This window comes from Desmodus rotundus, unplaced genomic scaffold (genome assembly GCF_022682495.2).
Source record: "Desmodus rotundus isolate HL8 unplaced genomic scaffold, HLdesRot8A.1 manual_scaffold_159, whole genome shotgun sequence".
NCBI lineage: Eukaryota > Metazoa > Chordata > Mammalia > Chiroptera > Phyllostomidae > Desmodus > Desmodus rotundus.
The window spans coordinates 1-144,179 of record NW_026527213.1 but is presented as its reverse complement, the minus strand read 5'-3'; the positions used below and the strand labels follow the sequence as shown (position 1 = coordinate 144,179).

Sequence of the window (144,179 nt, the reverse complement as noted above, 5' to 3'; positions counted from 1 at the left end):
GCTGTGTGTAGTGTGTGCTCCGAGAGGGTTAGGGCACAGGCTTCTAGACAGCCTGGAACCAGTCGTAGGTTCCACCAGTTTCTAGCTGGGAGACTCTGGGCTATTTGAGTCCGTGCTTCGGTTTCCTCGCCTGTTGAATGAGGACCACCAAAACACCTATGTCTTAGGGTTGCTGGGAGGGGTAAATATATGTCATGGCTTTGGAATAGAACCTGGTGTGTCATACGTATCAGCAATCATTGTCATTCCTGTTGAAGAATTAAGTCTGTACAGCTCCACCCTTGGAATGGGATTTTAAAGTAGGAGAGTCAGGGTTATGAGGGAAAAGTGTTTTCTGACGTCGATCCTCGGCTTGGAAAGAGACGCCACTCTCTTACATTGATTAACTGAATAAGCACAGGAGAGAAGAGTCACGACAACAACAATACTGGTTATCAAAACCTGTCTTCTCTCTCTGGGAGGGGCAGTAAGCCGGACCTCCAAAATGGGTGACTGCGATGAGAGAGGACGAGCCGCAGGACCGCAAAATAAAGATTTGGTGTGTTCTCCTGCGAAAAAAGACCAAAGGACTTTTCAGCTATGGCTGCGACTCTGCAGTGACGCGGGGCCAGACTCCAGGTTAGACCCTGGTGTGTAGCCATTACGCCTCTCAGTTTTCAAGTACACCCTCCGATATTTCCTCTAGTGTCTCTAGGAAACCCCTCTAGTTTCCTCCAGTCCTTGACTCCGCCAAAGAAGACCAAGTTGGTCGGTGACCCGGAACCCAGTTATGGCAACACAGGGAACAAGGCTCGGTTTTGCTGTAGACACTAAAAATCGAGTATTATTTTAATCTATCTCACCTGAAATGACAACTTTCATTAAAGAATTGGAAACACTAGCAATAAAACATGCCTGGCCTTTAAAAAAAAATCTTGTTATCACCAGACATAGGTTTTTCCAGTCACTTTCAAGGTGATACTACCATACCAATGTCCTATGAAAGGGGTGTCCATTTCTACCCGTGATTTTGGCTTTCTAACCCCAATAGAAACCAGTCCCTGGATAAACCATAACAATCATAGGTTTTTGAAAAGCATTTCTGGGCTTTTCAAAATGCAAATAAGGACAATCTTCAAATAGTATGAACTCCTCTCCCACAAAGAAGAGAAACTGAGCTCAAAGGGCAGACTGGTCTGGTAAACCGATGACCCTGACGTCCCTGGGTGCAAATGCCAATTACAGCCCTGGAATCAGACTCACACCCCTGCTGCAGGATGGGAAACTGAACCCGAGAATCCTCCGTGAAGCCAGGACCCTTGGAGGGAACTAACGTCCCCAGTCAGTCAGTCCTACGGCTCCCAAGAGGCAGATGCAAATCCTCTGAAGAAAGCAACCCTAACTTGGTCCTCTGGATTTCCACTTCAGAAGATAAGGAAAATGATACATCATGAGTGGGAGCAGAAAAAACATCCAGGTTCCCAAGGTTTTGAGATAATTGAAATGATCAAAAGCACTATAAAATAAATACACATGGTGACTTTGATTTCTGGGAAGATGGAGTGGACATACTCTTCCCTATTCCTTGACTTAGGTGCAACTAAAATCCCCAAACATGTCGTGTAAAACAAACAAGACTGAAAACTGGAGAGAAGGCAGACCCACCAGGGACCTCGGGACCCAACGCGTGGCACGGTACTGCATTCCCTGGGTTTTCTTGGCTTCACACATCTCACTCCGACTTGTAGCTGAAGAAGCCAGCAACCCCAAAGGACTGATGAGCACAGTCCAAAAGTAACAACAATGAGAAAGCCTGCTCTGTCTAGCAAAAGGAGTAGGGAACAGATGATCCACCAAGACAGAAAACTTTTAGGGAATAAGTGCTGTACTCCAGCCAAATGACAGAGAAAAACTGTGGAACCCCTCCCCCTCCTCTAGCCAACAAAGGTCAAGAGGGGATTTAGACTTCAGCCTCACCGGGCTGTCACAGGGTACCCTAATCCAGTCCCCTGCCACCACTAGCAGGGCAGTGTCAGAAAAGCCAGAGTAGGGAGCGACCAGCAGGAACAAGTGTCACCTCCCCTCCTCCCCATAATGACCTCTTCAACAGTGCTGAAAGTTCTGACCAGTGCAATCAGGCAAGAAAAGAAAATGAAAAGCATACAGACAGGGAAGCAAGAAATGAAACAGTCCCTATTTGTAGATAACGTGATGGTCTATGTAGAAAATCCCTAGGAATCTACCAAAAGTGTCCCTTAGAGCCAATAAGTGGCCATCAGCAAGGTCACAGCATACAAGGGAAACATACAGAAATCAGCTGTAGTTCTGCATCCTAGAACACACGGATGTTGGAATTGAAAACAATAGCACTTACGACTGCCTTTTTAAACTAACTTTCTTATTGAGGTGAAATTCACTTACCCTAAAATGAACCATTTTAAACTGAACACTTCAGGGGCATTTAATACATTCACAGTGCTGTGCACCAGCTCTATCTACTTCCAAAATCTGTATCACCCCCACGGAAGCCCAGATCGCTAGGCAGTTACTCTCATTCCTTCCTCCCCCACTCCCTGGCAACCAAAAACATGCTTTCTGTCCCTATGAATTTACTATTCTGGCTGTTTCACATAAGAAGGAATCATACAATATGTGGCCTTTTGTGTCTGGCTTCTTTCACTTAGCATTATGTCCTTGAGGTTCATGTAGCATTGTTTTCGATGGCCGTGCCATGTTCTGTTGTATGAGTACACACACGCTGTGCATCCATCCAGCCACTGATCATGCATGCATTTGCGGCTGGGCATGTCAAATGGCACAGCTACTCTGGAAAACAGCTGGGCTGTTGAAGAAACTAATCATGCAGCTACCTCCACACCTAGGAGTTGCACTCCTGGGCATTTCTCCGAGAGAAATGAAAACTTGTATTCACATGTAAACCTGTACGTGGTTGCCTATAGCAGCTTTATTTATAATGGCCAAAACCTGGGAATAACCCAGATGTCCTTCAACATGGGAATGGTTCAGCACTGTGTGTGGTCATACTGGGAAACTACTTACTCACCACTAAAAGGGAAAGAACTACTTACTGATACATGCAATGGCCTGGATGAATCTCCAGAGAATTGGACAGAGTGAACTCAAAACAATGCTCAAATGTTACGTACTGTATGCTTCCATTTACATAACATTCTTGAAATGACACATTGCAGAAATGGAGAGCAGCTTAGTGGTTGCTGGTGGTTCAGGAGGGGGCGGTGGGGTATGAAAGGGCAGCATGGGGGCTCCCCGTAGTGATGGAAACCCTCTGCATCCAGACTGGATCGACACCGACATCCTGGATGATGTCACATTGCCAGATGTTACCACTGAGAGGAACTGGGTTCAGGGAACATGGCTCTCTCTGCATTACTTCTTAAAGCGGCATGCGAATTTATAATTATCGCAAAATAAAAAGTGAAATGAAAAACAAAAATTAAGTATGCCTTTTTTTAAAAAAAAAAGATGGAATCAGCATAGGAGACTTAAAAAATGACCAAGTGAACTAGAAATAGGACCAAAAGACTCTTAGAAAACCAGTATACTATTGTTGAAATTAAAAACTCACATGGATGGTGTATTGGTTTCCTATTGCTGCTGCAACAAGTCACCACACATCGAGTGACTTAAGACAAAACAAATGTATTATCTTACCGTTCTGGAGGTCCCAAGTCTAAATGGGTCTCACTGGGGCTCACGTCACAGCGTCAGCCGGACGGTACTCCTTCGGGAGCCTCTGCGGGAGAATCTCTTTCCTCTACTTCTCCGGCTTCCAGAAGCCACACACATGCTTTGGCCCATAGCCCCCATTCCTCCATCGTCAAAGCCAGCGATGTCCAGCGAAGTCCTTCTGGGGCCGCCGTCTCTACTTCACCTGTCTCCCTCTTCCTCTTATAAGGACCCTTGTGATTACATTGGGCCCACGTACAATTAATCCACGATCATTGTCCCATCTCAGAGTCAGCTGATTAGCACCCTTCGTCCCACCTGCTACTTTAATTCTCCTCTACCATAGTCACAGGTTCCAGGTATAGGAGGTGGACCTCACAGAGGAGGTGGGGAGACTAGTCTCCCTTTCCAGGCAGGCTCGAATATTTACAAAATAGTAAATGAACAGAAAGGAAAAAATTGAAGGAAGAAGTTACTCAGAATGCATCCAGACAGACAGGATATGGAAAAAATGAAAGAGTTAAAAAGACATGGCGAGTAAACTTCAGAATCCTGGAAGTCCATAGAAGGGTACACGGGAGGACTTATCTTCAGCATCTTCATCTGGGGCTTGGAAGTTTGCACAATGGAGCCCATCAACTTTGCAGTTGCAAAGTTTCACTTTCTAGTTACGAAGATCTGGTCCTCAGAAGGCAGCCTGTGATGGAAATTGCAGTGTTCGTGAGCACATGTGCCTCATGATCGGATGTATTTTAGTGTGAATAACTGACAATTTTGTACAGCATCCCTATGCCTGATGCAGACCTTCCCCGTTTCAAACGTTTAAAGCATATTTTATTGGGGAAATTTATTGATGTTAAAAATCCCTTTACAAGTCGTCACAGCATTATGCACAGAACATAAAACATACAATTGCCAAGAACAGATTTAAGGCCAGGAAGAAAACTTAGATTTTAAAGTGTAACTCGAAATGTATGCTCCGTTGCAAAAAGTTTGATTACTCTGAGCTAGTATTCATCTGAGAGCAGGTGTTGCATTTTAACAAGAGTTTCACTGTCTTGTGTGGGGGAGGGAGGTGGGGAGGGGTGGGGGAGGGGTGGGGAGGGGTGGGGGAGGGGTGGGGAGGGGTGGGGGAGGGGGTCGAAGAGGGCAAAGGGGGATAAATGGCGGAAAGAGACTTGACTTTGGGTGGTGAGCGCAGGATGCGGTATGATGATGTGCTATGCATTTGAAACCTGTATGGTTTTATTAACCAACGTCACCCCAATAAATTCAATTAATAAAAAAAGTTTCACTGTCCTACCCAGGCGTTGCCTCCAGTTGCAGCTGCTGGGTTGGCACTTTTAGGGGGACGGGCCTGGGCTCGCCAGCGGCCGGCCTTGGCCCAGCTGGCACGACAAGTTCCCAAGTGTCACCGCTGGGCGAACTCTCAGGCCTGCCCACTCGCCCCTGCGTGGTGGCTTGACCACCAATGCTGAGCAGGGAACAGCGGAGGCCAACTTCTGCTCTCCGCGCCACCCGCCCTCCCTCACACTGCCACTGCGAGGGGAGTGGCCCCCCACCTCAGCCACCCTGCAGGGCCCGGGCCTCCCCTCGCAGCCAGAGAGAGGGGCGTTGCCGCCACTTCCTGTTCTGGGCGGGCCGGGCTGCTCCGGCCTTGCTCCCCGCTCCGCTGCGGGCTCCGCGGCTCCGGCCTCGGCCTTGGCCTGGGCGTCGCTGCCGGCTCTGCAAACCTGGATGCCAAGTAAGTCCCAGCGCCTGGGGCCACGCTCGCGCAGGCCTGACGTGCCCTGGGCTCCCGACTGCTGGGAGCCCGGCGGCACGGGAGGTGACACCACGTGTGCGTGCGGGCTGCGGGGCGGCTCTGAGTGAACTCCCGGGGCGGGGCAGGTGGCAGAAACCCGCGGGTTTGCGGAGTGCGGCAGAAGTTCAGAGGCAGGAACTTCAGCAACAGCGGAATCGTTGGTTCCTCGGGGGTCTGGCCAGGGCTTCTCAATCCTGCCTGCACCTTCGATTCACCTGGGGTGCTTTTAAAATCCAGATGCCCAGGCCACACCGCAGACCAGTCCTTCAGAGCCTCTGGGGGTGGGACCCAGCCTCTGGGTCGTTGAAATGTCCCGGGTGATGCCAGTGTGCAGCGAGGGCAGCGGACTCCCCCCCCCCCCCCCCCCCCCGCGGCTTCCTGCACGGAAAAGAAGGGGAGACAGTTCCATGGCAGCGGGGACTGAGTGGGGTGTTCAGGAGAGGCTCAGCCATTGGGTCCTTCAGACATTGTGCAAAACAAGGAATGCCCTCTTGGTTCTGCATTCCGGGAAATGCCTCCATTGTTGGCATTTCACATTAAGCTGAGGGCAACCTGTGTACCCGTTGCCTTGACAATTTCTGGGTTTTCTGCCTTAAGGATGAAGCCGGGTGTGCTTGCCACAGGGCTCGTCTGGCTTGTCTCTCCTTCTGAAAGTAAATCTAAGGTTTACCATGAGCAGAGAACCATAACCTCTGCCGTGGGTTTTAGGAGTGCCCAGGGCAGACCCGCCTCACCCCGGGGTCGATGCTGGGGGCAGATAGCTAGAGACAGGCTTCTTCCGTGTGTGCAGGGCAGACAAGAAACGTGGGTTTAAAACTAGCAACATCTGAGAGGTGGGAGAAACCTGGACTTTCAGAGGGTCTGAGAAGTAGTTTTTATTTTTGTGGACCAGAGAGATAAGGTCAAGCTTTGGAGTTCATCAAACTTGGGCCCAGATTCAGATTCCATCACCTGTGACCTGTGACCACGGGCGAGTTGTGTAACGTCTCGGAGCCCGTTTCTCACCCGTGCGATGGGGGTGGACGTTGTAACTGTCCGGGGATCTTACACAGTGAAATGAGGCAATGTGTGTCTGATGCCTGGGTGGGAGGCGCGTGGCAGGTGCTGTCACAGGTAGTTTTCTGGCACAGTAGTGCTGATTTGTATTTGACAATTGTGTTTTAGTACAGCAGCGATGCGGGAAAGTGTTTGTCCGGAAATTGTCCCCCTCACAACAGCACTATTCCCCTGCTCTCCTCCTGCCCTGCTGGCGGGGAGGGATTGTATGGCTCCAGGCTCTGGGTGCTTTGATGTCTGGAATCTCAGGCTACTCCCCACCAAGAGGACTTATTAATGAGTCTGGAATACACTGTTACTCCATGTGATAGGAATACATTTCTTGCTAAATGAAATGGGCCCTTAATCTTGAGACGCCCTCCACCCCATTGGCACATAGGTCAATACAACGGGCTCCCAAGAAAGCGGGGCCGTCTGCAGGGTCTCAGACTGGACACGTGGACACACACGTGACGCCGCTGCCGGCGGCCTCCTTAGGCCACACCCTGGCTGTCGGTGTTTCCCCCTGACTCTGGGCCTAGGGACAATGCATTCTTCTTGGGTGATCTAGGACAGTCAGGAATCTGGAGAGGGAGGGGCAACATCTTACCATTGCCCAGGCCAGTGGAGTATTTCCCCCTGGTGTCTGGTCTGTGTGTCGTTGACGATCAATGGGATAGTAACAGTAGCACTGTTAAGCCATTAGAAATATAAACAGTGACGTAATATAGGCAGAAGGTCAAGTGTTCTCACAGCGTTTGTGCAACTGCTGACATTTAATTAAGAGAATATCAAATTCATGTCTTTTTTTTTTAATCCAAAGAAAAGAGTTCAATATTTCCTCAAAATCCAAGACATAAACTTTTGAGGTTTAAGTTACCAGTTTCTTTATGATTCTCCTTTGGGGGAAGGGGATTTTAGGCAAGATGAAATTAGAAAAGCTAAAATTTTTACCTGTGCTGAATTTTTGTCCAGCAGAAGTGGTAGGTATTTTGCAAGTTTCTGGAAGTCCTGTTTTCTTTGATCTTCCGGACAAAGTCAGTTGCGTCCCACACCAAAAGCCTCCTTTCGTCCACACACACAGTCTGGCCTTGTTTTGAGGAAAACTCTTCTGCACATCAAACGCTCACTGGGGGCGAGTGGTTTCTCCGAGCTTGACTCTTGCACTAAGAAGTGAGTCGTCACTACCATTTCAATTAACTGATGGCTTTTACCCAGAGCTAGGAAGTTTGTCACAGCGAGACTTCCTGGCTTGAGTTCTCCTTCTTGTGTTTTATCCAGGACCTCCACAGACCAAACTGTGGGCAGAGGTTACGCGGAAGAGTCAGCCAAGGCAAACTTGCCGCCTCCCCCTCCCCTTCGCCATCCTGCTGGCCCCTGGAGCCACTGAGCCAGCCGGGCTGGGGACGCTGCTGCCCCTCTGCGTGTTTCTTGGCTCTCTGATGGGGCAGAGCACCCTGACGAGGCCATTTTGTGTTGCACTTCATTAAAATCAATAGGGTACCCCTAGTAAAATGCCAGCTTGGAATTTGTTTTGCTGAATAGTCATGGTCCTGCAAATTATAGAAAACTATAGTTTAAAGAGCAATTAGTAGGTCAACATGAAGGCCCAGGTAATTGCAAAGTGAGCACCAGATTAGCACCAGGTTTGGGTTGGTTAATATTTTAATAAAACACGAAGTCCCCCTGTGATGTCTTGGCTTCACGAAGCTGCGATCCCTTGCCCTTCTGTCTCTTCACCACCCCACAGGTCGGGGTGGAAAAGGAGTCGTGACGGGTAGGTATTTTCAGAGACCCATAGGACTCTGAAAATATCTGGGTAGGACAGTCACATATTGCTATGGAAAAGCCTTCCATGGTAGAAGATCTGTGAGCAGATGCTGATTTTCATGAGAAAATATTTCTATTGTTCTAATTCCCAGAAAAGAAAAGTCTAATGACTAAGAACTTCCTGTGATTTGTTTCAATCCATCTCCCCACTGTTGTCTCTGATCCTCAAACCAAACCTTCTAGAAGGAACTGGATGGAACACTAGGCTTTTATTGGGGGATTTCATAAGTCCTTAAAGTTCAGGACAACGGACGGGTTCCTTCATGAAGAAGGCCATGCCTGGACTCCATTCAACAAGGACACGGTTTTACATTTAATATGAATTCAGGCACATGGATGATTTTGAGTGGAGATAAAAGATCTGTAGCGAGAAGCAGACAGGCAGGCCGTTAATGGGAGAAACAGTGGGTTTTGGTGTCAGAACTGCTTTATTCCTTCACCTACTGTTGGGTCTCAGCCGACATATTTAACCAACCCCTCCTTTGTAAAATAGTTACAATAATTCTTTCCTGAGAGTGGTTTTGAGTATCTGATGAGAGAATGGATGTGAGGCACAGAGCGCACCCCCTGGCTTTCAGTAAATGGGAGTCGTTATGGCAATATTGATTATGATGATTACTTGGGTTCAAGTGCTGGCCTTGCCGTCTCCTGGTTGTGTGGCTTTGAATAAGATACTTAACCCTGATAAGCATCCGGTTTATAACTGCACAATGGGGATAACTCCACCTATCTGGAAGGATGTGTTTGAGGCTATAAATGAAATTAAATGACAATGTGTCTGATCTCGTAGCATCTACCAGACAGGCCCGTAAGCAATAACGGCAAACCCTTACATGACTTACTGTGTGCGACACCGCTTCGAAGGCTCTTACGTTTTGGGCTTTTCTTTCTTTTTTTTTCAGTTCATTTAATCATCCCAACAATCCTATGCAGTAGTTATCATTTCCCCCCATTTCACGGATGAATCAACTGAGGCTCAGGGAGATTAAGTAACTGGCTCCAAGCCAGCAGACAGCAAGCGTTGCCCCCAGGATTTCAAGCAGGGTCCCAGTGGCTAACCACAGCACCCAGCTCAATGAGTGCCCCACCCTCTGTGGTCACCTCCCCCGCCCTCTCGTGCTCCCTTCCTGCCCTTGGCAGGCAGATGTGTTTATAGAGCTGTATTTCTGGACACGGGGCCTCAGCTTCCAAAGCACTTCCTGCTCATGAATCCACCCCAAAGTTGCAACTTTTAACCTCAGCCATTGCTTATGCTGGATAATCTGCTATCCCCTGGGTGGGGTGGGGTAGGGTGGGGGAACCCCGATACTGGTATTGACTAATATTGTTAAAGTGGATTATGATGTTTATTTTGAGATAAATGTCCTCTGAGTGCACTGTTAGCCTGGTGTCAGAAAATATGACAGACAGGTGTGCGGCTGGTATTGGGAAGACAGAAACCAGGCTTGGCGGTTCCCAGGATCGGGCTCAGGCGGACGCTAGAGTGGGCGGACAACATCCCATCAGAAGTGCAGTGGCCTGTTCCACGTACACTCACCCCTTGTAAAAACAGTTCCTTACTCATCACCCCTCTTCATTACACCCCAGTAGCTTTTGCCTCTTCTGGAGCTTTGGTGGTTGTTCAGGAGCCCTGAGCCAGAACTTGGGGTGCAGAAAAGCACGTCCTCCGGTGAGTGGGTTGTGGATGCTTTAGCGTTTCTGACCCTGGCACACAGCAATTGCTTTCCTGGCTTTCCCACGGGTAGGCAGGGCTCTGTCGGCTCCCCAGCCTGGCGTTGAATAAAGGCTGTGAGAAAGTAGCTCCTGGTTCCTCCTGGCTCACTGTGGCTTCAGTTCTCCAGCACGTGGACTCCACAGATATTATCAGGAGATGGTGACGGTACCAGGAGTCCCCTACGTGGTGGGGACCTGGCCCTGGCAAATCGGGGTTTGCAGGCTCTTGGAGGAGGGAGGGGTGGGAAGCACACCAATGACTTGCAAACGTGGGTTAAGTCCTGGCAGTGAAAACAACACCATGGGTGAGACAGATTAGCAGAGTTGTGCTGGGGGCAGGGAAGTCTGGGATGCGCCTCTCTGTGAATGAGCCTTTGTGACTAGTTCTTGGGGATGAAGAGGGGTGGGAGCATGCCAGACCCCAGGAGCAGCATGTCCGAAGGCTCAGGGGTGGGAACAAGGTGGGCGTGCTGAGTAGGGTGCAGAGGTAGCTAAAGAATGAACCAAGCTCAGGGCGTGCAGAGCCTCCTGGGCTGGGCAGGATTTGGAATTTTTCTGTGAAGGGAATGGGAAGCCTTGAGGAGCACAGCGCCCCCTGCCCCAAATGTTCTCTGCATTAGCAACCTACAAGAAAAAGATAATCAATGACCCTTATGCCTAATGTGTAAAGCAATTCTGGAGACAGAAATGACGGTTTTCAGTTTTCACATGAAGGAGCTGAAGCGCAGAACAACGTACAAGGAGGCAGGACTGGCACTGGGAGGCGGTCTCCCTGAGCAAGCACACACTGTGTGGTTTGCTGGGGCAGGTGTGTGTCAGAGTGTGGGGCTCCTGGGTGCCAGCGTCTGTCAACAGGAGCCTGGATGGAGGGATGGATGTGGTGGATCCCTGTCCTCCTTGCTCCTTGGAAACAGGAAGAAAAGGCCCCACAGAGCAGAGGGTGTCAGCGTCCACAGGTACAAAATGCTGTGGACCCTCCAGCCAAGGGAAGGGGTGTCAGTTTTTCATGCTAGTCTGTTTTCCCTCTGGCTTTAGCTCTAAAGCCCCAAGAGAGCTGATTTCCTCACCCTGTTCATTTACTGGGGAATTTGCATACCATTAAAAGGCACAGTTAGGAAAAAAAGATCTTCTTTATCTGCAGTTTTCAGGTCACAGAAAAAGCCTCCAAGCCTTGAGGGACTGAGAATGCACCATGCATACTAGCTGGTTTCAGGGTGTCCACACTACCCGCTTCCTCTTCCCTCATGTGAAGTTAGGAGAGGCCACAGTGGGTCAGGTGCATCTTGGCCAGCTGAGTGGACCTGCTCTTAAGACAGTGCCCCATGGGGTGGCATAGGCCCAGGGTGTGCCACCTCAGGAGGACTTGCATCTTCTTACCCTCTCAGTGCCCCTAGGAGTCACCCTGACACATCCCAGGCATCTTCCGGCCAAGCTCAAGGGTTGACCTGTGTCCCAGACAGTTGCTGACTCTGGACACACGTTCAAGTGGGGTGAATAAAAGTCTCAGGCTAAGTGTTTTGGCCGTCAGTCAGCAGAGTGTTTATTTCCTCCAGGCCAAGTTCAAAGAGAGCCTCCAAGGTAACTAACATGCTTTGTTCTCGGGGAGTGCCTTTCATCTGAGGAACCCCAGACACTTTCTGTGTCGGCCCTGATGCCATCTCCAGATGTCCTCTGGCTTCCCGTCCTGTCCCTGAGTAGCACTTTCTTCCGCACGAGAGCACTTAGTCCCACTTCCAGATCAGGGTTTCTGATTCAAGGCTCTGTTGTCTTTCTTTATCAGGGTGGTTGTATCACTGGCCCCTCAGAGATGACTACCAAGCAGGGTGTTTTAGGAACTTGGATTTTCAAAGCCTGGATAACACCAGGAAAATGACAGTCAGCAAGTATATACAACAAGCCTCTGTGTGGGGACTCTGTCACAAAGCATTAGGTGACTCTGTAGCTAGGAAATGCTCTGGAAATGGAGAGCTGGGTTCTGGTTAAACTTGTTAAGGCAGCAGCTGATAGAATAAATGCCTTAGAGCAGTAAAAAATCCCGGGGCCTGCAGATTGGAATTTACCCACTAGTAAACTCGGCAAGTGACATTCCCTAAGTGACACCGTGAACTCTAGAAATGCACATGTTTGTTCCCCGAGCACAGATGAGGCACCTGCTATGCGCTGTGCCCTGTACCAGCTTCATTCGGTCGACTGTTTTTTTTACCCAGGGTCCTCTTGTGTGCTGGAGACACAGTCACTAACCCGGTGGGCCCCGTCCCTCACAGTCAAATGCTGGGACTCAACGATGAACGGGACAGAAGTCCTGGCTAGACCACCGTCTCCTTGATCATGATAAATGCTTACAAGGTGACCCGTGCTGTTCTAAGTGCCACGTTGTCCTAACTCACGGATCCTCACATCGGTCCCGTGAGGCAGGTGCTATTATTATCTGCCCTGCCAGGCAAGAACACCGAAGAACAGAGGGGTGGTGTTATCTGTCCACATCACGCAGCAAGCAATTAGAACCAGGTTGCCTGGGTATTATAGAGTCTTTGTCCTTCATTGCCCGTCCACCAGTGTGAGGGAGAATTTAGGAAAGAAAGTAGCACATCCTCTGAGAAGGGTGGAGAAAAAGAACCAAGGGAGTTTTAGGTAGGAGAGAGAGGCAAGGGGAGGAACAGGGTGAGGTGGAGTCCCCGCCCTGTCCCCATTCTGACAGGTGTCAGCCCCTGGTGGGGGGGTGATGAGGTGACACCACTCTCGGCTGTTGAGGGAGCTGCTCTAACCATAGGTAAGCAAAGGAAGCACTTGTCTTAGAGCCACGGGACCTGAGTCCTAGTTCTGGTGGATTCTGTCCTTCCCAGGGCCTTGGCTTCCTTGTTCCTAAAACAAGAGCATTGGACAACATTCTGTCCTATTCCAGAAGTCCATGGTTTTAGCGATGAGGGAGGGGCTGGCTCTGCATGCACTCCACAGGGTTTCTCAGCCAGAAGAAATAGGGGCTTGGCTCTAGAGACGAGGGGCTAGATGCATGTGACTTCCCTCCCAGGGGGCCCAGGCAGCTGTGGAAGGATGTCTGCGCTTCATCACCGTCTACCCCCAGTGCGTCCATCAGCTCTCTCTGACTTCCTTTCTTTGTAGTCAGGGTGGCAGTGTCTGTATGGAGTTCAAACTATATGCTACTTTCACAAGAGAGGAAAGGAGATAGAGAGCAGGAGGGAGAGAGCAAAAAAGAGAGGCGATATTGAGAGAAGTGGATGGATTTTTGTATCTGCTTTGTAATTCTGAGAAATTAAGTGCTTTCTGATTAAAGTAAATGAGTGTTAATGGAGCTTAACAGCTCCGAATAACGATTGTAGCCTCCATCCATCTGCTAAATTTTCTCCAGAGGAGGCTATTAGTTATCTGGTATGGCAGAGGCAGACAGGACTAGGCTTGTTTTCCAGGAAAACTATACAAGAAAAAGGAATAGGCCAGGAAAAAAAAACCCCACAAAAGAAAAAAACCAACCATGAGAGACGGGGTTCGCTGCAGACCCAGCGAAGAACGGCGGCAGCACGAGTTGATTTAGTTTCTGAAGGCTGGAAGCGTAATCAAGCTAACGTCGTGATGGCTAATGCAGCTGGGAAGGGAAGACCCACTCTGAGTTGATGTGCTGCGTGTGTTCTCTGCGCAGCTCTGTCCTTCCGGCACACGGATGTGCTTGATGTCAGCTTGCTCTTCGACTGCTGCTGGGCTGTGTAGGCCCATCCACCTTGTCGTTGGGCAGCTTGACAGTGGTGAAGCCGGCTGCTCAGATCATCATTTTGCCCTTGAATTTCTAAGTGGTTCATGTCAACAAACATGGTATAACTCTCTCCTTCATGGGCAAGGTCTGAGGAGGCTGTGGACCTCATTCCCCAAAACGAGTCTTACTCAAGAGAGCAGCAGTTTCCTCGAGGAGAGGTGGATACGACCCTTGACATTCAGGGACATGTGTGTTCACTGTGTGCTGGGCTTTACGATCAGGTTGGCGGAGTCTACTCTCATTGACCTTTAGCCGTCTGGGTTATAGCATCTGGGACCCCGACAAGCCACGTGGCCACCTTAGTACAAAGCAAGAGTGTGTGTGGCTTAATATTTCAGCCTTTTTTTAATGTACATTACTTCTTATGTAGATTTTCTTAAGTAGTGAACTTCTAAGCTTGAGGTAGGCAGGGAATGATGGTTCATGTTAATTTTTAATTCTATAAATAGAGTCAGTTTTATGGTATCTGCAAAAGAATTATAGGGTTCTTTATCACGAGTGGTCCTTTAATGTCGTGGGTCCTGGAGAGGGCTGTGGCAACTATCCCGGGCCACACTCTTCACAGTTCTGTCTCCAACCGGCTGTCGGGAAACTGGGCCTCCATTTGCTACTGTGCTCAATGCTCTTCTTGTGCCAGATTGTGGCATCCGTCAGGCTGGGCTAGGTTGTGCCACAGCGGCAGATGATCCCCAAATCTCAGTAGCTCACAGAGCAGACACATTTCTCGCTCTGTATGTGCACCACAGGTTAGCAGGAGGCTGTCTTCACAGGCATTATTGGCGGGCCCTGGAGGGTGGAGCCGCCACCGCCTCGCTGGAGCTGCACGCCGATAAACTATGCGCTGATGTGGAAAGCCTCCTGCCCAGGGTCACTCATTCCCCTTCTGCTCACACTTTGTGAGTCAAAGCCGGTAACTTCAAGGGGGTAGAGAAAGGTGATCCCACCTGGTGCTTAGGAGGAAAATCCCAACCACCTCATGTGTAGCATCCCTCTCACTGTGATGTTTTTCAAGAAGGGGTAGGAAAGTCCATGGAAACTGTCCTGTGGTCAATGAAGTCACACCCCACAGCCTCCTCCTTTCTACATGTGCGGAACCATTGACCTTTTCCTGTGGCCTCTGAGGTTGCAGAGAGCAGCCGCATGTTGGGGAAATCACATTCTGAGAAATGAACAGGACTCTGGGAAAAGGACTTGGGGACTCAGGATAGGAGCAGAGGCTTCTAGCCCTGGGCCAGATTCCATGGCCCCAGGGCGGGCCTGCAGCAGAGCTGGCAGAGGCTTTGCTTCTGTTTCTGTTTGTTCCAGCTGATAGGCAGAAAGGGTCGGCAGCAGAAATGCTTGTAGAATGGCCCGACTGCATAGAGCCCACTGTTTAAAAAATGCTGGGTTGTGACTCAAAGTCAGCATCTACTGCATCGTTAAAGAATATTTTAAGGAAGAGGACTCATCTGTTAGGAATCTTATCTGCTGGGATTGCAATACCAGTTTGCAGAAAACTGTATCATTTATTGTGAAATATACAAATATATTGTAAAGAGTGAGTGACGATTCCCTACGATTGGGCATCTGAGAAAAGAGTGACTTCGTGAGGCCAGTGTGGGTGACGGGAAATGGTTTTCTTGAGGTCTCCACCCACCTCGCCCCCAACAGCTGGGATAGAGGCCGAACTCCGTCTGCACCTCATGGGAATGGACAGTCACACTGCTGGCAGGGTGACCTCTACACTAGGGCCCTGCTGGGCCGTTTGGCACAGAACGGAGCTGCTGCTGAATGGACGCGTTTGCTAGTATCCTTCAGGGAATGGGGCACACTGCAGTGTCTCTGTCCATGGGGTTCTTATAAGGACACACGGGACGAGGGTTGGCACCCCTGGGTGACCGTGGAGACTCTGTCCCCCTGCAGGAGGCAGCCTTGACGCACCACTCATGTGTTAATGGGTTATGGGGACTCTCTGGTTGTCTCAGATTGAAAGTCCGTCAGAGACAGGGGGCTCTACTTGCTTCCCCCTTTCCCTACAGAGGGCTCCGGGGGGCTTGAGGAAGCCTTTGGGGGATATGGACGCCCCGGCCCTCTCCACTCATTTCTCCTGTCCCGTGCTCACCACACTCTCTACCCTGACTGACTGTAAACCCTCTAAGGGCAGGGAGCTTCTAACCCTCGGTGTGCCTCAGTTTCCTGCTTTGTAAATCCACAGTACCAGTGACCTCTGCCACCTACCATTCAGTCCTGAGGACTCAATGATTGAAGATGAAATGAGGTGATAAGTACCAAGTATTCACTGTGGGCCAGCCCTGGTCTAGGCACTTGGTGAATGTTAACTTAGTCCTTACAGTAACACTGGGGAAACTGAGGCACCGAGAATGGTTACCTTGCTATTGAGCCCAGCTGGACCCGGAGACCACGTCTAACCCTGGGTTACCCTGCCTCTCACAGCGAGGGAACAGATTCGACCCCTGCGGGGCCTCAAGTAAAGCACTTACCCAGCGCTCGCTCTGATCATTCTGTGCCCTGCTGGGGTCCCCAGGTGACATGAGGCTTGATGCTGGGTCACAGGAGAAGGATGCGTGAGACCGTGGCATCTTGGAGTCTTTCCGGCACCCCAGGCCAGGGCCTGGCACGGAAGGTGCTCCCATCTGGTGTCATCTCTGTTCCTCTTTTTGCCACGTGGAATTTCTCAGATTCGGGGCTTTAACAAAGCGAAGAGTGGTGGGTGGGACTTAGTATTTTTATAAAGTAAAAACCAGGTGAGCAAAGCATCCGTCAGAAACCAGCCTATGCAGCTGAAAAGAGAAACACAAAATAATGGTAAAGGTACAGAAGCCCTTGTGCCCTTGACCCCTGAACAACACGGGTCTAACTGCGCCGGGCCACATACATGTGGATTTTTTTCAATAAACACTGGAAACATATTTTCTCTTCCTTATGATTTTCTTTTTTAAAAAAGATTGTATTCGTTAAGTTTTTGAGATTGGGGAAGGGAGGGAGAAAAAGAAGAGAAATACCAGTGTGCGAGAAAAGCGATAATCAGTTGCCTCTCGCACTCCCCCAGGTGGGAAGCTGGCCCACAGCCCAGGCCTGTGCCCTGATCGGGGATCAAACCCGAGACCTTTCAGTCTATCGACGATGCCCAAGCCACTGAGCCACCCCCAGTCAGGGCCTCATGCTTTTCTTTTTTCTAACTTACTTTGTAAGAGTGTAGTATATAATACCTACACGAAAAATGTGTTCATCGACTCTGTTATTGGAAAGGCTCCCAGCCAACAGGAGGCTATTAGTAGTTAAGTTTCGGGGGGATCAACAGTTATACAAGGACTTTTGACTGTATGGGGGGTTCATTCCCCCAACTCCCTGAGTTGCTCAAGGCCAACTATAGTGTGATATTGAACACATGAAAAATCAGCGTGGACACCGCTGCCCATAGGGGAGAGCAGAGAGGGAATACTCCAAAACCTTCACAGTGGGCGATAGGTGACTTTCTTTATCTCTAAACTTTTTATTCATCTCCCAAATTTTCCACAGTGAACAGGTATTGCTTGTACATTTGGGCAAAGTTATTTAAGCACAGAAAGGAATGTCTATGGAGATGTGGACCATCTTTCTAAAAAAAATTTTTATTTTAGGATCTCAGTTACAAAGAACGCACATTTCCTGTCAGGGCCCCCGGGACAGTGGAAGGGGAGGAAAGAAGCAGGCTGGGGTAAAGCCCTCTCTAGACAGTGGGAGGGAGGACGTGTGAGCGTGTGTTCTCTGGGGCAGAAGTGGGGATAGAAGCCAGCCTCTGCCTGTGCATCCTTGTTGCTCTCCTGAGGTGGGACACCCTTATAAGTGAGTCCTTTCTCCCAGGTGTCCTGGTGACCACACTGTGTGCATTCTGACACCAGGTGGGCCACAGTGCCCCTCTAAGCCCCTTACCTGCCTTCCCCAGACTTTCGGCGGACAACGACCTCTCTCCATTCTGGGGTGCCCAGTTCCCCTTATTCAGAAGCCTCCCTTATCATTACCTTCTGCCATTTCGTTTGCTTTGCATTTGGTGGTCTGCTAGGGTTCTGTTGTCACACCGTCTGCCTGTCTGTCTGTAAGCCCCCAGAGGGTTTTATTCACTGTACTTCCTGTAAGCTGCACAACTACGTGGTGACTGAAAAAGAATTACGAATGTCAGCCAGAAGTCCTCCGTTCTCACCTTGGCGGTGCTCGCCCTCAGGGGTTTTACCCAGCCTCGTTGCCCCTCGGGCACTAAGACTTAGCTGTCTCCAGGCAGGTGTAGCTGTCTACTCCTCCAGCCCTACTACCCCTGTCGTTTCTCCCAAGGCCAATTTCATTCACTCGTTCACCATTCATTACAATCTTTTCTTTGATTTTGCAGATGCCACGACGACATTGGACACTGAAGATGGAAGGAGAGAAGGTTGTTTTAAAATATTCTGACTTACTGCAAAGAACAAGGCCAGAAACTTAAAAAGGTGTTGTTAACCAGTAATTTAAATTTTGTATTCTCAACCACTATTCTTTCTAGAAACCAATTTTATAAAGCTATTGATCCTAAAAGGGGTCATAGAATTGACCACAATAGAAAAGGCTGAATTGGGATATAATAGACAAGCACTTTTCTTAGTGGAATAGTAACTAATCAATCATTCCATCCCCCAAAATGTTTTTCTACCTCTGGTCACCAGCCTTAGCAATGGAACCTGCAAGCAGAAGCAATTAAATGAGGATTTTTTTTTTCTTTAACACGTGTCAGATCATGTCTTCAGCATGATTCCCGCTTGCTCTGAAGAGACGTATTCCAGGACCAAAGGGAGCAGGAGGGATCTTTTCCAAGGTCTTTGCTTTCTTACAGGGGCCGCATGGAGAGGTAGGGGCCCCGGGTCCTGATTGTCCTCTGCTGGGAAGACACATGCAGCCAAAGATGAATTTGCGACAAGTAGCCACTTGCTCCTTTAACCATGGAGAAGCAGGGCTACGGTGAGATGGAAATAATCCCCGCAGAGTCTCTTCACTCCTACATTAAGTTGTTGAAAAGCAACCGTGAACTTCTGGTCACTCACATCCGCAACACTCAGTGTCTGCTGGACAACCTGCTGAAGAATGACTACTTCTCCGCCGAAGACGTGGAGATCGTGGGCGCCTGCCCCACGCAGCCCGACAAGGTGCGGTGGGAGGGATTGGCCTGGCAGGAGGCGGGCCCCGGTAGCCAGAGGGGCTTCTCCTGGTGCACCTGAATGAAGAGCTTTGGGAGTGTAGCCCACTGGGCAGAATTTCTCACTGCGGCCATTACTAGGACAGAAAGGCTGGAGTCCTGGGCTTATTGTGCAAAGATGTGTCATACCTCTGTGCTTGTGTGAAGAGCAGATTCATACATCTCTCCTGGCTGTGAACATTGGTTCCCCAGCAGCCTGTTTTTAAAGTCACTTTAGCAGGAGGGAGAAAGAAAACAAGCGTAAAGCACAGGCAGTGACATCCACTTGGGGCCTTGCTCACTGCTGGTAAAACCGGGTGTGGCCCTCTGAAGCCAGGTCCACAATAAAGAATTCTCCCCACTCCTCTTACGCTGTGGGAAGTCCTAGCTGCCCCTAGTGTCGCTCCAGCATTGTGTCATCCTGTGAAAAATAAAATGAGCAAGACCCAATTCCACTTCCTGCTTAGAGCAGCGACAGACCTGCGGGGCTGGGAAGAGACCAGCAGAGTGTCCAGGAAAGCACAGTAGCTCACTCTGGTAATTATTCTCCCCTGCATTTTAAATAATGCAGAAAGCCTTTTTAAAGGCCTACCTTACATGGGAGTCTGTTACCCCCCTGCTGTATGGCCCTGTGCCCACCTCGTTTGCCTCTGGGGTGGCTGTCTCCCCTCAGCTCTCATTCCTGGAGACCGAAAGTGTTCGTTTCAGAGAGAAAAGGAGACACAGAGAAAGTCCCAGAGGTGGCACAGCCTAGTTGTGAGTCTGACCTTACATTCAGGCTCACGGAGGCCTCCTGGTCTCTTAGAGCTGTGTGGCTCCCGCATTTTGCCATGTACGATGCGCAGCCACGGTTTCTGTGTGCATTACACACAGGGCTATTACACCCATTGTGCCCATGGCATGTGATCATCATACCCATGTATAATGCGCATCCTTATTTTTCCCTCAAAAAATTGGGCAAAAAAAAAGTGTGCATTATACATGGCAAAATACAGTATTTCTAGCTAACATTGCCCATTCCACAGATTCTAGGCCTTCAACACAGAGCATCTTGCTTTGGCTGGGGGGCGATCTAGGCCATAGTAAGAGCTCAGGGCCCTGCCATGTGGGCCTTTCCTGGGGGAGGACACCCCGAGCACCAGGCTCATGCCCTCATGCTTGTGCCGCCACCAGGTCCGCAAAATTCTGGACCTGGTACAGAGCAAGGGCGAGGAGGTGTCCGAGTTCCTCCTGCACGTGCTCCAGCAGCTCGCAGACGCTTACGTGGACCTTGGGCCGTGGCTGGCAGAGATCGGCTTCTCCCCTTCCGGGCTCATTCAGAGCAAAACGGTTGTCAACACCGACCCAGGTATGAGTCATCCCAGGGGGAAAGCAGACACCAGGCCGACAAGGCCCTGGGTTTGGAAATGCTATAGTGGGTGGACTCAAGAGGTCATGCAGGCTGGCCCACCACAGGCGTGGGTGCTGGGCTCCTTCTGGAACAGGAGAGCTGGTCCCTGTTGCCCAAGGGTAGCCCAGGGGACTGTCACTGAAGGGACCACATGCAGCTGGTCTGCTTTATGTAGGGGCCCGTGGGAGTGTGGGAACGACCTCTGTTCTGACCTCCTACTTGCTATTCTGACGTGTGTGGACATTCTCATGGTCGCACAAACTCAAGGTTGCATTTTCCCCTTTTAACAATCTTTCTAGATTTGATTCGAGGCAAAGTATTCTTCTGTCACCCTGACCGCCAGTCCTTCTTTTCAAAGCACCATGGCACCCCATTAGTTAACTGAGTAATTCAACAGGTATTAATGGGCCAGGGCACCTTGCTGGATGCCAGGGTCCACTGCACACCCAGATATGGCTCCCACCCTCGGAGAGGTGACAGCAAATCATCATGCAAATGTATCATCTTGTCAGCAGCCCGGGGTGGGGGATCTTCTTCCCGTGCTCGCGCCCTCTCCACGTTGAGACAGTTGCTGGCAACAGACCAGCACCAAAGTCCTACACTCCAGTGTTTAAAGAATCCAGTTTGACCCTGAAAACAAAAACAAAGGACAATGGCCCAGAAAGTGTGTGTTTAGGGGAAACCAGGCCAACTGGCAGGGTCAGGGCCAAGTTCCCCGCCTGCTGCTGCTAGCGCCCCACCCTCACTGCTCGTCCGCCCCCACAGGGGTCCTTCCGCAGGAAGAAGGAAAATATTCCCATGATGAACAGTTCTTTCAAAGGACTCTCCACAGGTTCCGTTAGCCAGCTACTTTGATGACTTTTAAAGTATGATTCACTCTACAAGAAGCCAGATGTGAAAAGCTACATATAATATGATTCCATTTATATGACATGTCCAGAAAAGGTAACTTTCTAGAGGCAGGAAGCAGAGGGGCTTAGTTGCCTCAGACCAGGGGTAGGGACCGACACTGGCTGCCAATGGGCTTCTGCTGGAGATGCTTTAGAACTGGAATGTGGTGATGTTTGCGTGACTTTGTAAAGTTACTAAAACTTGGTGACTGGTACACAAAAGCTATGGTAAAATGGGTGAATTTTATGGTATGTAAATTATGTCTTAGTAAAAACTGTAAAAAATATAATTCACTTCGCAAATTTTACGCCGACAATCCAGTTGGATGTACCAGAAGGCTTATGGATAAACCAGGAAATGTGCATGTATGCCTAAAGTTTGTTAATTAGGTTATAATGAAAGCCCCAAAACCGTTTGAAAGGAATGTATGGAACACCTTTTTGTCTGGGGCAGGACCCCCTTCCTTCTGGTGTGGGCCCCATTCATAGCCCTGGTTTGCTGAGAGGGTGGAGTGGGGACCACGTGAGTGGCCACTGCATCTGCTCCCCTGCAGGCAGGCACAGGGCTCACCCTGGGGCATGTGCTAAGCATCAGTGATGCCCGGCCTCAGCTTGGGAACAGGGCTGGTGTACCCTTTGTAGTCTCAGGAGGCTGGTTTCATCTCAGTTTGCTCACTTGTGGTGATTTAGATGAGGCGCGACTCCTTTGCAATCCAGTTTAACATCCAGTGTTGTATTTTATCACCAAAAATATTGGCATTCGGTTTTGGGAGACTATGAGTTGTTTCCAGAGTGGGGTAATACATTATAGAAAGGTCAGGGCAGTTCGGCCTCAATGACTTTCAGTGAGGACTAGCTCAAGCCAGTTGAACAGGGCCCTGGGGAGGGTGTGGGGCCACAGGGCCATCAGGCCTGGCCTTGGAGTAAGAAAGAGCTTCAGTTTCTAGCTGGAGTTCAATGACAACTTGTGCAGAGCAGGAGGGAGCCTGTCTCAGACACTATCCCAGTTGAAGTCCATCACCCTCTGGCTGGCCAGATCTGAGGCCAGGCAGAGGTGTCAAGGCCCGAGGACCTGCAGATCCTGCAGCTCTGGCTCTTTGAGAGTCCTCAGGGCCTGCCTTGGAGTCATCTTTACCCTTGGCCTCAGGGTCCAGGCTGTGGGTTTGTTTGTGGGCTTATTTCTCCTCCTGAGACTTCCCTGGTTGATGCTCTTCGGTCTCTGCTTCTCTCACTCTCTCTCTCTCTCTCTTTCTCCATCTCTCCCGGGGTCCCTCATCTCCCGGGATGCCTGTGCCCCACCCGCCCCACTCTCCTGCCAGTGAGTAGGTACACCCAGAAGCTGCGACACCAACTGGGCCGCGACTCCAAGTTCATCCTGTGCTACTCACAGAAGGAGGAGGTGCTGCTGGAGGAGACATATACAGACACTATCATGGAGTTCGTCAACTTCAACAATGAGAGCCTGGGCAGCCTGGGCAGCCTGACCTGCCTCCTGGACCACTCCACGGGCATCCTCAACGAGCAGGGGGAGACCATCTTCGTCTTCGGTGATGCTGGCGTGGGCAAGTCCATGCTGCTGCAGCGGCTGCAGAGCCTCTGGGCCACTGGCCAACTAGACATAGGGCTCAAGTTCTTCTTTCACTTCCGCTGCCGCATGTTCAGCTGCTTCAAGGACAGTGACACGCTGAGCCTGCAGGACCTGCTCTTCAAGCATTACTGCTACCCAGAGCAGGACCCTGAGGAGGTGTTCACCTTCCTGCTGCGCTTCCCCCACACTGCCCTCTTCACCTTCGACGGCCTGGACGAGCTCCACTCGGACTTCAACCTGAGCCACGTGCCTGACACCTCATCGCCCTGGGAGCCTGCCCACCCTCTGGTCCTGCTGGCCAACCTGCTCAGCGGGATGCTGCTCAAGGGGGCCATCAAGCTGCTCACGGCCCGCACGGGCATCGAGATCCCACGGCAGCTCCTGCGGAAGAAGGTGCTGCTGCGGGGCTTCTCCCCCAGCCACCTGCGGGCCTATACCAGGAGGATGTTTCCCGATCGAGCCATACAGGACCACCTGCTGGACCAACTGGAGGCCAACCCCAACCTCTGCAGCCTGTGCGCCGTACCCCTCTTCTGCTGGATCATCTTCCGCTGCTTCCAGCATTTTCACAGCACCTTCCACAGCTCCCTGCAATTGCCTGACTGCACTGTGACCCTGACCGATGTCTTCCTGCTGATCACAGAGGTCCACCTGAACAGGATGCAGCCCACTAGCCTGGTGCAGCGGAACACACGCAGCCAGACAGAGACCTTCCGCACCAGCCTGGGTACCCTGCACTCGCTGGGGCAGGTGGCCCACTGGGGCATGGAGAAGAACCTCTTTGTCTTCAGCCAGGAGGAGGTACAGGCCTCCGAGCTGCAGGAGGTTGACCTGCAGCTGGGCTTCTTGCGGGCTATGCCCGAGCTGGGCCTCGGCGGGGACCAGCAGTCCTATGAGTTTTTCCACACCACCCTCCAGGCCTTCTTTACTGCCTTCTTTCTTGTGGTGGACAACAAGGTGGGCACTCGGGAGCTGCTCAGGTTCTTCCAGGAGTGGGCGCCTCCTGGGAAGGCAGCAGCCGTGTCCTGTTCTCCCCTCTTCTTCCCTTTCCAGTGCCTGGGGGACAGTGGCCTGGTAGGGGAAGACCCCTTCCAGAACAAGGATCACTTTCAGTTCACCAACCTCTTCCTGTGCGGGCTGCTGTCCAAAGCCAAAAAGAAACTCCTGCAACACGTGGTGCCGGCCGCAGCCCTTAGGAGAAAGCGCAAGGCCCTGTGGGGACACCTGTTTGCCAGCCTGCGGTCCCACCTGAAGAACCTGCCCCGCGTTCAGTCTGGGGGCTTCAACCAGGTGCAGGCCATGCCCACCTTCATCTGGATGCTGCGCTGCATCTACGAGACGCAGAGCGAGAAGGTGGGGCAGCTGGCGGCCAGGGGCATCTGCGCCAACTACCTCAAGCTGACCTACTGCAACGCCTACTCGGCCGACTGCAGTGCCCTCTCCTTCGTCCTGCACCACTTCCGCAAGCGGCTCGCCCTCGACCTGGACAACAACAATCTCAATGACTACGGCGTGCGGGAACTGCAGCCCTGCTTCAGCTGCCTCACCGTCATCAGGTGAGGCTGCCAGGCCCAGGGAGCACTGGCGGGCCGAGGTGGGCCAGGCTGGGGGACGCCAGGACTAGCATTGTGGAGAGGGATTCCCTGGATTACCCTGGGAATCACAACCACTGGTCTTGGAACATGCGCACTGTCTCTATCTCAGGGGGGACAGGAAGCAAGGAGCAAAGCTTCCAAGTCAGGTGGACCTGCCACAGCCCCAGCTGAGTGTCCTTGAACGAGTACTTCACCTCCTTGAGCCTCAGTGCCCTCATCTGGAAAAAGGAAATGCTCGCATCCTGGCCATTAGGGTGCAGCTGCCCCTTGAACAAGGCAGGGGTTAGGGGTGCTGAACCCTCTGCAGTCAAAAATCCACATAAAACTTTTGACTTTCCAGACACTTAGCTACAAATAGCCTACTATTGCCCGGAAGCCTTACCGAGAACATAAACAGTTGATCAATAACATAAGGTGGGGTAAAAGTAGGTTTACAGCTGTGAGTACGTGAAACAGAGTGTATTATCGTGTCATCATTTGTTAATTATTGTATGATTTTCCATACGAACCACTGCAAATCTACTTCTGCCCACTCCTGTACGTAACATGTATCGTATACTGTATTCTTACAATAAAATAAGCTAGAGAAAAGAAAATGTTATTAAGAAAATCATAAGAAAGAGAAAATACATGTTATTTTATGCGTTCATGATAGCTGACTTTCTGTTAATTTTTTCAATGTTTTTAGGCTATACGGTTTGTCTGTTGTTTCAAATGTTTGCAAATCTCCAAAAAAGTTTTCAATATATTTATTGAAAACATCCACAGATCAGTGGCCTGCACAGCTCAAAGCCGTGTTGTCCAGGGGTCAACAGCAGTGACCATCAGCACTTCCCGAGAAAGGGTGAGGTCGTTCCAAACACTATCTGATTTAATCCTCTTAACACCCCCCCCCAAAACTCAATAAAAGTTAAAAATTAACAAAATAAATACATTTAATTTTTAAAAATTCTGTAAGGTAGATACTGTTACTGTCTTTATTTGGGCAAATGAGGAAACAGAGGAAGAGAGAAGTCGATACATTGCTCAAGGTCACCCAGCTGGGCCACGGTGGAGCCAGAGTCAAAAAGAACCTACCTTTCAGGATGTATGCGAGGCTCAGAGCCCACCCCTGGCTGCAGGAAAAGCAGGCTCCGGGCAAGTTGGCTTCCTGTGATCTACAGCAGCATCCGGGAGCTGCCAGGGATCTCCGTGAAAAATGCTGCCTCTTGATTAGTCTCCTGTTGGTTGCTGTAGAGAAAAGGGAGGCCAGCCTGCTTTCTTCTAGTAGCATTGCCTATATACACCTGTAAATCTCTCCACAGGGTTGAGTTCTCCATTAGTTGGCTCATGCATTTCTAGGGAGCAGAGGGGATTTGGAATCATTTTTGGGTAACTGTTACATCGATGTCAGAGTGTAAATTGTGTGGGGACAGTGGAATATAGGGAGCCCAAGGCTGCCCCGGCCCAGGAATTGAGAGAGGCCTGGAGTCTTTTCTCTGTGCAGCCAGCATCTCCGCGCACAGCCTCAGGCAGCCTGAGACTCAGTGCCTCCCTGTGCTCATCTCAGGGAATCTCCACACCAGTGTGGTGGTTCTGCCCCAGGCAACTGTCCTCAGTTTTTCTCCATACAGGGGAAAGCAAGAGGGAATGGGCTACCCCAAGGAAACATTTTGAGCTCTGTGTAGGTATCCGTTAGGATTAGTTTCAGCTGAGAGAGAAAACTCAAAGTATCGGTGGTTTAGATAATGTACAAGCTTCCTTGTTTCTCAGGCAAAAGTCTAGAGGAGGGCAGTCCTGGGCTGCATGTGCTTCCGTGACCCTCGGGAGCCCAGGCTCTCTTCTGCCTTGCGATCCTGCCACCCTCACTTCCTGACTTCCACCTCTTGGCCCAAGATGGCTGCTCAAGCTCCAGCCGTTCAATCACCATTCTGGCCAACTGGAAGAAGGAAGGGCAAAGAAGGACACATCCCATGGTTTTAAGAAGACTTCTCAGTTATTGCTAATGATTCTTCTGCTTAAATTTCATTGGGCAGAACTTGATCACATATGCCTAGATAAAAAAATGGGGGACTCTGCTTCTAAGAAAGCATAGATATTGGGAGTGACCAGCAGCTTCTGTCATGTTGGGGTAGCAATATCTTGTGCATACACACTGTGCCCAGTGCTAAGGTGGGGACCATTGGGGGCAGGGCCCAGAGTGTCTGACCCTATCATTTGGATGAGGTCTAAAAATCAAGCTTTTACCTGTTCAGCCTTTTACGTAGTAAAAAGGTCAAGCTGTGCATGCAATCTGGCCTGTGGCTTGTGTTTGTAGAGGAAGTTTCACTGGAGCAGTCACACCCATTTGTAAACACCCACTTGTTTACAAATTGGCTTCTTTACACAAAGGAGCAGAGCGGTGTGGAGGCCCACACGTGCAGGCCGCCCTCACGTGTCCCCCACGTGCCCCCACAGTCCTTGTGCGGGGTCAGGGCTGTGCTGCAGGCCACCTGGCTGGTTCTGGGCGGGTGTGTCGGCCCCACGCTGACTCGGCTCTATGTTCGGGGCTGTCTGGCTGGCTGCTGCGGCCATTACCTCAGGTGGCATTGATCGCCGGAAAAGCCCAGAACCTACACAGGCTTCTGGGTCCTCGTGGAATGAATGGGTCCTCGTGGAAATAATGGGACCTCGTGGGTCCTCTCAGTGAGCAGCTGCCGTCCTGTGTAACTTCCTCTGCTGTTTTGTTGCAGACTCAGCGTAAACCAGATCACAGACACTGGGGTCAAGGTGCTGTATGAAGAGCTGACCAAGTACAAAATTCTGACGTTTTTAGGGTAAGTATTTCTCAGGAACACCGGACCAGCTACGTAGTAATAACACAGACCAGCAGGAAACTGCCATTCATGTGAGTAGATGGCTGGGACTGATGGCCAAGGGCGTCAGGAAGTACACTGGACTGGGAGCCAGGAGTCCCGGGCGCTGCTTCCAGTCCAGCCAGCAGCCCATGCTTTGAGCAAGTCAGGAAATCATGCCGGGCCTCCACCTCCTCTCTTGTGTGATTGGGATCCTAATAATATAAACGAGTGACTTTATGAGTGGCGGCTGGGGGGTTCGATGAGAGGCTATCTTGGTATATGTTTTATAAACATTAGAAAAATGTTTAGGTATTAGGCTTCACCGAGACGGATCCATGATCCCTCGGCAGAACCCTTGGGGCTTGACCAGTGGGGCCTGGGGCAATACTCTGTTTTAAATACTTTAATATTTCCACAGCACAGTGTATGAATAGTCAAGCCAGTTGGGATGAAGACCACAGATAGCTCCATATCAGCTGCCACAGTACTTATGAAAAACTTTGGGTTTTGATAGCCTGGGATTTGGGAGTTTGGGATAGCCAGCCCCACGCCACTGTTGACTCCGTAAGTGGGAGCCCATCGGCCAGCATCCTGGGCCTCAGTTCCCTGAGCTGAGGAGTGAGGACAGGGTGCCAGGCTGCCCTTCAGCTCAGGAGTTCTGTGTGAGTGTGGAACCCTGGGGTCTTGTCTAGTCCCACATTCACCTTCTGTGTGCAAGTTGTTGAATTGGCATCAAGTGGTAAAATGACTACGAGGTCGACACTGAAGAGGTCCCAGTACTCAGAAGCTTTCTGCCACCGAGATGCTGGCTGGTATCTTAATCTAAAAATGCCCATCGCCTGCCATTCGTTGGGTGCTTACATGCGGGGGCTTGGAATGATGTCACGTGATCCTCATGACAACCCCGTCAGGGCACTATCGCTCCTACCCCAGTATTACAGATGGAGAAATGGAGGCACAGAGACGTTCAGTAACTTGCCCCAGGTCACAAAGCTGGAAGGTGGCAGAGCGGCTTTGAACTCAGCCTGTGAGACCCCAGGGCCCCAAACTCTGGTCTCTGTGTGCCCTTTCTTTCTTCTTTCAACCCAGACTTTGGAAATCAGAAGCACATACTCAGATTTTTTTTTAAATGGGGTCATTAAGACGACATCGGGAGTCATCAAGTGTTACAACTGTGCTTTCTCTCGAAGCTTGTACAACAACCAGATCACGGACGTGGGAGCCAGATACATCGCCAGAATCCTGGACGAGTGCAAAGGCCTCACACACCTGAAGTAAGTGGGGCGGGCGTGGCGGGCTCGTTAGCAACATCTCTTGGTCACCCTTCTTTATTCACACAAAGAAGAAGTGTCACCATGAAGAGCTCTCACCTAAAGCCTTCTGCGGCATGCCCAGGGGCCTTATTGGTGAAATTAGGAGACCTGTGTGTGAAGGTGAGCTGGCCACCTGCTGGATCTATGACCTGTGGGTGGGGCTCAATTTGGGAGGGACCACTTACCACTGGGGGGAGGGGGGAAGGCTGCAGCTACCACCCTTTTGGAGGTCTTTTTTCCCCCAAGGAAATTCCCCCTTGTCTTAGTCCCTTCAGGCTTCTATAATAAGATACCACAAGCTAGGTGGCTCAGAAACACCAAAAATGTATTTCTTTTGGTTCTGGAGGCTGGGGAATCCAAGATCAAAGCGTTGGCAGATTAGGTGTCTGATGAGGGGCCTTGCCGTGTCCTCACCTGGTGGAAAGGGGACAGGGAGCTCCCCAGGGCCTTTTTATAAGCTGCTAACTGCATACCTGAGGGCCCCGCCCTCATGACCTGGTCACCTCCCCAAGGCCCCGCCTCCAAATCCATCACCCTGGGGGTAAGGGTTTTGGAATGTGGATGTTGGGGAGGACACAAACATTCAGACCATAGCACCCATCTAGTTGCAGGAAGAGCTTACCTTAGAAAGGGTGACAGAGCACCAGGCTTGAAGGAGCCATTCGTTGGGTGCTTACATGAGCGGGTGGGAACACACACCTTGGCCATCTGCAGCAAAGCTGAACCTCCCCGGTCTGCTGATGGGAATGAGTGATGCTCCAGAGGTCATTAAAAGAACCCCTGGGAAAGCTCGGGTTGCTGAGTTTCTGCACATCACCCAGAGTGGGGTCCCGACTGGCTGTCCTCCAGGCCTCGGGTCCTTCCCTGAGGGGGAGCGCAGAGCACCACTGCTGTGGGTCCCAGGAGAAAGGCCACACCTCCCAAGAGGCACCAGAGGGGCCCTGTGCTGGGTTTGAGGGTGGCTGAGTCCCCTCACAGCCAGAGGCTGACATGGGCACAACTCTCTCTGCAGACTGGGGAAAAACAAAATAACGAGCGCGGGAGGAAAGTGTCTCGCCCAGGCTGTGAAGCACAGCAAGTCAATCTTTGAAGTTGGGTGAGTAGAGACAAATGCCGTGTGCGTGCAGAACCCCACTTGTTCTGTGTCTGTGAGCGCCTGCTGGGCTTCTTGTACATAAATACACCAACGGACCCACTGGGAGAGACACAGAGAGCTTTCCTCACAGAGGCCCCAGTGGTCTCTGCACGGGAAACGCTGTGGGGAGGCCCCCAGGTGGACGGCAACGTTCACTGCGTGGACTTTTGTTTGATTCATGCAACAATCAGCATTATCACCCCCAGCAAACGGAGGGAGCTCTTCTCACCCTGAGTGGTGAGTTTCAACAGACAGATGTTCTTCACTTTAAGAATAGTGTATATGCCTTGGAGGGTTTTTTTAGTTTAATTTTTCTGTTGTAGTTTAATACACGCAGCACAGAAGTTACCATCTTAATCGTTCATACGCGTACGGTTCAGGGACATTGAGTACATTCCTGTGGTTGTAGGAATGTAGGATATAGGAACCGTCACGGCGATCCATCGCAGAGCTCTCTTCATCTTGAAAATGAGAAACTCTATACCCATTGAAGAGTAACTTTCCGCCTCCCCTCCCCCAGCCCCTGGCAAGCACCATTCTCCTTTCTGTCCCCGTTTATTTGACTCCTGTTGGTCCCTCAGATAAGTGGAGTCATAGAGGATTTGTCTTTTTGAGACTGGCTGATTTCACTTAGCATGAGGTCCTCAAGATTCATCCATGTTATAGCATGTGTGGCAATGTCCTTCCTTTCTAGGGCTGAGTAATGGTCCACTGCCGGTGTAGAGCACATTTTGTTTACCTGCCCATCTGTTGACGGACACTTGGGTCCATTCCAGCTGTTGTGAGCAGGGCCACTATGAATGTGGTATGCACATATCTCTTGGAGACTCTGCTTTCAATTCTTTTTGTTTGTTTTGTTTTGTTTTTCATTCTTCTGGCTCTATACCCAGAAGTGGAATTGCTGGATCAGATGCTAATTCTATTTTTAATTTTTTTTTTTGACAAAACACTGTATTGTTTTCTGCAGTGGCTGCATCATTTCACATGCCCACCAACAGTGCAAAAGAGTTCCAATTTCTCCTCATCCTCGCCAACACTTGTATTTTCTGTTTTTATTTTTGAATAGCAATCATCCTAATGAATGTGAGATGGTCTCTCACTGTGGTTTTGATTTGGAGGCTTTTAAAAGCCTTTTATATTGTCATAGTGTTTTGTTTGATTATAAAAGAAATACAGATAATCTTATTTATAAACAATGGAAAGTATGAAAAGTATAATAAAAATCAGTTTCTCAGAAATAGTTATGACAAACATTTGAGGTCAGTTAAGCATTCTTGCTCTCTCTATACCATATTTTAAAGATTTTATTTATTTATTTTTAGAGATAAGAGAAGGGAGGGAAAAAGGGCGGGAAACATCGATCACATGCCTCTCACACGCCCCCAGTAGGGGTCCTGGCTTGCAGCCCAGGCATGTGCCCTGACTGGGAATCGAACTGGTGACCTCTCACTTTGTTGCTTTGCAGGAAGACATCCCACCCACTGAGCCACACCAGTCAGGGCACTCTATACTATTTTTGAAAATATAGGTCATTTTTTTCTGTATTTAGAAAAAATATATTTACAGAATTTTATGCTACCATCTTCACTTAATTAAAGATGTGATTCCATTGCATTGGATAGCACACACACTTTTTAAGCAGAACACTGGAAACTCTTAGCCTGGGATTTTAGCCAGCCATCTGGGGAGGGAGGAGCAGGCACCTTGCTGCAGGGGCGCGCTGCGCTGCGGCAGCAGTGGGTCTGCTATGGGGGGGGCCAGGCAGGCAGACCTGCTCTGCTTTACGCAGACTGTGCCCCTCAGCCTGTTGGGAATAACTGACCCTTGTGACAGGCCAGAGGCTGTTCTGAGTGCTTTGCAGGTATCAGCTCAACCCCACAACCACTCTCCGAGGAAATGCTCTTATTATCTCCCTTTTACAGACGAGGGGATTAAGACCTAAGAAATGACGTAAGTCTCCCAAGCATGTGCAAGTAGTAGGTCAGAGGCAGGACGTGAGGTCCTGCTCGGAAGCCCAGCCTCTGACCTCGCAGACCCTGTTCAGGCAGACCCTTGCCTTAGCCAGGTTCTCTCCGGTGACCCGCTCTGGGGGAGAGAGCACAGCTCTGTCACTGCGGCTCCCCACCCACACCACAACAAGCCACACGGCGCGGGGTGGTAATGTCCTCTTACATCAGAGGGTCATTGCTGTGAAGGCTTCTGAACGTGCTTCCCGGGCCTGGCCTCACGGAAGACTGGCTGTGCCTTCACAACGATGTTGGACCCATGCACAGAGTCGAATGGGCGCTGGGAGGCTGTACACTCTGCGGGTGACACTTCTGGGACAGCCTTGGGCTTAGGCTCTCTGACTGACAGCTCTCTGAAAGCTCAGGGGTGAGACCTGGTCTCTAGTTGTGCAACCCGCTGATGGGCTGCTGTTCGCAAGGCTTCTACTGCCCTTTCCCCTGACACTTCCCTCTGAAGTTGAGATCCCCAGAGCAGCTCACTAAGGGGCAGGTGTAGGAATTCGTCCCCAGGCCACAGCTCCCTGGGTGGAGCAGAAACGCAGGCCTGCGGAGTGTACAGCCCAGCCGTGGGCTCCAGCAGGAAATACAGGGTAGCATCACTCACCTTCTCCGTCTTGCCTCTGCCCTCAGGATGTGGGGCAATCAAATCGGTGATGAAGGAGCACAGGCCTTCGCGGAGGCTCTGAGGGACCACCCCAGCTTGACCAACCTGAGGTACCTGCTGCCTTCTGACACCCTCTGTCTCCAGGGCCAGCCTGGTCCCTCCGTGTGCCTCTTGGTGTGCCAGGGGGTGAGGGGAGTTGGGGGAGAAGAGGGTGCTTGGCTTTCCTAGGGAGAGAGGTATATGTGTGTGATTTTTTTCTTTTTAAGATGTCTTTGTTGACATAGAGCAGGCATACAGTAAAGCACATTCCTGGGTGCTCTGCTCAGGGATTTGACACAGACACACACCCGCACACACACCACTCGAGTGAAGACCAAGGACATGGCCGGCCCCTCAGCCATCCCCCCATGCCCTTGGGGGCGAGGGGGAATTCCAAAGTCCAGATAAAACTGAAAGGGACCATGGACGGCAGATTCCCGCCCCCTCCTCATCCTCAGGACCGTGCTGGGACAGAGGGGGCCCTTTGTCTCTATACACAGGCACACTCCTCCTGGCCTTCCTTCGGGTCTCTGGCCAAACCTCAGAGCCTTGGGGTCCCCTGTTGCTCATGTCCTTCCCAACACTGAGAGAGAACCTGAGATGGTGGGGCAACAGCGGAGTTCCTTCCTGATGAGAACAGCAGAAGCCTGCCCAGCTCTCACAGACGGGCACCTTGAGAACGTCAGCCCCCTGAAGCAGAGCTGGCCAGGCCTCATCAGCCCCCAGTCTGCTCCGTGACCAGGTCCCACCCATGTCCAACGGTTCCCCTCTGACCTCACGCTCAGAGCAGGTGCTCTGCAACAACAGAGCCTGGGAGCTGCAGGCGAGGCCGAGAACTTCTGCCTCAGGTCCTCTGGACAGGGCAGCTCCAGCAGGAGCCTCTTGGCTGTTTTGGTTGCTATAGCCAAAGCCTAATATAATAACCCATCCCCGTGTTTTCCATCCTAGTCTGGCATTCAACGGCATTTCTACAGTTGGAGGAAAGAGCCTGGCACAGGCCCTGCAGCAGAATGCATCTCTGAGAATATTCTGGTAATTACCAGAGGCATTTTGAAAGGTTGGGTCTCGGGGTTTATTCCAAAGACTGTGCACACAGCCAAGAATCTTACTGAAAAAGCTGCCTCTCCATTGAAAAGGCTCTAGGCCTTTCTTCAAAGGTAGGCTGATAATCTCCTGCTAGAGAAGAAAATAGCCATTCTCAGAAGCACGGCCAGGCACAGGAGGGGAAGTGGGCTAAGGAGCATGAGTTCGAGGCCTTAGCCTTCTTTGGCAAGCTGGGCCTCAGGAAAACTGCAAGGTTGGCCTCAGCACCTGTCAGGAGCAGCCTCAGAACCCCTAGCTATGCCTCGCAGAGGCCAGCGGCCATGCACTTGGCTCAAAATCCTCTTCCATCTTCCTCTTAAACTGTCTTCCTGCCCCTGTAGCCTCCTCCTTCCTCACATGGCCACGTCGGGGTCTGGCCTTGGTGCTCCAGCTCTCCTGTCACCTGTCACCTGTCACAGGATGCCCACAGTCTCACACCCTCTCTGCACTCCAGGGGCACTAGTGTATGTTGCCTCTGACAGTGTTCTTTTCTTTTTGTTCCTTTTTCCTTTGGTCATTATTATTTCATTTCATTTCATTTATTTATTTATTTACTTGTATGTTACTTACTTGCCTGTGTCATACATGGCTCAGGGGTGAGGAAATTCTGCTACGTGTCTATGTGCCTGCCTCTCGAAGCTCAGGGCTCATGAGATATTGGCTAAGTTAATTCATGAAAACGGCACCATGAGGTGACTGCTGGTATTAGGCCTGCCGGCCAGTAAGTGCAGTTTTCACTCTTTTCCTTTCAAAAAATATGTTAAAAATTTTGGAAAGTAACATGCTTAAAAAAAAATTGTAAGACACTGAAGTCTGAAAAGTAGGAAGTGAAAGTACCTCCTCCCTTGTGGTTTCCAAATACACCATTTCTTCTAGTCTTCGAGCGCATGTTCTAGCCTTCCCAGCATTTGAATGCATGTCTATTCAAATACATACATATATATCTCCACTTTCGTACGGAATAGAATAGCATTTCCCAAGTGGCTTTAAAAAAATCTTAACCATATATCACCCATATTTTACATCTCCCGTTATGTCAGGGTTCCTCAATTTCAACACTGTTGACATTTTGATCAGTTGACATTCTTTGTTGGGAGGGGCTGTCCTGTGGCTTGAGGGGTGCTTAGCAGAACCCCTGGCCTCTACCCATTACAGACCAGTAGTCCCCCCAGTTGTGACAATCAAAAATGTCTCCAGACATTGGCGAATGTCCCCTGGAGATTGAGAACCACTATTTCACAAGGATAGTAATGCCAAACCCAACACTTCCCGGGTACGGACTACACCAGGCGCTACTCTCAGCCTGTGCATGTGTGTGTTAGCTCGCTCTCACTGTCCATATTCGCCAGTGAGAAAACTCAGGCCTAGCGAAGGAAGCCGCCCACCCGAGGTCGCCTTTGCTCGTAGGTGATACACACCTGGCATGTCTGGCTCCAGAGCTCCTTAAACACTGTGCCCTCCGCCTCCATCCCTACACGACCTCATTCTCCAAGGCCAGCGCAACGTTCCATGGAGTGGACATTCGCGATTTATTTTACCAGTTGCCTCTATTGATAGATACTTAAATTTGTTCACATTTACATTATGACCGATAGTACTGCAATCAATACTGCGTGTGGAGATCCTTGTGCACGTCTTTGCACGCTACAATTTCTAGAAGTCTAATTGGCCCCAAGTGTAACACGTTTAAAATTTGGGTAGACACTACCAAATTGGCCTTCAAGGAATGATTTTAATGTTGTTTCTATCCCATCCTTCTTCTTGATTTATTCTTTCATCTGCTGGCACAACAGGGTCCAATCCCATTTATATCCAGGGCTTCTAGCCCTGGGTGCTTTACCCAGAGCACTCCCAGTTTTAGGAACAGTTGGGAGACTTCCTGACCTTTCAGTGTCTGGCATGCGGTCCTTCACAACTGGTCTCAGAGCAGAGCGCTAGGCACATGTTCAAGTGCCGTCGGCAGGCTCTTCTAGGTCTTATCCGGCTGACTTGGGTAACCCACTATCGACGGCGTTCGAGGGATCTAGGGGGCTGGCAGCCACCTGAGAAGCAGGCATCGGCCTCTCATTTTCAGGGTTACCAGTCCCCTCCAAGACCTGAGGGCTCAGCAAGGATGGAGAGGGAGCGTGGGCACCTGTGACGTAAGAGTTTAGGTATAGAATTTGCCCTAGAAGTGAACCACCACTGCTCATCCATGAGGCTCTGAGGCTGGGCTTGGAGCCTGGCGGTTGGCTGGGTTCTCAGCAACTGGCGAGCTGTGTAGCGGGAGGCACCTGGGCTGGGGTCCTGCACCTGTGAACTCATTTTAGACGTGTGCCAGGTAGGGCTCTCTGAGTAACACTTTCTTTCCTTTCTAGGCTCACCAAAAATGAACTTGACGATGAAGTGGCCGAGAGCCTGGCAGAGATGTTGAAAGTCAACCAGACGCTGAAACATTTATGGTAACTCAGAGAACCTTAGAATCTCGGTCTGTGCTGCTTTTAAAAAAATATTGAGTTAAGATGCATATGCCACACAATTCACCCTTTTAAAGTGCACGGTTCAATAGTTTTTAGTATATTCACGAGATTGTGCAAACCATCACTACTCTCTAATTCTAGAACAGTCTTATCTACACACCTCCCCGACCCCCAAAACCTGTGTGCGTTAAACAGTCATTCCCTGTCCTGTTCCTCCCCCAGCCCCAGACACCCGCTAATGTACTTCCAGGGTCTATGGACTTGCCTATTGTGGGCATTTCACAGGCGTGGAATCCAACGATGTGAGACTTTTTGTGTCTGTGCTCCGTCATCAGTATACGTTTTGAAGGTTCACCTCCATTATAACTTGTATCGATGATACCTCACTGCCTTTGGTGGACAGATGATACTCCACTGTGTGGGTTGTCCACATCTCGTGTGTCCATTCACACGTTGGAGGACATTTGCGTGGTTTCTACTTTGGGGCTGTTTATGGACGACGCTGCTGTGAACATTCGTGTACATGCTTGTGTGTGAACAGAGGTTTTCATTTCCTTGTATACGCGTACTTAGGAATAGAGTTGCCGGGTCATGTGATCCCTCTCAGTTAACTTTTGAGGAATTGCCAAACTGTGTCCTGAAGCACTGCTCTACTTGACATTCCCACCGGTAAAGTACGAGGGTTCCCACTTCTCCAAATTCTCTCCATCCCTTGTCATTGCCCATCAGTTTGAATTGTGCTGTCCCGGAGGGTGTGAAGCAGGATCTCACTGTGGTTTTGACTTGCAGCTCCCTGACGGCTAACAGCGTTGGGTGTTTGGGTATCTTCTTTGGAGAAATGTCTCCACATCCTTTGCCCATTTTTAAATTGGGTTATTTGCATTTTTATTGCAGAGTTGGGAGAGTTCTTTATATATTCTGGGTACCAGACATTTGGTAGACATACAATTTGCAAGTATTTTCTCTCCATGGGGTTTTTCACTTTCTTTTTTTTTTCATTTAAACTTATTAATAGAAGTTGTATATAAGGTTACTTTATTCCTGCATATGCTCACATATTTCTTCCTTGTATTTGCCCTTTATCTTTCCTTCTTGGCAAGATTTGGCTTTACGTTCAAGGGTCTTTTTGTGGTCATTGCCCAGCTTTTGCCTGGTGATAACCACCTCGCAGGGGCAAACACCATGTGAGCAGGGGGAGTACCACCAGCTCTCTCCCGCTGCACTCGGTCAGTGTAGACGGCATGTTTCTTCTTAAAAACCTGGACTGCTTTGCCAGCACGCTGCCCTTTGTAACGTCCTTGCACAGCCTGGACTTCATCGTCCTTTCGGACGGACACGGGTCACACACAGCACTTCTGTCTCAGCTCTTTGGAAGGAGAAGGCACAGCACCGTTTACAATTCCTGCTGCGGTCAGAAGTCACAAACGGACTGAACTTCATTTTGACCGCTGGCTCTTCTGCAGTGGCCGCAAAAGTGAAGAGAGACCCACATGCTGCTTCTGGTTTTTCACTTTCTGGATAATGGCCTTTGAAGTACAGAAGTTTTTAATTTTGATGAAGTCCAATTTATCTGTTTTTTCCTTGGCATCTGTGGTTTAGGTGTCCTACTAAGAAATCACTTCTCAAATCCAAGGTCACAAAGACTTACACTGAAGTTTTCCCTGAAGTGTTTTAGTTTTGCTCTTTCATCCGTGTGGAGTTCGTTGCTCTGCAGGTTGTGAGGGTGAGGGTGCAGCTTCCTTCTTTCGCACGTGGATAGCCAGTTGTCGCAGCGCCACTTGTTGCAAAGACCACCTTCCCCTTTTGAATGGCCCTGGCCCTTTTGCCAAAAAATAAATTGACCATCAATGTATGGGTTTATCGGTTTATTTCTGGACTTTCCATTCTAGTCCACTGATTAATACGTTTATCCCCAGCCAGCAACACCCTATCCTGATTATTGTAACTGTGTCGTAGTTTTGAAATCAAGAAGTGTGAGTCTTCCGATTTTGTTCATTCTCGAGATTGTTGTGGCTCTTCTGGGTCCCTTGCATTTCCATGTGAATTTTAGATCACCCTATCAGTTTCTAGGGGAAGAAAAAGCCAGACTGTGCTACTTTTACCTCTGTTTGTTTCATTGTTTCTTTTCCGGCTTATAGACTTTCTTTTATGCCCTTTCTGGGTGCCAGGCCAACCCCTCCAGGGAGATCAGAGCTGGAACAGGACTAGAGAGCAAGTCAGTCTCGGCGGCTTTGTTCCTATACAGCAGCCATATGCGCCTGAGCACTGCCGGGCTGTTCAGCTCTCTGCCTGCCCAGCCTCGCCAGGTCTTGGCTAGAGGTACCTCACCCTGTCCCTGGCAAGGCCAGCAGTGCAGCCATGAAGGAAGTGGCTAGAAAACAGCAGAACTCTGTGCCCACTTCCAGGTTTCTATTTTGCTCCTTTTGCAAAAATGTCAAGTTGCTTACCAGAAGATCAGCACCACTGCCGCTGAGCCCCGGGTCCCCGCCTTTGGGAGGTGTGACTGGGAGCACAGCCACTGTCGTCCTGTTGTGGGGGAAATTATGGCGACGAGAGCTCCCTTCCGCCGGGCACTATGCAGGTTGTGAGAAATGCTTCATGCACATCCTCCCACCGAAACTGCACACACCCAGGGCCGGGAGCTTCTCTTAGACTTATTCCCCTTTTACAGATTGGGCAATGGAGGCACAGGTAGCTGTTGTTTATTTCTTCAAGGATCTGTAGCTAAGAAGTGGGGAATGTTTTTTGTGTGTGTGTGTCTGTGTGTGAGGGAAGCTTTTAACCACTTCCTCTTAAGGGCTTGGCCCCTTCACCCTTAATTTCTATAATTGTATCAGTCGACAGTGTGGGCCCTTATCTTCCTGGCAGGGCTGCCTTTTTGGGTCCTTCAGTGCCCAGGACTTGTAAGGGTCAAGTTCAGTCATAGCCAGGAGTGAGGAATGAGCCTATGATGAAGGGCAGACCCATCACGGCCTCGTGCTGCGTTAATTCCTGGCTACGGCTGGCAGCATAGCAGCCGGGGGCGGGCACTGCAGGGGTGGCCAGGGCTGCCCAGCTATCTCGGAAACCTTTGTTCCACTTGCATGGCTGCCACCCAGCATGATGGGGTTACTTGTATTGGCCCTATTGTCACTGCTTTCCCCCTGGGCCCATGAGCAGCAACAGAATTGTTGCTCCTCTTTGCCGCTCAGATGTTGGGGAGGACACGGTCCCATCTTAGAAGCCTTTGTTTCCCCCAAAGATGAGAATGGCCAGTTGGTAGCTCCTAAACTACTCACCTGGAAGGAGACAGGGCAGCCCATTCCCTGAAGCGTTTCTTAGAATTTGTGTGGTCTGCAAAGGTTTCCGAGCGGGCCCCTCTGCACGCAAGAATATCAAGCGCACGCACACACCAACGTTCACGCACTAAACTATGTCCGTGTGAACACCCAGATACACCCTGCTCACTCTAAAAGATGCGGAAAAGTGAAACATTTTAAAGGCTGACCTTTACTCGGTGGATTGGCTCCAGACACCCTGAGCCAGGTTAAAAGTTGCGTGGGCTCAGTTCTCCCCCGACCCTCTCTGTCTCTTATCCCACCACCCCATTACAGTTACCCCCTAATGAAGGGGGCAGATTCCGTTCAGTACTGTGTGTTTGATACAAAAGATATGTCCGCCTTTCAGGCTCATCCAGAACCAGATCACAGCCCAGGGGCTCGCCCAGCTTGCAGACGCGTTGCAAAATAACACCGGCATCATGGAGATTTGGTAAGATGTATCCCCTGCTAACGATGACAATGAGTGTGTGCTCAGCGCCCTCGGCTGCATGCCCTGTACAGTGGCGGGCGATTCCCATTCATCCCCAGCCACCCTCACACCTGTGATCCCTTCCCTTGCACTATCTCATTTCCTGCTGATTCTACTGTTAGCATGCATACCACTCCATTGTAACAGCTACTATCTAGTGAAGGTGACGCGGTAGAAAAGTCATCCAAGTAATTCTTTAATGACAATACAGATGAGTGCTATCAAAGAGAATGCTGGGAAGGGAACCTAATGCAGGCAAGGTTTCAGGGAAGAGGTCCTTAAGGAAGTGGCATTTAAACTAAGCCACCGAAGATGACTAAGACTTAGTCGGGCGGGAGGGAAAGTGTTCCATGGAGGGGGAATAGCATATACGAAGGTTCTGAGGAAGGAAGGACCATAATGCCAAGCAGCGGATGTGCCCGGGGCTCAGACAGTGTGGAAGAGGGGTCAGCGGAAGACATGGAAAGTCACTGCTGGGTTTGAGGCGAAGAAGGATGTGGTTGGATTTGCACTGTAAAAAGAGCACTCTGGCTCTTCTAGGGACATGGCTTTGGGGGGACCAGAGTGCACGTGAAGGGCCTAGTCAGGAGGGCCTTGAAGTGATGAGGCAGAGGAGACACCGTGGGTGCTTGGACCAGGGTCGTGGTGGTGAAGATACGGAGAGTTCCAGGGAGGCCTTCTAGGGATGTTCAGGGAATGAAACAGAACTGGGTGACAGACCTTGAAGATGAGGAGGAAGGGGCCAAGGCTGACCCCAGCTTCCTGAGTTGCACCACTGGATGAAGAGTGTGATTCACTGAGCTAGGGGTCCCTGTGGAGGGGTGGCCACTTTGAGGTGGCTGGGAGCCCCCCAGTGAAGATGTCAAGGAGGGAAGTGGCCCCACAGTGGAGAGGTCTGGGCTGCGGGTCACTGACATACGGATGAGGCCACCCCTGGGGAAAGGGCCTCACCCCAAGCTGGGAGAAAACCTGTTATTTAGAGATCGCATGGAGGGAGTGGCCAGATATACAAGAAAAACCAGAAGGCATAGTGTCAAGTCAAGGGAAGGTCGTGTTTCCAAGAGGAGGAAGAGAGAAAGCAGGACATCCAAATGCCTGTGAAGGTCCAAAAGGACAAGGTCTGAAAAATGCCATTGAGTTCAAGTTCCTAGAAGCTATTGGTGACCTGAGTGAGACCTAGTTCATAGAGTGATGGGAGCAGAAAAGGATTAATGTTAGTAGGAAATACGCAACTAGAGCATGTTCCTTAACCTCAGGGTGGTGTGAAGCACCGGTCGTGAGGAACACATGGAGTATCCAGCACTCCCTGACATTTTACTTGTTTTCTTTGCTTTTCTCCAACAGCCTGAATGGAAACTTGATAAAGCCCGAGGAGGCCAAAGGCTTTGAAGATGAGAAGCGGCTTGTCTGTTTCTGAGGGGATGCTTTCCTGTCTGTGGGGCTGGGCTCTTGGTGGGTGCTGTAGCAGCCACCACTATGCTGGGCAGTCACGGACTGGTCACCTGGTCTTCTGTGTCTCGGAAGGGCTCTGCTGAGATGGTGAGCTGGGACCGCCGGCCGGGAGCCTCTGCCTTCCTGATGCCAATCCTCCTGCAGACGCTGAGGGGCAGACGCTAAACTCCCCCTATTGCTGTTACGGTTTTTCAGGGAAAGGGTGGGCTTCGTAAGACATTTTGGTTCCTGTGAACATGCTATAAAGAGATGTGAACGCACATCCACGATCACTTTAACCTGAAACTACAGGAATAAGACTTGGAATTCATCCAAACGCCTGCCCTGAGGACCAGGGGAGCAGTGAGCAGGCCACCGCTGTCGTCATGCAACAGTCGAGGACTTGGCGCAGAAGTTGGTGCGAGTTTCTTGGAGGAAAGATGCTCAGCGAATGAGAAGTGTTTGGCCTGATGTATTCTCCTTGCTCAGTCCCTCCCCAACGTGTTGCTATTATTCCCACTTCATGGGGCTGTAGATTCCGAGGTGTGTGCAGGGTGGGGAGGTGGTTGGTGCCAAGGAAAGGACTCGTCCCAGGCTTTAGTTTGAGTCCTGGGGTGTCACTGCCAACAAAGACCCCTGGAGCAGGTCTAAGGGAACGGATGAGGCCTCTGTGATGCCGAGTTTCCACTCGGGGGCTTCCCCTTGGCTCAGCTGACACTCCAGGAGACTTGTACTAGGGGCAAAGCCGCTCTGCCTGGGAAGAAGCACTGCCTGCCCCAAAAGCAGGGAGGCGTGGCGCACCTTCGTGGTCCTGGCACCCACGCAGAAGTGCCTCTCTCTCCTGCCCTTCTGAGGAAGTCTCCTCCTGCCCTGTGAAGTTGGGAGGGCCACTGGGCTGGAGCCAAGACTCGGGGAGCTGCTGAGAACCCGACTGGCAGAGCGCATCAGACCGACCGCCACGGTGGGCACGGGGTGATCCTGGATGGGGGCCAGGGTGGAGACAGGACCTGATAACTTGTTCTCTTACCAATTCATTTGTTAATAAAACAGTGAACACACTCACTCTTTCTAATTGCCTGGGTCTGGGTTTTTTAAAAGGAACTGCATCTGGTAAGCATGCTTTGTTTCCCGGACCCCATGCTAACTCCCTTTAGAGTGCCAGGGTGGGGCCCTGGGGTGAGGCCCTGGGGTGACATGCTGTGGGGACAGCCTGTGAAAGAGGGTCCAAGGCCTCATCATTTTGCTCCTTCATAGGCCTCTCTACCTACCAAGGGGCCAAAAATCAGCCAAGGAAGCAACTGAGGACTCTTCATCTGGCCATCAAATCCAAACAGGTCACTTCTCAGAGGAAGTGACTGGAGGCAGGGGTGGCTGGGGCTACCCTAACCTGGGCCAAATGTCACGGCGCTCCCCACCGTGCCCAACAGGTCCTGGCAGGCCCAGCTCCATGTCCACTACCTTCCTTGGCTATTCTACTGAGTGGAGGAACCAGGTGGGCCAGTCACTCACCATGGCAAGAGCCCCACGCCGCTTGTGGTGGAACGTGAGAGGGGAAGGGGCGAGGAGCCCTCTGATGGTTCCTTTGAATTCTCAGAGGTGCAGCCTGCTTGGTACAGCAGCCCTGTTAGGAAGGACGCAGATCAAGAAGTTACACTGAATGTTCTGGGGAAAATCCTGTGCAGTCACTCAGCCACAGGACGGCCATTCCCATAAGGCACTGCCTTGGTGGTTCCCACCCACTGCTTCTTCCCCCCAGATCTGTGCATTCACCCAACAGTCACCCCCGTGAGGCAGTAACTCCCTCCCTACCAGAGATGCTGGGCAGCCAATATACCCAGAAAGCACAGGGAGGTGTGGGTGCAGAAGGCTCTGGGAGTGGGGCAGACCTTAGACGTACAGAGCACAAGGGCCACACTTCTCGGCTGGCAAATCCCTATTCGATTATACTGCTGACTCTTAACCTTTGGGAGTCTACAGTGTACTCAGAAACTATCAAAGATGGCTGTTTTTAGAGACTATCAACGTTTGCGTGGTGATGCCTTAAACTTTATTTGGAAATATTTTGGTCTTCTAGGTGGTGAATGATAGATTTTTCCATTTCTCTTATGAAAGCGAAATCAGGCCCCTGATTTGCCGGATAGCTTCTCCATTCATTCCTCACAGGTGAGCTTCTAGGCAGAGGCAGGATTACTTTTCCTACAGAAGAAAAAGACAATTGCCCTGGCTGGATAGCTTGGTTGGAGTGTTGTCCCGATATGCCAAGGTTGTAGGTTCAATTCCTGGGCAAGGCACATACAACAATCAACCAATGAATGCATAAGTAAGTAGAGCCGCAAATCATCTCTCAAATCAATAAATTAAAAAAAGAAAAGAAAAACACAACTGAAAATTGAAAAAAAACTCCACAAACTTGTGATATAACTATTTCTTTTCACAGGATGTCTAGGTGGATTTGGGGAAAGAAACCACAGCTCCCATATTTCAGACCTGCATTTCTGGCATGTTCATGCTGACTTTGAACTTATTAAAAAAGCCACGTCAAGTCACTGCGTGGCTTTCAGCCAGGTCCTAAGGCTGTCAGAATCTCAATTTCCTCCTTGAAAAATGGAATCCGAGGGCGCTGACTCACAGCGTGGGTGTGAAAACGAAACGAGCCGATGAAGGCAATTAGCACGGCTCCTGACACAGCGCCGCTGCAGTCTGCACTGGTCATTGTTAAGCCAGTGCTCCCCTTTTCTGCTCCCAGTGGAACCCTGCATCATTCTCATCTCACTCTTAGGCATATGGAACTTCCCAGCAAGGTCAAGTGGGGGACTGGAAGTTCTCAAAGTCAAGTCCAAAGTGATTCAACATCATGCTTCCTGTAACATCCTAGCTTTGTCTGTGAAAAGCATAGGCATTAACTATTATTAGTTTCCCTCATTAGTACCAAAAGTCCTACCATGGAAGTGTCACTCACTGACCCGGGAAGGCGAGTCCACACCTCTGTGGCACAGCAGGGAGCCAGCCCCACCATGCAGAGCCAGGTCCATGTGCCTTTGCCAGGCACCCCTCCAGTTCCTGAGCTGGGAAGGAGCATTGGCCCATTGATATTTTGGTCCACTTCCAGGTGTGGCCTACATCTATTTCCAGTAACTGATTGCTCACTTAAAAAAAACAAACAAACAAACCCAACTTCTAGTCAAGATGCAGGCATAGGTAAACAGGCTTTGCCTCCTTCCACAACTACAGAAAAAAATTACAACTGGACCTCAAAACAACTAACACCAGAACCACCAGAAAACTGAGCTGCATGGAAGTCCGACAACCAAGGATTTAAAGAAACCACATTCATCCAGATGGGTAGGAGAGGCAGAGACACAGGGATGGGCATGGTGGAAAAAGTCAGGAGGGATAACCTTGGGAGCGAGGGATCCCAGTGCCAGGCCAGACTACACAGCCCAGGGTTCCAGTGCCAGGGACATAAGTCCCCATAACTTCTGGCTGTAAAAACAAGTGGGAGTTGGGGCGGCGGAAGAAACTGACAGGTTTTCAGGGGATTCTGCTTAAAGGGCCCACACAAACTTAGAACTTATGCAGACCCACCACTTCTGAGATTCAGCACCAGGGCAGCAGCTGGAAGGGCAGCAGTCCCATACAGGGAGTAAGTGAAGTGACTGGAAACAGGGCAAGTGCTGGGCAGACCCTCAGAACCCAGGCAGCACAACTGTCCCCTCTCTGAGCCCTCCCCCCACACACAGAGCCACAAAGTGATGAAGCAGGTTGCCCTATCCTGGCAATTACCTAAGGCTCTGCCCCACACAATTTACAGGCGCCTTTTCTAAGACAGGGAGTCAAAGCGGCTCTCCCTAATACATAGAAACAAATATGGGGAGGCTTGCCAAATTGAGGAGACAAAGAAATATGCCCCAAATGAAAGAAGAGAACAAAACCCCAGAAAAAGAACTAAACAAAATGGAGAAGCAACCTATCAGATGCGGAGTTTAAAACACTGGTGATCAGGATGCTCAAAGAACTCACTGGGTACAGCAACAGCATAAAAAAGACCCAGGCAGAAATGAAGTTCGCATGGTTACATTAATTGAAATAAAGAGAAATCTACAGGAAACCAACAATGGAGGGGATGAAGCCAAGATTCAAATAAATGATTTGGAACATAAGGAAGAAATAAGCATCCAACCAGAACAGCAAGAAGAAAAAAGAATTTTAAAAAACGAGGATGGTATAAGGAGCCTCTGGGACATCTGCAAATGTGCCAACATCTGAATCACAGGGGTGCCAGAAGGAGAAGAGGAAGAGCAAGAAATTGAAAACTTACTTGCAAAAATAATGAAAGAAAACTTCCCTAATTTGGTTGAGGAAATAGACAAACAAGTCCAGGAACCACAGAGATTCCCAAACAAGTTGGACCAAAAGAGGCCCACACCAAGACACATCATAATTTAAATGCCAAAGGTTAAAGATATAGAGGGAATCTTAAAAGCAGCAGGAGAAAAGGAGACAGTTACCTACAAAGGAGTTCCCATAAGAGTGTCAGCTGATTTCTCAAAAGAAACCTTGCAGGCAAGAAGGGGCTGGAAAGAAGTATTCGAAGTCATGAAAGTCAAGGACCTACATCCAAGATTACTCTATCCAGCAAAGCTATCATTTAGAATGGAAGGGCAGATAAAGTGCTTCCCAGACAAGGTAAAGCTAAAGGAATTCATCATCACCAAGTCATTATTACATGAAATGTTGAAGGGACTTATTTAAGAAAAAGAAGAACAAAACTATGAACATTAAACAGGCAACAAATTCACAACTATCAACAACTGAGTCAAAAAACAAGCTAAGCAAACAGCCAGAACAGGAACAGAGTCATAGATACGGAGATCACATGCAGGGTTATCAGCTGAGAGGGGGAAGGGAGGGAGTGGGGAAAAGGTGCAGGGATTAAGAAAGCATTAACGGTAGGTACAAAATAGACAGGGGGAGGTTAAGAATAGTATAGGAAACAGAGAAGCCAGGGAGCTTATATGCACAACCCAGGGACATAAACTAAGGGGGGGGGGGGAGAATGCCCGAGGGAGGGGTGTGCAGGGTGGAGGCAGGCCAAGGGGGAACATTGAGACAACTCTAATAGCATAAACAATAAAGTATATTTTTAAAACCCCCCAACAACAACAAAACCAACCAACCTTACCTTGGAGCTCAAAGGCAAAACCATGGCCGTTGTCCCAGGTGCAGAGGGAGGAATTTTAGTAAAAGCAGCCGGGACTTGAGCCACCACACAGATGGGCTTGTAGTGGAGCTTGGGGCCCAGGGGCCGCCCCAGCACGGTTCTCTCAGCTGCAGAACTGAATTAGCTGCACCCAAGTCCAGCTTCAAACTTTTAGAGGCACTAAGCATTGGAAAGGTTCTGGGCCCCCGGTGATCTGTAATCCAAAAAAAATTAAAAAAAAAAAAATCAAACAATTGCAAATTATAAAATAAAACAAATGTTGGGATGTTAAACAAATTTCTGGTTTCCCCTGATACACTTGGGTGCTTTTCTGAGCAAATATCAAAATACCTCCATTTTTTAGATTTATGTGTTTCTCTCTCAGTGCTTTATTTTTCTTATAAAAGCAATATCACAACATGGAAAACTTAAAAATAATGTTTATGATAACACACATTCCTAACACAGCTATTTTAATTTTTGCATGTCATCCTCTCACGTTTTGCCTTCTTTGAGACTTTTCCCCCAGTGTTTGAAATTGTGGTCAAATACACAGGACAGAGAACTGACCGCCTTAACCACGTTTCAGTGCGCGGTTCAGCGGTGTTAAGTACACTCACACTGTTGTGCACCGCCACCCCTCTCACCTCCAGAGCTCTTCCTCTTTGTAAAAGTGAAACTCGGCCCCCATGAAGTAACCACCCATTCCCACCGCACTGCCACCCCCCCCCCCGCCGCCCCGAAACTGGCAACAAGTCTTCTACTTTCCCTTTCTATAATTTTGACTAAGTCCTCCATATATGTGGAACTGCGAAGTATTTATCTTTTTGTGTCTGACTTATTTCTTTTCCACCCTGTGTAGCCCGTGCAGCTTAGGGGTGTAGTCAGTGGCGGGAAGCAGGTGGAGTGAGCGAACAGTGTAATGGAAACCAGCAGTGTCTCCTTGGAATAGGAGTAACCGCTGCCCTGGACCCGCACCCTGGGTGGTGTCCCCTGCACAGGTTAGAGCTAAGACTGGCGCTGGTGGTAATGACAGCCAGGCTGCTGGGAAGAATGCATGGCCCACATGTGGGCATCTCTTTGAAAGGGATGCTGTGCCAGGGAACCACTTCGTAGTAAGAATGTGTCTTCAGAACCAGTGCTCCTCGGTTGAAAAGTGTATATAAGTGTGTGTGCCCTGCTTTGTCTAAACAAACCCAGTCTGACTGGACCCATTCGCACTGGGTCGGATGGAAACTTCTTCCTAGCAACCTTGTGAAGTAGGAATGATCTCCTGAATAAGGAAACTGAGAACCAGAGAGTATGGATATGTACCTTGTCGTACAGATATAATCGGGATGTATATAAAAATGGAACAAAAAAAGGGCAAAACCCTTTGGGAAAGGGATCTTGGCAAATGCAGGAAGTTGACAGTAACTAAGATTTTGCACTCTTAGTTCAATTTCCTGATTCTACCAGTAAGGGAACTGGTGTGGCAGAGAAAAAGCATGCCCAAGGTCAAGTGCTTTATTACTGCTGGAGCAAGAACTCGAACATGGGCCTTGTGGTTGGTTTTATTTCCCCTCAGCTCCGGTAGAGTTTGTGGCCTTCAGTTCATTCTGCAACTGACCTTTCTGCCACTTCTGTTACACCTGGTCCCAATCCACTAGGGCAGGTCATACAAAATGACCTCTCTCCCTAAGGACACACCCGGGGTCTCTTTAGTGTCCCTGGGATTCTTTGGGAAGCCTGATCTTTAAGCCTATATCCATGGTGCTAAGTTACAAGGCTCCAGAGTCCTGTTGACAAGCCTCACTGTATGAGACTCCCAAGGAGTCTCAGAACACCTGCAGAACGTCAGGTGATGCAGGAATCTGACTACAGAGCCTGCAGCTTCTTCTCTGACCACACCCCTACCCCGTCCCCCAACCAGGGTACTGACCAAAGCAGGTAGGTGCAAGCTGGAAAGCCAGGGGTCCTGTTTGGATGGTTGTCACCACCAGAGGGCAGCATGTGCCCAGCAATGATCCGTGATGTAAGTGGCCTGAAGGAGTCAGGGGCCCTGGTGAGGGACATATTGTTTTATTTAAATAAGGCTCCATCTAAAAAGTACAAGGAGTTAAAAGCAATTTCATGTTAAGTGCACTCATCCCTGAGTTCAGAGACACTGGCGAGTAGGGAGAGTTGGCCCCAAGGCTCTGTGAACAGCACTATTACAGAAAGTTCTCTGGGTGCTGAGGATCTGGGTTCAAATCCCAGTGCTACCAGTAGCTGTGTGACCTTGGACAAGTGACTCAGCTTTTCTGTGCCCGAGTTTCCCACCCATCGTGATAGAGTGCTCCCCTTGCAGGGTTGTTTGATTATGAGGAATAAATTAATACGGGTGAAGCACTTCAAACTTGACATGGACTCGGGTAGGGTTCCAGTAATAGTAACTCTTGTTTTCTCCCCAGACCTCCCTCCAGCACTGGCTTAATGAGGATCAGGGACAAGGCAAGAGGGGAGAGGGGCCCATCCTGGGCCCCCCTTCCTGTCCTTGAGAGCCCCTCCAAAACAACATCACTACTTTCAAACCGAGAGCAAAGTGTAGACTTTTAAGCAGCCCGGAGACCAGAAGCCGTTTCCAAGGTTGGATACCTGTCGGATAAGAACGAACCAGCCCCTATATTAGCGCTGTCTTCATTTTTGTTCTGTTAAGAAGCTGCATGTCCAGGTCATACCCAGAAGCCAAAAGCCTGTTTGCATTCTGACGCGATGTCGCAGCTGTTCGAGTGCACTATCCCGCTCTCCGCACTAAAACCACGTGGCCGGCAGTCGTTTCTCTCTTTGATGCCAGCGCGTGGTTCCTGGATTCTGGCATTGCTTTTCTTTCACTCACTAACACGGCCACTGCCTGTAGCAGAGGTGAATGAGGCGAGTCCTGAGAGCAAGCTGGAGAGAACAAACGATTAGAAAGGTGGGAGGGGGTGGGTTAACTCCTGGAACCCTGACTTCCACCGCTTTGTCCCTCCCGTCGCCGTGTCCAGGAACTGGCCCGGTGGGTCTGGGGCTGTGAGCAGCACCCTGGGCACCTGAAGTTCAGTGGAGTGGGCAGCTCATCACCCACGGAGCAGCGGGGAGGGGTATCCCACAGCCCGCCGCTGCTTCCAGATTGCCCCTGTGGGGGCTCCCGAGGCAGCGTGTGAGACCTGCTGAGACAAGCTACTTCTTCCCAGTCCATTTTCTCCACCACTTACCGGTGGTCAATACCACCCTTTCATTTGAATGCCCTAGTCCAACATTTCTTAACCTTTAAGGAGACTTTGTAAGACATTGTTTCCTACTCGCCACTCCCACCATGAAATTCTGATACCACAGATACACTATATTTATGTACTTTGTGTACTTTGGACCTTTGGAGGGCCCCACACCATTGAACATCAAGGTCTTTTCTGTCCCCCAAGAACCAATTTCACCGCCTTAGGGGGGTATCATTCCTGTTGAGAGTGCTTGACAATTCCTGTCACCCTTGCCATCTCCGAGAGTCCCTGCCACCCGAAGGGCCGTTTGCCCTCCTACACACTCTTCAGCTTCTGGTCAGTTCATCCTAATAGTTATAAATTCAATACCCTCGTTCCTCCTTTTCACTCTTTGATCTATCCTGAAAACAATTTTAGTCTATGTGCAAAAACTCTGCTTGTGCTAAAAAAAACACACGCTGTCTGTGAAAGGGGAAGTCTGAACTAACCGGGACAGTTGCTGTCTGAAGTGTTCTGGGGCCAGCAGCTTCAGGGAGGAATTTCCATGTCGAGTCCCCAGCTACTGCCACCAGGGCACTGGGCAGAACTTGAGGGTGACTGAGTTTCCCTTTGCTCCTGTCCGACTTCCCTTTCTCACTTCCTGGTTCCCCTACCCTCACACCCCCTCCACGGGACCCAGGAATGTCCCGAATTCCCCTTCTGAAACAGAATCCAGGCTTCCGCCCACCCCCAGGGTGCCAACCTCACCACAAACCACTATGAAACTCTGTGAGATATTAGGACACCGATTCAAGTGACTCGATAAATGCAACTCTCTGCACAGCCTGGCCTGGACAGATGGCTTAAGTGCCAGAGGGGGGTGGCCGATCAGAATATTCTCCGATGAGGCACATGAACCCAGAGAAACTGCAGGTCTCCGCAGTCATCTCCCTCCTAATCCCAGAATAATTCTAGAACACGGTTGGCTCTTCAGAAAGGGTTTGATTCCTGCCATGAGTTAAGCAACCTGCTGAATGGGAGAAGTTGCTTGCAAAGGATATATCCAATAAGGGATTAATATCCAAAATTTGTAAGGAACTCATACAACTCAACATCAAAAAACACAACAATCTGATTTAAAAATGGGCAGAGGACCTGAACAGACTCTTCCCCAAAGAAGACACACAGATGCCCACAGACACATGAAAAGCTGCTCAACGTCACTAATCATCAGAGTTGCAAATTAAAACCACAGGGAGGTATCTCGTCACACCTGTCAGAATGGCCATCCTTAACAAACCAACCAACTACACGTGCTGGAGAGGATGTGGAGAAATGGGGCCCTAGTGCACTGTGGGGGGAATGCAGACTGGTGCAGCCACTGTGGAAAACAGTATGGAGTTTCCTCAAAAAACTAAAAATGCAACTACCATATGATCCAGCAATCCCACTGCTGGGAATTTATCTGAAGAACATAAAAACAGTAATTCACAAAGACAGCCGCTCCCGGTGTTCGTGGCAGCATTATTCACAGTAGCCAAGATCGGGAAGCCGTCCAGGTGTCCGTTGATAGAGGAACGGTAAGTAAGATGTCAAATGTGTGTACACATACGCTCACACACACAATGCAATATAGATACACTGAGCCTTGTTCCTCCTCTGACTGGCTTTGTGACTTTGATTGAGATAGTGAAATATTTTTTTTTTAAATGAAGAAACATTTTTCAGGATTGTTACCTATTTCAACTCTTTGTGTGTTCAAAAAGAAAAGTTAAAGTATTAAGAAAGAAGCATTTGCAATCTTCCCCCAACTCCCTCTCCTCAGGAGGAAGGCCCCAGGGCGCACCCTCATTGCAGGGAAGTCAGGGATGCCAAGAGATTATTCTAATCGTGCGAAAATCCCACAGAAGGCTCCCAATATTCCAGGCCCTCTTCTAATCATTTACACATTCCACGTCCATTGTTTTTCCCTCCTCACACCAACCCTATGGGCCCAGGAAAGTGCGCTGCGGAGTTCAAAGTAAGCGGCCCCGTGGTCATACAAGGAATGGGAGGGCAGACGTTCCCACACCCGAGGTCTGGCTCCAGAATGCCTCGAACCACTTCCATTATAAGGCCACTGTAGATAAGTAATAATAAAGAGAGAGCCCACAGGCGAGGAGAGACAAGCGGCCCACAGATGGGAGAGGTTTGGGAGAGAGTTTGGGGGAAAAGAAATGAAAAGAAAAACAGAAGATGGAGAGAAATGAGGATTTCTGTCCTCCCTGAAATTTTTATTATGAAAAATTTCAAATGCACACAAAACTTAAAATACGATGAACATTCATATCCTACATTCATTAACGAGTATTAACATTTCACCATATTTATCTTTCTCACTATGTTTTTAAGGTATTTTTTTATTGTTGTGGCATTTAAAAGTTACATACATCATGGAACTTTATCTCAGTATTTGAGCATGCATCTCCTAAGAAAATAGGTAATCACCTGCAAAACCTAATTTAAGATGCCTTGGTAAATATCTCATTCATATATATATATGAAATGTAATTAAAGAATAAAATTGTCAACTATACCTCAAAAAACCTGAAATTTTTTAAAAAGGAAGATCAGTATGACTTGCCTTATAAACTGGACTAGCCTCTGAGCTAAGGGCTTTAGATATCTTATCTCATTCAATCCTCACCACCACCCTGAGAAAGTTTGTGGTAATTATCTCCATCCTATAAATGCAGAAACTGAGGTACTGAATAATTGAATCACCCAGGGTCACACACTAATGAGCAGAAGTGACAGTACTTGAACCTGGGCACTCGGGCTCTCGGACACCACAGTACCCCCCCGTGACCCCGGGTCACACAGGTAAGGCGGGGAGAGCACTTTGCCAGCATTCGGCTCTTAGGGGTGACTCAGCGTGACCCGGTACAGGGGCTCAAGGAAAGTGAGGCTGTGCTGAATCTCTAACTTCATCATCCAATTACGTTACTTTAAAGAAGGGTGAATCTGCGTTTAGCCTTTTAAAGACTGCTTTTGTTGAAGTACGGATCTGGTTATAAACCAGCAGCACTTTGAGAAATTGGACCCATTAAACCTCAGGTAAAGAGGGCACCTTGATTTGCACCAGCAACTAAAACATCTACAGGCTACAGTGGTTTGAAGAGATGAGTAAGACCCACTTCTTTCAATGTCGATTCTACTACCCTAAATTGACGATGTATCGGTAAATATTTCATTGTTATATGTAGACCTGAAATATAACTTTAAAGCAAAATCAACATGATTTTTATTACACCCAACACTGGTATTAGAACTTAATTCAGGGGTTAGAAAAACCACCTCCTAGCTGGGCTCGCACCAAATGTGACTAAGTGAATGATTTCCCAACCTGCACACGAGCTCCGCGGAGGTGTGGCAGACGGCTGCAGGAAAGGCTCCCCAGTAAACTGCACGTGCCCCTGCCTGTGCGCCTTGCACTGGGTAATGGCACCCGAGTGCTAGCAGAAGCCTTTGCAATGTGACAGGGCTTGCCCTCTCTTCCTGCTGAGAACCCTGGGCTACCAGGTGACTAATCCCAGGCAAACCTGCTGGAGACAGGAGATCCAGCCGGCAGCCCGCACTTACCTCCAGCCAAGCAAGTGAGGCGAGGCCAGGCCCACTGGCCCCAGTGGACCCACCTGCTGCTTGTAGCTGCACGGACAAGTACAGGCAACAGCCTATGTTTCTGACTCACAGGATTGTGAGTTAATTAATACTGTGGTTTTAAGCCAGTAAATTTTGAGGTGGTTTGTTACCCAGCAAAGGATAACTGCAATGGCACCCCAACATGAAGGAAGGCTAACTGCTGTAATACATGGACTTTTAAATACAAAATGGCTTTAATACAATAGTTTAGCTATTGCTCACACAACCAGTGCAAGGAAGTTTCAGGTTGGTGCCAGGCGGCTCTTTTGCACGCAGTCACTCAGGGACCCAGGCCGTGTTCTTGACACCTTTTACATGGAGTTTCCAAGGTCACCGTAGGCCGTGTGAAGCAGATAGAGGAGGCAGAGAGAGAGCACAGAGAACAGCAAATGGGAAATTCTATTGGGCCTCATCAAAAAATAGGGTGTGTCTTCTAGTCATGTTTCATGGGTAGAACCCAATCACGTGACCCGGCCTAACTGTAACAAAGAGGACGAGGAAGGAGTCTGATGAACAGCTCAGTTGGATGCTGTAGAGTTGTACTGACTTTAGGAAATAATCATGTGACATTCAGCACGGCACAGTGGGGACACAGGATGGGGGTTAGAAAGATCTGGGTCGGATTTCGGTTCCATACATGTCAATGTTGCAACCCAAACAAACGACCTAATCCATGTGTATCTTCACTTCTTCATCTACACGGTAGGGAAACCGCTGTCTTCAGTGGGCTGTGGTGAGGCGTAAATGTGAAGTACTGGGGAACGAGCAGGGCATGTGACAGTCATTTGACAAACGGTAGCTAATAGCAGTGTTATTGTAACTAAATTGAGTGGTGTGAGAAACCAGAGTATGAAGAGAAATAAGAGGCACATCGGGCCACCCAAATAATAGTAGAACTCGTGGCACGCCCAAGTATAAGTCAGAAAAATCTAACTCAAACCAACACCATCACAAGAGGAGGGGCTTTCTTAGGAGAGGAAGACGGGGTAGCTGTCCGCATGAAAGGAAGAGCTGCTGAACTGGGACCTCTCCCAGGACTTGAGGCTCAAATGCTTTCTTTCCCACATCACAGGCTGTTTATAGAACTTTGCTTCCATCTCTCCCATACAGGCACACCTCTGCATGTTTCCGCAGCCTCCAGAATCGCTCATTTTAAATGTGTGATAATGTTACTGTGGTGTGGACAGAAAAGGGGGTTCTAGGGTGATCCAATCATAGTTCCTAACTTGGACAGGTCTTGGAGGCAGTCACTCCCCAGGCACACAACTTCTTCAGTAAAGGGTTTATCTTTGCCTTCCAGCAAGCCCTGTCCATTGTCCTCGAGCATCTAGGTTAACACACCTTTGAGATAAGCATTTCTATCCTCAAGAAAGCACCTAATTTTGTTACCTATCCTATAATCCAAATCCCCACCTTGCCTTCTCCCAACCTCCTGTAATCTTTCTTACTCTGATACAAGTTCTATACAGGCTTGGACATTCTTACATAGACAATGGTTATATTTTTTAAGTCTCTAACTTTTACATATACATATGTAAGTATTTGTGCCATAGTTTTGCTTTAAAACAGTGCCTTTTAAGTAAACTTGAGGAAGGGGGAACAGGGATGACACGCATCGGCCACGAGCTGACAACTGCCACAGCTAGTGGGTCCTGTGTGGGAGTCCACCATGGTGTTGCTTTTGTATCCTTTGGGAAATTCCCACTGAACAGACACACAAACAAGAGCCCGAGACTGATCTCCTCCTGGCTTACAGGTTCAAGACAGATGAGCCTGACTGGCTCACCTTATATGGTCCGGATTGGAAAACTTCCCTAAAAGACTTGACCCAGACCAATAATATGTGAAAAAATTATTAAATCTGCCTCACTTGTGGATTCACCTTAACCCTGTTCCAAACTTTCCTGTTTATTATCCTTCCTCTCCCTCCTGGCCCTTTCATCTTTGAACTAATCCATACTAACTCGAAGTCCCTGAAGAGGCCCCTAACTTCCTAACGTGTCAACTTCTAATCCTGGTTTACATCTGAGGTCTTTGTGCCATTGTTCGGGACTTCTCGAATCCTGTCCTGGACCATGTATCTTCTTGACCTCTATCAAACAGTTCTTCTTGGATGGATCTACTCTAGGAGATGCAAAAACTTGATATTAGCCCTAGCTGGTGTAGCTCAGTGGATTGACAGCTGGCTGTGAACTAAAGGGTCGCCGGTTCGATTCCCAATCAAGGCACATGTCTGGGTGGCAGGCTGGGTCCCCAGTGGGGGCCACATTGAGAGACAACCACACATTGATGTTTCTCTCCCTTCCCCCTTTTCTAAAAATAAACAAAATCTTAAAAAAAAACAAACTTGATATTATATGCCAAAAGGTCACTGGAGAATTGTCTGATTCGAGCCCCAAAGAGAGAGAACTAGAAGCCTCTGAGTGGTTATGAAGGAGATGCACGGGGAAGCTGCAGCATCCAGACTCCAGGGAGTCCCTCAGCCCAGTAAGGTGAGTTCTCTCTGGTGGAAGGACGGGAACAAACCTTTCAAATGGACACAGGTTGTACTAGAAATCCGACCACTGATTCTATCTTTCTAAAGTTGCATTTGTCAGAATTATAAAATTACCAGGTGGTAGTTAAGTACCCCCCCCCCCCCGTCTGATGTGCTTATACCTGGCTCCCTCTCAGTGGGCCCCACCCCACCCCCTTCTCCCTTTCTTTTTGAAAAACATAAGGAATCAATCAAAAAGTATCCTGTTGTTATTCACATACCCATTCAGTCCAGATAAAATTCAAATGATTTTTTTTAAAAAGTCTCAATATGTGTTTTACATATATCGGCTCTTTAAATTTTTCTTGCTAAAATGAATCCAGGAGAAAAAATTAGCTGTTAGTCTGAATAATGGCCTTGTTACTGGGTTAAAACTTACAGCATGATACACATTTTAGATTAATAAATACAGAGGTTCATGGTGTATCAAAGTTAGTTATACTAGAAAACAGTTCACGTAACGTTCCTGATCATATCCCTTTGGGACATTGGAATAATTTAATTTTACTTAAAAACAGCTCTAGGTTTTCTCACTAACTTACCATCATGTAAAAATGTTAGCGCAAAGTGCTCACTTGCACAAGACTGGAATTGACTGTTTTTATGACTTAAACTCCCTAAATTTCTCTCGTTGGTTTTGTGGGTTAAGTTGATTTAGCCATGCATAATTCTGATCATGCTACAAACCATAAGAACTTAATGTGTTACTTAAATTGTACTTTCCAGATTCACAGTTAAGAACTGGGTTAATATTAAGAACTTAGGTTAATAAGAAATTGAGTTAAATTAATAAATAATCTTCAGATACCTGGACAACTTGTAAGAAAAAGATACAAAACCCTGTCATCTACCTTGGTTTTAATTCATCTTTGTCTCTTATTTTTATATATTATAGAAAGACTAAAAAATAATTGCAAATGTCTTTGGACAACATTAATTTATTTTTGCCACCTTAAATCTATAAAAGATACAAAATGTGTAACCGTGAAGGAGCACATTTAAACAGGTTTTGGTTTTATATATTCTAGTTCTGTGTTTGGATGCAATACAATGGGTTATTTTGGCTAAGGTCGTACCTATTAAAATGGCTGAGACTACACTATAGCACAGTTACGAAATAAGACATCTCATACGTGGGATAATGGATACAGTTTATCAATTACGGGACCTGTTAATTTTATTAAGATGGTAAGGTCAATGCAATAGATACGTTGGTTTATTTAATATACTTCATAAAGAAAATTATATCTTAAAGCTAATTAAAAACCTTACTTATATTTATTACGTTTACATATATATATGCCTAAATAAATATTTCAGAAGGCTTTAGAAATGTGCATTAGTAGAGAGTTTCTATTTAAAAATATTGTGAAATCTTTATACTTTTGGCATACTCTTGAACAATTTTAACATAAAATTCCTCCTTTTTGAAAAAAATTAATTTTAATCATTACTGTTTTTACATTATCAACTTCTAAAACTTTCTTGCATTTACATACTTCTTACTTATAATTATATTTTGTCTCCTTAACTCTACTTTGCCTTTCCCGATTTGAAAATAAAGCTGTCAATGTGTCTTTTACAACTAAATGCTCTTTGGCTCTCCTGGAACGAGCACGAGGCAGCCTGTGATTCGCTTTTTCACCTCATAAAAGGAAGAAAAATAGAAATTATTAAATTTGTTTGGCACTTCAAATTTTAACTAACTTAAAACTATTACGAGAGCTCTTTAGTTTCCCAAACATAGGCTAAAAGAAAACTCACAAATCATAATACAAGTTTTAAAAAGTGATTGAAAATCAGAGAAAATAGACCTTGAGTCTTAAAGAAATGCAGCTTCCCAGGTGACCTTCAGCTCTCGGGTGTTACAAATGCCCCGGAGCGGGGGCCCTGCGGGCGGAGACTGCCCACTCAGGAGCCTCGGGTGGAGAAGAGGGTGGCAAACGCAGACAGCTTCTACCCCCCAGAGCAGAACAAGGCTCATTGCTTGATACACCTCAGATTCTCTTCTTTCTGCTTTACTGCCAATCTGACTTCTCATCACTCCTGGGTGCCCCCTCACAGTCACGTGAGGTTTCCCAGGCTGCTTTTCCGTACTCTAGCTGGTGTGTCTCCATTCTCCTGTCCTCTCTGACGTAAGAAAAGGCAGCGCTCTCTTGTGTTGCTCTCAGTCCGCGGCTACTGCTCTAAGTCTATTGACCGACAGATGATTTTCATCCCCGTCTGATCTCATGACAAAAAGTGAACAACTGTTACTTAATAGACCTCAAACATCCCTCCTGATGTCTGAATTGTCCTCCAGTCTTTTAAACACTGGAACCTAACCTCAAGTCAACAAAATACTTCTGCTGGAATTCCTACAGGACGGACATCACAAGCTCACTAGGAGTGGGAACAAATACTGGGACTGTCCTTGGGGCAATGGCCAGCCTGTCCTCTTTGGAGACTCTCCAGCCCAATTTAGAAGAACTCTTTACCTTCACTCCGGGACTCTGCCTGCCCCAAGGGACAAGTGGCTGGCTCATGTCAAAGGTGATGTTATTTCCACTCCCAGTATCATCTGCCCCCATCCTTGTTTTCAACCAACATATCACGACTCGTGGGATACAGCTAAAGCACGACATAGAGGACAATTTATAGCATTCCGTATAAACCCTTTCAGAACATAAAAGGTGAACACTTCCCAACCCCTTTAATGAGCACTCCCTCACTGTGATACCAAAACCAAAGATACTGCAAGAAGAGAAAACTACAGACCAACAGCTTTTGTGGATATATATGCAAAAAAAGCCTTAACTAAATATTAGCAAACTGAATCTAGAAGTATATAAAAACCTGGTTCACCATTCAAAAAAAAAAAATCAATGAATCCATCATATCAGCCGACTAAAGAGGAAAACAGTATGGTCATTTCGGTAGATAGAGAAGAAGTATTTGACAAAATTCACCATCTGTTCATGGCAAGTTCTCTTAGGAAACAGGAACAGAAGGCAACTTCCTGAATTTTATAGAGGACAGCTACAAAAAAATCTCACAGCTAACATAAACTTAATAGTGAAAGACTGAATGCTTCCCCTTTAAGTTCAAAAGAAGCAAGGTTCTCAGCTTTAGCACTTCCATTCACATCAGACTGGAGATCCTCGCCAATGTAACACAAGAGAAGGGAAGAAGGTAGCAAGGAAGGGAGGGAGAGAGGAAGAGGGGAGGGGAGAGAGAGAGAAAAAGACGGGGCGGGGGGAGGATATAAAGAAGGAGGAGGAAGGGAGAGAGGAACTAAAAATAAAGAAAAGGAAGGAGAAAAAAGGAAATAAAAGGCACACATATTAGAAAGAAAGCAATGATATATTCGTAGACAGTACAATTGTCTATGCAGAGAATTCCAAAGAATCTACAAAAAGGCTACAAGAATAAGTGAGTTTTAGATTATAGGATACAAAATCAATGTACAAAATTCAGGTGTTTTTCAGTAATAGCGGTAAACTACTGGAAATTTAAAATTTAAGAACAGTCTCATTTACAATAACACTATCATGCAATACTTAGGTAAAAGTCTATCAAGATCTATATGCTGAAAACTATAAAATACTGGAGACATTTTTAAAAACTGAAATAGATGGAGAGAGATACTGTGCTCAATGGCTGGAAGAGTTAATATTGTCAAGACTAAAACAACTGATCCTTAGATTCAGTGCAATCTCAATCAAAGTACCAGCAAGAGTTTTTGTAGCAATTGACAAGGTGATTTTAAAATTCATGTGGAAGACCAAAGGAACTGGAAAAACAAAAATATGTTGAAAAAAAGAAAAAGGAAGAAAGTTGGAAGATTCATACTACCTAATTGCAAGACTTACTACAAAGCGCAAAGCTACAGTAATCAAGACAGTGTACTATTGGCATTACACACACACACACACACACACACACATCAACGGAACAAAAGAGCTCAGAGACAGACCCACACATATAAAGTTATTTGATTTTCAACAAAAATGCTAAATTAATTTGATAGCGAAAAGATAATTATTTCAACAAACAATCTGAAATAAACTTAAGAGTCATATGGATAAATGTGAAACTCAATACTTACCTTCACATAATATATAAAAATTAACTTGAATTGTATCACAAATCTAAATGTAAGTACTAGAGAGAAAATCTTTGTGGCTCTGTATCAGGCAAGAATATCTCAGAACACCAAAAAAACATGAACAGGAAAGGTATAAACTAATAAACTGGACTGCATCAAAATTCAACTTTTGCTCTTTCAAAGACACTTAAATGAAAAGTTGTAGACTGAAGCCATTTGCAAATCATATATCTGATAAAAGATATGCATGCAGAACATATAAAAAACTCACAACTCAGTAACAACATGATGCGCAACCCAATTTAAAAATGAGCAGCCCCACGAGACTCTATGAATAACTGGGTAAGGAGAATGGCAAATCTTCTCCCCAAAAATGGCAACACTTGACACAACTGTCAAACAATCACTTCAGAACTTTAGAAACTGACCAAAGGCACTAACAAACTGAGAAACATTGAGTGAACAAAACCTGCTGAGCCCTGGCAAAAATAGTGGGATCTGGCATTTCAGCCTGGAACAGCTTTAACCCCCTCCACCCCCTAACCCCCAAGTTCTGTGGCCCTGCAGTTTCACCAGAATGGGGCGGCTCTGAGGGTCTACAGCTTCCCTGCTGGAGGGGACGGACGTGGTTTGGAGCAAAATGTGGGTACAACTCACACTCAGGGGTAATGCTGGAAACAGCATTGATGCTGGCAGCAATCAGGACAGACCAAAGGTGCAGCTTGCCTGAGGCTGAGATACTGGTTGTGGCCAGCAGCAACTGGGCAGGAGAGCAGAAATTTAACACCGTGACCTGGGGATGAGAGTGGGTGAGCCTCCGACATGTTCCAGAATGGGATGGGACGACAGGTACATGCAGATAACCCCGCCGTTCCACTCCTAGGTACTTACAGGACATGTGAGAAACATAGGTCCGTCCACACACAGACTTGAAGGCCAGTGTTCATAGCGGCATTATTCAGAACAGCCGAAAGATGGAAACAACCCAAATGTCCACCTACTGGTGGATGAACAAACGTGGTATATCCATACAATAAAATACTACTCAGCAAAAGTAAGTAAAGAATCACTAACACATGCTGAACATGGGTGAACCTCAGAAACATTGTTAGGTGAAAGAAGCGAGGTGCAAAGCCATATTTCGTATGATTCCATTAAAGGAAATATCCAGGAGTGGGAAAATACAGAGACCAAATACAGATCAGTGGTTGCCGAGGGCTGGCGGAGGGGGGAGATGGGGAGTGATTGCTAATGGGTGTGAGGTTTCTTTAGGTTGATAAAAATATTCCAAAGTTAGATTACATTGAGGATTGTACAACTCTGTAACTATACTAAAACCCACAGACACGCACACTTCAAACGATTGGATTTTATGGTATGTAAATTATACTGCAACAAAACTGTTAAAAGTAGTGGGGTAAATATCTGAACAGACCTTTTACCAAAGAAGATACAGAAATGGCTGGCCAATGAGCACATGAAAAGATACTTAATATTATTAGTGGTTAGGTAAATTCAAACTAAACCACAGCATACATACCCACTAGAAGAGCCAAAATTAAGAAGAATGACTGCTAACAGAGTGTGTTGGCAATAATGTGGCAAAACCATTAGGCAAAGCTGGTGGAAATGTATTATGGTACAGCCACTATACAAAACAGTTTGGCAGAATCTTAAAAAGCAAAATAATATTTACCATACAACTCAGTAATTCCACTCCTAGGCATTTATTCAAGAGACATTAAATCACATGTTCACATAAAATTTATATATAAATGTTCAGGCATTTTATTCGTAATAGCCCCAATTTAGAAATAGCCCAGGCGTCCACCACAAGAATGGGTAACAAACGGCGGTATATTTGCACAACGGAATACTACCCAGCAGTAAAAAAGAACTGATTCAAGCAACAACAGTGATGCCTATCGCAGATCTGAGCAAAGCAAGCCTCACACAAACGAAGTACATACTGAGTGTTTTCAGCTGCTCTCTGGGCACACAAAGCAGGCCAATGGCTGCCCAGGGCTGAGGATGGCCGGTGGGGGGTGGGAGGGAACTCGGGGGGAGGGGGGGTGACGCTGGAGGGTGACGCAAATGTCCCCTAGCTCGGTCCTGCCGAGAGCTGCACAGGGTCTATGATGTCCAAGTTCACTGGATGGTCTCCTTGCGATGGATGTTTTTATTGTATGGAAGCCAGAACTTATTGGAGTTACTTTTAAAAAGCTGTGAAGAAAAAATGTGGTTAGAAATATAACAACTTCCTACTGAGGGAACAGGCTCTAAAACCAAAAGCGAGTTCACGAATCTGCGCCTGGCTGTCTACTGCAACCTTGGTGTTCGCGGTCCTTTCATCCGCTTTCACCTGTTTTGGCCGCACGGGCACATTCCCGTCAAATGAAGTATTTCCCAGTGACTTTACTCATCTTATGCTTTGGAGGACCCGGCACAGGTGCTTGTTCGAGAACAAGGTTTCGCACACCCATGCTTTGTTCATACAGTTGCTATGCCACGCCCCATTGCCAATGTTCGCCTGGCAAGCTGAACCCTAAGCTCCTGAGGGGCAGGAACTGTCTTTTCCCGTCGGTGGGCATGCAGTGGCTCACACGGTATCTTACACCCGTTAAATATTCAACGAGCTCTGCTAAATGAATGAACCAACACTTCACGACACCCTGCGATCCAGGCCAAGTTAACCCCCACACCTTCTTCTTCAGGGTGAGAAGACTTTTGAAGATCACCAACAGAACGCTAAGAAAGAGACTCAGACAACAGTTACACAGTTACCCACGGTGGCTCGCTGGTGACTGATGAGAGCAACAAACAGAATGCTGTTTTGAATTAACTGCTACATTTTTTCATTCCTTGAGTTCTGGTTGGCTATGTCAGCTTGCTCAGTGACTACACTGGCAGTTGCTGCTTCAGGAGAGAGAAACAATGAGGATAAACTAAGACATCATTGCTCGACTTTGGCAAGGTCGAGTTTTTTAAAAGCAAGAGACGAGTCCGAAGGCCAAAGAGCTTTTTATTTGGCAGAGACATGTTCTGGAGGCAGAATGAGGGGTTTTTGTGTGTTTTTTTAAAAGGAATCTACAAACTTAGCTGTGCAAATCAAGGACCTGGGCCTGGCCTTATCAGGCAGTTGAGTCTATGAATGGCAGAGCTGGGAAGAATGTGAATGTGTAATGATACAGGAGTGGTCTTCTCATTCAAACAGCCAACAGTTCCACCAAGCGGTTAAGAGAACCAGAGAAAATGCAGCTAGAGCTTATCGCAGAGGTCTGAGATGTGGTTGGCACTCTCGGCCTCAGGAGTGGGGTGTGGGAAAACCCCAGGCAAGGGCTGTACGCTGGCTACAGAACAGGATCACCCCAGAACAATGAACTCAGAATCTTTAAAAAGCTACCTCCACCCTTCCCTTCCTCCCTCCCGAGCTGGTCTAATTTCACCAAGTGTTGAGTATCCCCAGCTTGGGAGGGTCCCCAAGCAGAAGAGTGTGTTTTCCCACAGGATACTCCATCCTTGTAGACAAACTCCCCAGCAACCCCACACCCTGACTCTCAACAGGGCACTCGGGCACGGAATTCCCACACTAACTGGTCCCGGAAGCAGCTTGGACTTGACTACTGGTGACTCTCGAGCTGGCTTTGAAGAGGCTCAGCTTTCGAATGAGGGTCTGGGGACCAGTGCAGCAGTCCCAGCTTGAAATGGTAAAGAGGCAGCTTCTACTAGAGGGCCGGGAACTCGTGCAACTGCCCCTGCAGAGCTTAACACAGGGACAGCTCAGGAACCTCACAACTGACCGTCTCCTAACTGACCAGTTACTCAGAGCCTGCACACTCCTACCAAAAAAAGGGGAAACACAACCAAAGCCGATGACATGTGAGAGCACACGTAGAGGCATCATTAGACCATCAGCCTTTTCGAGTATTTCCAGCCCCTTTCACTGAAAACACTAGGGAACTGCCTCAGTGTGGTAAGAGCCCCGGGCCAGCTCTGCTGGGGCACAGTGGCCACATTAACTTTGAGAGACACGGGTCTGCACAAAGTTACAGTTGTGAGACCTTCAAAAGTGCCCAGGTTGGGAGAGCCAGGAGCGGACAGCCAACCTCCCACAGCCATCGCGCCCAGCGCCCAGCACGGTGCCGCGGACACACATTGCTTTGGAGAACTTAAAATATGGCTAGTTCTGAATACAGATGTGCCATAAAGATAAAATACACTGAATTTCCGAGACTGAAACAAGAACGTAAAATATTTCACTGTTGTCACTTTTTTACTGATTGCGTGCTAAAATGGTAACAGTTTAAGTTTAAATGTCCTAAGAAGGCCTGTCATTTCTGCAGAGCTTGGGTTCCAACAATGGAAGAACTGGGAACTGTGTGCCTTCTTTGATACTTGTATGATGAACACCCCTAACATTTACACATTTAGTGAATTTAAATGACCAATGAGCTAGTGTGAAAGGTTCGCGACATGCAGTGATTTGGTGTTTTTCTCAGATACAAGTTCACACTGTAAACACGGCAGTTTGCTCCAGTTACCCAGCTACTTACTACAAGACCAAGCCAATCAGAAAGCACCGGGATCTCCAACAGACTTTGTTGGGAAGATATTTTTTGATTGCGTGCTTTTAAAAAAACCGCACAAAATAATGAATACTGAATTTGTAAACTCATGGAAAAGAACCCCAGGAATAAGGCACTACGTGGCAGAACTGAATAACTCTATAATTACAGCATCATTTGGTAATGCAGAACAATTGTTTTTACCGTACTTTAGTGGGAAATCAAATCTGAAATCATGCATATTTATGACTATCATGAGTTAAAAAAAATACTTTAGGGCCATTCCCTTCCAGGTGTTAAGTCTCGATTCTTCTCATGGCCTCGCTTGGCAAGAATCCCTGGCCTACGAAGTTCCACGTCACCTCCAGGAGCGCCTCTGAGCCGGTGTGGAGAACTTCTTCTACAAAGTCTCCCTTCCAACTGCAGCTTTCTCCTGTTGTGACTGTCTCAGCTCACTGGTACAACGGAAGGATGGGGGACAAATGAACCGAAGAGAAACCCCAAGAACGCTCCAGAGTATGTCTCAGCATTTCACTAAGCAAATGTGGGAATGCCTGGCCCTGCTCCAACAGGCATCTGAGGGTAAGGGGGAGGGGCAGGGTGTGGGGAAGGTCTGACCCAGGCCACCTAGACGTGAAACCAGCTCGGTGTCCTTACCACACACTAACTGACTCGTCTAACAGTGTAGGCAACAATGGTGCCTGTACTTCCTGAACCCGGTCACACGCGTGCACGCGTGCACGCGCACACACACACACACACACACACACTCGTGCTTTCTCACAACTTGCTCAGCATTCCTGTCTGGCCTCTCCCAAGGCTCTACCTCCCATTGAAGACCCAATGCGCTCATGTCAGAACTGGCATCCTTTTTCTTAGGCCATCCGGCAGATGCTTCCGGCATGATGAGCTTCCCCCAGGGAGAGAGACTCTGTCCTTAAGACCTAACCCCCCAGGAGGTGAAAGGGGTGCAGGCGGAGCTGTCCTGGTGTTGCCTTTCATCTCGCACACCTACGTGGCTACTGGGATGAGTTCGTTCTACTCTGAACTTGAAGTTCTTCCCCTGGTGTTGCTGCGTCAGCTTTGCCCCTCAGCATCTTGCCTGAGTTACTACAAATTTTCTAGCAGGGCGTCTCTGCCTCTAGTCTCCTCCGTCTCTACTCTGAAGGGCAAATCTGACTGTCCTGTTCCTGCTTAGAGTCCTTCAGTCGTAGTTGGGCACACACACCCCTTTAGGATTTGTCACCTGCTTACCTCTCCAGATCGAGCCACTCTTCAAGACTGTCCTGTCCGTCTGAGCTCTGCTTTCTTCCTTGGGAACACCCTTCCCAAGCTCCCCACTGCACACACCCTTTCCTCTGTATCCCCGGTGCCGTGACATACTCGTTCTTAAAGACTTAGTTTGACCATGCTCTTGCCTAGTCTGAGTTTAGCGACCCTCTTTCCTACCTCCACAACACCCTGTGCGTGTCTATCACAGCATTTATTATTCTTTATTAGACGCTCGTTTACTTGTTTGCTTCACCCATTAAAGACTCGTTCCCAGGACCAATCTGTGGACTTAACAGTCCACAGAACCAAGCGGTGCTTAACGTATAATTGCCCAAACAGTAAATCTCTAGACTTTAGCAAGAGGGAAGATCAGAACTCACAATGTCCTCTATTACACTCGGTTTCTTAAACACATCGCTTCAGGTCTAAGGTGTGATGTCTACACCTCATGACTGGAGAGAATAACAAAAAGTGTTAATTCATAGATGGACACAAATGTTTTTATTGTTTATAATAACCGCTAACATTATTAGGTACTTACTATGTGTCTGGTGCATACCTATGTACCTACGTACCTTCCCATTTAACCCTCACATCAAGCTTGAGGTAGGCAGCAGTATTCTCTTTTTTATAGGCAAAGGCGAGGCACGGAGAAGTTAGGTATCTCGCCCCATGTCACGGGAACGGCAAAACTAGGCAGTCCGATTGCAGACAGAGTCCGTGTTCTTAACCACCGGGCTACAAACTCAATACTTCTTAGAGCATAAAAACCGTGCTTCGAAAAATTAAGCAGTCCACTTTTTAAACCATAATGGAATGTTACTAAATAAAATCTAAATTTTAAAAGTTATGAGGATGTACTGACAGACCTCTCTGCAAAACTCAATGGTTCTCCAGTCATATTTCAATCACAAAATTTACAAATAGGTTTTACATTAGAAATTTCAAAGTAAATCTCTACATATGGTTAATGTAATAAAGAAAGAGCTTTATCCATTACCACCACAAACACTTGTTTCTTAAGCTATAATAAAATTTTAACTAATACTTTTGGATTCAATCTTGTGATAATGATTATATAAAAATAGATAACGAAACTGTGACATCAGTTAATTCACGGTAACCTTTCAGCATACAAGTAATTCTCAGTTTTATTGGAATGTATTGCCAACTTCTAGACATAGGGTAGAAATGACAAATTTCCTTGAAAGTGTTCTCTCATATTCTATTTCTAAGTAACAGGATAATTTGGCAAGATCATTTGGAAGCTGTATTTATTAAAAATATCAATAATGAATTGCTTCATTTTAATTAAGAACATACTAATACAAGTTGTTCCTAATGCATTTTCTATGTTTCTTGTGATTGATGCTTTTGATACCGTATTGAGCAGAAAAACACTTTCTAATAGAGCAAATTGAGGTATTACAGAAGAGTTGTGAAGACCACGAACAAAGTAGCAGAGGTAAGTATCTATTAGTACCTTGACTTTCGAACAATGAAACTCATCTAGTCATTGCAAAGAACGAAACGGTAGCAGACTGCTGTAATACTAAAGGCCAGTGTCCTCACAGAACCCCCGAGTACCCTGTGTAGCCCCCCACAGAGCCTGCTAGTATGCACTCAGTGCTCCCACTGCTGTTGACAAATCATGAAACCTTTCCAAGTTGCTGGCAGAAATGTAAGTTTACAAACATGAATCATCAGTACCTATGAGTCTCTGCATGTCCAATCAGAAAGCAGGCATGCAAATCTAGTAATTGAAGAAATCAGCCGCGCTGAGTCTAAGACCTGGGGTCCGGACAGGTGCCCCACAGTCCAGGGCAGAGCTAAGAAGTCCAACGTTGGTTAATAGATAATACGATACGACTTTTAAAAATTTCAGTTATTTCTGGGGCGTCAGTTTATGCTGCTCTTTGCCTCTCTATAAATAAGCAGTCAACAGTCTATCTTATGTTAGCTATTTTTCTAAAACTAATGATGGCTTAAGTATCTGGAAACATACCAACTCTCCTAAGTACAGTATTGATGCATTTTCATAAATATTAACATATCTGGTTTTCTTCGATGCATTTTACTTTCCACAGAGTATTTCCCATTCAACAGAGGAATCCTGTGATTTAGAAAAGAAAACAAAACATTCAGTTCCCTACCTTACGCACAGCATTCACAGAATACGGTAGGTACTCAAGGTGTTATCTGGGTATGTCACTATCAAAAAAGCTTCACCAGCTACTCCTGAGCAAGAATCACTACCAGGAGTACACCGAGTAGCAACTTCTTCTAAAGGAAACCAGTGGCAATTCAGTCTCAGAATGTAAAGATCCCAGTAGAGATGAAAAGTAGGCAGTAAAACACATACCTGCTGTTACTACAATACAGCAAGGAAAACAGCAGAAGTTACACAACTCAGAAGAAAAGGGGAATGGGCCGCAGACAAAATATTGGCTTGCCAGAATTTTTTTTAACTTATAAAGTACCTGTACAAGAACAAGGGACACTTCATAGTCAACTACCCACTGTCAGTATGTACCACGCTCAACTCAGGATAAACCAAATTGCAAGAAAATGGCCCAAATGACCGAGAAGACTTCCTGTAACTAACAAACAGCACTCATCCTTAATAAGCAATGTTTACCTCTTACGCAGTTTTGTAAAGTTCCCAATTACCGAATGTATACGGAAACTTCCTCTGTGAAAGAGTAAGATGACTTTGATATTATCAACACATAATGTGAATGTCAATCCGATGGCGAATTCAACTATTCTTGAGTTTTAAGAGAGAGGTTTCATGCTTTGTTGAAATGTAGCTTATTGTCAGGAAATTCCCCTTCTTCCACTCTCCAAGTTAGTAAAAACAAAAAATTAGGTTATGTTTATATTGAATTTACAATCTTTTTCACTTAAAGGGATACCCCTAAATCTTGCTATAATTACGTTAATGTAAATGGTTGTTCTTACTCATCACTATACTCAACTTTAGAAATTAAAACTAAGATATGAAAAAGAATCAGCCATTTTCATTAACTCATTTGAACTGAAATCTTCTCAAAATACACACTGCAAATACGCTGAGGGTGTCCCTCAGGCATTTCTGGGCTACATTCCATTAATGTTTAGTAGGTAATGACTGAAATAACTGAATATTTTGTGTAATATAAAATAAATACAGAACTTACATAGTTTGCAACAGCTAACAACATGAGTTTTGAAATGTCCTTTCAGCTACCACAACAAAGCAGTTGTAGAAACCATTACTTATATTTCAACCATGGACGCTGCTCTTAAAACACAATGTACATCTGGCTTACAACCAGATCTGAAAAGCACGGATTAATGTGCTGAGTCTATTTCTCTACAAAAGAGCCAAGAGACAATAATTTTGCTCTCTCTTACACATTCTGGGGTGGGGGGAGGAGGGGAAGCCAGATCAAAGTAAGGCGGAGTCAAACTTGGCAATAAATCATTACGAAGGAAAGAGCGGCACGAAGGTGAACTTCAGAGAGAGTGTTTTCCATATCTGCAAGTGTGATCTTACTTGAAAACAAGCACTGATATTCATGAAGATTCTAGAAAGCTCTAACTAACTTGATGACCTAGGCTTTCAATCTTTCTTGTCTCCATAACATTCAGCTGTCAGCACCTCCAGCTATGCACACAAATCCCTAACACGTTCCTCGTCTGATTCGCACTATTCAGCGTCCGCAGACATTACCAGTGACGTCATGCAGAATATTACTTACGACATTTTCCTGAACAGCGACTTTGAGTAAAAGCTGGAGCATCTGGGCTTTACAACCATTTTCTTTTCATTTTCTCAGTTTGGTTTAGGAAGTCATTGATGGAGACTGAGTTGAAAGTAAAAAATGCTAACTTGTCAATTTTAATGAAAAAGGGATGGCTATAAACAAATGTAAGTAAATACTGTTCTAGACAAATAGAATAACGAAGTCACACTTGACACTGACAAACGCTGAACTTTCTTTGAAACCACACGAGCTTCTGTTGCGGCAGCTGCAGCACAGACCTTGACCGACAGAGAGTAAGACCGGAGAGGGCGGCAGAGGAGGAGGGCAGAAAAGTGGACTTAAGCTGTTACATTTTAAAAGTCAGTGAGCAATTCATATCAGAAAATCAACTTCCAGAAGAACATTAACAGTGAACTACCACAGCTACAGTGAATCTTTTCCTTAGGAACGGAAGACAACAAAACAACATTTACAAGTAGTAGAAAAAAGGTGAATTATTCACATTCTAAGAGGTTTTTCCTGGGTGGGGGGAGTGTGTGCATGTGCGTATGTGTGTAATGTGTATGTGTGCAAGCTTACAAAATTGAAAATGTGAAATAAAACTGATTTATATTAAGATTTTGTGATTAATGGAAAAAATTTAAGAAAAGAATGTTTTCCTTGAGGGAAAAATATTTTCCAAAACTGGTTAAAAAGCACCTAAGAAACTGTGCTGTAGGCTGTCACACTGGAGGTCTGAGATTCTTTGTATCAAATGCAGCATAACAAAAGGCATTTCACAGCATCATTTTAGGGAAAATGTTATCTGCTCTGAATCACACGGAGAGCAATGAAAAACTCTTTTAATTGTTTATAATTCACAAATTTTTGTGGGTAGCAGCGGTTGCTCCTGTACATGCCCTTAAAAAAAAAAAAATGAAACAGAAGTAATAGAGTAGAGAAAAAAATTGAGAATAAAGAGTAGCAGCATTGAATAGAAAAGCAAATGCTTAAATACATTAGAGAAGGCTTAAACCAAGAAAACAGTACTGAGCAGCTTTCACGTACACGGAGTAAAGTGTACCGCTTAAATGCTCACGGATAACATTTTCCCCGTGTTGAAAACAGGAGTCTGCTTACTGGTATTTTTGATATTAAAAAAAAGGACATTCAGTACTGTAACCCTAACAGCTCTCTTCCAGTATTTTTTAACCATTCAGATGTATTTTGTGGGAATATTTATTCACATAATTTTGCTTAATACATTTCTTTCTTCACAAGACTGAATTTAAAAGTTCTATAACATTTTCAATTACAGTAATAACACATTAATAAATTATAAATTAACAAAATCTTCATATTTGCTTTAAAAATCATTTATCAAACACTAACCTCCAGATTATCTGGAAAACTAAAGATGCAAATTGCTATAAATCTGGCATCCTAATTAAATTCTGATTTTTAAAAGTATATAAAAGTCCCTCAAATTATTCCAAGTTCCACTCAAGAAAATTTTATTTTACCCTTTTCACAAGTTATTAAGCTTACAACCTGCTAAAGTATTTTACCCAAATGTGGGAAAACTGCCTGGAGATGCAAAGCACAATAAAATAATTACATGAAAAGAGCAAACAGAAATACCCGTTAAAACAGAGTTATTGTAGCTGGCAGCACTTAAAACTCGTAACTGTGTTTTTTTTAAAGTTGCATAGCTGCAGGACTTCGCTGATTAGCTGTCAGCAGTTTTATTTAAGAGGAAACACTACACTTAATAAACTGTAATTCAGAAGACAATCTGAGATTTAATTAATTAAAATGTAATTATGTAACCTGATTACTCTTTGGACTGCATTCTGATAATGTTAAACTTTTAATTAATTTAACATTGTTAAGGTATTTTAGCTTTCCTATGTAGAAGTCTCTTTTCCACCTTTGGGGAAAAATAATAGAACAGCTTGAGATCATGGTCTACATTCAGAGAATGTTTTACTGCTTGATTACATTTCTTGGTTTCACATTTAAGACTTTAATTTATAGGAAATAAATTATGTGGTCTTCAGTTTAAGAAGAGATGAATGCAGAAACACCATGTTGGGGAAAACAAAGAGACCCCCAAACTAAAAACACAACAAATCAAAACACTAGTTGCGCAGCTGTAGAGAACTTAATACAAAAAGTGAATCAACGTTTCAATCAGCTAACTTTGGCGTCTGAACACACGACGTGTGCCAGTATTACCCACGCAGATGACTACTGGGGGTGTGCAGCGTTCTCAAAGTCCCTGGGAGTCCTCGGGTCATGGTGGGTGCACTGCGTGTGGCAAGTGTCCTCTCTCCAGCAGGACTTTTTCCCTGGACGACCGTCCATCTCCGCACCCCCCGAGTAGCACGGCACTCCGATTTCAGGCTGAGTATGCCTGTGTCTTTTGTTTTGCTTTTCCAGAGACAGATCCTCACATCCTCTTGGTTTTTCAAGCATCTTGAGAAAAGAAGAAAACCTGTGTAAAAGTAGATGCATTTTGGTTTAAGCAGTGGTCCACAACAGTAACAACTAATCAAAACACAACATCCATTTGACCATGAACCTTGCTTTAGCCACTGTAAATTTTCATACACTTCCCACTATTCTAAAAACTCATAAATTAGTGCTCTGCAAAAGAACAGATCAAGGACACAGAAGGACCAATTAAAGCTTAAAATATAACAAAAAAATCACCACTACATCAGTTATTCCCCTTCTACAATAAAGGCTATACCCAAGTACAGAAAACATCCCCCCAACTTACTAAATCTCTCCCCAAATAACCAAAAACCTCAAATTAAAAATAATAAACAATTTCATAACTAATCAACATCTTCTATTCATGTAATTCTACTTTGGGCTATTACGTTCTTACGCCCTAAGAAATGCTATCAGAAATGCTGCTACGAGTTGCCTTTTCTTTAAAAAAAAAAAAAAAAAAAAAACCTTTGAACAACACTGACTCCAGGTCCAACCCATGAACTACTGATCTGGAACAGCAGAGAGATAAGAGGAGTTAGTGTGACAAGCCAGGGCAGCCAGTACAGAAGCAAAATGTAAACAGTTAAGACATTTCACTTCTTTGCGCTCTTCAAACACCACTTCCAGAACCACAGAGGCTGACCGTACTGACTGTGCTTCTGAGGGCAGCGGCCACCGAACTCAGGCCCTACGTACGAAATAAAGAAAAGGATGACACCGATACAGGGGTAAGGAACTGAAATCTGTTTGAGACCAGAAGACCCGCGAGAGACGAGAGGCGCGCCCTGCAGGCCAGAAGCTCACTGAGATGAGAGAGGGAGAACTGAGCTGACCGGACCACGACGTAGAAACTTCCATCCCGTAATTCCCACCGCACACATGAAAGTTTGCTGCCTTAGAGGACAAATTTCACCTCCAAGTAAAACATTTTGATGGATTACTCTGGCATATAAAACACTAAGACAAAAATTTCCTTTTATAAGCATTGGTTCTTAGTATCAATACTTCTCTTAAAAATGTTTGTATCATTTTAGCCGGTTTTAATTTACTGGCCCAGGCAGAAGGTGACACTGCGGACATAGCAAAGCACTCTCCTCTTGAAAACACCTGCCCTCAGTGAAGTGACGTCACGTGCACACACACACACACACACACACGCTATAGCGCTGTGCACTGCCCTCACACGCGGTCTCGCCCCACTCCCGCCGGCGTCTCGTCCCGCACAGTCTGCCGAGGCGCGGAGACTGCACGTGCCCAATGGCTGTCTCTGGTTTCCTGCTGAGCTTCTCATCCGCGGCCCCGTGAAGTCACAGACACACCTCACTTCACTGTGCTTCCCTCGGGTACACTTCAGATAGTTTTTTTTTTAGAAACTGAAGGATGTAGCAACCCTGTATCAAGCACAGTCTATTGGTACCGTTTTTCCAAGAGCATTTGCTCACTGCGTGCCTCTGCCACATTTTTGTAATTCTTGCAATTATCTCACACTTGTCACTGTTACCGTATCTGTTACTGTGAGCTACGATCAGTGACCTTTGATGCTGCTGAGGCAGGTGTTCTGGGGCACCATGCACCACGCCCACGTAGGACAGTGACAGTGACAGATGCCGTGTGTGTTCTGACTGCTCCAGCAGCTGCCCCTTCCCCAGCCTCCCTCCCTCTCCACGGGCCTCCCTACTCCCCGAGACATGACGATCTTTTTAATCTGGCCAATTAATAACCCTCCGATGGCCTCCAAGTGTTCAAGTGGAAGGAAGAGTCACACATCGCTCACTTTAAATCAAAAGCTAGACATGAGTAAGCTCAGTGAGGAAGGCCTGTGGAGCGCTGAGACGGGCTGAAAGCTAGCAACGCTGTGCATACACAGGAAAAGGTCTTGAAGGAAATTAAAAGTGCTGCTCCAGTGAATGCACTGATAAGAAAGCAATGAGAATGCAGTGAGTGATAAGAAAGTGCAACAGCCTCGCTGCTGCCATGGGCAAAGTTCTACTGGTCTGCAGAGAAGATCAAACCGGCCGCACTCCCTAAGCCAAAACCTAACACACAGCAAGGCCCCCACTTTCTTCCATTCTATGAAGGCTGAGAGGTGAGGAAGCTGCACAAAAAACATCTGAAGCTGCCAGAGGTGGGTCATGAGGTTTAAGCTGCCTCCATAACACCAAAGTGCCAGGTGAAGCAGCAAGCGCTGATGGAGAAGCTGCAGCAAGTTACCCAGAAGGCCCAGCTGAGATGATTCATGAAGGCGGCTACACTCGACAACAGAGTTTCCCTGTGGAAGAGCAGCCTTAAGTTGTAGACGTCATCCAGGACGCTCACAGCCGGAGAGGGGGAGTCAGCGCCTGGCTTCAAAGCCGCAAAGGACAGGCTGACTCTCCTGTGAGGGGCTAATGCAGCTGGTGACTTTAAGTTGAAGCCACGCTCATTTACCATTCTGAAAACTCTACAACTTTCAGAATCATGCTCTAAAGAACTCTGCTAAGTCTACTCTGCCTGTGTTCTGTAAAGAGAGACGTGAAGCCTGGACAGCAGCACATCTGTCTGCAGCACGGTTTACTGACTATTTGAAGGCCACCGTTGAGACCAGCTGCTCAGAAAAGATGCCTTTCGAAATATTACAGCTCACTGACAATGGACCTGGCCCCCCTAGAGCCCTGATGGAGATGTGCAATGAGATGAATATTGCTTTCATGCCTGGTAATGCAGCATCCGTCCTGCAGCCCAGGGACCAAGGAGTGATTTCGACTTTCATGTCTTACTCAATAAACACATTTTTGTAAGGCCACGCCTGACAGTCATTTCTCTGGCAGATCTGAGCAAAGTAAATGAAAACCTTCTGGAAAGGATCACCATTACGGATGTCGTTAGGAACCGTTAGGTACCACCAGTGATTCATGGGAAGAAGGTAAAATATCAACATCAACAGGAGTTTGGAAGAAGCTGAATCCAACCCTCCTGGATGACTTTCGGGGGCAAGACTTCAGCGGAGGCAGTGACTGCAGCTGTGGTGGAAATGCCCAGAGAACGAGAACTGCAACAGAAGTGGAGCCTGCAGATGTGACGGAACTGCTGCAATCTCATGAAAAATCTTCGACGGATGACGAATCGCTTCTCATGGATAAACACAGAAAGGGGTTTCTTTTTTTTTAAGTTTATTTTTAATTGTCCCGCCCCCCGCCACCCCCCGTGAAAAATAGTTTTTTAAGATGGAATCTATTCCTGCTGAAGATGCTGTGAGGATTACTGAAATGAGGGGGAATCTACTCCTGCTGCAGATGCTGTGAGGATGACTGAAATGACGTAGAAGGATTTAGATTAGGACATAAACTGAGCTGATACGCAGCAGCAGGGTCTGAGAGGTCTCCAATTTTGAAAGAAGGTCTACTGTGGGGAAAACGGTATCAAATAGCACAGCATACTGCAGAGAACGCGTCCACGAAAGGAAGAGTGGATTGATGTGGCAGACTTCATCGTCTTAGTTTTAGAAACTGTCACGGCCACCCCAGCCTTCGGCAACCACCACCTACCTGATCAGTCCAGCTGTCATCAACATTGAAGCGAGACCCTCCACCCACAAGAAGCCCTTGCTGAAGGCTCAGGTGATAGTCACCGTTTAAAAAAAATTAAGGATGTTGTATTTCTTAGACACATGCCACTGCAGCACGGGGTGCATCTCACTTTACGTGCACCGGGAAACCAAACCACTCGCACAGCTCACTTCACCGCCACCATTGCTCTACCGTGGGGCGGGGGGCGGGACCTGCAATGTCTCGGAGGACGCCTGCACCCAAGTCTCCTTTGTCAGTGTTCTAAGCTGCTGCCACCAAACTGTTCTCATTATGAGCAGAATTCCTTGAATGGGTTTATTACTTCAAAACCTCAAATATAAGAGGAAATGGAAGAAACACAGGACTAGACCTCAAGATATTGTCTACTCTATCCCCTGCCTTCAGCCCTCGCCGCTCAGGAAAGACTTGTCGTCCTTTACTGTCTTGAGTCTCTGAAGATAGAAGTTCTGCCTCCTTCTGAAACAATTTCAGATTGGCTAAAATGTTCTGCCTCGACGTAGAAACCGAATGATTTCTTTCATTTCTGTAAGTCTTCTTATAAAAAGCTTTTCCTATATATAATAATGAACTATTTCTTCTTCACAGCTAAATGATGCCAATAAATTCACCTCATGGAACATGAAAAAAGGCAATAGTCCAGAATAGTCAAGTGAGGTTATCATTCAATTCACTAAACATTTTCAGATAATGCAGAACCATGAGTAAAATAAATCAGAGCAAAACAAATTGTTTTGGGTTTAAAATTGAATCCCTCCCACCTTTTTTTGGTCTATTATATAGGCAGGTACTATATTATATGCTGAGGATACAACGGCAAATATAAAATTGAATGAATGACTACATAATGCAACTTCTTGAAGAAAATGCTCCTACCTAGTAATAGCAAAATAGCTAAAAACTCAATCTTTGGAACCAGAATGCCTGGGTTCAAATCCCACCTCTACCAAGGAACTAGCTATGGAACCCTGACAAGTTAAGTTTCTTAACCTCTCTGTACCTTAATTTTCTCATCTGCATAATGGGAATAGTAAGAGAACTGAGCTCTAAGAGTTATTCAAGCAATTAGGTGAGTTAATAAATGCAAAATGCTTAGAGCAATGCTTGACACATCATAATGCAATATAAACACTAACTATTATGATCGGAATGATATTATATTGCATTACTTAAGAACGTACTTGGGAACTTAAGGATAAGAGTATGGAGTTTGATTCTGCTTGTTTGCTGCACGACCTTGGACCACTGGGGCAACTTGCTGCTTAAGGTCATGGAGTTTACCCCCAGGATTCTCACTGGCAAAATGGAGTCATGATCTGTACTCCATGGTTTTCTTAGAAAGTATTAAACAAAAAATTAAATATGCCAATGTGTATTAAAGAACCAAGAATGTAGAAATTAATCAAGAAAGGTATTTTTTTATATATCTTTTAACATGAGTTTTCTATACAGAAGCCTAATACAATGTCTAAATACACACACACCTGAGTGAATGAATGAAAGAAGCAGTCACTAAGAATGTATAAATCAGATAACAATTTAAATAGTAATTTAAACAGGAAAAGGGAGGATTACCTATAAAACAGGAAGCTGACGCTTAGTCTGAAGGGTGCTCAGGACAGGATCTATTTACTTCAAACCATTCGTCTATGCAGCTAGAAAAGAACAACACCGGAGAAGTGGGACATTTGTGTCTCGTTATTTATTTCATGACGGCCGTAATAAAAATGCTTACTTCTTGACTTTATCGTATCTTTACAAAAGGAAAATTAAATATTTTAAGAATCATATTTGGCATATATATATATAAAAGATAAAGATGTGCCTATGACATTTTGATTATTCTAAGCAGTTAAGGAAATAATCTTTGCAAAATTATGCTAGGAAGTATTTTAAAGTTTCAACAATCATTATAAAAACAGAATCTAAAGAACTACCATTTTACCAATATTCAAAATTAAATGACAAATCTAGAAAGCTATGTCTCTCTTCAAAATATATTTATTTATGCAATTATCAACCTGCTCACATCATCTATCAATGTAATCAAAAACAGCTTTTAATTTTAATTCTTGACAATACTGCATCACATTGTGAAAGACCGATTTATATGTAGTATTACTATGTTAATGATATTCCATTCTGCCATACACATATATACACAAATTAATATATCATCATCACAGTTATATACTATTTTATGATGTTCTTGGATGTTAAATATTAGGGTGCACATGGTTATCCTTATGTGCATACCACTTGTGGCTGTTTATGCTTAAATTCGTTAAGGTTAAAGGAAAGAAAAACGCACTTCCTCAGTCACACTAGCCACATGTCAAGTGCTAGGCAGGACAGACAGAACATTCCCACCACTACAGAAGCTCTACTTTACCGTGGCAAATGATAAACGCAAGGCCTTAGAAATGTTAAGCAACTTGCCCAACAGCTAGGAAGTTACCCAAGCAGGACTCCAACTGTCCCAGAGTCTCATGGCTGACACACATCAAGTTTGCACCTGCCATAGAGCAGGATGGCTTGGCTAACATGCTGAAGGGCAAAATTAATAATTATCATTCTTGTGTCCTAGAAGGATGGTATGGTAGGTAAAAATGATGGGAGAAATTAAAAGACAAAAAGTAAAGAATCCCAGCTGCATGATCTTCTTTCAAATGTCTAAAACAATTGCTGTTGCTGTTAAGACTTCTGCTGTCTAAATACACACACCTAGTTCGGCTGTGGCACTGCCCTCAGCCCGCTGGCTCTCCTGCCCACGTGGTTCTAGCGGCCCCAGACTACCAGGGTCTCCTTGAAAGCACAGAGAACTGGACAGAGCGCTCCAGCCACACTAACAGTTCACGTTATCCCTGAACAGTACCTATATGACCCCAAATGGGTACTTCTTATTTTACAACTGTAATTTTGCCTCTTCTTGGGACAGTGATCACTTAAAACCCTAGGTTCTCCTCACATAAGTTGCTATCAACACACATTGTTTAATTATTACATTTGCTTCTCCTAACACCAGCAGGAAATCATTACCCTGATTTTGGTGCTTTTCATTCTTATGCATTTTCTTACTCTGTAACAATGTGCATATTTCAAAACAATACACATACAGTGCTGTTTCCGTGTTTTTAATCTCATATAAATGCTTCCATAAAATAAGTTTCTTCAAACTGCTTTTAAAAATCAATTCGTTTGAGATCTGCAGCTATTGATAAGCAAGGCTCCTGTTTTCACTGCATACAGTACCCACCGCAGAAGCACGCTGCAGTGTGCGTGCCCATTCTTCTCCTGGCAGACACATGCTGCTGTGAGCCTTCTCATACATGTCTCTCAATGCAGTGCTGGCCACAGACACAGTGCCAATCCAGGAGCTGTTTGGTGACCAGTCCTTAGTGAGACAAGGGGCTTGCGCCAAAATACACATTAATTCCACTAAACACAAGGTTTTAATCAACTTTTAAAAAAATCATTGTAGGACTTTCTCAGTGAAGACAGCATCACACTGATTCACGTTCTGGTGCAAGCTCCTTCTCTCACCCTGGCCCTGTGCACAGAGTAGTAGCTCTGTCCTACAGCACGAAGTCAAGAATCCCCCAGGGCATGTACCTAGGAGTGGAATTACTGAGTTGCAGGATAGGACACAGAACACAGCTACTAGACAGCTATCTGCCAAGTTCACCAACTTATGTTTGTATGTTTCCTGGCCCCTTGGGGTTCCTTTTTTCTGAACTGTTAACAATTTCTGACAAATTTTCTATTTTGACTTATCTTTTTAAGAAATAGATCTGTAGATGTTATTATCCAGATATTTCAGCTATAACATACATGTTTTTGACAATACTTGCTTTCTACAAAATCATGAAATAAAACAGGACTTCAGGGGAAAAAACCACGGTCAAGGTTGACCACTGAAACAATGCAACCTTGTAACTGGAACAAAGATGTGTGTGTTCCAAATAAATAAAATATCATGTCAATACAGGACTTTTTTTTAAGGGTGAAGTTAGCTCAACACAAAGAGGACGAAGGAAGGATCGATACTGCTGAGTTATGAAGATAAAAGCCAAGGCACAACATTTGAGTAGCGCTACGGAGTAAGCAAGCGGTTCCAAAGGACGGCCCTCGGCCTGACTGAACTGGCTCTGAGGCGTTCCGTGAACGGGGATCCTTACAGTGTCTTCCATGGCTGGCTCCCATGCACGCTTTCATCCAATGGAGCAAAACATTACCGTGCCGACAGACACTGTGTGTGATCGACTCAGGAGGATCACGCCATTCGTTAGCTGCCACCGTTTTCCCATTTACCAATGGCAATGAGCTACCTGCATTGGAGAAAGTTGCTAAAAGGAGTATTGTTTCAGACGCCAAACCTTTGCTGTTATGTATATTTAAAACACTCAGTCTGAGGTCTAGTTTTTTATTTTTTCAAAATATAACGATACAAGAAAGTTTCAAATTTTAACAGTCAAATTTATCAACTTCTAAATTTTTATTGGGGGAGGAGGCTATCTTAGCACCCCCGACAATTCCTTACCAAGAGGTCAAGATCATTTTGCTACATTCTTTTCAACACTTTAAATTTTGGTTTCAGTAGGAAGATGTTTAGAACTGATTCTTATTTCAAATGCAAAGGAGGAATTCAACTGTTTTTCCTTATCAATAACCAATCGATCCCAGTACCATTCATTGAATAGTCCATTCTTTCCCTACTACATTGTACTAACATCTCTGGTCAATCAATTTTTTCACATTTACTTAACAAACACATAGCATCTATCATGTGCTAGTACTTTCTAAGATTTAACTCATTTAAAACCTCTTAATAACTCTCTGAGGTTGGTATTATTGCCCCATTTTACAGACTAAGGGAGAGAAAAACTAAGTAACCTGACTAAGACCACAGTGAATTTGGGGAGGGCCTGGGATCTCCATCTTGGGGGTCTTGACTCCCATGCTATGCTGTCTGGTGGATGTGTGCGTGTTCACGGACTTGACTCTGTCCCGCTGGCCCACATACGTCCTTTCACTCTGTCTCAAGTGTCTTACAATGAACTGGCATACACCAAGTCCCCTGGCACGGTTTTCTTCTGCATGAGTGCCTTGGGCTGTTCTTGGTCCTTTACTCTTTGACCGCGTATGTATGTCGGAATCCACTTGTCAAGCTACATGAACAAACTAGTTGAGATTTGATGGGGATAGTATGTTTTTGTTGTTACAGTACAACTTATATATTTCAAATGGACAAAAAGTTAGTATGCTTTACAGTATCTTAAGATAAACTGCCTTTGAATGAGAGTTCCTTTCCAGTACTTTGAGGTCTATAAGATATATTTAGAAAAGTTACTGTGGAAAATGAAGACGGCTTAAATCGAATGGGGGGAGGGAGAGGCCTGTAGTCTTCCTTTTTGAGGAATTGCTGTGACACCGTCCTGCGGGCGGCGGGGGAGTTTGGTGTTTTCTGTAGACATCACTAGGCGCCGGAGCCCTGCGGGACGACTTTGCTGTGATGTGAACTCTGCCAGTTCGCTAGCACCGGCAGGCTCTCCACCACTCCGTCAGAACTACGAACCCCATTCGTACTATTTTGTTACAAATCTTACAAAGGGGGTTGCTCCTGGGTATTTAGGTCCGTTCTATTTTAAGGCTATATATTCGGTTTTCATAAATTGTCTGAGCCCGCGGTGGCTGCCATCTTCACCACTGTCACCCTGGGATGGTATTAACTGGACCGATTAATTTGGGGCGACCTGATTTCTTTAGGACGCTAAGTCTTCCCATCCACAATATGGTATAGCTCCACATTTACTGTTGATCTTCTATAACATCTTTCAATAAAGTTTTAAAATCTTGAATATCTTCTGTAGGATGTACTCTCAATATACCTTCCTGCTGTTGCAGTTTCTATTGATGTTAATGTTTTCATTCTTTAAGAAATGTTATATTTTTGTTTTTTCTTATTGGGACATGAATGCAACTGATTTTCTTAAGTTCAGCTCCTATCTGGCAACCCAGCTAAAATCTTACTCATTTGAATAATTTCTCTGTATTTATTCTTTGCATTTGTTTTGAAGTCGTTAATACTGTAAGTACAGAATTTTACTGAAAGTTGTCCCACATTTATTGAGTTAACATGGTCTTTCTCCTCTGTTAATGTGAACCACGTATAAATGTTCGAACCTTACAGTGTCTTTGCATCCCTACCACAAATCTACCTTGGCCATGAGGCCATATCTTAGAAATATACGGATGAATCTGGTTTCTGTATTTTTGCATTTGTGTTCATAAATGAAACTGCCTTCTAATTTCCTATCTTGTCTTTGTCTGATTTTGGCTATTTTATACGAGTCTCATAAAATAAGTGGGAGAACCTTCCATCTTTCCTACTTTTGGGGGAGTTTATAACTTAACATGGTGTTCTTCAGGTGTCTGGCAGAACCTCCCATCAAACTCTCTCTCTAGGCCTGTTTTTATGTTTCTGAGTTAAAAAAAAAAATTTTTGTTTCAGGGTGAGTCTTAGTAACTACTTATAATAGTTATTAGTTGATTCAGGGTTTATATTTCTTTTTTGATAACATTATATTTTCAAGGAAATTGCTCATTTTGTTTAAATTTTTAAAGAATATAAACTTTTTCATAGAAATTTCCAATCAGTTTTAATTTCTGCCCTATCTCAAGTTGTACGTCCCCTTTCATCCCTGTACTGTTTACTTTTTCCTTCTGGGGACAATCCTGCCAGAGGCTTTTCTATTTTATTCTTTTCAAAGAACCAACTTTTGACATTATTAATCTCATCTCTACTATTTAATTTTTAAAATTTCATTATTTTCTTTTCTGATCATTATTTTTTCCTTCCATTTTCATTGTGTTTATTCTGTGATTTTTCTAGTTTCTTAAGTAAGGACGTGGCTTAAAAAAAAAAAAGATTTCATTTATTTATTTTTAGAGAGAGGAAGGAAGGGAGAGAGAGAGGGAGAGAAACATCCATCTGTGGCTGCCTCTCGCGTGCACCCTACTGGGGACCTGGCCCACAACCCAGGCAGGTGCCCTGACTCAAACTGAACTGGCGGCCCTATGGTCTGCAGGCCGGCAATCAAACCACTGAGCCTCACCAGCCAGGGCAGGACGTGGCTTTCTTCCCACTCTAACACAAACCTTCCCAGGATCACTCTGGGAAAAAGTCAGAAAGGTTTTCTTTATTATTCAGTTCCAACTATTTTCTAAGTTCCATTATGCTTTCTCCTTTGACCCATGTTACTTAAAAGTATGTGTGAGGATTATCTTTTATTATTGATATGTAGCAGCGTAACAACTTTCTATGTAACAACAACTCTCTACAGTTTGCTAAGACTTCCTTTATGGCTGGTACACAACCCATTTCATAAGACTTCACGTGTGCTTGAAAAGGAAACGTACTCTCTAGTTGCTGGGTGCAGACACACGCGCGCACACACACACACGCACACACACCCATCCATCCAGCAGATCAAACGTGTTAACTCTATTCAAGTTTTCTAGGTCTTGACATGTTTTGAGTGTCTGCTGCACTGAATGAGAAGTATGGAAACTTCCCATTATCATGATGTATTTGTAATTTTTCTGATATTTCTATAAATATTTTACTTTGAGACTATGTTCTTAGGTACACAAAAACTGGAATTGTATATTCCAGTTTTATCATCATATCATACCAATAATACTTTTTGTTACAAAGTTTGTATTGTCTGATACTAATTTAACTTTGTCAGTTTTCTTTTAGTTAAAATTTGTCTGGATAGTTACCTATCCCTTTACTTTCCTATTCTTTCTATGTCTTTATGTTTAAGTGTGTTGCTTATTAATGGCATATCCCAATCTTTCAATTTGATTTCAATTGGTAAGTATGTTCTATTTAGATTTATTATAATCACTGATATTGGAATTATTTTTGTTTCTTTCTTCCTTTCTTTCTTTTTTTTTTTTTTTTTTTTTTACTATTTCCTGTTTTTCTCTATGCTTTCCCTACCCCCTACTTTTATATCAAGTTCCACCTTATTTCTTTTGTTGGTTTGAAAGTTACTTTTCTCTTCTTTTTGTGATTAACTTAAAACTTTTTTGTTAAAATTTTTCTGTGTTGCTCTGAAACCAAAAACACTTTATGAGAAACCAGGTGGGCTTTGGAGTGAAACAGACACGGCTGAAACCTCAGCTCTTCCATTTACTAGCTGGGTGACCTCGGAGAGATTTCGTTACTGGGGTCCCCCAGCTTATTTCCTGTTAAATGAGATTGCTACAAGGCTTACATGAAATAACCTATTTAAGGAGCCGTGAACAATACCTGGGTCACAGTATATGCTGAACAAATGATAGATTCTTGGATACAAACAGATATGGGCTTGAATCTTCGTTCTAACAGGAGAAAAAAGGACACTATTTTTTAAGAAATGGGGGAGGGGGGCAGTTTCGATGAAGAAGAAACCTTTCAGCCCTAACTAACTACAACGTCTGAAACCTTGAGGAAGCCCTTCTCTGCCGTCCCCCGGGGGGCGGGCGGAGGAACTCACCCTTTGTGGTAGATGCACAGACAAGGCAGCCGTGCTATGGTGTCTCCCTGCTGCAAGTCTTCCAGGCAGATCGCACACTCCCCGGCATCTTTACTCAGCACATCCTCTGAGGAGAGAGAGAGCGAATTCAGGGCAATAAAACGGAAAGAACGACTGTGTGAGAGCTAGCTTACAGAGTGGTGAGTGGCACACTTTGTCTGAAATTCATGTATCAAACTCAGCACCCGCATTTGAAACACCGTTCATAAATCGGTGAACAACGTTTATCTTTACTTGTAGACAGTGTCTCTCATTTCCATTTCCATTTCACTGAGGCATACAGTAAAAGCCAGAACAGTATGGAATCTCCAACTTGCAAAGGATTTTGCTATAAAACTGTATTAGTAAGTCAGTTATCTGTCATTTGGAATTCATTTTCCTTCTCCTACTAATCAATATTAATTTGATGCTCAAGATAGTTTTAAAAAGTTTAGAGTGCAATGTAGCTGAAAAGACATAAAAATATTTTTGTAACTTTTAAAATTCTAAATTAACACAATTAGATAAGTGAGAGAAATCACCCTGAATATAGGACTTTTTTAAGTATCTGCTGAACTCAAGAAAATGCCAAGATAGAGCAAAGCTTCTGGGAGGTTCTGAAAGGGACTTTAGAAACAGGAGGACGTCGGACAGTGGACGCAGAGACCACTCTTAATTGCGTTCCCTGCCAATGCTGCCCCTGCCTGGGCAGCACTCGCCACGGCCTCCAGAGGGCCCTGACGGAGTGCTTCAAACACTGTCTCAACAGTGAAACTCTCTATAAAGCAAAAATTGCTTTAAGAACAAAACTGTTCTCTCAATTTATGTTTCACATGGAACATTTAATTTAAATTACATTTCATTAATGTTTAATTTTTACAAGTATCTTGCCTAAAACTGAGTACGTTAGCCAGAGAGGCTTCGTTGGCTCTTTTTAAGGGAGGAAGAAGTAAAACATGCCGCTGCTGAAGAAGCGCAGGGAAGCCCGAGGAGTGCACGTTCTCAGTGAGTCTAGAGAGGGCTAGAGCAGGGACATGCAGGGTGCACTTATGCCATAAACAAACAAACCACCGTGTGGAGGAATGAAAATCAAGTTAAAGGAGAAAGACTCCACCATCCGCTGAAAGTGCTGAAAGACAGAGCAAGGTGAGGACGTCTCCAGAAACGAAGTATTTGTACAATAGAAACCAGCAAATTTAATTGTGCACGTGACTGTCATGGCTCCTTGTAGAAAAACATGCTCTGTGAGCACTCCCCCGTTAGTTACTCATTTTGAGACAGCACATCAAGAGGAACCACGGCCTCCATTTGGCTGGGAGAGAGAAGGTGCCAGCAGACGGTTTGCCAGGACGGCAGGGCGACTCCCACAGAAAAGGCAAGGCCTCAGCAAGGAGGCATTTGCGTTGGGAACTTAGGAAATACGGCTGAGGTGATTCTGGCTAAGCACTAAGTAGTTCTCAAGTTGACGTGTCACAACCAGAGACTCAACCAGAAAGAGACTTCTGGACAAGTAAAGCCGGGTTCATGGAAAACGCTGTTTATTAACACCTCCCACGAGTATCGTCCCCCCATTTCTCTCTTCCTAACCCTGGAGGCCCCACCTGCTACCCCGACTCCAACCCCACCCCAGCCCCAAGTCTTGCCTGCTCTTGACCTCCATTTTTTCTTTTGGAGAGCTTTCCACACAGAGGGAACCAGTTTAATGGGAAGCACCTAAGCAGTGATAAAGGTAATTGGTATGCGGGGACCCACAAAATGGAGGCCACCCCTGCGGCCCCGCCCATGTCGCAAACCTCACCCTAAGTCAGCCCGCAGGTGCGGGGACACCTCACTGTGGAGGACACCTAACACCAGCCACAGGCCTCCTCCTCGGTGGCAGCCGTCTCACCCATCCCAGACCACAGGACCTGCCAGCGCCCGCCCAGCAAGCACGTGCCTTCCTGTCCTGTCTTGTAACACTGCAAGCCCGCTCTCGCCGCGATCCCTCCGGAAGTGCGAGGTACGCGGTGGACACCCCCAATCCTCGGGCTGATTGCCAGTGAACAGGAACACCAGCCTCACCATTAAATTGTTTTAGATTTGACACTAGGATAATAGTAGGGAGAACAAAAAGAAAAAGGTCTAAAGGAAGCATTAAAAGTCTGCGATGCCAAATAATGTAATATATTCTCACCATTTAGATTTTTTTTTACTGCAAAGCTATATATACTACACTGTAAACTTCAAAAAAAATCAACCATCACTTTTTTTTTTAAATCAAGCCTAAGACAGCCAATGATTATCCATTAGTTTTATATACCACCAAGTAAGGAAAAAAATGCCTCCATTAAATTATGATACAAATCAATTTTAAGACACATCTCATTTTTCAAAGTATGAAAAAGAAGCATGTCTTAGAATTGATGGAATAGGGTATCACATTTTCTATGTTTGGAATACATTAACAGTGTACCTAGATTTAACTCTAAATGAACTATAAAATCTCAAATACCATAACTTAGGAAAATGAGATGGACCAGCTTTTAAGAAAGAAAAAGTATTGCCACTTCTGCCATGTAAGTCCACATAACTGATTCTTAACACCAACCGAAAGTAAGTAGAAACCCGCGAAGTACAGGCTTTCTGAAGGCACCGTTCACAGCCATCTGACACTACTTTAAAGTTGACCTACGGCTATCAAGTCTCACTTGTTTATTGTGATAGCTTTTTAAAAAAATCTCTGAGTTGGGAAAACTTTAATATCTTAACAGGCCTTGATTTTATCGCATTTATAAGAGAATTTACAGTACAGCAAAGATAAATCATCTGCATAAAATTCACAGGGCAGTATCTATTTGAACAGTATATTTTGGAAAAAATATATAATGTTATGCTCTGTAGGCACTAAGTTTAAAAAAAGTCTTAGTTTAATCTAGAATGCCACATTCAAGTCAGTCAGTCGTTTCTGTGTTAAGAAAAGGTAGGCCTACATCCAAGAACATTCCAAACACATTAATTTCAACACAGAAGCAGCCCAATATTCACTGCGAATAGTTTCTAGGGAAGTGCTCTCTGCTCAGGAAATTATAAGCCAATGAATGGTAACAGACTGCCCCGCTCAACTGCATTTTGATACGTAACTCTGAGTTAAAGGGCAGGTCACTCTCACTGCAAAACCTCACAGTTTTTCTCACTGCCTCAAATAGCAAATGCTGAATATTCAAATTTGAAAGTCTAATCTCCAACAGACTCTGTCTTTGCAGTTTTGAAAATATTTTCCGCCTTTGAAAACTCACTACGCAGTGTGATTCTTTGTTGCCTACCTGGGGTAAATTTGGAGTGCTCACCTCTGCTACCCCGTCATGAAACTGTCTTTTCATTCAGTTTTGAGCTTAGTAATGTGATACTTTCGGAGTTAAATATGGCCTGGAAATACCACTAAATCCAGGACACTGGAACATCGTCAAGACAGCTGAGGAAAGATTATTAAAAATCTTTAGCCAATCAACTGAAAACATTCATGAAGATGTTGCCTATAGGTGATAGGGCCAATGCTTGAGGACCTGGATACAATGAGAGCAGACTACTAAGTAGCCAAAATTGATACTAAGGAAGCAGAAAGGGGAACACTAACAGATTCGACTTCCATAGTTGGCCAGTCTGGATTTCCCCTCACCACCAGCACTGAGCAAATGGAGAGACACTCAAGACTGTGAACAGGAAATGAAACTATTACTTTTTCAAAAGTGTTGATGGTGACCTACCTAAATATCTAGAACAATAAAAGTTAAATCAGTATATCACTTATCAGTCTCATTCCTTGTCTTATTCACATGGTCTACACATTAATTTCGAAATACTGAAACAGGAAAAGAAAAATGAAACCTGGAAGGGAGCAATGATTTCTAAACCAGAGCGGGGCACCAGAATCACTCCGGTATGCATTATGTCTCAGTGTAGGAAAAAACATTATGTATACCTGGGCCCAACCCTTAGAGATCCTGAAATACACACCTGCCTGAGAAACACAGCTACTATTATCAAGGGAACAGCATACTGAGGTAGAAAGAACATAAGATTTAAAATTGAAAACGCAGTATGAATTTCCATTCTCGGTATTGGTTAGCTAAGCAACCTCAAAATGTTGGTTAACCTTGAGTTTCGTTTTACTCTTCTGTAACATAATAAAGGTACTCAAACATTACGGAGATGAAATTTTCAAGAATTATGTGAAATCTTTGTTACAAAAAACAGTATATAAAATATTAATTTTTATTATCATTATTATCAGAAAACACTTTATGGACTTCTCCAAAAACAAAGTTGATCATTTCTTTTTCTCCTCACTCTGGTATTGCAGCTGTTTCAACTTTACATAATGTCATAAAAAATCCCTTGGCCACCAGAAACTTCTACAGACTACTCCTGACCCAGCCACTTCTAGAGACCTGTTAAAACTGACAGGCTGGGAGCAGCTCCAATCAAATGACACTGTCTAATTAATTTGAATGTTTTGGCTTCATTCTGTGTTTGTAACTATTATAAATGTCCACTTGGTTATATGCTTTTAGACATACTGAAGTCTTTGAAATTGTTTTAGTTTATGAGGTAACTAATATTACCTCCATTTTACAGATAAGCACATTTAGGCTCAAAGAAGTAACTTACCAGAGGTTACTAAACTAGTAAGTCCTGGGGTCAGAATTCAAATGTAGACTAAGTATTTGGCTTTTTTATATTTCATGGGATTTCATTGTGAACTAACATAAATAGTGAAGAAAATGAACTGTTTCGGGCAAGTTTCGGTGTGAAATACTCAGGATGGGGCTGACTGCCGTATTTAGCAACAGCTCGAGACTAGCCATATGCTTCATCTTCCATCTGGATCTATTGCGCTGTTACAAAAACTGGTAACGGAAAGGAGCTGCCACATTACTGCTGCCTTCCTTCTCCTGGACAGGACAGCAGCCCTGTCCGACAGCACTGCCTCTGGTGACGGAGGCGGTCTCTCATCTGTGCTGTCCAAAATGGGAGCCACAAGCCCTAAAGGAGCTGGTGCGACTGAGGAGCTAAATTCTACATTTTATTTAATTGTAGTAAAATATGAAACTCTAAAATATAAAGAACATACATGTATAGACTAATTAAAAACTTCTATAAATTGATATTTTACTTGTAGCTTCAAGCTCTTAATTTGCATTGCCCAAAGAAATTACTTAAAATTCAAGCAGCCAAATATGCAAAATGAAAATATTTAGCAAGTACAAGCACATATCCATCAAGGTATTGCAGATCGAGACACATGAAAAAAAGCAGACAGCCAAAGTCCTTTTGGGGGTGGGGGAAGAGAAAAACAACAAATAAAACCAAATTTGTTAGAGGCAGCCAAGAAAACTCCATGCGAAAATTTCATAAGCATCACAACTCTATTTTCAGATCAAGCATCCAAACAGGTATATGATCTTTTCAGCAAAATACAATGCCAAGCACTACTATGGATCAGGCATTTTACCTGAAGACTTATTTTTTGTTCTTGAACCCTCAATGATAGCAGTAGAAAACAAAAGCAGCTGAAATGAGAAATAATCCCTAGAAAAATCAAGAATTAAAAAAATTCACAACATTAGTAAGAAGCAATTACTTAAAGTATGAAAAAGTGGGGCTTGCAAGGTTTATTAATACTTTCAGATATAAAATTATCTCTAATGAATTTAAAAGAAGGTAACATTAATATTCTAGGTTACAGATCTGTGAGCTGCTACTGTATTCAAAACACACTCAGGAGAATTAGAAATGACACTCTAACAAAGGGAAGTCGCATTTTTACTGTGAGACATGTGTCAGTAAAAACACGGGACAACCTTTCATTGAACTGTCTAAAGCTCACAGTTCCTAGTCAGTGCCAGCTTTTGTAACTTTCTGAGAAACTTGTTCTGGTTTCAGTAGGAATTACTAGAGCCCTCTGCCTAGACGCCATTTACAGTTACTGCACCAGCGTTTTCTTTAGTTTAAATGTAACTGAGAATTGACAGAACACAGAGCTACTTTCCACCTGCATTGTTAGAAACTTAAAGAAACACTATCTCAACATTTACACATTTAGCTTTCTTGGGTTTTATTCCTAACTTACCTGAAGAAGCTAGCTCTCAGGATTAAGTATTTTATAAAATTAGGTACCTAACAACAAGCTGCAAAAAGTCATACAAAACACCTAGGAAGTTATTACATTACCAAATTATTCCCTGATTTTCAAATCAAATTAACTTCCCTACCTCCCCTCTTTGTCACAAATCAACAATAAACCAAAATTTAAAACCAACTACATACACTGATACTAAACTGTAAACAAGTATTTTCTTAAATGAGCTGCACACATTAAAAAGAAAAAAATGGAATTGCTAAACATATAAGGAAATAGAATAAAATATACATCGAACTTAAATTTCAGGTTCATTTTCGTTTTGAATCACTGCAGAGAAAAACAGCAGTCCAAAAAAACCCCACAAAAACCGCTGAACATGGGCTCTAATGACAACAGAAAAGGAACCAAGCAATCTGGATCATAAATGATGTCGCCCTCCCCATGCAAAAAAAGAAAAAGAAAGGAAGGAAGAGAGAAGGAGGGAGAGAGGGGGAAGGGAAGGGGGGGACAGAAGAGGAGGGAGGGAGGGGGGGAGGGGAAAAAAAGAAAGGAGAAAACAAGAAAAGAAAAGTGTTGCGGACAGTTCTAAGTTCAAATTGCAACCCTTCACGTTATTCAGAAACGTAATGGGAGTAACAATACATAACAGTCCACACGGCAGCGTAAGAATTAAGTGAGGTAATACCCGTCACATACCTAGCACTGCACCTGGCAAGGAGTAGGTTTGCTCCGAAGACTAGTTATGTGATTGCTGGCAAGAAAGAAGTCTTCCGCCCAGTGTGCTCTCTGCCACTTGAACGCAGGGCGAACCTGCAGGCCCCCACGGCTCTGAGGGTGTAAAGACGCACTGGGCAACACTGCACACGAAAGGCAGGCAGTCTGACGCAAAGGGCACAGGTCTGAACTCCCTGCAAACCTCCGTGAGCCCCCTCTCCTTCAGGCAAACTGCAGGTCATAATACCTGTCCCTCCCATGGTCTTTAACATTGATGGATAAAAATGTAAGAGCTAATGAATGTGAAAATACTTAAAGGTCCTGCTGGCTGAACATAAAAAATGATTCACCTGCAGCATTCCTGAAGCAAACTGAAAGGCACCAACTCGGACCGCACTCCAGCATGCCACAGTGCATCGTTGCGTGTGGCAGGGCTGCCGCCGGGCTGTGAACCCGGAGTCTCTGCTTTGTTAGAGGACATCTGAGGGGGAGGGCTACAACGGGTGTGTCTACTGCTTGTGTGGTGGATCCAGACTAAGGCCTAATGGTCTTTCCCTTCTGCTGCCACCTGATCTGTAAGAAAATCAGCAGGCAGAGTGATAAATATTGTACAAGGGTCACAAACTCAAGTGCCTAAATGGGGATTGCCAGGACATATTCAAGAAGTAGGTCATCTTTGAAAAACGATGTTTAGGAACGGCGCAGTTGTGATAGTAATCGCTAGCTGAATTTGACCGTGGCTTTAGGGAAGCGTGGCAACTTGTCGCATGCAGTCGTACTAAAGGGCCGTTACGTATTTACAGGGGTTAGCTGCAGCTAGGTGTTTAAGTGAAATTTCTCATTTTCAAAATACTGACTCAGAAAACATTTGTGATACTGTGTAAGCCAAACAAAAAAATGTCTGTGAGCCAGATGTAGCCAATACCTTGCAATCTCCGTATTAAAGAAACCAGAGTACATTCTCTGAGGGCAGGGACCCTGCCAGGCTTTGCTTATTCCAGAGAGCAGCACAGTGTATTACACAGTCAATGCTAAACACAAACTGTTTGAACAGCCTGCGAAGCGAAAGCTCTCAGGGGACTGGACAATAAGCGGACAGCCAGTGGACACAAAAGTGCCCCAACGCCGGGGCTGGCTGCCCCAGTGACTTAGGCACTTCGTGTGCTGTCTGGTGACTCAGCTGAGCTCAGACCCACTTTTTAGTGTATTAACTTCTCATCCAAGAGGTTCACATCAGCCAATCAACCGTAGAGCTCTGAATACATGCCACGTTTGCCAACAAATAATTATAGGTTGATTACTATGTATGGATAACATACCAAAAGCATGTATGCACAGGAAATGTTCACTGCTGAAATAATAATGCAACATATGAAACTCAACTCTGTCTGGAAAAAGCAAGAAGCTGAGACGGTAGCTCTATGTTAACAGAGATCTTTCTCGATTCCCTGCACCCTGCTACTGGATTACTAAAATAACTGTGTCTAAGTGCTAGATCCTGGAGACTCGAAATCTAGCTCGTCTGATACTCTATGTAACGAAACCACAGGAAATCAAGAAAGTGCAAGCTTTTTGTTTTGAAAGAAATGTTTTTTGTTTTTCCACATTATTGTAAGGAGAAAGAAAACAGACAGATTTGGAAAGAAGTTTCCTTCTTTTCCACGGGCCCCCTCCAAGTCTCCCCATCCTTGAGCCACCCAGGAGTCGGCAGGACCTGAGTGAACCCCACCAGGACATGGGAAGAGGCCCCAGAAAGAGGCTCGGAGTTGGGCCGAGGAAAGAACTCTCCCTGCATCCCAGAACCGGGAAACTTCTTTCCTCATGCCTTCAATTAAAAAAAAAAAGGCCCGAGTGTGCACCAAGCAAATGCCCACTGAGCTCATAAGAAATCATCTTGCATTCTACCTTCTATTTGAGAAAAAAATAACAGTATGATCTACATGCATGTTGAGGGATTCTATAATTGCTAACATTATGTAACAGAAAGGTCATAAGCTAAGTACTCATAGCAATGTGAATGAAGGTGAATCATGCTGAAAAATCAAAATGACATCTACTATATATAAAGTCACAATGTACGGGAAGAAGGGATGACTTTATAAGTAAAAGTTCCTAGAACCAAACTACATCATTTTAAATTTACATTTCAGAGAAAGGTAAAAAGAAAGGTCATTGCAGAAAACTGTATTAATAGCCTAGAATAAGTATCACGTAAGCAATTGCAAACAACCCCCCAAAATCATACAACACAGAGGACAAATCCAAGAGCTCTAGTACTGAAATTACAGGAACACGCGTGTGTGCGCACACACATGCACGCACGCACACACAGGGGAACAGGGACATAATAAGCAAAGAAACACTAGAAAAATAACCCCCGAACTGACTAAAGGACTTGAGCTTTAGACTGAAGGCGCTAATGAAGTCTCATGCAGGACTAATTAAGAGATGGGAGGAGGGTGGAGAAACACTGAAATGGATGCAGCCCGGGAAAAACAGAATTTCTGATCATCAAAAAATAAATAAATAAATAAATAAACCTATAAGCTTCCAAATGGAAAGAACAGGTAACTTAAAATTAAAAAAAACAATGAGACCCAGGCAGACCACTCATCCGTAATACTGGGAAAGTCACAGAGTAGAACAGTTTTACATACTTAAAGGAAAAAAAGTAACTCAAGTAAAAATATCCTATATTCAGCCAAGATAATATTCATATGTGAAAACAGATAAAAGCATCTGAGTATCCATTAGCTCATTAAGTATACCATCCATGAAAGGCTTTCTAAGGAAATTATTCATGGAAATGCTTCTAAAAAAGAAAATTAAAGTAACAAAAATCTCTCTACAGAAAGAGATAAATGAAGAGTATAAAAAACAGCAGTGAGCAATAATACATATATAGGTAAAATTAAATCTAAATAGATAATACCGTGACTGAGACTGCAACATAACTAGGGTTCTGAGACAGAAGCAGTGTGCTGCCGGTGGGAACTTAGTAACGTGGAGTACTAGGTCTAAATCACTTCATAATACCCAAGAGCTGGAGACAGAGGACGAGGGGAACAGGAGAGAGGGAAATGAACAAGAATGACATATTAGGAAGGAGGGCACAAAGAAAACCCCTAATTTTAATAGAATAAAATAGAAATATATGATTTAAGACATATATTAATGTAAAGTTACAATAGAGGAATAAAAGGATGAACAGTAAAAATTCTCAATTAATCTAGAGACAAGGGAAAGCAACTTGATCAATTCACAGAAGGCTGGGCAAGAACAAAGTAAAGTAAGTACAAATTAAGAGGAGGAGCAACGCCAAGTTTACCAGCTTTAATATGAATGCCGCCTATGTATATTGACTAGTACAACATCATATATCCACTATCCAGCCTCAACACATAAACTTATTTGCCGTGAATTAAAAAAAATAAATAGGGAAACACAGGGAAGCAACTGTCCTAGAACACACACAAAGAAGTAAGAACTCAGGAGTGAAGATGGAAACAGAGGAGAAAAAACTACCCCAAAATAAAGGTGAATCTGGAGAAGCACAGGAAAGAACAGACATTCCTGAAATTACAGGTAGGGGCACTGGGGTGTCAAAATCAAGAAAAGTAAGAATTAAAGAAAAAATGTCATCTATGGAAGACCAGAAAAGGAGAGCCAACTAGATATCTATAGTCAAAAATAAAATTCAAGAAAACACTACAGAAACAAAAACACATTAGATCTATATATTTAGAGGGCCCGAAGAGTCCTAGAAAAAACTAATCATGAAAAATCAACCCTATTTAAAATATATCCTAGTACGCAATGGTCCTAAGAAAATAAGAGTTCTTTGGCCACCTGGGCAAAAAGGCAGTCAATTCTAAAAGGAAGGCAAACCAGGTTGGTCTAGACTTCTCTACAGCTTTTTACAGTAAAAGACTAGAAGAATAATTATAATATCTTCAAGCAGAAAAAAAAAAAAAGAGTATAGCCTAGAGATTTTATATGCAGTCAACTATTACTCAAAACACACACACAGACAAGCAATAAATTACACATGCAAGAAATCGAATGTGATTTACGTAAGTATGAATTTCCGCTAACCGGGAGACGCCTGGAAAAACTAAAGCTAAACCAGTTTGAAATTCAAATGGTAAAAACAAATGCCACTCATAACAGTAATAAAACTATAAAATACCAGACATAAACTTAACAAGTTTAACACTGAAGATATAGTTCTCAATGAATCAAAACAAATGCAGAGACAAATCATGTGCTTTGACAGGCAAACTGAAACCTTAAATGAAAACAGCACTATGCAAAAACAGTGCAACAGTGAACATCTTTCTCAGTGATTCACAATTCAATAAAGGATAAAACACGGAGTCCGGCTGAGTTTTATGTTAATGAATAATAAACCGTACATTACATGCACTCCCCTGTACTCTGCATGTAATGAACATAAAGTGTCTGAGGTTAGAGAGAGAGACCACATAATAGGAGCCCTTGCTAAGAGAATTCCACAACAAAATCTAATAAAATTAACTCACGTTTCCCCTCCAAAACCTGGGGAAGAGAAAATTATAGTCTTTTGCTGCTGTGGCATACAGGAATAGCTCTCACTACCCTAAATCCTTCCCTCCACTGTTGTAATTAATGTTGGTAATAAACTAAGGTTACACATTTCGAGTTGAACACCCACCACATACAGCATGCCTCAGTATGTCCCCGGGGGGATTTACAGTCAGAAAGCGCATGTGGCACAGACGAAAATCTTGGAAGCAAATGCTTTTACATCACAACGGATGGAAGCATCAATACTCTTTAAAATCGAAGAGATAAATGGTTTGCCTCTTAGCAGTAAACCTCCAGGTCAAACTTTTACTCTTCTGTATGGCTTACTGACTGATGCGCTGAGACGGATTTATTGTATACTTAGCGTTGTAACCCAACGCCATGCTGTCCTAATTCTGCTGCTCAGATTGTTCACTTTGACTTCTGTTTCCCTTGACACGATCTCATCTTCTTGGGTTTGAGCACCTCCCTGCTATCAGACAATACAACACCACAGGCTGCTCTTTATTCTCTCTGCCGCAGCCCTGGAATCGGCCCTTTCCCCTAGGAGCCCTGCTTCTACCAGATCATGATATTTAAAAACCAAGAACTGGGTGTCGAAGATTTCTTCCAGTTATAAATAGGTCTCCCATACTTAAAAAAAGCATCGCCAGGAAAGGCCTAGGAATCGGGGTGAATGCTAAGGAGTACAGTTCAAAGGAATTAAGATAAAAGTAACTAATCCAGGAGGTGCTGAGGGATCAAGAACCCTGGAGACCCCAAAATCAATTTAGCGGAAAATGGAAGAAATGGGTAAAACATAAATACTAACTATTTAGATGGCAAAGGAGTAAGACTACCTAGAATATTTTCCTTTATTACAGTTAATCTTACATACCTTACCACGGAGTGAAACTGTTAAAGAGTTAACTACAACTCCCCCAAGGGCAGCGCCTACGCTGACACCAAACCACCCAGCGGGTTGGGTTGGGGGAAGTCTTCCCAAGGCCCACTGTGATCCAGGCAAATCCAGAGCAGTGTGGAAAATTATCAGGGCCAAGGTGAATGACAGGAGGAGCAAAGGCATTAAAAAACTTATGTAAGAAATAAACGATTCCTTGAACATATATTCACAAGCCATTTCTTTAATGATCCTCTCTAAAATCTATCTTGAACTCAACGAAGTATTTGATGACCCTCTGCAAAATCCCTACTCCTCTCTTAGAGAAAAGTCCTTTAAAAAGTCACATTCCATAGTTTTCACATCCACAAAGACCAACATCCTTGGCATATTGTTTAGAGCAGCCAGGTGCTCTCATACATTCTCTGTACCTCAAAGTGAGTCTCTCCACTGCTAACCCTCAAATCACAGGGGGCCCCTCCTGCCGCCCCAATTCCAGCAATCACTAAACCCAGGTCTCCCCTTAGAATGCCTCCCGTGAGGGCTGCTTCCTCCTCCCCACACATCACGTCACTGCCTTCCACGTGAAGTGCCGTACCGCTCGCCAAAGTGGTCCAAGTGGTCCGTAAAGCAATTCTCTCCCTTCCAGGCATTTCTGCACATGAATCTAAGATTAGTCTCCCAAGTCCCAAACAATGTATTAAAACCCTTCATTATAAAGCCCTACTTTACCTTTTCAAAACCTTCAATTCTCTTATCATTCTCCCTTGCCCCAAACTATACCTGCCTTGTTGTTATTTCTAAACACCAGTTCTTTCCAAATGTTATTAATCCTTTCAAGGTCTAGATTAAATATCTGAAAAGACTAATTTATCTTTTACTAGATACAAAATACTTTGTAAAAGGGCAAAACTGTTGACTGAGATGGGCTTTCCTAGGTTTCTTACATACAGAAACCATAAAAATGAGATAATTTTAAAAACCTATTTTAGTATTATCTGTATTAGAATTCCTTTAAAATGAGAGTTAGTCACTACCACATCTTAACCAAAGTAAGAACTGCGACCAGGGGGAAAATATCCTTTTCCCTTGGAGGACAGAGAAGCTGGTTTACCTGATTTCTCACACTCCCAAAGTCCTTTAAGGTCTCGGTTTTATTTCTTCTGATTTATTGAAATCAAAAAAGCTTACTTAGAATGTTGGAATAAGAAAAAGTTATTCAAAGTCATACAAGGATAAAAAGTGAAGGCTTATATAAAGATCTATGAAATGCCGAGGCAACTTAAGAATCAGTAAATACAAAAGAAAGCTTCCTTCTCAAATCTTATTAACACAATCGTAAAGGAAATCTGAAACCTACTTCATGTTTTAGAGATCTACCAGAACTTCCTTCTCATTGAACTACGTCTTTCAATTTCGATTTCTACTCTATGTATCTTCTTCTATAATAAGCCACAGGAAAAACTGCACCTCAGTATAAACATTTATCTATGTATAGTAAGCTTTTTACAGTACTTCTGTTGCTATACAAAATATAAAAGGATCTATGATTCTATAAAGATTAAGCAATCTGCCTATCATCAAATTTAAACTTCAGATTTCAGCTGTGTAGGTAGGTCACTTGTTGCTTATAAAAAGTAGGAAAATATTTTTCCACTAAATTGCAGCTTTAAATGGTCCCATCATATGAGAGAGCAGGTCGTTTTCTCTTTCTCCATACTTTACACGAACTATTATTGCCAGGTAGGACTTTTAGACACCTAATTTGGGATTAAACTATGAGCTTTTAAAATAAAATATCAAAAAAAATTAGATTTGTTAGCACGTTGAGCATGGCACCTACTACATGTTACCTTTCACATTCAAAGGCAGTATTTCCTAGTCGTCGTAACAGGTCTCACTAGTGAGCACTCACCACCTACAGAAACCACGCATGATTTCTCATTTGATTCTCGCAGTAACTTCACGAAGACAAGCACCATTTCCAGTCCTAAGATTACAGGAGAAGAAACCCAGACCACGGTGACACAGCCATTAAGTGACAGAATAGAGATCTGAACCCAGCAAGCTGAATTCCAAGTCCATATTTCGTACAAAGTACTGTTGTTCTTTAAAAAATTTCAAATGCAAATAGGTGTTTTTGAGTAGCTGTGTTAACAGAAGGACAGTAAAACTGGTTTCAGTGCCATACGTGTATAATTCTGGTAACTGGTAAGACTAACTACGGTAAAGTTTCTTCTTATGACCATTTCTGATCCATTACCCTTGTAAACACAAACTCATTTTTTACTAATTTTTCTTATTCTCCCTCTTACGATTTTAATGATTTGAAAATAAACATTATCTATGGTATTAAAGTTCTTGGGGTGCTACTTCTAATCACAGCTGCTAACTCTCATGCCTCATATATTTTTTAAATTTTCGTTACAAGTTCACTTTTAATAGAAATAACTATTTTTCTGTAGAAATCCATGTGGGTTTTAGAACAGTTTTGCTTTTGTTTTGCCAGCCTCTTCTAGGACACCATCTACTTTGAAATTTCCATAATGTAGTATAAGGCAGCGGTCCCCAACCTTTTTGGTACCAGGGCCTGGTTTTGTGGGAGACAATTTTTCCCCGGAAGGGGGGTTGTGGTTTTCTGGATGATTGGAGCTCGCCTCCTGCTGTGCGGCCTGGCTCCTAACAGGGCTGGACCACTACTGGTCCGCTGCCCAGAGCTGGGGAACCTGGAAGGGTTAGGACACTTTCTATGCATTAAATTTTTTACTGCATGTCATGACAGCCAGCTTATAGTACAAAAAAATCACTTCACTTCAATGCCACCCCATGATGTCATCTTTAGGAAGTCCTTTAAAACTGCAGTCAGGAATCACATTTAAGTTAAAACTCAACCACAGAAATCACCAATGCAAATAAATGAACCAGGACATGAAATCAGGTAACAGAAGTCCTCCCCGGAAGGGCAGCTCACAGAAACTCAGGCGATGATAACTGCCTCCTTATTTTAAATCATGCTTGGTGGTTGCTGGCAGCTTTTTTTTCAACCTCAATTATAAGAGACGGGGCCATTCCGAAAGCATCCTGAATTCAGAAACATTAAAATGTGCGTGGGGGGGGGGCAGGAATCAAGTGTATAACTTAAAAGAAAAGCCAGAGTGTATCTGGAGAGGGAGAAAGTGGGTCCCGCCAGGCAAACGCACCACAGGGAAGCCAGGCCACATGGAGGCGGCCGCAAGCGCACATGCAGGCCGCCTGCTGCCATCCGTCTCATCCTCCGAGTGGGCGTGGTACCGGAGTTCTCCCCCACACAGCACGCGGCTGGGATCCATTCCCCTCACTTTCGCTACAGAACAAGTTCCCTTCCAAATGACTCCATACACGGGTGGGCAAAATAGGTTCACAGTTGTTAGCACACAAAAAACACTACAGCCGGCTGGATTCCCAGCCAGGCCACACGCCTGGGTTGCGGGCCAGGTCCCCACTGGGGGGCATGCAAGAGGCAACCACACATCGATGTTTCTCTTCCTCTCTTTCTCCCTCCCTTCCCCTCTCTCTGAAAATATATATTTTTAAAAATACAAAAATTAATAAATTATAACACAAACTGTTTCACATACAGCTGTAAACCTACTTTTGCCCACCCCTGCATTTCTTCGAATAAGTTAATTTAATGGAGTAAGCGTCGCATCTTACTTTGCCCACAGAGTTAGTTACTTCTTTCTGATGACTTTGAAAAGGCTCTGCTTTCATTCACTACATGCGTTTATAATGGATTCTGAGAAGACACACTCACTTCAATGCACACACACCTCTTCCAGGTACATGTGCACTCACACAAACAGCACCTACTATAAGTAACACAAAGATTTCTTAAACACAAATCCTACTGCCCGCAATCACAGACGTCTGAAATACAAACTGAACTTTACATCACGCGAAACGTGCTGTGATCCAATGAAGTTTAAAAACCAACAAAGTCAAGACTAAGACTTTGCTGGCACTACCTACCTCATTTTTGCTTTGCTCTGAAACATTTTAGAAGATGAGGAACGAGGAAACGGAGGGACTGTGCCCATAAAATGTATTCCTTGCTCCCAGACTGTACGCCGAGTTACTGGGTCCCTACAATAAACAACGAGGTTCATGGAAGAGGGAAATGGGTGGGAAGCAGGCAGTTTCTGACTTAAGGGCGATCTATACAGATGAGCGCTCATTGTGGCATTTTGAATTGTCTTCCTTCCTGCCGAAACGCCACCTGCGGTAAACGGTGACTCACAACCCCGAGTCATTTCCTGCCCCATCATGTGGGGCCCCTACCTGAGCCTCTGCCGAGCCAGCTGCCTGCACCCTGACAGCTGACACCGAGTCGGTCAGTTTTCTTCCTCAGGTACTAGGACTTGGGTATTTAAATAAATTACAGGGGTTTTTTTCTTTTTTAAAAAGAAAGTTGTGAGCTAGTTTGGAAACCAAGCTGACACTTAGAATATCATCTCTGTGAGTATGAGTTTGAAACTCCAAATTACCAATTTATATTCAAATTTCTGCAATCCATCCTTTTCTGGAATTTGACTATAAATATATCCAGCCTGAAAAGTCTAGTTCTCCTCGGTAACTGTGAATATGTATACAGTTAATTAATATAAATGTAACAAATAAAATTCAAAATTTCAGATCTAGCTACCTTAGATAAGGTTGCAAAAGGTATAAATTTATAAGCATTATGCTGAATAAAATTCTTGGTTCAGTTGTTAAAAAAAGAGACAACAGACCAAACATGGAGACACTCGTATTAAGCCCCGAGTCAGCAAATGAAGAATTAATGCCTCACCTAACTGCAGTGTCAGCCTCTCACAGGCATGGAACCTGTAACCAGCCCATCAGAAATCGGCTGATCAACACTGGTGAGCTCATCTGCGAGATACACCCCTGCCTTCCCCTGGAGGAAGACCACCTGGCCTAAAACTGCGCTCTGGTAACGCCTTCCTTGCTTAGCCCCCTTTGCCTATAAAAGCCTTTCATTTCGTACTGCCCTTGTATCTGCTAGAGGGAATGCTACCTGGTTCCTGAGTCACTGAATGAAGCCAATTAGGCCTTCAAATTTATTCAACTAAATTTTAGCAATTAACACAATGTAGAGGCCCAGTCTCTATGACCATATCTCTCTATGGGATCAACTTCTAGGAATTCAAATTTAAAGTTGTGAGGAGTCTAAGTGACTAAAAAGAGTCTGTCTCAAAGATTTTCTGACCCACCTTGTTCTAAACTTTATAATAATCCTAGATGCCTTGCCTAGCCGTGAAAGAGACCGATATTCACAGACTCATCGTCTGTGGCAGATGGCGAGACGCGGACTGAAGGAGAGAATTTGCTATCCCACATATGCCTCTTTCACACGAGGGATTATTTCCAGACAATTCGGAAAGAGCAGACACAGGAGAGGCTCTGAAACAGAGCAGAAGCTCCCCTCTGTAGGGAATTTCCGCTTATGAAGGAAGTCATTTGTAAGAGTGTTTCCGGGCTGTACCAGAAAGAGAAGGGTGACTTCCAATCACAAGGGAATCTTACTCAATGGAAGAGGCATCAACTAAAATCAGCGTAACACACTCCTAATTTACTAGGATTTCGCTGGTAAGCTCCCTTAACTGGCCTCCCCACCCTCATTTCCTTCCTGTCTCCTGGTGGAGATGGTATGTAAGCCTGCCTTCTAAACGATCTCAGAGATTTGCTCATTTTCCCCCGGTTATCTTATGTGTGTACTTGTTCACTGGTCCTGTATTACAGGGGTCCCGGCCAAGGTGGTGGGAGAATTCCCGCCAGCACGTGACGGGCCAGCACAACACCCGAGTGCCGCCCCTCCAACCTAACTCGGGGCTCCCCTCCTTTCACCCGGACGTGGTCATTGTCCAGTTTTGAAACTTCAAGAACCACCTTTAATTTTTGTGAAGAAACTGTTTCTGCAATATTTATAGACAGTTCATTTTTAACACATTAAACATTTCAGACTACCTACTTTAAAGGGTAGGTAGCCGCTCTTAAAAATGGCTGCAACTTCAGCTACTGTTTGCATTACGTTTACTAACTTCTGAATTGGAATACTGTCAAATACTTAAAACCTAAATCCTTGGTTTATAGTGTCCCCACGCAGGTTATATTTTGGTTCTTTAAGATCCCAAATAAGTGATACAGTAGAAAACTCTAAGACTTTAGCACAGTTAAATTAGGAAATTAAAAACTGCCAAACACTGACACACACAGAGACTGTTTTCTCGATGTTGCACAAAAAGTAAATGTACAAAAGACTAAGATTGTGCGCAACTACATTATATGGTCAAGGGAACACATCTGTACTTTCAAAGTTCAAATTTAAGGGTAGTTCAATTTAAATACCCTGAAGATTTAAGGATATTTATTACAAAGACACCTATAATAAACATAATACTTATAAAGGGTAATGATAAGATAATGGAGTACATGTAAGAAACCACCAGCCCAACTGCTTTTACCTCAAACTTCAGGTAAATGCGAAGGCTTCTAGTTAAGTGACTACATTTCAACTAGATTATGCAAAGCAGCCAATTCAATTTCACAGTGCAAAAAGGTCTGGGGATAACCAGCGGGACCTCTCCTAAAAGCCACTTTCACTCACTCACTGGAGACTGAGTGGGGACGCGCGCCCCACGGTGCGGCCGGAGCACCGCTTTGTCAGGGAGACATTCCTCATCAATTCGCAAAAATGCTCCTCAAAGTGACAAGTTCACTTCAATGTTAAATTCTACCTCTCCCAATGTTTTAATTCGAGGAGAAATCTCAGATTAATTAAGCGCTACTATGTTGCTTAACCTTTGGACAATGCTAGGTTGCGGGATCCATCTCTGTGTTAGTCATCGTTTTATCCCAAGTGCCCCACACCAAGTCTCACACCTGAGAGGCACATCAAAGCAGACTTCACATGTGAAACATCTGAATTTCTCACATGCTTTTGAAATTTGTCCTTCCAGTCATCATTTTTTTTTAAATCCTCAACCATCCTCGCCCGGGAACATTTTTTTTTAATTTTTTAGAGAGAGAGGAAGGGAAAGAGAGAAGCATTGACTGGTAGCCTCCTACACGTGCCTGGACTGAGGATCGAACCTGCAACCTAGGTATGTGCCCTGGCTGGGAATCCAAACCGCAACCTTGCAGTTACGGCAAAACGCTCCAACCAACTGAGCTACACCAGCCAGGGCTATTCAGAAATTTTTTTAAAAGGTCTCGTTTTTCCTTTACTTTATTCCACTTATTTAAAGTCAGGAGTGAACTATTTGATTTTATTTTCTAGTCTAGTTCAAAATGTACCAGAACTGCACTGGCAATCTCCCCCAGCTTTCAGGACATCTAGAGACACCGTGGGCTCCAGGACACAAGGGCACAGCAAGCGCCCCAGGCCCAACTGAATACCAGCTGGCTGCCAGGGGCGTGGACGGTCCTTCCTGGCCTTTAAATTTTACCTGAAACATGCAATTCATAACACCTAAGGTAATTCTAATTTAAAACATTATTTTAACGCACAGGACTTACCATTATAGGTTATTCTTGGCTTTGTTAAACACATCACAAGATGTAAATCCATTTCATCTGAGGGCACAAATTTTGAGCATACAGGGCACTTAAATCCTAAAAAGTAAAAGAAAGCCATGTTAACTATTCTGAATAACCAACTCTGATTTTTTTAAAAAGCATGGAACACACAGAGCATTTCACACTTCAGTATTACACTTATAATAACATACTACTTACATAAAGTGACAACTTTAAGTTACAACTTAAAGTTAGGAAAGAGTCTGTTACTGTAACATCCCATTTAAATCAGTTTATAAAGATGATCCCATTTCTAATAAAACAAGGTCAAATGAGAATTTGGCTCACTACAAAACTCCCCTATTTCTAATGAATGGGTGCAATCATTCTCATTTCTAATTTTTTTACATTAACCTGAACTTACAACTTTGTTGTAACAGCTCTGTGTTCTGACCACACTGTGGGAATTACCTTCCCAGCGAGGGGCGGTGTAATTTGTGTCACAGGTTTTGTACCTAGACGGCACCTTAGAAACTACGCCACCCCACTCACTGGCCTTTTAAAAATGTACCTGATGAAGAAAGGGAAGCCTTTCGGAACAGCACAATCAGGCCTAGAATCTAAGACTGCTGACTTCCAGGACCGTGGCCTTGCTCCACACCACGCTACTGAAGTCACAACGCAAACAGGAGAGTAGCATCCAACAGGGCAGATCTCTCCATCCTGACACCTGAATATTAGCCAGTTTCCTGCAATACTCACCCCGCACTACTAAGTACTTGCCTAAAAGGCTCCGTTAAAAACAAGCTGGCGCACGGAAGGAGAGGATGTGCCATGACCTGTCCCACCCATAGCTCCTCGCTGTTTCCCTGCTGCCTCCCTCCCTGGCCATCCCTAAGGTGCTGAACACCTGGTCCGAGACCTTTACGGTTTACCTGGGAACAACAATCAGAAGTGGCACAAAGAGGTGGTCTGAGCCAGTGGTTTTTCTTAGAAGTGTGACTAAAAATCAGGAAGAGAGGACACTGGTCAGCTAGAAAGCACTGAAGCAAAAAGGTCACATGTAGGTAAGAGAGGGCCCGCGGCATCCACCCGGGCTCGTGTGTAAGCCGAACTCATGAGAGAGCAGAAACCGGCAGACAGGGAAATGGTGCACTTGGAGATCTCGGCGCTGACTGCAGAGGCGGGAAGGGCCGCGGACACGACAGCTCGTAAGAAGGGCAGTGAGAGAAGTCAGCCCCGCCAGCTGCCTCTGAGCCCGCGCTCTCTCCAGCAGTCCACGCGGGCTCTTCCACACTCGCCTCCTCGCTGGGATGTGAGACTCACTGCAACCGAGTGAGTCGGACTGGAGCGATTGCGCAGGCAGGACTTTACACAACCCAGGGGAAGGTTTTGGCATGGGTACTTAATCCAGGTACAGAACGTCCTAAGTAAAATAAATGATTTTGAACACTGTTTTTCGCACTGTATTAAAGCACTTAAAAAATCTAAAAATTCAGGTGGTTCTTTGTATACTGTTTTCTCTCTTTAGGCTTTAACTTTATTTCAACATTCAGATATCTTCAGTCATCCCAGAGGGCAAAAACTCAAAAGCGTGACAATACACTGTTGGTGAGGCTGTGGGGAAGCAGGTACTTTACCGATTGTTAGTGGGAATGCAAAATTGTAGGACTCCACAGAAAGGAACTTGGCAATATCTAACTAGATTACACAGGTATTTATCTCAGCAATCCCATTACTAGGCTCTCACCCTGAAGGAATGTCCCCAACCATACCAATTAGGATATGCACAGCTAGGGGATTCTGGGAAGATGGCAGAGTAGGAAGCACTGGAGGAATCTGTTTCCCACCTTGACCCCCACTGCACGGGAGGCCTCCGTCTGATCAGAACTGTGGAATCTACTGAAGGCTCGAAACCGCCCGAGGAAGCCCTGGACAGTGTATGGTGGTCAACGTTAGCTCTTAGCGTGGCAGCGGTTCCCTTCCTCCCCCCCACCTCGGCCACATGACAGGCAGCACGGCACTTGTTCCTGGAGCAGCTCGCGCACAGCGGGCAGGAGCCAGCGTGGACAAAGACACCCTATACTCCAAATCCTGGGAACCTGTGCCCTGACGGCTGGTTGCTGCTTGTGATCCAGGAGGCACAGAGAAGGGCGGTCACCGTCACTGGGCCGCTCTGCCACCGCTTTAAGTTATCCCCACCCTGGCTGAGCACAGTTCAGCCCCGACTTGCATCTACAACTTCTTGAGAGACTCCAAGTGAGAACCCCAAAACCCTATCAATTCAGCCCTGTCTAATCACGGAATCTTGAGACATTTATGTTTTAATTAAAACACACACAGTAATTTACTGTGGCACTCGGAAATAGCCCGAGATCAGAAACAGGTAACATGTGGTGAACAAACCATTATCCACCTGCACAATGGAGTCTACACAGCTATAAAAAGAGAAACAAGGAAGGTCTCCGTAAGCGGATAGAGAGAGGTATCCAGGCCTCATTAAGTGAAAAGAAGCAGTATGAAAAAGAATGTACGTGTTATGCTAGCCATTGTGCAAAAAGAAGAGTAAATAATACATGTATATGTGTGTATAATGTGTGTGTACAAGTAATACATGTGTATATCTGCAAAAAGAAAAAAAGAACAAGGAAGGAAAACTTCAAAACTGAGGCTTACATACGTTACCTTCCGGTTGATGAGAATGCAGGGAAAAACCTAGGAAAGAAGGCAGTCCTGAGCACACCTTTTAATAAAGTTTCTGACTTCTGAACAATGTTAATGACACATGAACTAAAAAATAAAACATCAGCAAGGACTAGGAGAAAATCCACATTAAAATTAAGTAAGCGGAAACAAACGAACTTAACCATGTATCAAACAGATACAAACAAAAATACGTGCATACACAGCCACAGCTCGGTCCACTAAAAGGGCCTAGCAACATTAACACCTCAGCAGCAAAAATCAGACGCGGCCCCCAGACCTTGGGTTTCTAAGTATCATTCCCCCACTGAAAGAAACCAGGACTCGGAGGAACCAAGATGGCGGCGTAGGTAGGCACACTGCGCCTCCTCGCACAACCAGAACTGACAGAGAATCCAACAGCAAGGGGGACCGACACCAAGGAAATAGAAAATAAACATACATCCAGACCGGTAGGAGGGGCGGAGGCAGGCACCGGGGTGGAGAGGACTCGCGTGGCTGTGGCGGGACTGAGACTGGCGGAATGTGGGACAAATGGCGCAGGCAGTCCGAGCACTAGAAGACCCTGCGGCCCCACATTTGCACAGATAAACCGAGAGGGCCGGACTCAGAGTGGCGGAGAGTGGGGCAGGCAGAGCGGCGGGTAGCACCCCGCAGCACCACGTTTGCCCACAGATAAACCAGACGAACGGCAGGCAGCGAAGCAGACCGCGCAACCCAGGGCTCCAGCTCAGGGAAATAAAGCCTCAAACCTCTGATTGAAAACGCCCCTGGGGTTGGGGCGGCAGCAGGAGAGACTCCCAGCCTCACAGAAGAGGTTGTTGGAGAGACCCACAGGGGCCTAGAGTGTGCACAGGCCCACTTACTCCGGAACCAGCACCAGAGGGGCCCAGTTTGATTGTGGGTATCGGAGTGAAAGATTGAAATCCGGAGGAGAGTGAGGCGGGCGCCATTGCTCCCACTCGGCCCCTCCCCAACGTACAGTGTCACAGCGCAGCGACCAGAGTTACCCCGCCCCGGTGAACACCTAAGGCTCCACCCCTTAAAGTAACAGACACACCAAGACAAACAGACAAAAAAATGGCCCAAATGACAGAACACTTCAAAGCTCCAGAAAAAATACAACTAAGCGACGAAGAGATAGCCAACCTATCGGATGCACAGTTCAAAGCACTGGTTATCAATATGCTCACAGACTTGGTTGAATCTGTTCGAAAAACAGATGAAAAAACAAAGCCTATGCTAAGAGAAACAAAGGAAAATGTACAGGGAACCAATAGTGATGAGAAGGAAACTGGGACTCAGATCAATGGTATGGACCAGAAGGAAGAAACAAACATTCAACCAGAAAAGAATGAAGAAACAAGAACTTGGAAAAATGAGGAGAGGCTTAGGAACCTCCAGGATACCTTGAAACGTTCCAACATCCAAATTATAGGGGTGCCAGAAGGAGAAGAGGAAGAACAAAAAATTGAAAACTTATTTGAACAAATAATGGAGAACTTCCCCGATCTGGCAAAGGAAATAGACTTCCGGGAAGTCCAGGAAGCTCAGAGAGTCCCAAAGAAGCTGGACCCAAGGAGGAACACAACAAGGCACATCATAATTACATTACCCAAGATTAAACGCAAGGACCTACGTCCAAGATTACTGTATCCAGCAAAGCTATCATTTAGAATGGAAGGGAAGATAAAGTGCTTCTCAGATAAGGTCAAGTTAAAGAAGCTCATCATCACCAAGCCCTTATTATATGAAATGTTAAAGGGAGTTACCTAAGAAAAAGAAGATCAAAAATAGGAACAGTAAAAATGACAGCAAACTCACAGTTATAAACGACCACACATAAAACAAAAACGAGAGCAAACTAGGCAAACAACTAGAACATGAGGGTTGGAATAAGTAGCATAGATGATAGGTGGAAAATAGACAGGGGGAGGGTAAAAATAGTGTAGGAAATGTAGAAGCCAAAGAACTTATAAGTATGACCCATGGACATGAACTATAGGGGGGGAATGTGGGAGGGAGGGGGGTGGGCAGGCTGGAGTGGAGTGTGGGGGGGGAATGGGACAACTGTAATAGCATAATCAATAAATATATTTTTTAAAAAAAAAAGAAACCAGGACTCCTTGGAGAGATGGCTGGTTCCAGGTCTCGGGCAGGGAAGACACACAGTAGTCAAGAATATCTTGTTGTGCCAGGCTAAGGAAGCGCTCGAATACTGATACGGACAGAAAAAGGCACGGGAGCCAGCTGGAAAGGGCTTCTCCTGGTCAAATGGGGGCGATCTGAAAATCAAAATGGGTAATGATGTAAAGACTACAGGATTTTGAATTTAGGAAGAATGCAAAAGTACATAATAATAAGTATATGTACTCAAAGAATCAAGCCAAAATTACTTAATTAGCAAAGAATAAAATGGTACTTTTAACATGGAGAAACTGGCTGATATCACCGAATGTTCAAACTTAGTATCACCAACAGAAGGACAAGCTGATGCTTGTTCCCCCTGCTGTAATTCACTGAGGATGTGGTACTAAGGACCTGTATGCTTCTGCAAAATGTATTTTGAACCTAATCATGACGAAATTTAACAGCTCCCAACACAGAAGCTGGATACCAAAGCAAATGAATAGAAAAGGAGGCACTATGACAAAAACAGTGCAGGAAACAAGAGAACTTGGCATTGCCAGCCCTCAAAAACCTTATAATTAATCATAAAATTTCTGTATTTTTCTATTTAGTTGCTTTTGTTTCTATTTATTTGTTTTGGTGTTCATCTGATAAGTTGATTCCAATTTCCTCACTTGTCCCAACAACTCAAAATTAGACTGCCTCCATAAAACAAGTACAGGAAGCTATAAACTAAGAACAGAGAAGCAAGCAAAACTCTTGATAATTAAACTTTTGATAGAAATTAAGAGTTCAAATAGAAAGAATATTAACTTGAGGTACTAATGATGCCCAATGAAAATAACTAACATTTACTATGTAACAGGAGATTAAGCACATTGGACGCATTAACTCATCTATCCCCACATCCTCTGAGTTAAGTACAACTATGAACCCCGTTTTAAAGATGAAGAACACAAACGGTAAGTAACCCATATGAAGTCACACAGCTTGAGATCGGCAGTGCCAGAACGCAAATAGGCCTTCTGGCTCCAGAGCCAAAGTTCTCTCCACTTCTTGTTCATCTCCCAGGAAGTAGAACCAAAAGTCAAATAGGAGAGTAAATAATGAAATGAGAAGATTAACCCAGATGATTTAACATCCAGCCAACTAGAAACAGACTTAAAAGGAAGAAACTATCAAAGACGTAATTTCCCAAACTGAAATTCATGATGAGTTTTGTGGACAAAAAAAAGGTTCTGTAATAAAATGACAAATCCAGTGATGAAAAGTAACCTCACAGGGTGGTCAGATCATAAATTCCTAAATGGGCAGGTGCGGGGGCAATCACAACCCAGGCATCTAACTTCTTTAACAAAAGGTTTATCTTTGCCTTCGGCTGAGGCCTGTCCATTATCCTGCGGCTAAATTCACAGGCCTTTGAAATGCCAGACTAATCCTCTTTTTCAGGCCCTGAAGCATAACCACCCCTGAGAGAGCGAGCACACAGTCTTAACCAGCCTGCAATCCAACCTCCTCCTTGCTGTCTCCCACCTTCCTGTAATCTTCCTTACCTTCCCTCCTTAATTACAAATAAGATTACATGTAATCTTATATAAGATTATATATATATTTACATATAAGATTTGTAAATTCTTATAAGATTATATGTAAATATAATTACATATAAAGAAACTGCAAAATTGTTAACACTCCAGAGCGTGAGATCTTGCTTCCTGGAATGTCATCAATTTGGCTCAAGTAAACTTATAAAAATTTTCTACAGATTTGGACATTTTCTACATTGACAATATATAATCTGAGAGAATGTAGTGATACGACAAATGAAAATAAACAACCACACCAAGGTGCATTACTACGAAATACCAAAGCATCAGAGATAAAAAAACAAACCAACAAGGTCTAGTGTTTTCAAAAGGAAAAAAGATTGATGTTAAATATCTAGAACAGCCCCAGCTGGTGTGGCTCAGTTGGCTGGGCACTGTCACAGACTAAAAGGTCCCTGGTTTGGCTCCTGCTCCTGGTTGGGGCACACGCTTGGACCGTGGGTTCATTCTAGCTGGGACGCGTGTGAGAGGCAACCAGTCAATGTTTCTCTCTAACATCAATGTTTCTCTCTCTTTCTCACTTCCTTTCCCTCTCTCTAAAATATATAAATCGAAAATAAAAAAGTAAATTCAAAAAATATCTAGAACTGTTTTCCCAAACTTTTAATTTTTTTTTGCATTTCATGGTATTAATATCTTTGGAGAGTCTAGTTCAACCGTCTTTCAGAATCAGAACGGCACTAGTCTTCTCCACGGCAACCCTTGAAAGGAGAAGACAGAGCAATGGCTTCAAAATTATTAAAGAAAATTATTTCATTTGGACGGACTATACACTCAAACTACTACAAATTCACACTTGATTAATACATTTTTTCCCAAAAAGTAAAGCATTAAAAACTTTCCTTCTTGGGAGCACTTTCTTTTTTCTTTTTCTTTTTTTTTTAGTTTGGATATCGTTAGTTTATTATAAAAGAAACGCAGAAATTATTTACATGATGAAAGACTTCAGAACTTTCAGGGAACAGGCAGCTTCACGGGATGCCATTTCAACAGTGATTTATTTCATTCTACAAACTTCCCAAGAATGGCAGCATCTCTAAATAAGAAACTGCTTTGGTGTCTCCATATTCTGGAAGAACTTTATCTACGACTTTCAGGCTAACCGGGTGAATCTTTCCACTCTTCCCTTGGAGCCTGATCCAGCAGCTACTACTGTTGCTTGCAATACTTTTCCTTGAGGTTTTCCTGGAAGCACAACGCCCTCCTTAGTTACAGTTTCCGCAACACTCCTTTCAACTAATACCTGGTCAAAAAGGGGAAGAAACTTTCTAAACACCTTCCTCGCTGGGACTCCAGCTGCTTTCAGGTCACAGCCACAAGGAAAGTTGGGTATACTCAAGAGAAACTTCTAGAGCATGTGCTCCACTAACAAGAGAGCAAGTAGAGAAGAGAAAAACAAAGAGAAAGACACCAGGATCAAGGAACAAGATCTCTAACAGAGAGGTAAAGGGAAGTCCTTGGGAGAGGAGAGTAGAGGGTTCAAGAAGAGAGAAAGAGGGAGGGATGGGGAGGTAAGGGAGAGAACAGAGAAAAGAAAAATGTTTACTGTAAGACTAAAAGTACTTTATCTTTTCAAAACATATGCATATATTGCCTTGGTTTAGGTTTAAAAACTAGTCTAAAGCAAAGGACCCATCTGCTTAGTGAAAAGGATTCTGTGAGAACACATCTCAGCTGAAGCTGCTGGCTGCCCAGGTTGCCACCTCTGCCCTTCCCCCATTCGATTCTTCTCCTGCAGCATCCCAGCTAGAACAGGTTCCACTCCTCCACGATCAGTAAGAAAGAGTTCACACGGAACCCAAGCACTGAATCTACTATATAAGGAAGACAAAAGCTTTACAAAGGCAGACGACAATTTTAAAAATTAACTCAGGAAACAGAGCTGTCATAGTTCAGCAAGTCAGTTGGATATAACAATAAATTTACTGCAACAGAGATACAATTTCTGTAACAGAATTTATGTTACAGAAGTAAAAAACACAGAAGACTCAGAAAGAACTAGACAAAGCTAGTGGTAACATCCCTGACATGAAAAGCAAACACAGGAAAAACAAAACAAAGATGATGCTGATTTGAGAAAGATGAAATTTATGAAAAATAAAAGGCCGTTTCCCTCAAAAAAGAAAATGGAATCAATACAGAAAGAAATAATCAAAAGTAGCAAAAAAATTCTAGAAAATATCTAGACAGAAAATGTATTACTTGGGACATTTTGTTGGTATGTGTTGTGAAGGGGGTTGTCTTCAGAACTCTTAGAAGGGAAAAAGAGTGGGACTCAAAAAAGTTATATTCTCAAATATTCAGTCTCAAGATCCAACCAAACGATTAATCAAAATAAAGAATTCCGGAGTGGACAGGCCGTGGTGTTACACACACACACACACACACACACACACACACACACACACACACCCGGTAGCACAGTGCGCATGGTGTTGTCTAACTAAAGCAATGTGTACACAACGGTAGAAACGACCGCTCCAGTACAGTATATACACATATAACGCCAACGATGTGAAATGACAGAAGCAGTAGGAGTGGCACGATCGTGTCTGTGTGTAAAAAGAAGAGAGCGAGGCCTAGAACTGAGCCACGTCACCCTGTCCTTTAGAAGCAAAGGGGCTCCCACACTCACGTTATTACTCTCCCCCACCCTAAAGAACTCTTCAGTGGCCATCAAACTCTACTCGGGTGTCACCCTTCTTGAGGAATCTTTCCCTAAATGCCCACCTCAAAGCTGATCCAATCATTCTCCTCCCCCTGTATTTCTTCTGCTCGCTGAGTAGCACGTGGCGCTGTCATTACTTATTTATGCGTCTGTCTTCTTTAGCGGCTTTAATGGTCTAGTGAAAACACAGACTTTGAAGTCCCCAAGACCCGGGTACAAATCCAGTTCTACTCACACACACAGGTGTCCCTGCGGAAGGCACGATCTCTTCCCTGTAAACGGTTGGTTGACGTCCCTTACGTAAAGATTACACTAATGTATGTAAAGTGCTTACAACAAAGCATTCAGTGAACAGTAGCTATGCTTTATGGAAATTGTCTCCTTTTCAATTTTCAGACAATTCACTTATTCTTTGTAAGTTCTTAAAATAGTACAGTTCTAAAAGATCCTTTAATGATAAAACCCAGACCCTTAAGACTAAAGGAAAACTTCGTGTAACAATTCAATGAGACGTGCCTGCTGTATCAAAGTTACTTTATATAGTAACAATAAATACCATCCGCACCAGTATATGCGAATACCTTGTCCTTTCCACTGCAATGACTGCAGCCAAAACAGCTCCGTGTCTCCAGTGACCCAACCCTACCTTTACTCACTATTTGCACATTGTCTCCTCCTATCACAGCGGAGTCTGGTAAGTACCCCTCCAGGCAGGGAAAACGCGGATGAGCTTCTGTTCTGCGTTTCCGTCGGCGGAAATGCTGCCCCTACCATCAGTCAGAATTTGTTGGGCAAAACAGAATATGAAAGTTACCAGGCCCTGTGAGATTTTCCATATCGAGTCTTCGCTCCACACCTGTGAACCAGTCATCTACGTGCACTCGCTTGCCTGGTAGCTATTAACAAAACAGAGACCCCAGAAGCATCACACTGGAAGTTACCCTCGCAACTAGTCCCGGAGTCCACAGAGAAAGAACAGAAGGACAACTGGTGCCGGATGCTGTGGAGATAGTTCAGGACTCCAATGCCAGGCTTTATTCAGGACTCTTCTTCTTCCACCCACATAATAACCCAAGTATTCTGCCCCTGTCCCAGATGCCAGCCTGCTGGTATCCCCGCTGGTTCACAACGCACTCAACCCAAAGCCGGCACTCCAAGTCTCCCCCAATCACAGCTATTTCTCTGCACTTGACCGTAAACCAAGCTCTGTTCCTTCTGATCTCAGTTAGGCAATTTAATTGACTGACACACAAAATTTCTAGAAGGAAATGACCAAGAGGCTTAAAACTCCCTTCGGCACATGTGCACCGAATATGACAAACAGGAAAGAATCAATCATAGAAGGACAAGTTCAGGAGACTTACAGCAGGTAACCTCCACCTGCTACCCCACCTGCACCCAGGTAACACAAAAAGGCTGCTGCCATTTCCTATCTTCAACAGTGGAAATGAAGCATATTAAGCAAACAGAGTCTATATAGACTTTCTCGGTTTAAACTGCTCACTGACAGAGAACAGCAGTCTAAGTGCAAAGAAATCAAAAGTGACAGAGTTCAGCTTCCTGGTTCCTAAGCCATCAAGCTTTCCAGCCCAGCGTACTGGCCCTTGGGTACCTGTCACCCCACTGCACACACACACTTCTCCCTCTCTACACTAAGCTTCTCACGTGGTCTCTAACTTTTACCCCAAGGCCTATTTGGTGTAGCCAATTTAATCTTTCCTCCACTAGAACATAACCATTCACGCCTCTATGCCTTTGATCTTAATCCAAAATGCCTTGGCTTTTCCCCTATTTTACTAAAAATTTACTCCCATCCCTTCAAACCCAGATCAAGTCTGACCATCTCAGGGAAACCTTGTACGAGAACTCAAACAAATATCATATGGTTTCAGTTATATGTGGAATCCAATGAACAAAATAAACAAACAAAATAGAAACTGGCTCACAGATTCAGAAAACAGACTGACAGCTGTGAAAGGGGAAGATGATTAAGGAGTGGGTGAAAAAGAATTCACCCACTTGAAGCCTATAATTTCATTAACCAATGTCACCCCAATAAATTCAATGAAGTTATATAAATTAATTAATTCAACTTAAAAAAAGAAAGGACTCAAACCCATGTACTTCCCTGCCCGACTATATTCCTTTCATTGACAACACTCATTAATATACATCAACGATGTGTCTTCTGTGCAGATTTTATCTCCCAAATTTGATAATACCTGCGGAGCAGAAGCCTGATATCCTTCTAAGCGTTCTAGTCAATCGCCTTGCCCTAGCACCCAGCAAGACTCAATAAACCATCCAAATGCACACAGGAATGCATTGTGTCATTGGCTTGAGTTCTACAGAGGCCAGAGGGGCACCACTGAGGTCAGACTGGGGAATTCGAATTACTGTTAATTCTAACTGCAAGGAAGAGTTCTAAGCATCGCATGCAGGAATAACGTGCATTTAAAATAATTCAGTTTAAAGGTAAGATTTTTGTAGACACGTCAAAAGAAAGGTAACTGAATCAACTGCCACACACGAGGTTCCATAGTGTGCAGTACGCGGCAGAGCGGGGCCTGGCCTGCAAACTGAGCACGGCCACGCCCCCTGTGCTGGGAGGCCCGTTCAGAGTTTGACGAACAGGAATCACTGTTATAAAAAAACGTCCTCGGGAAACGCAAGCCGATTTATCTAAATAACCACTGGCGAGATCAGCAGTAGACCACCTGACTTCTAACTATCATCGTTTTCTAACAGGTAAAACTCCTGCTATAAAAGAAAAGATGCCCAAGAAGCCAAAGGGGAACATTTAAGTAAAATCAATATTGTTTAATAAATGACAGCTACTTAATATAAAGGGACAAAAGTACCTCTAATGAAATAGAAATGACAGCAAAATACAGCAGAATACATTTTAACCATGCTCAACCAACATATTTACCAGTTAGATGTTTAAATACCTAATTCTACACGTCATCAAAAAGAACCCTTGAGGAACCTAAACACCTAATTGTATAAATCATCAAAAGGAATCTTTGATGAGCCCACAAAACATCAGTATACATCAATTTGCATAATAAACATTCCTGAAAAGCCTAATTTATGTCAAGATCATATTTTAAGTCCATTAGGAAAAGCCATTATTTTCTACTATCTACCCATTTGTGACAATTCTGTCACTTCATTTTTTTCATATATTATCTTTTTAAGAGAACTATTTCTGAGAATGGAAAGAAGAAATAAAGCAATATTAAGTGAAAATTAGAATCTGATTTTTTTGTAGTCCCAAAGCAAAGTATGTCTATTATGAGATATGCAGGCACTGAAGTATTAAATATTAATACTTAATGTTAAATATCAGCATACTAAAACGATTCATGAAATATCACACAAGGGTTTTTAAAATATGCCCTGAAGGTTTTGTTGTATATTAGAGAAAGGTGTGTGGTGGGGTATTTCTTTTTCCTTTTCTGGTTCCTGATTTCAAAAAACAAAAATGCTCTGGGAATCGCATTTCTACATGCTTTACACGGGGTGTAAACCTAACAGCGCCCTCAGCGTTGTTTAAAAAGAGCTGCTTCTCTGTGCTCACTGCGAACAACTCCCACCCCGGCTCGGAGTGCGGATGGGACCTCCGGGAGCATCTGCTCCGGTCCCCTCCTACTGATCAGAGCGCTCAGCACGGTGCAGTTTCTGCCACCGCCACGAAACGAGGCAGCCGTGGAGCCAGGACTAGGGCTCTCTGCATTGCACTCTACCCAACTCAACTACCAGATCTCTCATTTGTAACCAATTAAACTAACAATTATAACATCTCATGCATAAAAATGTTCTAACCATGCAACCATTACAGGGGATCTATTCTGAGCTTGTTTCCAAGGAGAGATAATGTTCCCTGTGAGCAGTGGCAAAATTCAACGAAATGAATGGGTACAATTAAGAACATACACTAAGAAACACAAGCAAATCAAAATCCATACGGTTATTAAATCCTGGACATCTTAACAAATGGAATTCCCATACATGGGAAACTAGTCAGAAACTCAGAGAGATTAAGTATTGGAGAATCAATAATTTCTCTCCACCCAATTGAAAAAAATTTTTCAGCCATATTTTTTAGTTATGAAATGCAACAGTAACATGCATAAATGTTTACACCTTTAAAAACAACACTAGAAAGATGCCCATTTTTGGCTTTTGTTTCCTACTTATTATTTCCATTATTGTATTATTCCTTTTATTGTCTTCTAGCCTATAGATCAACTTTCTTTCAACTTTTTTTTCTTTCTCCCACCTTACTCCCCCCCACCTGTCCCACATACCCACCAAATATTCCATTAATGTTAGTTTTCATCCATATTTTGGCTTTTTTTATTGTCTAATTATTTTAACTACACATAACCTACAAATATCATAGATTAAAGTAACTATGAAAGATCTTAATGGGGGGCCATTCAGACAGCTGTAACGAAACACTGGATACCAGGTAACTCACAAACCACAGAATTTCGCCCCCCCACAGTTCTGGCAGTCAGGGTTCCAGCACAGTCAAGCGAGGACCCTCTTCCTGGGGCAAGGGGTGAGGGAGCGTGCGGAGCCTCTTTTACAAGGGCACCAATCCCATCCATGAGGGCTCCACACTTGTGCCCCAGTCACCTCCCAGAGGCCCCATTTCCTAATAACATCACTGGGGGCACTGGGTTTCCAGCATGGATTTAGGGTCGCACGCATTCACACCACAGCAGTAAGTAGGGCACGTTTGGAACTGAGCGTGAGCTTCAACAGAGTCGTTTGCTTATTTTCATACATTTTCTCAGTTGTGGGAAGGGGGGAGGTAAAGGATAGGGTAATGGCCTTTGCTCTGGGAATTCACAGACTAGGTGGAGAAACACATTCCTGAGCCACAGCTTTTCATCCGAGACACTGCACAGCTTTATAAGGCCCACAAGCCTCCATGGCCACACATTAAGACAGAAGTCAAATGAAAACAAATTTTAACTATACACTTTAGATTAATACAATGAACTCTACAACTACAGTTAGTAACTACACTCACTGGCTTAAAGCAAAACCCTGGAAAATCAGTACAGGCCACAGCTAAAATTCTCAGTAAGCTCAAGGTCTCCAAATAGTCTGCTTCTAAACACTTACGTTTCCAATTCCCTTCAGTTGCAGAAAACGTATGACCAAACTTTGATGACTAGCTCTAGAAACAGAGTATCACTTTAGGTAGGGCCTACATGGCTCCTAGTTGTCACTCCTATTGTCACTTCATTTCAGGTTCTCTCTGTAAGATACACATGTTGTTCCTATCATATTTGAATTTGTTGTCTTACCATGTTTTATCTATTCCAAAAACTATTTTTTAAAAATTTGTGTTATCCTCACCTGAGCATATGCTCATTGATTTGAGAGAGAGAGAGAAACATCAACTGACTGCCTCCCACACACGCCCCGATGGGGGATGGAACCTGCAGCCTGGGCGTGTGCCCTGACCAGGAATCAAACCCACAACTTTCTGGTGCACAGGACGAAGCTCCAACCAACCAAGCCACCTGAACAGGGCCAAAAACTATTTACTAAATAAATGTTGAGTGAACTTTACTAAAGCTCTAAGTCTCTTTAAAATGTAAACAGAAACAAAATTATTGCTTTTAATATGTAGTTACCAGACTTCATTAGACTTAAAATGTATTCAAGAAATACAGTCAGTTAATGGTCAAAATGAAACCATTGTCAAATGTCTTTAAAACTTTCAAATATAAATACCAAATATATCAGTGAACTCAAAAACATAATGATTTAAAAATGTATCTTCCTGTTTCATATCAAGATTATTTATCTACTTCACAGCACCATGCCAAAGCATAGTAGATAACTCAAAAAGTATTAATTGAATGAACAACTATGTCCTCCCTCTATCTAACATACCCTTTCTCTCACCCCAGTGTGAAGATCAGGTGTTGAGTTCTCCTTCCTCAACCCTCTCTTTGGTGCTCAGGTCAGCGCAGCAGCTCCAAACCGCTAGCTAAAGGGCATCTGTGTACAACTCGGCTCAGGGCATTTCCTTCCTCCCTCCTCCGCCTTCCTCCCTCCCTCCCACTCTCTCTTGCTCCCGTATAGGAACACTCACACGAACATGGGGATTTTACTATGCTGTGAACTATCAAATTAAATCTAAATCGAAGACAAGAGAACATGTCTTTTCTCATTTCCCAGGGAGTAGGAAAAGATGGGGTGGAGACCACAGGGTTGAAGAGACAGAAATTCTGATTTGTTTCTTTCTTCAAGTAAATTTGGACTAGTTATTTCTATTGCTGTTCCAGGTAAAACATACCTTTAAATGGTTAATGTTCCACTCAGCCACAGAAATAGGAGGGAGAAGCCCACATAAGGAGGCATATCTTCTTCTGCTAATCACTGTATAAATGCCCCATGATAGACCGTAAACGTGTGGTTTTTGGTTTTTGTTTTGAAGAACAGGGAAAAATCCTGAAGTTTTTAGTGGCTGCTCTGTTTCTAAAGGAGACAGCCTTTTACCACTCACCCTCATCAACTAACCTTCAAATGTCTGTCATTTATCAGTCTCGGTCACTCACATGGACTTAGAGACTAAAGAAAGGGTTTCCCCAAGAACAGCAACTTAAAACAAAGGGGAGAAAAAGGTTAGTATCTAACTGAGAAGGCTGAAAGAGCAAGAGAAAGTAACAGGGCCTGAGGTACTGGCTAGCCATAAGCTGTAAGAACATGGGTAGAAAACTAGGAAGACACAGCAAAGAATAATAGTGTGTCCTCTTTGCTACAGCTGCATTTCCCGTCTCACTGTACACCGTCCTGTCCAAAAAGAACAACAAAAATGTTGAAAGAGAAAAGAGTGGGCCACCAATAATGTACAGGGACAAAGTATGTAAAACATTTACATCTTTAAGCTTTTAGGGTTAGTTTTAAAACGCATTTGTGCCATCCCACTTGTACCTTACATTTGTATGATGAGTAGACCTACCCTTCCTCACGTGCTAATGTACTAATTTGAAATGTGAGAAGAGGGGACAAAAATAATAATTACAACAAAAAAATTACAATTTAAGCAGCAACCAGATATCATTTTTAAAATGTGGATTGGGCTGCTTCCATAGCTTGGCGACCGTAAATGCTGCTGCAATGAACACAGGAGCGCATGTGTCTTTCTGAATTAGGGTATCGGGCGTCTTCAGATACATACCCAGAAGTGGAAATGCTGGTTCCTTCTTTGTCTCTTGTTATGGCCTGTGTGTGGAAGTTCACTTTGTCTGATGTATCTTTTCATTTCCATTGGCACGAAATGTTTTTCTATCTCTTTCAGTCTGTGTGTGTCTTTCAATCTGAATTAGGTCTCTTGCAGGGAGTACCCTGACTTTTGATTGGAACATTTACTCCACTTATATTTAAAGTAATTACTGATAGGTATGCAGTTACTGCCATTTTATTATTCCTATTTTTTTTTTCTTTCTTAAAATAAGTCCTTTTAATGTCTCTCATAATCCTGGTTTGGTGGTGATGAGCTTCTCTAACATTTTTCTTGTCTAGGAAGCTCTTTATCTGTTCTTCAATTATAAATAATAGCTTTGCTGGGTAATCTTGATTGTTAGGTCCTTACTTTTCACCTTTTTGAATATTTTGTTCCAATCCCTCCAGGCTTGCAAAGTTTACATTGAGAAATTAACTGATAGTCTTATGGGAGCTCCTTGTAACTAACCTTTCTCTTGCTGCTTTTAAGATTCTCTTTCTCTTTAACCTTTGGCATTTTAATTATGTTTAGGCCTCTTTGGGTTTATCTTGTTTGAGACTCTCTGTGCTTCCTGGACTTGGGTACCTATTTCCTTCACCAAGTTAGGGAAGTTTTCCCTCATTATTTCTTCAAGTAGGCGGTCAATTCCTTGCTCTCTCTTTCCTCTTTCTGGTGACCTTACGATGCGAATGTTAGCACGCTTGAAGTTGTGCCACCCAGAGGCTCCTTACACTATCTTCATTTTCTTAAAATTCTTCTTTCTTTTTGTTGTTCTGATTGGGTGTTTGCTGTTACTTTGTCTCCAAACTGCTGACTCGAGACACTGCTTCATCTAAGTGTCCATCAATAGACAAATGGACAAAGATGATGTGTACATATATACAATGGAAAAAACTCAGCCAAACAAACAAAAAGAACGAAATCTTGCCATTCGTGACAACATGGATGAACTTAAGAGGGTATTGTGCTAAGTGAAATAATTCAGACAGAGACAAGTACCGTGTGATTTCACTTGAATGTGGAATCTAAAAACAGAACAAACACAACAGGAACACACTCACAGAGAACATTTTGATGACTGCCAGATAGGAAGGGGGTTAGGGGAATGTGCAAAAAAAGGGAAGGAATTAAGATGTGCAAATTGCCAGGTATACAGTCAGTCACAGGGCTGTAAAGTACAGCACAGGGAAGAGTCAGTAGTATCGTAACAACTATGTACGGTGTCAGATGGGCGATCCCTTATCAGGGTGAGCACTTCGTAAGTCATGTAAATGTCTGATCATCATGTGGTACACCTGAAACTAACACACCGCATGGCAACTGTAATTGAAAAATAAAAAATTATTAAAAAAACACCAGGTTAAGCAAATGTATATCATTTAAATATTCTACTGTTTTCTATTAAAATTAATATGGCTTTGATGTTGCAGAGATATCAACAATAAATGTTAATATAATAATTCACAAGTATGTATATTTAACATAAATCTACTACCACAAACACTACATCTTTTACCAAATAGCTGTTTTCCCACACCTAATGAAATGCAAAATGTACCTAACAAAATTTGGTAAGATTTTAAAAATGCTCTTTTGGCAACTGGGGCTTTAAAATCTTGAATATATTTGGCTAAAAGTGTTTTCTTTTATTGCCTAAAGTTAATTTTTTTTACAGCCACTGTGACAAGTGAAGAGGTAATTATGAAGGCTAAACATACATTAGCAGTTCAGTATCACAATCAAAATAATGTTAATTGTAGCAGTTGGGCACCTGACTGCAATCAGTATCACTTTTATGTATAGAAAACTTTGCCCACCTCTGTACTCAAATAATCAGACCCAGTGTTGCCAGTAATTCCTAATGCCACACACACGTAATTTAATCCTTATGATTTATCATGTCAATTTGCTTTAGGATTAAAAGATTGGTTCTATAAGAGTTTTTAAGTTTAGCAGAAGGTGTACGATCACTAATATACGATGTCCCAAGAACAGCAAAGGCTAAAAGAAATGCCGACTCCCAAGTGCAAATCAAGTTCCCAACTACTACACTATAATCCAACTCTACTATTTTAAACACATTTGTATTTAGTCTGACAGAAGTTATTGGCTTCCTTTTTCATAGGGGCTGAACTCTGGAAACTACTTCTCATTGGTATGGTGTTAACTACCTTCTTAAAGATACAGCTCTTCAGGGAATTTGCTCTATATATTTCCCTGGCTGTACTGAGCTTGCTGAGCGTCCCTCGTTTCCATGTGTATTCCTGTCTCTTGGGTTTCCCCAAACTCACAAAGTGAAGGATCAAATAACAGCATTACAGACTTCATGACTTATAACTCCTTAGGAATAAAAGGAGTTACCTTGCAGCTTATTTGCTATTTATTGTGAACGTTTCTTGTAAAGAAACTGTACTTGGGGTAGCTCTGGCGAACTAGGGACCCACCGGCTACATGCAGACTTCCACCGGCTTCTGTACAGCCCTTGAGTCAAAAATAGTTTTACATTTTTAAACAGCTGGAAAAAGAGAAAGTAAACAGAAGATGATTTCATAACACATGAAAATTAGAAGAAAATCAAATCTGTGCCCACTAATAAAATGTGACTGGCACGCAGCCATGTGAACATACTTGTATGTTTCCTACAGTGGCTTCATACCACGTAAGAGCTGACAGAGACCAAATGACCTGCGAAGCCTGAAGCATCCACCGCCTGGCCCTTCACTGGAAGTCTGCTGGTCCTGGTGCTGGCATCACTAGCAATTATTCGGACTGTCTGAATATCTGTTTCCAAAGGGGGAACTAGGAAAACCCCTTTGAAAAATTTTAACTATGAAAAAAGTCTCTGTTTGTAAGCTGCCAGTAAACTTAATTTAAAAACCTGTGTCTACGAAAGAGCTGAGAAATAATTAACTGGTAGATGTGGGTGGTGATGAGGATCCAGTCAGGCCAGTATTATCACTGCGTCCCTGAAGCCACACCTGCTCCTGCTGAACCCAGTCCCTGAAGCCACACCTGCTCCTGCTGAACCCAGCACCAACCTGGCGTAGCTGAAGCATCTGTCACGGTCAACCACTTCTCTAGACATCCATCCCCACCCTATTATGCAGCTACTGTATTTTTTCTTGGACCTGTCGTTACCTCTGCACACGTATGCTCTAGCCCGCCCCCTCCCCAAACTGTTTCCACAGGCCATCTATCCAACTAACACATCTGATTATGTCACTCTCAATCCACACTCACACACACACACAGTTTCTATTCGTTACATAAAGCCATGCATTGTCTGTTCCCTCCTACCTCCATCCAGCCCCATCTCTTTCAACCACTCATCAACATGCAATAAAAAAAATAAGATACACCATGTACTACATACATGTCTGTAGTTCCCTGACCGCATGATTTAGTACACAATGGAATCAACACAATGCAAAAACCAACCCCAAATTACTGAGCACCTTTTGTGCTGTATAATTACATGCAATGTTAGAATATTTAATTTTTGCCTTCCCATCTACCCTGAAAGTTACCTACACTTTCACGGGTACCCAATCGTGACCAACATGGCCAGCACTCAAAAAATACTCACTGCTCAATTCATTATAAAACCTTCACTGTGTTCTTACTTCTGCTGGAAATTTATTTAGACTGGGATGTGCTGATTCAGGGACTTGAACTCAGAAAATTCAACAGCAAGATAAGAAAAGGGAGATGGGAAATTTCAAAGGGCTGCAGCTAAGAACAAAGCGTCAGAACAAAGTCTCTTTTAGCTGTCTGCTCTAGTCATCAACCAGGACGTCATAACACACACACTGGATTTATTCAGAGAAGTAACAAATTTCGAGCACTCAAATCAGTTTCTTATCCCTACACGTAAAACCTAGGCTAACCGACCAGTTTCAGAAACCTCAATGTCCTACTCTGTTGGTGAAAGAGGAAACACTCAGTAGGATCGCCCCACGAGCGCATAGAACGCTGGGACTCTGAAGTTCATTCAAAGTCCCATTCACGAAATCACAAATGTGAACACTTTATAAACTGTGCTTTGCCATTTTAGAATTTTTACATATTTTTAATATGATGTTGCTCTAACTTTTTTAAATAGAAAAAGCATTCAGATAAAGACATCATCATCTGAAGAAAATAATACGTATTCCAGAGATGCACATTTAATCACATGGGGTGAAATGATAGGGTATCTGGGACCCGGCTTAAAATATTTCAGAGAAAAGAGACAGATGAAGCAAGTATGGCGAAGTACCGTTAACCTGAAATGTGGGTGATCAGTGTATGAAGGTGGTGAGTTCACTGAACTATTTCTACTTCTGAGTATATTTGAAAACAATCCTAACAACGTTTTTTAAAAGGCTTCAGTAACTCTAAGAAGTCTTTTTTTCCTTCAGTAAATCTGAAAAAGATCCAAACTACAACTACAGTGAAAGGTGAATTCAGAAAATACTGAATTCCAATTTAAAATAATAATACAAGGCAGAGCAAGGAAACGATTAGCAAAAATATTACGATTACTCCAAGAGAAAGAAAAGGTTCCGCCATCAGGAGGGGCGGGGAGGGCGTGGGAGGCGCTGGCGACGCTCATCTACCTCCAGGCGTGTGCGGAAGCGGCATCTATTCCGTACAACCGGGTTCAGTTTCATGCATTTGTCTTGTGACTGACAAAAACACGTTTAAGATATCTTCTTTGATGATGGAGTTTTATGAAAATGACTTCCCAAAGTTTACTAATTGAATCTTACTGCTCTAAATTTAGCCTCATCCTTTTCATCAATTAAATTATAATCTAAGTTCAAAGAATTAAATATTAGTCATAGCAGTAAATGGAAATTTTATTTAGTTTTATTAAACTTTTTAAAGTTTATTTTATTAAATTTTATTGGAAATTGAAGTACAAAGTTTTGAAGCAACAGCATGACAAATAGATATTACTATGATAAATCCTAAAAAACATATTTCTACATCTTTTAAAAAGGCTCAACTATTTTAAAATTTGAAACAAGAAATGAAACAACGCAGAACTTAATAGAAAATTTCACAGTTACAAGACAATGGATGAAAAAAATATTTAATGAACTTAGACTCAATCTATAATTCTGACCAAAGATAACAGTAATTACGTTTTTAATGTGTACAGAACAAACATCTTACACATAGCCAACTGGCAAAATTTGGAAAGATTCCAAATACTGGAGGAAAAACAAAAATGCAGGTATGAGAAAGGTTTTTCTCCTTCCCACTCCAGTGAGCCTCTCCCCTGACCACCCCCCCAAACCAAAATCAGCAGAAAGAGGGGGGAAAGGGGAGAGGGAGCTCCAAGAAAAACACCACCATGAAACACACAAATGATGGATGCCATCTGACGCAGCATGCAAGGACAGGACTGCCTCCCGACTGAAGTGTTATTCATCTACACACACACAAGGCAACAGCGAAAACCTGGGAAGCCACAGAGATTCATCTGAAGTCTACAAAGTTTTCACCAAAACAGATGAGGGCAAAAAATTCCTCACTAGGTCAAAAACTTTGTAAATTTTATGTGCATACTTACCATTAAACTACTGGTTCCAGAAGGAATAGAGGTAGCAGAGTAGAGAAAAGAGGGAAAACCAGTCAATACTAAGAATAAAAAGTGGCAATACAGTATCAACTCTAGGCACCAAGAATAAAATGGAAACTAACCATAAAGTAAGAGGTTAGGCAGCCGACTGTCTAGCAGCATGAGAGGTGGATTATTGATACCATCTTACTCCTTCTGTCTCTTACTTATTGCTGATTATTGGACATAGAGCTTATTCTTAACAAAAGGCACACTCTCGAGAAGGGGAAGAAAGTGAAGTCTGTCATTTTTGTAACGGACAACAGTCACTATGCAACTTAAATTACCAAGGGAACCAAGAATCCTTTTCTGATCCAGTATCTTAGGGAAATCACCTATTTTTATCCAAATACAGTTACACCCAAAGCGGCCACTCACCATTTCTGTGGCTAAAACAGACGGCCTCACTACTTGCCCGCTCGGTTGGCATCTACCCATCCTCCTGAACAAGTGAAAGGTGACCACTCGTAGAATCACTTTGCTCACCTGCACCTAAGGTGCCATCGAAGCCTGGACTTCCCTCTTCATGGCTCTGTTTCAATAGCTTCCCTTAATTTGAGTATTTCATGTAATCTTTTACTTCCTGCAAGCTTTCACACCCACCATTTTACAGGGAGACAGGAGAACTTACTATGTTTATGATAAGGATGTTAGTTTACGCTTGCAGAGCACGTCACGAGCTGAGCAATCAGCTACGTGCTACATTATCTCAGCTAATCTTCAAAACCACTACATGAGGGAGGTACCAGCACTTTAATTTTGAGAAATAGAGGTTTAGAGTTTAAATGATTTGGCCAAAGTCACAAACACCCAACTACAGACCCCAAATTTTAAGCCACTATATTCATAAGTAAGCAACTTAGAGTAATTTTCACAATGTTTCAATCTTGTCCTTATTCCTGTAAGTGCTGAAAATATGTATGACAAATAAATGTAACAAGAATCACAAGTCTTATAAAAAATTTCCCAAGTTATTGATTTCCTGAAGTCCCAGAACATAAGACACCAAATATAAAACACTTTGATCTCACAAAAAGTCAAATTCTAGTCACAAGTAAAAATACTAGGGAAGTAATGTTGCTTAGTGGTGAGTGGTCAACCTCATCTACACTACGGCTATAAGAATTAAATGACATCCACATTAAAAAGGACAAAGGAGTCTATTCCTGCATGCCTCATTGGTGCAAGAACTCAATAAACGAAATCAATGGCTTACAAGAAAGATAAATTGTGTGGTTATTTGTTATAAAGAAAGACTTTTCAAGGATACCTTTAAATAAAAATGTTTTAAAAGACTAGGAGAGCAAACTTGCAAAAGTACAGTCTAACATACAAGTAAAAGCTGAATAAAAGAAGGCATATCTTCCTTTAAACTTCAGATATTTTTTAAAACATGTGAGTAGAACTAGTATCTCCCCATTTCCCTAACAATAAAAGCTTTATACCTAAGATTAAAGGCCCAAAACTTCAGTAAGTAAGTACACTTACAGAGATGAAAGGCAATTGGTCCCTCTAACGGCAAAATGTTACACCCAGGGGTGTCCTGGTAGATGCTTAGTAACTGCCCTCCAGAGGAGGACAAATCCTGACTTTTCAGCACTTGCTGATTTGCATGATATAAACTGTCTGTGTCCGATTTCCAGCCACCCAAGTGTCATCCCTGAGCACAGAACGGAAGAAATGAGCACACCACCACACACTACCTCCGCCATAAAGATACAGTGGATGTCAGTAACCTCAAGAACACAGGTAACAGGAAGATGTAATAAAAGAACTAGAAGAGATGAGTTTTTGTGTATTTATTGCCTTTGTTTCAAATACAAATTATTTAAGTTCATATAACTGAATTTGAATGATGGTCACCAAAATCCTGAACGTTAATGATGGGCTCCGAGAAGGGCCGACTCCAACTCCGGCACACCGCTGGCGCGGCGCCCCCTTGCTAACTCGCCCGGCCCCCCACCTCTCTCATTTTCGTACTCCTCCTTTTGGTGGATTAGCAAGGAAGAAAGTTGTGACTTTTTAATCCATCAGCTCTGTCGATTATTTCTTCTAGGTCTATGGGAAAGTCTACGTCCACTCTGCTCTTCAGCTGAGCAAGGCCAAGCTCACATGTCCGTACACACGGGAGACTGGTGACTTCCATTCATGTTTTCCCCCGGTCCTCAACACAGAAAAATGAACGTCACGGCCACTTGCATTTGTTGCAAACAGACTTCCCCCAGCGTGTTCCCCTGACATGACAGTTTTTGCCTGACATCTGCTGTTATTAAGTTTCCTAAAAAGACCAGAACGATTTACATGTACACCAGTATCACTTACAACCCCTATCACCTGAAATGCTGTGTTATTACTTTACTTCCTGCCAATCTGACATGCATAAAGGGCTATCACATTACCCCTCCAGCTTGCCTCTGCCCGCAAAGCAATCTGGCAAAGCCTACTAAGTTCAGCAGCACGGACCGCAGCGCCAGGACTGGAGTGCAAGCGACTGGAGCTTAGTCCAGCACTCCTGGTGGGAACAACTCAGAATCCAGGATTGGGAAAAAACAACTTACAAAAAACGAGCTGGTGGGAAGGCTGCACATTCTTGGGCCAGAAAATGGGAGAAGGCTGGAAACCCAAAGCCCTGAAGAGCAGCAGTAGATTTCTGCCTTGAGCTAGGATGCCCTGGAAGGGCTATACTTTCACTATGAGGACAAATCAGGAATAACCCTCTTCTCTTTACCACCACTCCCCCAGGCAACTTCAAGGAAAATCCACTGACCCGTGACACTGGGTGGGGAAGATACGGGAAAACCACCACTGAGAAGACGAACATGCCACCTGTGCCATCCGAAGCCTTCACTCTCGGGGGTCAAAACCCCACAGGCTGAAATTCTCACACTTCAGCATGCATCGGCCCTGTACTGGGAGGTTTTGCAAACCCTGTATCATTTAACCCATCATAACCCTGTGGGGTCGGTTTAATCGCTTCCCTCTAATGACGACTAAACTGAAGCTCACAGGCTAGCAGAAAATACTGATGACAGAAGGGAAACAATGCCCTGCAGGGAATTTAGTTATGGACGCCCCCTTTCTAGTCTCTTTCCATTGCAAAACACAAGTATGTCCTACTTTTAAGACACCCTCCTTTAGCAGGAAAACACTGACACCACAGTTTAACAGACGAGCTCTACCAGGTCCCGTCCCAAGGTGATGTGGGGCTGCAAATCGCACACTCAGGGCGTGCAGGTGTGGTTCCTGCACCAGCAGCCTCACAGCAGCTGCTAACAGGTTAGCAATGCACATTCTCGGCCCTTACCCCAAACTCACGGAACCACAACTGTGAAAGTGGGGGTGAATCGAACATCAACAAAAGATCAATTAAACAAAGAGTCAAGTCACTGTGAAATTAATTTGGAATATTCTGAACTAAAATGAATTAACCAGAATTCTCTACTGTAGAAATTGAATGGGTTACAAACTTGCTTGGTTACAGAATACTTCTTTTAAGAGAGTCTTATGGGCCAAGATGAAACTCAGAGATGCTCTCCCGATGTGGATTCTGCTCCTCGGGGCCTGAAAGCTAAGGGCAACCCCCCCACCCCCCACCGGAGTCAGATAGACTCGAGATCAATCTGAGCTCTGGAAGCGTGAGAAATGACAGCACAGGAGTAGTGAGGGCAGTGATCCTGATGATGCCACCACCAATTCTTTTGTTTATAAAAGTTATACGCCATTACTATAAAAAAGAGATGGCGGTACATAAAGAAAATGGAAGTGTTCCTACCAGTCAGAAATAAGCAAATTTGAGTGCATGCATATTACTTCCTGGTCTTTTTCATTTACGTACTCGTATGTACACTAATTTGATAGAAAATTACCAAAACAAAACCCATACTACTCTGATATTAAATCATTTATTTCTAAGCTATCTATCCAACAGACTTCTTGAGGACCAAAGTGTTTTCACCATTGCATCACCAGTACACAGAAAGCCTACCTGGCCTACTGCAACAGGTACTGCGTATTTTTTTATTTTTACAGAGAGGGGAAAGGAGGGAGAAAGAGAGGGAAAGAAACACTGACCTGTGAGAGAGCCTCTCACACACCGCAACCGTGGACGGGGCTTGCCACCCACGGGTGCGCCCTGACCGGGAATGAAACCTGCAACCTCTCACTTTGCGGGACGGCGCTCAGAGCCACTCCGGCCAGGGCGGCAGGCACTGCGTGTTTCTGATGGAGTAAATAAGTACAGCAATAAAGAAAAATCAGATCCACAGACTGTGATGAGAGAACAGTTCAGGTTTCCTCAAGGCTTCATTTTAAAGCCAGCTAAAACACAAGGGTACCTAAGCCTGTGCTGCTTCTGCTTGTTAAAGTCCACTATCACATTTTCACATACAGTATAAGGAATACTTTTCTCTAAGTCTTTGCTACATGTAACACTATGTTGAAAAAAAAAAGTTTTAACACACCAAGTTTGTGAATACATAGCAAAAGCAAAAATAATGTCAGTGGGGTGGCAGACTATTTGATCCCAACAGACCTCAACTTTTTGTGAAGTCTGTCAAGTTTTTTGAATTCCTCCGGAGCTCCTGACTCTCAGGAAGAGTTTTCAGAACACCAGAGAGTGATCTGACAGAACTAGTTCACAACACCCGCAGCCCTGAAAAAGTAAAACCACATCCGTCTCTGAACCAGGAACAGCACGCCCCTTTCTACAAGCCTGGCCTCAGGCCCCCGAGCACACCGGCCGCAAGGGGACACTTCCCCAGGCTGCCGGCCTGCCTAAGCATTTGTTCCCACACAGTAAATTCAGTTACCTTCTGGAGCTTGTTATGAATGGGGTTTGCTTACACGAACGAGTAAATCAAATCCAAGACAGGGACACAGCTTAAAAAAAAAAAGCCTCATTACTCTTTAGCTTGGAAACTGAAGCCCAAGAAGAAGACAAAGGACATAAAGTTAGTTGTATTTCCCTCAAAGTAGAACTAATTCTCACCTGTCCCATGACCCTTCCAAAAACATTTACTACTTCAAAAGTGAATGCAGCTAATCACGCCCCAGGCTGCTTTTACAAGTCTGGTAAAGCCCTCTTCCCCATAGATATTAACGGAATCCCCAGACGGAGGTTCTGCCATCCCAGTCTCCTTTCTCAATCCAGGAGGCTAGCTGCGAAGGCGCGAAGGCTATGAAGATGAGCAGACCCCTCTCTTCTGCTCTCATCTTAGGTGACCAGGGTCCCCACAGACAAGACTTGGTACAGTGTGTCTCATCGTCAAAACAGCCGTCAAGCACTCCCATTCCTGGTTCCTCCTACATAAGGCTGGAGTTTCTTGCGTAGGAGGAGAGAAGCCCAGCTGTTATTTTGGATTTAAGTTGTACACAAAACCTAGTATGATCTTTGACTCACTTATACTTTCTGGACTCATAAAAACACACTGTAGGCAGAAAGTGAGTTATATGTCTAGCCAATGTCTACTTAATTTTTTAAAAGACTTAGAATAAACCAAAAATAGAATAAATTCCCAATTCTTTGAAATCCTGTTCAAGCACTTCTCTACATTTTCTGGAAAAGTGAGATTTCTCCCACATTTGGAAATGCTGGTCCTAAAAACCCAAAAGTTCTCTGAACCTCGTCCCTTTCCTGAGAACCGACAACATGCAAATAAGTCAACTACATCCCACTTTGCCATAGGACATATCATCTAAAACACGTAATATCATCCCAAAGCTTTGCCAATCACGCCATTTAAAACTAAACTGTGCATAAAGTAGGGATAAACTGAAGTGTTAATTTTTAAATTAACTTATTTTTGTGATATTTACCCACTCGAGCCTTCTACAACATAGTTCAACACTTTGGGTATTCTTTGTTTTGTTTTGTTTTGAAGGGCTTTATTTATGTGTAGAGAAAGGGGAAGGGAAGGAGATAGAGAGGGAGAGAAACACCGATGGGCTGCCTCATTGGTTGATTATTGTAGGTACCCTGACCGGGGATCAAACTTGGTATATTGGGACAACACCTCAACCAACTGAGCCACCCAGCCTGAGCCAAATCTCCCATTTCTAACTTACCCTCAGCATGAAAGAGTGTATGTTAAATGACTCCATTTATATGAAGTTCAAGAACAGGCAAAACAAAACCAATTTGTAACAGAAATAGGTAATATTAATCAGCATCTTTAAAACAGGGTGGGGATGACGGGGTAGGAGCACAAGAGAACTTTTTGGGGTGTTCTCTATTTTGACAGTGTTGGTGACAGCATATTGTCAAATGCATTGGTCAAAACCCTTCAGACTACACACTTAGGTTCTGTGCATTCCAACAAATGATGTTAACCCTAAGTTTTTAAAGGGGGTAAAAGCAGTTGCTTCCTTTCCACAAAGAGGTCAGTTCCCAACGATGATAAAGTTAGAAGGCTCAGGGGGAAAAAAATTTAAAGAGTTGAAAAAAATTGACAAGAACATGGCAATCACCCAGCTCGGGGGGTGGGGGGGCAGGCTCCATGTGCCGCGTTCATTACTAGCCGCATCTAGCTTCGAGCCAAGCGTCACAGTCTGTTTCACTCACAAAATTTCAAGTTTAAAAGAACTACAGAAAACACAGAGAACTGTACCAAAAATATTAAGAATTTAATTAGACATGAAAAAAAATTCACAGACCAATGACCAATGAATCTTAATTAATTTGGGGTTCTAGACACCTTTGAAAATCTGGTGAAAACTATGGATTATTCCTCTAGAAAAATAAACAAACCACAAAATTTTGTGTGTAATTTCAAAAGCTTTATGAACCACTTCAAGTTTATCCATGAACTCTGCAGGGGCCCAGTAACTGAAGTTTATCCATAAACTCTGTAGGGGCCCAGCAATTACATATGAAGAACTTCTCCCCATTACTAGGTGTAATTTTAATATTTAATTTGCTATGAATAAAAATTAGACAACTCTGCTTTCAGTCATTCGAGACTACACAAGATGATCATTGCATTTTTTCCTTTTGTGTTGGCTTTTTCAATTCTACCAGTCCACTCATTTTTATTGTTCCATATAAGATTTGAAAAATACTCATTTAACCACCTTTTAGATTGACAGTGTCAACAATAAAAAGAAAAAAAAAAAGAATTCCTTAGGGTACAACAGCGGATAGCTAATTAAAGTTTGAACAAAGACACTATCCAAGAGCCATCGCAGCAGGCGAGGCAGAGAGTGGCCCTCCACAGATGTCTACAGCCTGGTCCCTGGAACCCTGCGGGCTGGCACGGCAAAGCAGAATTAAAGTTGCTAATCACTGTTCTTAAAATAGGGAGATTATCCTAGATTATCTGGTAGGCCCGACTTAATCACGAGGCTTCTTAAAAAATGTGGAAGAGTGAGGCAGGAGAGCCAAAGCCAGCAGGTGGCAGTTTGAGAAAGGCCGGGCCCAATGTTGCTCCCTGTGAAGATGGAGACGTCATAATAAGCCAAGAAATGCAGGTTGTCTCCAGAACCCGGAAAAGGCAAAGAAAGAGTCCCCCCCGGACCTCCAGAAGCCTTCCACACCTTGAGTTTAGCCCAGTGAGACCCGTCTTGTGCCTCTGACCCCCATACCTGTAAAATAATAAGCATGTGTACATATCCATACAGATGTTTATAATATACCAGGTCTGAGTTGTCTGAATTTCATAGAAATGAATTCATATTTCTTCTGCAATTAAAAAGAGGACTTGCATTTAAAGATGACTTCCGGATCAAATTTATCAGTATCTGCTCAGAACATTCTCCTAAAATCATTAAAAATGCCACTTTTAAAGGGAATAAGCCTGTAACAGGATAGAGAAAATAAATGAGTGGTAACTTTAATTGCAGAAGTAGGAATGCAGAGAAGCAACCCGATTTACACCAAGCACAAGAACTTACAGGCACAAAGAGGCCCAAAGCCCAGAAACGGTCACTGGGGGTTGTGTAAGAAGCAGTCAGAGCTCCCCAGTGGATCTCCCTGACCTCGGGCAAGGAGGCGGCGGTTCCTCCCCAACTCCAGCGTCAGACTGCTATTTGCAGAGGGCAGGGTCCGTTCACTTGGGGATAACAGAAATATCGAAAGGCAGAAGTACCTACTGAACATGACAGTTAAATGAAAGGACCATACTGAGTGTATAAGACTCTTGACTTCCTTCTAATGCTGCCCCCAGAGTCCTGGTATAAAAAAAAGTATGTCCTCCAGGTGAAAAAAGGAGAAGAGCCATTCTTGGAAATATGACCAGATTGAGAGAATAGACAGTAATTTAATACTCCTAAGAAAAGGGCCCACAGAGATGACCCTGCCACATACACAGAGAGCTTCCAATCGGCTTTTTCAGTGCCTTACTTTATTTAAAGTACGAGTAACCAGCCAATGATCACCAAACATTTGAAGAAGAAAACCTAACCGATGACTGAAACCAAACAATGAGAAAAAGGAACTGGGAAGAAATTGAGTCAAAAGGGAGAAAAAAAATTTTATGCACGAATAAGTACCTATCATTAATATTCCTAGAAAACACAAAAAAAGAATGTTTGAAAGAACATAATTTAAAATAAAAAGCTCTTGGAAATTAAAAAAGATTACAGAAACAAACAGAAATCAACTAAAGGGCTTGAAGATAAAAGGTCAGGGGAAATTCCCCCTAAAAGAACAAAAAGCAAAGATATTTTACAAAGAAGAAAAAGACAAAGCAAAGGAGCTCGCTAGGAGTCCAACACTGAAATAATGAGGAAAGAAAATGGGACAGGAAATAAATTAAAGACCCAAATGCACAGTGCAATGGATGAACACACTGCAGGATACATAATGTAAGTTTATAACCCTAGGAACTGACTTCTTTCTAGGGCAGTAAGTTTTTATATGTGATTGAAATAAACAATAATTTGGTGATCAATAACCTTGCTACCAAATACATTTTGAAGAACGGTGAGTATTTACAAAGTTTTTTTGCCATGTGCCTAACCCAGTGAATGTGCCATAAAACTTAATTCAGCCGTGGTCGGGTAACTTGGTTGGAGTACCCTCCTGTACATCAAAAAGGTTGCGGGTTCGAAGCCGAGTTGGGGTGTGTACAGGAGGCAACTCTCCTGACTGCACTCTCTCTCCCTCCTGGCCTTCCTCTCTCTAAAATCCATAAACACATCATTGAGTAGGGATTTAAAAGAAAAGCTTAATTCAAATATTCAGGGGAGACTCTTAGAATTAGAGGATACAAAAATAGTAAAAACTAAAACTAAAACTTTGTATTATTTTTGCAAAATCTGAGAACTTAGAAGAGGAAAGTACACAGTCTTCCTGAGGAGGGGGAGGGTGGGGAGTGGAGTGAGTCTTGAATCTATCCTTTTTAATAGAGGTTCAAATGTTAGCTAAAAATATACAGGTATAATGTACCTTATGTAAATTACTTTAATCCTCATAATACTACAAAGCAAGAATTCTTCTTATCCTGATTTTAGAGACCAGAAAACAAAGGCACAAGGTACAGGGAGGTTAAGTAACTTGAGTACAGCTGCACAGCATGAAAGGACGCAACCCAGGAAGCCTGACTGGAAGACCCAAGCTCTCCCCCGTGTTAAGACAGAGCAGCCTGCATGCACAGAGCATCCCATCGCCTGTGCCTCAGTGACTGACCCGTGCACAGGCACAGGACTTCCACTGGGCAAATCAGAGTGCCTCTGCTGGGGGTGGAGCAAACTACACGCCCTTGAGGCCTCTCGGATCACAGGTGGATGGAAGCAGCAGTGAGCCTGCAGGCCACCAAATCAGAAAAGGCCTATCCTCAATGGAAGGGGTAAAACTGGGTAAGATGCAAAAGGAGCCCAAGGAGGCTGGCCAGATCAGGCAGCGGGCAGGGGTGTGGCCTTGCGCGCACACACAATGGCTAAATTTCAGCTCCAGGGACCCCGGTTCCCCACTGTCCCTTCAATTCTGTGAGCTACCCTTGGATCCTTTCCAATACTGTGAGACCACATATTGCTTGTTCCCTTAAGACTATTTTAAGCTGTGTTTCCATCATTTGTAACTGAAATAGTCTTAACATTCTCTGACCGCAATGAAATACTTCTAGTTAACACTAGAAATTAAAAAAAGAACAGTAAACCTACCACCTAAAAATGTCAAAACCACACTTAAAAGAATAAATGAAAAAATAAATGAAGCAGCTAGGGGAAGAAAACAAAATTAACTTTACAAGTGAGAAAGAAACTAGGGGATAACAGCAGAGCGAATGAAATAAAAATAATAAAACTAGTAAATTTATTGTTCAAACCGAGAGTTGGCTCTTTGAAACAAGCCACATCCCAACAAAAATGAGGATACACAAAACGAGCAAAACAGTAAATCCGAGTGACAGAACGCACTCACCCTGCTTTGATACTGACCTGCTGGAGCCCTTTACTGTCAAACCTCAGAGCACTGAACAGAGTGACTGACAGGAGGCACTCGAAATGCAACTGCTGCAAAAGCGGGGGCGGGGGGGTCCCCGACAGGGCTCAGCCAAGTGGTTCTCGGTAAACACGTGCTGAGTGACTTCCGCAATGCTGTGAAGTCATCTTAAATATCATGTTATAGAAACATGTAGTATGATAGAAGAAACTGATGAAGTGGAAAGAGCATGTTATCAAGGAATATGTAACCCATGGATCAAAGAAATCAAGAGATGTATCTAACTGAATGCTAACAAAAACAACTTCAAAATTTGTGGAATTTAGCTAATGCAATTTTGGAGGAAAACCTGCAGCTTTAAAATCTTATATCAGAACATCAAAAATGTGTAAAATCAAAAGGATGTACAGAAGGAATGCCCCAAATTTTCCACCTAAAACAAATGTGTGTGTGTGAAAAATTATACATACAAGGTAGGGTAAAAGCAGGTTTATACTTTACAGTTTATGAGGGCATAAACAGTTCATTCGTGTGTTATTATTTATTAGTTATTGTACTTTTCCATATGAACAACAGTAAACCTACCGTTGCCTCACCCTGTATATCCACATTTATACATAAAACAGACATCAACATTTTATTCTGGCTATTTCTGGTGCTCAGATTACAAGTGATTGCCAATTACTTATGTGTGCTTTTTTTTTGTATTTTAATTTTCTCTAATAAACATACATTTTTATAATACACAATATTTTGAACAAATTGTTTTCTTTGTGCTTCCATTCCAACTGTGCTGGCCTCCTAGTCTGCCTGTCTCTTAAAGTTCTTGCTCCCCAGAATTCTATGCTTGCTCCTCCTCAATTTATATCCATCCCTTAGTAATCTTACCCACTTTATGGCTTCACTTATAATCTACAAATTGACAACTTCTCATTTTTTTATAATGTCCTAAATTAGAGATTTATACTTCCTATTGCTTAATGGATGCTTCTAGGTGGAAATCTTATAACCACTCAGTTTAACAGGCCTAGAAGAACTCATTATGATTTCTAAAACTTGTTCTTTCTTCCTTTGCTGTTAACATTGGTTAATGGCATCACTATGCACCCAGGTTTGCGATCCTATCAATTCTACCTGAGAAATCACAACCAAGTTCAACTTTTCCTCTCCCTCACCAAGGCCAAGACTTCAATTTAAATATCCACCAACTATATTCTAAAGAGTCCTGGCTTATCTTCCTGCTACCACTCTTGCCTCCTAAGATGCAATTTAATCGTGCTGTATTCGGCTTCCAAGGCTGAGCCCTGCACTCCTCAGGAAGGTAACCACCCACATAAACTACGATGGTAACGGTGCCCTCTGGCCTGATCATGGTACTTACCCTGCTTCAAAACTTAGGTTACACAGCTTAGAACACTATAAAATTCTTCAACAACGGGTCCAAACCTATTTTTCTAGCTTTATGTTCTCACCATTCCTCCTTGCTCCCTACAATCCAGACACATTTAACTTTGTAGTACACCTGTGGGTGCAGCTTTGCGTCTGTAGTGTCCTCCCTGCATAAAACTTCTAAATGCTTCAAAACCATTTAGATACTACCTTCGTCTGTGAAGTATTCTTTGATTGCCCTAGACAGATACACCCTACACAACATTGTTAATAGTCCTATTACAGCACTTGTTACAGTGTATAACAGTCACAACCCAGAGCTGAGTAAGAAAGAACAGGAAGAAGCCCTAAGTTTGTACTCCTAACAGGATACTCAGCCCCAGAAGGGGCTGTTTACTAAATCAACACTTATTACACATATATTACTACTTTTTCAAAGTAAACAAAAACTGAGTTTAAAGTTAGTATAGCTGCATGTTTAGCTGGTCAACCTAAGCCTATGATCCATGCGGCAGACAGACTGAAAGTTACACGCGCTGATGCTGCCTCCTGACATTTACACCTTTCTGTCTTGAGCGTGAACAGGACCCGGGACTTGCTGCTAACCACAGGGCTGTACGTGATCACATGCACAGACTTACAGAAGAGTGCAACACAGCCCAAGCTGCTAGGCTTCCTCCCCTGCTGGCTTTGAAGCCGCAATCTGCCCTGAGCTTAACCATGAGGAAATGAATTTCACCAACAACCTGCCGAAGGAAGCGAGCTTCAAAGTGGACCCCTAACCCCATTGGGTCTCCAGGTAACAACCCAGTTACCCGAGGTAAGCTGCTCCCAGACTCCTGACCCATAGTGACTGTGAGATCATAAATACGTGCTATTTTAGGAAGGTAAATTTGTAGTAATTTGTTAATAAGCAGCACACAAACCAACATAAATCAGAATCTAAAGTTATTTCTGAACCTTTCGTTCACACAAAGGGCATGTTTTCCCCAATTTCTAAACAGTTAAATTAGGATAAAACCAACTTAATTCATTAGTTAACACCAGTCAAGTACCTACAAAATTAAAACATTTCGGACGTACTTTGCTACATAAAGCAGTTCCTATACTTCTCTTTTAACCCATCTGCTAATACACTCAGCTGTACATGCACCCTGTATAAGAAGTAAGTATAATGTTAAGGCAATTCTCCTTATAGACACTAGATAAATAAAAATATGAAAAAGCTGGTAACTAATTAATGGTATTGGTAACCAGAAGACAAATAAGAACCTACTTACTGGTTACCAGGCAAAACAATCAAATTGGAGGGAGCTGGAGGCCTTGCTGGAGACACTACCTGTTGGTAAAACAGCAGCGCTCTCACTGGCTTAGCAGCCAGCACAGCATCGCAAGTACTGAGGTCAGGCGGCTCTCACAGACGATGCCCAGTGCAACACAAACCACTCCAGCCCACCGTCCACCTTGCAGTCAAGAGAACTTCCAAAATATTCCAAAGCAGAAATTTCCATGAGGGAGTCCACACTTTAGCTTAACGAGCATACAATGCAAGGTGTCTCCTACAGTGTTTAAAGTCTGTGGGCTTACAAGTGAGAAACAACACCCGAGTTCTTGCTTTTTTGGGGGGGCGGGTAAGAGGAGTTGTGGTTAGAAGTGTCATTTTCTTCCACCATACCCCACAGAAGTCTTCGACTGAATAAAAGAACGTTTGGGAATAGGGAGGAGATCAATCACAATAGAACTACATCTGTCTTGAAGAGTAGAAAAATAAGTCTGCCTAGAAATACAGATTTTATTTAACACTCTCAGTTTTAAGAGACAACCCACACTCCTTCGATATAAGGAAGCATGTTTCCTAAGGAACAGGAGGCACTGGAGTGGATTACGACCAGCCTACTGGAATACTCAGGGGCACACCACACCCAAACAAACTCTGGCCAATCGGGAGGAGGTCCAAAGCAATCCAGTATCACCAGAAAGTTGTCCAGATTAATTCACTTTACATTTTCACTCCCAGACTCACGGATATTTCCTCAGCCCACATAATTTCTCCAAACGTACACTCCACTCATGGGTGTACTTTTACGGTCTAATTTACCTCCCCCATCCTTGCTGAATCATTAAAGACTGCATCATGGCCACCGTATTAATTATTTTTATGATTAACAACTTGACAGTGGAAAAAATGCAGACATAAGGCCCAGAAAATTCTCTGTGAGATACCACTGCACTTTTAAATATTAGACTCTACCCTTAAGACCCGTTTTAAAACAAAAGTGATAGACAAGGCTTTTGTTCACTTTAATAGCGTTAAACTCAGCTGCCTGATAATAACAAAAACAAGAAAACCCTACCTCACCTAAGAACTCCTGTATTATTATAACTACATTCTGCTATCCGACAACTCAGTTCTGGGAAATTTATGTAAACTGGAATACCTGGAGTGAGCTCCACTCCGCTGGTGCTCTCTGGAGAGAATTAAGTAAGAGCGCACATAGCCAAAATGTGTGTCCAAGAGGGAGCAAAACACACCAACACAGAAATGTCATTCAATTCGGTAATTCATTGCGAGGGAACTGGTAACAATTCACCTTGCTAGACTCCTAAATTAAAAAAAAAAGTAGTACTGGGTTAGGTTTTCCTTTTCTATACTTTACATGACAACCCATAAGAGAATAATTTTGAATCTTACTAGTATCATATTTTCTTATTAGGAGATATTATTAATACAAACTTACCAAATAATTTTTACAAAATTACAGTAATAAATTTCCACTAATTCAGAAATATTCCTTTCCTCTTTATTCAGATGGCTACATTTGTACAATTTATAACTGCATAAACACATTAATACTGTAATACACACTAAAAATTAAATCAATGAAGTATAGTTAAGTCTAATATCTAAAATAATTACGAATCATCATCTGGGCCCCTAAATCTCAAGTGGCGAGAAGCACACTTCTATTAAGGTTCCCTAATAAACCATCCACTGAAATAGAAGTAAAAATCTCATGACAGTACACGCGACTGGAAGGATGTGTTCTTACATGTGTACTCTACCTTCCTGTCTCAACGAGGATTTAAGGTACCAACACTTTGATCTACTCCCACTGTGAGATTGAGCAGGTAATTTCTCTGATCCTCTTCCAGCCTTTCTCAGCCGGGGTTCCTCGTCTGAACCACCGAACACGGATTATTCAGATTTACCAAGACTCCTTCTAAACTTCCGAAGGCAGAGGAGAAAAAGTGACCTGCACACAACAGACGCCTTGGCCATCGGGATTCAGTTCTCCGCAGAGCTCTGGTCAAGAGGCGCTGCCCCAAGCTCCTCACTGTCGCTGCCCTGCTGCTCGGCCCAGCACCCCCACCCCACAGGGACAAAAGAACAAGTGCGCAAATCTAGGAACTTGGGTAAAAGAAGGGATGCGTGCTTGCCCTCTCTACTTCCAGCAACAGGTCCTTTTCATTTGCTATTTACTATGAATTAATAGCATGGGTGTCAACTATATTTGTCCTCTGTTCTCTATATGGGTTTTAAGAAAATAAACCCATATAGATATTGTTAAAGAATATCAACACTTTAAAAAAAAAGAGTAAAGACAGTAATCAATATACTAAAGATGTAAGAACTATCACTTTGACAAGCCTTTGTCTATTTCCCTTTCTTTAGCAAGCTTTTAAACATGCTTTTCAACATCTTTTCACATACTTTAAACATCTTTTGAGGACCATAACTGTTACATGTAAATTTTCACTTCAAAAAGTATTTCTTAAAAACCAGCTTATCTTTTATTATCACACTGATCTCCCATTCTCAAGAAACTGTCTTTTGTTATTCCTCAATGCCTCGACTGTAGCCCCTGCAACTGTGTTCATTCTAATCAAATCACAGGAAGGTAAACACTAGTTCTTTTTCTCAAAAACCAAGGATTTTTTTAATGGCCCAATTTTAAGAAATGTTAATAATTTCATTTACATAGCAAAATGACTTTCTAAAAAGTAATGAAAATAAGGTAGTTAAAGAATTGTTCTATAAGTGAATATGTAAGCAGTATTAAAAAGATGGAGAAAAGTAAACATGACATTCCCATTTTTAATTTATGCTAACATGCAGGTTGATGGTACAGAACATCAACACAGACAAATTACATTACTGAACTTCCTCTCAAATTTCCCACGTTTATAAACGTTGAGTAAAGGGGGCACAGAAGTGGAAGGGATGTTGTGTGCTCTTTATCTGTGCTCAGTGCTCAATTGTGAACGTGTGTACGTTACAAGATACATATGCAATGATATGCAAATATTAATCTTCAGGCAGTATCTCTAACCGCATTTAACTTCTTTCTTCCCCATGGACTTGGAAGAGAGGGTGTCTTGATTCATCTACTGTAACTGTTTTGAGGGTAGAGATCACTATAAAACATAACTGAAGAAGTCAAATTCATTCTCCTCAAATCAAGTGCACCTTTTCCCCTGTTTCTACATAAAAGCGCATCATTTTGCTACCCCAAATTTCCATTCCTCAGAAGTGACTTTTCCTGAACTCAAGTCGACACTGCTTTCCAAAAGCACCTAGGCTTTCAACTGCACCTTGTAGGAGGAGTTGTGATAATTACTAGTTCCTCTCCTTAAACTGTTTTCAATTTTTTAAACGCTGTGCAAATTAAGCAGGACTCATATTAACCATTATCTAAGGTAGCAGTTTACTGAGGTTAAAAATACACTTTCCATTAATGCACTCATCCAATTAAATGTGCATAGTAGGTGGGACTATTTGCACAGACTTAACAATTAGTTACATATTAACAATCAGTCCGAAGGAGATCACTCCCTCCGTCTTCAAATACTCATTGTTTGAGACCCTCTGACTTTTGGCCTTTAAAAACTGCTCACCACTCACTCGAGTCCCAAGATAGAGCTACATTTAGCAACGGGTCTTCTGACTTCCTGATACTAAAAGCCACAAAGCACCAGGGCTGCTGCGTCAGTTTGTTTTAAAATAATATTTGCTCTTTTCACCTCGCGGGGAAAACAAGGGCTTTCTGTCCTGGGGAGACGCTCAGAGGTAAGGGTGCACACGTTTAAAAAAAAACAAACACTAGGGTCTGGCCACAGCGGCGCCCCGGGGGTTAAGTGGCGATTTTCCTCCCGGGAGGGGTGACTGAGCCGGGCAGCGCGACCAAGCCCCGGCGCTCAGGCTGAAGGAGAAAAGGAGAAGGGTAAAAATAAATGCAGCCGCGGCCCACGTGCCGCCCGTGGGAGCCAGGAAGCCAGGGAGGGAGGGGGCCGTACCTCCAAACAAGTGCGGCGAGAGGTGAGCTGGTAAGGAGCCGATCACCAGGCGAGGCCCGCCGGGGCCCCCTCCGGCCGGCCGGTCCCTGCCGCCGCCGCCGCCACCGCCGTCCTCCGGGCTGCTGTGCACCGAGTCCTGCGAGCCGTACTGGCCGCTGCTGCTGTTGGGGATGCTGAAAGAGGACTGCGCAGCCCGGGCCCCCGACGCCACGGTCCCCACGGCGCCGCCGAGGGAGCGGCTGCGAGGGGCGGCCGAGGCCGCCGCGGCTCCGCCCGAGGAACTAGGCTGGTGCGCCCCGGGCACCTGAGCAGGAAACCTTCCGGCGGCCGCGGCCCGAGCCCCGCCGCCGCCGCCGCCGCCCGCGGTCCCATTGGTCCCTCCGCTGCTGCTGGAAGGTAAATCCGAGCCCGAATACGCGCGGGTGCGGCCGTTAGCAGCGGCCGGGCCGCTCTGCTTGGCGCCCATGTCCGACCTGCCCCGGGCCGGGCCCACGCGCAGCGCACGGAGGGCGGGAGAGAGCGCGGGAGCTAGAGGGCAGGGCCGAGGCGCCGCAGCCGGCCCAGGGGGAAGCCCGTACGTCCAGGGCCGCCGCCCGGCGCCCCGAGGGGCGGTCGACACCCGGCGCGCTCTTCTGCTGGGGGCGCGGGAGACGTGGAGAGGCGGACAGGAAGGAGGTCCGGGCTCCGGCGGGCGCCCCTCACTGGCTCCGGCGGGAGGGGCGGCTCAGGTGGCCGTGGGGCTGCCGCTGGTTTCGGTTCTGCTGCGCCGCGACGGGCTGCTGCCGCTCTCTGCCACCACCGCCGCGCTCTGCGCCCCGGGCCTCGGCACCGCCTCCTCCCGGGCGGCCGCTGCTACCGCCGCCATCCTCCTGCTCCCCAGGCGGCTCGCGGGTGAGTGGGAGGTGCCCGCCCAGACTCCGCCGGGGCCACCTACCCTCCTCCCCCAGCCACCCAGCTGTTATTAACGGAGAAAAAGGAAAAACGAGTGGCACGTGAGGGGAGGACGAGGAAGGGGAGGGAAGAGGTGCGCGCGCTTCCCGGCAACGGCCGGCACTCTGCCCCAGCGAAGGAGGGGCGGGGGGCAGACTGGCCCACGAAGGTGGGGGGGTCGAGTAGGAGAGGAGATTGTTGGGCCCTGGCACCGGAAGGCCGAGGGGCTGCGATGCTCCAGGGTGAGCCGGGGCCCTAGTGTTTGGGTCGCGCGCGGTGACCCCGCCCTCGTCCCCTCGTGCCGCCCAGCGGATTGGCTTCCGCCGTCATG

At 44.6% G+C, this 144,179-nt stretch overlaps 3 protein-coding genes and 2 pseudogenes across 4 annotated transcripts in view; 2 read left to right on the top strand and 3 right to left on the bottom strand.

The window, feature by feature from the left end:
* Window positions 1-209, top strand: part of GGCT (gamma-glutamylcyclotransferase) — a 7,156-nt gene extending 6,947 nt beyond the window's left edge. Inside the window, exon 4 of the mRNA XM_024563054.4 lies at window positions 1-209. This exon is cut by the window's left edge and continues 695 nt beyond it. The gene's annotated coding sequence lies outside the window, so the exon portion shown is untranslated.
* Window positions 210-5,005: 4,796 nt separating this feature from the next.
* NOD1 (nucleotide binding oligomerization domain containing 1) lies at window positions 5,006-42,219 on the top strand. The gene is made up of 13 exons (XM_024563099.4): window positions 5,006-5,431; window positions 18,199-18,295; window positions 18,676-18,985; window positions 20,188-20,362; window positions 22,614-24,438; window positions 27,189-27,272; window positions 28,484-28,567; window positions 29,619-29,702; window positions 32,378-32,461; window positions 33,339-33,422; window positions 35,831-35,914; window positions 39,599-39,682; window positions 41,066-42,219. Exons 3-13 carry the CDS (start codon window positions 18,782-18,784, stop codon window positions 41,136-41,138), a joined length of 2,865 nt encoding a protein of 954 aa, XP_024418867.2. The 5' UTR covers window positions 5,006-5,431; window positions 18,199-18,295; window positions 18,676-18,781; the 3' UTR covers window positions 41,139-42,219.
* Window positions 36,782-37,372, bottom strand: LOC128780061 (ribosomal protein uL24-like pseudogene; annotated as a pseudogene).
* Window positions 42,220-66,947: 24,728 nt separating the features above from the next.
* ZNRF2 (zinc and ring finger 2) lies at window positions 66,948-144,152 on the bottom strand. Of its 2 annotated transcripts, XM_053917722.2 has the most exons (5): window positions 142,919-144,142; window positions 103,886-103,981; window positions 84,030-84,135; window positions 77,059-77,138; window positions 66,948-71,915 (listed from the first exon to the last, which is right to left on the bottom strand). In XM_053917722.2, exons 1-4 carry the CDS (start codon window positions 143,382-143,384, stop codon window positions 77,081-77,083), a joined length of 726 nt encoding a protein of 241 aa, XP_053773697.1. In that variant the 5' UTR covers window positions 143,385-144,142; the 3' UTR covers window positions 66,948-71,915; window positions 77,059-77,080. The 2 variants fall into 2 exon arrangements, with proteins under 2 accessions (XP_053773697.1, XP_053773696.1); XM_053917721.2 differs by lacking the exon at window positions 77,059-77,138 and having other exon boundaries at window positions 142,919-144,152.
* LOC112306887 (ubiquitin-conjugating enzyme E2 variant 1-like) lies at window positions 77,148-81,710 on the bottom strand (annotated as a pseudogene).
* Window positions 144,153-144,179: the final 27 nt, after the last annotated feature.

Bases quoted from the DNA above. Each gene is read 5' to 3' on its own strand.
- NOD1 (XM_024563099.4), top strand. From the start codon at position 18,782: ATGGAGAAGCAGGGCTACGGTGAGATGGAAATAATCCCCGCAGAGTCT. The intron at 28,568-29,618 runs GTAAGTGGGGCG...CTCTCTCTGCAG, and splicing joins AAAGGCCTCACACACCTGAA to ACTGGGGAAAAACAAAATAA. The intron at 33,423-35,830 runs GTAATTACCAGA...TTTCCTTTCTAG, and splicing joins GCATCTCTGAGAATATTCTG to GCTCACCAAAAATGAACTTG.
- ZNRF2 (XM_053917721.2), bottom strand. From the start codon at position 143,384: ATGGGCGCCAAGCAGAGCGGCCCGGCCGCTGCTAACGGCCGCACCCGC. The intron at 84,136-103,885 runs GTAAGTCCTGTG...CTCTCTCCTCAG, and splicing joins GCCAAGAATAACCTATAATG to AGGATGTGCTGAGTAAAGAT. The intron at 71,916-84,029 runs GTGAGTTCCTCC...ACTTTTACACAG, and splicing joins CTGTGCATCTACCACAAAGG to GTTTTCTTCTTTTCTCAAGA.